The 108,798-nt window shown below is 46.2% G+C and overlaps 5 protein-coding genes and 1 pseudogene across 9 annotated transcripts; 1 reads left to right on the plus strand and 5 right to left on the minus strand.

Annotated features, from left to right (window-relative positions):
• Nucleotides 1-8,212: 8,212 nt before the first annotated feature.
• On the minus strand, nucleotides 8,213-15,268 carry Gpn2 (GPN-loop GTPase 2). The gene is made up of 5 exons (XM_003471294.5): nucleotides 14,622-15,268; nucleotides 13,529-13,685; nucleotides 11,720-11,880; nucleotides 10,917-11,047; nucleotides 8,213-8,867 (listed from the first exon to the last, which is right to left on the minus strand). The coding sequence occupies exons 1-5, from the start codon at nucleotides 15,030-15,032 to the stop codon at nucleotides 8,795-8,797; spliced, it is 933 nt and encodes a 310-aa protein (XP_003471342.1). The 5' UTR covers nucleotides 15,033-15,268; the 3' UTR covers nucleotides 8,213-8,794.
• A 157-nt stretch (nucleotides 15,269-15,425) lies between these two features.
• On the minus strand, nucleotides 15,426-25,640 carry Gpatch3 (G-patch domain containing 3). Its single transcript, XM_003471292.5, has 7 exons — nucleotides 25,174-25,640; nucleotides 21,533-21,951; nucleotides 19,356-19,530; nucleotides 18,545-18,604; nucleotides 17,012-17,133; nucleotides 16,760-16,887; nucleotides 15,426-16,133 (listed from the first exon to the last, which is right to left on the minus strand). Exons 1-7 carry the CDS (start codon nucleotides 25,622-25,624, stop codon nucleotides 15,917-15,919), a joined length of 1,572 nt encoding a protein of 523 aa, XP_003471340.1. The 5' UTR covers nucleotides 25,625-25,640; the 3' UTR covers nucleotides 15,426-15,916.
• Nucleotides 25,641-35,230: 9,590 nt separating this feature from the next.
• Nr0b2 (nuclear receptor subfamily 0 group B member 2) lies at nucleotides 35,231-37,583 on the minus strand. The gene is made up of 2 exons (XM_003471291.4): nucleotides 36,997-37,583; nucleotides 35,231-35,703 (listed from the first exon to the last, which is right to left on the minus strand). The coding sequence occupies exons 1-2, from the start codon at nucleotides 37,529-37,531 to the stop codon at nucleotides 35,462-35,464; spliced, it is 777 nt and encodes a 258-aa protein (XP_003471339.1). The 5' UTR covers nucleotides 37,532-37,583; the 3' UTR covers nucleotides 35,231-35,461.
• An 8,741-nt stretch (nucleotides 37,584-46,324) lies between these two features.
• Nudc (nuclear distribution C, dynein complex regulator) lies at nucleotides 46,325-66,280 on the plus strand. Its single transcript, XM_003471290.5, has 9 exons — nucleotides 46,325-46,536; nucleotides 49,155-49,232; nucleotides 63,121-63,324; nucleotides 63,416-63,481; nucleotides 63,969-64,088; nucleotides 64,181-64,375; nucleotides 65,360-65,443; nucleotides 65,542-65,660; nucleotides 66,028-66,280. Exons 1-9 carry the CDS (start codon nucleotides 46,456-46,458, stop codon nucleotides 66,077-66,079), a joined length of 999 nt encoding a protein of 332 aa, XP_003471338.2. The 5' UTR covers nucleotides 46,325-46,455; the 3' UTR covers nucleotides 66,080-66,280.
• A 2,256-nt stretch (nucleotides 66,281-68,536) lies between these two features.
• On the minus strand, nucleotides 68,537-77,530 carry Kdf1 (keratinocyte differentiation factor 1). Of its 5 annotated transcripts, XM_063235847.1 has the most exons (5): nucleotides 77,368-77,425; nucleotides 73,656-73,812; nucleotides 70,329-71,393; nucleotides 69,605-69,679; nucleotides 68,537-69,088 (listed from the first exon to the last, which is right to left on the minus strand). In XM_063235847.1, the coding sequence occupies exons 3-5, from the start codon at nucleotides 71,359-71,361 to the stop codon at nucleotides 69,006-69,008; spliced, it is 1,191 nt and encodes a 396-aa protein (XP_063091917.1). In that variant the 5' UTR covers nucleotides 71,362-71,393; nucleotides 73,656-73,812; nucleotides 77,368-77,425; the 3' UTR covers nucleotides 68,537-69,005. The 5 variants fall into 5 exon arrangements, with proteins under 5 accessions (XP_063091917.1, XP_063091919.1, XP_003471337.1 ...); XM_063235849.1 differs by lacking the exons at nucleotides 73,656-73,812; nucleotides 77,368-77,425 and adding an exon at nucleotides 77,428-77,530; XM_003471289.3 differs by lacking the exon at nucleotides 73,656-73,812 and having other exon boundaries at nucleotides 77,368-77,427.
• An 18,142-nt stretch (nucleotides 77,531-95,672) lies between these two features.
• Nucleotides 95,673-96,807, minus strand: LOC100713198 (cyclic AMP-dependent transcription factor ATF-4-like; annotated as a pseudogene).
• Between the last annotated feature and the right edge of the window lie 11,991 nt (nucleotides 96,808-108,798).

Here is a 108,798-nt window from a genome sequence, read left to right on the forward strand (position 1 = left end):
GCCCGGCCGACCTAGCCTACATCCTCGACTTGCAGCAGGTTGCAACACGCCGGGACCCACGGCTTCAGCCCCAGCAGCAACATTCAGTCTCACCTTCACAGCGCGGAGCTAAAGGCGGGGCCTGGGATCGCTATTGCCCAACCACAGCAGGGACTTGCTCGGAGTACCGCCCCCAAGGCCTACTTAGCCAATGGGACAGTGAATAGCCACGCGCACGCAACGAGGATTCCCGCGGCCACCTTTGCCCGGCAGAAGCAGCGCCGGGCTGGCGGGCTGAGCGGTGTTTCAGCTGTTCGCTGACTCCAGGGGGCGGCGCTCTTCTGGTTTCACTCTAGCAAGTTGTCGCCCGTCCGCTCCAAGAGCTCGGCCCCCTCAGTCCTCGCCCTTTGAGTCATCCCTAGTTCAGCAGTGCCTGGGTCTTGCGAGCGGGTGGGGGGTGGAGGTAGGGTCGGCTAGGAAAACGCCACCAGGACGCCGCTCTTAGAGGCAGCCCTGGCCGCATGAACGGCAGGCTTGGATTGTGTCCCGCGCTGTCTGTGCAATCTTGGAAAAGCCATGTATACCTGGGCCTATTTCCTAGAGCGAAGACTTCAGGTTTGGCGAGAAAGCACCTGGGTGCATGCCGCCCTGCGGGAGGCTCAGCCCTGCTCGCCTTTGGGGCGTACTCGGGAGGCTGGGTGAGGTGGAGGGTTGAAACGCTACCTCCCTTTTGGAGTTTTTGTGAAGTTGGAGAAAAGACACGCCTATGGCACAACCATGGTACATGCCCAATGCATGTTAGCTATTAGTCCTTTCAGCATCAGGAGGTCCAGAGTTTATCTAGCATTTCTGTGTCCAAAGCAGAATAATCTGCCAGGCCCAGCACCGAGGAGCAGACTCATTGCCAGACATGGAACTCGGTCCAGCTTCATCGGGGCTGACTTTGGCCACATCCATGGAATCCACAACTGAAAGGCTCAAGTCACAGCTCCTAATTCTTGGTTTTTTGGGGTTTTTTTTTTTGTTGTTGTTTTTTTGTACCAGGGATTGAACTCAGGACTTCGTGTTGGCCAAACAGGCACTTAACTGCTGAGCTAAACCAAGCGCCCCACCACCCTCGGCCACAGCTCCTAATTCTATGGGGGAGGCTACAGGGACCCTTTAATGCCTTTCAGGTTCCCTTTTCTCCCCTCATTTCCTGACTCTCTGGGCCAGGGCAGGTGACTCCTGACAGCTCTGGATGAGACCTGGTTTCTCTCACCAGACAGGTCTGGTGACTTTCTCTTAATATGAGGTAGGTCTTGGGAAAAGAACTTCCTTCTTTTCTCTCAGCCACTGGCTCCAATCTGTTGCCTCCAGACCATTCAAGATAGTACTAATATGGAAAGAAATGAGCTACGCTAGGTGGTGTGTTGATCTTGAAGGATTTCAAAAACAGCCACTGTGAGCTGAAGATCATCAAATCAGATGTCTGTTAGGGCTACATCTGAGCTGATTTAGGCACCGGTTTCTGATTACAATGGTCTCAGACTTTTTTTGTCTGTGACATTAAAAAGCAAAACACTCAGGTGTAGTACATACCACCTATAATCCCAGCATTTGGGACAGCATGAGGCAGGAGGATCACTCTGAATTCAAGACCAGCCTGGACTACATAATGGGAATCCTGTCTCAGAAAGAGAGAGAGAGAAACAAAACTCGCAGTAAACATCTTTTTCTGGTCTAGAGATGACCTTTCAAAATTTCAGTTCTACGGCTAATGGGTACAGGGTTTCTTTGGGATGGTGAAACAAAATAGTGTGGACAGCTGCATAATTTGGTTAATATAAGCCGAACTGCACACCATAAGCATATGTAAATTGTACCTCTATTTTAAAAACTCTGTCTCAGGGGCTGGGGATTTAGCTCAGTGGCATAAGCGCCTGCCTTGCAAGCAGGCAGTCATGAGTTCAATCCCTGGTACCGATAAAAAGGAAAAAGACAAAAAACAAACAAACAAAAAAAAAAAACAAAACTCTGTCTCCAGGCTGGGAGTGTAGCTTAGCGGTAGAGCTCTTACCTAGCACACACACCTGACCCAGAAGGCAAAGCAAGAAAGAAGGAAATTTTATCGTGGCCATTCATCCCTTCCACTTGATCATATTCTTTTAATCTCTTCCAAATTTCAAAGCTAGTTAGGTCAAAACTTGTCAAGGCACCCTTTCTTTAACACATACATAGAACCTAGGACGTGCTGGCTTAGTCCTCCATTTATGTAAGGTGTGTTTATTTAGTTACAATTTTCTAGCTACGTAATTTTACCTCTGGATTTGGAGCCATGTTCTGGGTTTATTTCTCTCAGAGTTCTCTATAATGGTGACTTTGTCCCATTATGCCTCCTTTCTTCCTACAATGATTTTGGCAAGGTTTGTACTACAGGATGCCCAGATCTTGGATTTAAAACCATCCTTCCAAAAGTATGGCCACCAGGTTAGAGCCAAAACCTTTTTTATAGAAATGGAGAAATGGCTGATCCTGGAGATGAGGAAGAGCTGCCTGGAGACCACACTGACAGAGACACATGTGACCCCAGCCCTGTCCTCTCTACACTGTCAGATTATCTCCAGGGAACAGTCCCAGGACCTGTGAAGATGTTTTCCTCCCAATAATCCTAGAGGTGCCAGGCAAGGTGGTGCACACCTATGATGACAGCACTCTGGGAGGCTGAGGCAGAAAGATGGCAAATTCAACCCCAGCCTGGAAAATTTAGTGACTCTCAAAATGAGAAACAGAAAAGGGCTGCCCCAAAGGTACAGCTAAGTGCACAGCTGGGGCCAATCAGTGTATGTGTGTGTGTGTGGGGGGTGTGAGGAACACCCGAACAGGGAAGACTGCAACCTAAAATTCTTCCTTTCTCTTATATATAGTTATGGCTGAGGGCAAGTCCTAACTGGCTATGCAGTGCCACAGCTGCAGGTGTTAGTGTCAAGACAACCTTATGCACCAACCAGGCTCCTTAGGGAGCCAAAGCATTGGGGTCAAGGAGGCCACTGTGACTCCTTCCAGAAAGCAAGGTGCTCCTCTGCGTCGCCGCCACACACACATGTCCAGTGTCCTGATGACCTCCCAAGCCTTTCCAGGAAAACCTGACCTCAGACTTGCACCAAGAATGCTCTTCTCATCAACAGCACCACCCCCAGATCAAAGTGGAACAATAACAGCAGCTGACATGACCAATACCTGCCAGACAGTTTCATCTTAATTCCCACAGCAATACAGAGTACTGTTTTGCGTATCAGAAAACTGAGGCTCAGGCTGCAAAATAACCTCAAAACCAAGACACAACCGTCTGTGTGCCAGCTGGTGTGGCAGCACAGGCTGCATTCCCAGCACTCGGGAGGCTGAGGCAGGAGAAATGTCACAAGTTTGAGGCCAGCCTGAACTGTGTAGTGAGACACTGTCTCAAGGAAGGAAGGAGTAAGGGACCAAGAGAGAGAGAGAAAAGAAAAAGAGGAAAGGAAAGGAAAGATAAAAGTAAAGAAAGTTTGAGAAGAACCGCGGAGTGCCGTCTTCAGCACTCCCGTTTTGGACTTCCCGAGACTCAAAAAAGCCTTTCAGCACTACTCTGTCTAACTCCAGAGGCTTCATGCCTTAACTGTGAAGTGGGCAGACTTCTGGCTTACTCACCAAACTTAACTTTCTCTCACCCAGTTCTGTCCTTTGTTCCTTTAAATTCCTCAGCCTGTCCAGAGCCTACTGTCCCCATTCCTGCTTTATGTGGGGCAAGGAAGGTGGGTTCTGCAGGGTGGCCCACGCCCCCACACCAGATGCCCCCCTCCAAAGTCCAAGCCAGCAATGCCTGTGAGGGAGCAGACAGGCATGTCAGCCTGGGGCATCGGAGGCTGACTCACTCTTATCTCTGCCCAGTCTTCTCTTTATAGCTCTGGGAAATTGAACTCTGTCTAGAGATAAGAGGGATCTCCAAAGCAGGACTGCAAATCTGTGAGCAGGTACAGCATTTAAATCTGTGAGCAGGTATTTGTTGAAGAGAAAGATATAAGAAAGAGGAGGAGAGAAGAGGAAGAAAATCAGATCCATTTTCTCTTGCAGACTAAAACTAATCTGAAGTCTTATCTGAATATAGAGGGGACAGACTTTATCTCAAAAGGCATAATTTACAAATCGGGAGGAATCCTCACTCATAGCCAGTCTCCCTTCTTGGCTGTTTCTGTGACTCCAGAGTAATATGGAGGCTCCAGAATTAGAGCACTGGAAGAGCTTTAGAGATGATAATCCAAGGCGAAGGAAAGTGCTAGAGGGTATTTCTTTTTCTCTTTTTGAGGTCTCACTATGTCCAGGCTGGCTTGAATTTGAGGTCCTCCGGCCTTAGTATCTGAGTGCTGGGATTACAGGCATGTGTTACCATGCCCTGTACCTGCTGTTCCGGACGAGATCTCACTGTGGTGTCCAGGCTACCCCTGAACCCTTGGGTTCGACTGATCCCCCTGCCTCAGCTTCCTGAGTAGCTATGCGACTGGGACTAGAGGTGATAGTCTTTCAAGAGGTCTCTCATCTCCTTCCACATCGGCTTTGGAACAAGAAAGACAAAATTTAAAATCTTGCTGATTTTTACCAGCACTCATCTTTTCCCACCTCAGTTGGGCCCCAAATCTGTAGCCCATCCGTCAACCCCCTCAATTTAGTGCACCTGGACACCTGGGCTCCAGAGCTGCCGGGCGTTAGCTCCCTGGCTGTGGGTTGGAGGTGGCAGGCCTGATGTACAGTAGTGTGTGCCAGTCTGGGCTTCTCTCTACGGAACAGGATGCAAAGAGGGGCTGGGTGGCCAGATAAGCAGGAAGGGGCTCAGTAGCCAGGGGCAAGACCAAAAGGAAGGGGAAGAGGCTGTCAGCACAGATGTTAGTGTTAGCATGCGTTGGGAGCTGCTCCCTTCTGTTGGGGTTCTTGGGAAAGGACAGAAAAACCCCTCAAATCTACCTTCCTGTTCTTCCCACAGACCCTAACGAGATCAGACTTCCTGTGCTTAGTCAGCTGTGCACAAGCATTTGCTAACTCAGGCAGACTGATCTGCCTGGGCTCTGGGCTTTACCCTCCCTCCTAAGCTTCTCCGTCAGGCTGGGAATCTGCGATGACACGTAGGTTCTTCAGTTCTGTCCTATCTTCCTGTGGCTGGCATCTCACCAGGAAAGGAAGAGGAGTCTAAGGTGAGTTAGCAGGGATGACCAGGAAGGATGACACCACCAGTGAGAAGTAAAGGGACACTCTTCTGGACAGCGCTTTGGTAATACCGCTAGAGAACCTGGACAGCGGTAGTCATTTCATTTCTAGGACTTTGTAAGTTAAAAGACTCAGACAAGACTTAGGTACAGGGGCTGGGGATTTAGCTCAGTGGCATAAGCGCCTGCCTTGCAAGCAGGCAGTTGTGAGTTCGATTCCTGGTACCAATAAAAAAAAGAAAAAGACAAAAAAAAAAAAAAAAAAAAAGACTTAGGTACAGAGATGTTAGTCATTATTTGTGGTGGTCGACACTTGCTAATGACCTTTAGGCTAACTATGGGAACCTGGACAGGTAAGTTTCTAGCTATACCACTAAATATTTTTATTAAAAAGTTTTTATAGTCAGGCCTGATGGCACATGCTTATAATCCTAGCAACCTGGAGGGCTGAAGCAGGAGAATGATGAGTTTGAGGCCAGCCTGGGTTACAATACTCAGCAAGATTTTGTCTCAAAAAAAGGGGGGGGGGGCCTGGGGATTTAGCTCAGCGGCATAAGTGCCTGCCTTGCAAGCAGACAGTCATGAGTTCGATCCCCAGTACCAATTAAAAAAAAAGGAAAAATACAAAAAAAAAAAAAAAAAAAAAAAGAGGTGGGGGCCTGGGGATTTAGCTCAGTGGTATAAGTGCCTGCTGGCAAGCCCGAGGTCATGAGTTTGATCCCCAGTACCAAGAAAAAAAAAAAAGAGGTGGGGGATTAAAATGTAGTTTGTGGGGCTGGGGGTTTAGCTCAGCGGCATAAGCGCCTGCCTTGAAAGCAGGCAGTCGTGAGTTCGATCCCTGGTACCGGTAAAAAGGAAAAAGACCAAAAAAAAAAAAAAAAAAAATGTAGTTTGTGTGAAGCCTTAGGTTCGACCCCCAGCACTGAAAAAATGATTTTATAAAGGTTTTTAATATTAATGATTATTTGTTACAGGATTGTGGATGACTTAACTTTCTCTTCATTGTCCATGTCTTTTACTTTTCCATTTTAACCAAGAAAAAACCCAATCTAAGGTGGGCAGCCCTCCTGGGAGATGGGCTTTCCTTGTCCCTCACGCTGCACATTGCCCTGAACCTGCCTCACCTGGGGAAGGCAGGGTGGCCAGGCATCTGCCCTCCCGCCACTATTTCCTCCTTCTCATCACCTCAGTTCATGCAGAGGGCGTGGAAAATCTTTTTGCTATCATAAACTACTGATGCAGTAGTGCATGCCTGTGGCCCCAGCACTCAGGAGGCTAAATCAGGAGGATCACGGTGAATTCAAGGCCAGACTGAGCCACATGGTGAGACCCTGTCTCAAAATGAACAAACAAACAAGCCCACTTTGAATTTTGAGGAAAAAAACAGCCTTGCTGTTACATAAAGGCCTTAAGCCTTTCTGCTTTATTCCCACTCATTTCTAATAAATGTTGAGGGTGCTTTCAAATGAGACTGTAAAGCTAGAAATTGCGTCGTGTAGCCCGCCACAGGCTCACTGCGAGTGCAGCCCTCTGTGGCAGGTGAGCACCACACCCGTGACCACAGTTATGGGATCAGCTTGGAAAGTGCAGCTCCCACCCGCAGGGCCCAATGAAGGATTTGTCCAGCAGCCCTGGCGTCAGGCTTCCTGGGCTCCAGGTCTCACAGGTGACTCACAGCCAGCCCTAGGCGGTGCCTCCTGCCTCAGTTTCCCTGGCTTGCTCTGTGAGTACTCCCCACCTACTGGGCAGAGTATTAATAGGGGTGAGGTTCTTTGAACTCCTCAGATGAAAGAGGCTGGGGAGGCAGCACCCGGTTATTAGCTCTCTGCAGGCAGCGTGGGAGCTGAGGCCGCCTGCTTTCAGACCGCTCCAGCCACAGCCCCTCACTCTTCTGCCTTCAGCTATGGCCGAAACGGGGACACGAGGATCAGTCAGCCCTATTTTCATGCCATTTCAGAATGGATTTGCCAATGAATTCTCCAACTGCCCAAGCCACCAGTGACCTATCTTCCCCTTGGTTTATGATTCAGGAGTCATAAATCACCTCTCGGTATCTAAACTCTTTGTCCTACAAAAGGTGTGCAGGAAACCCCGTGTGGTGGCGCACACCTGTAAGCCCAGTGCTCGGGAGGCTGAGGCTTAAGTTTAAGGCTTGACTTTAAGGCCAGCCTGGGCTCTATGGTGAGTTTAAGGACAGCCTACACTACATAGCAAGACCTTGTCTCAAAAAAATCTGTGGAATGAAGGAGTGTAATTACTCTTTCTTTCTATTCACCCCACCTTTGCTCCTCCTGCCTTCTTGGCTAAGCCCTCTATCACTGAACTACATCTCCAGCCCGAAGACTGTAACTTTTCACCTGTAAAGCCACCAAATGAGGGGCACACACAATTCAGTCAGCAAAGGGGGCCTGGGAGCCGGACGCCAAAGTCCAGCACCCTCATCTTTCTGTTTCTTCCCCAGAAGATGGTAATGGTTTAGCGACAGCCCTCTCTAGCTCTGTAGGGCACTGTGGGAATCCCAAGAGGATACAATGTGGAAGCACTCAGTAAAATACCAAGCCTACTGGGCACAGCAGAACACACCCGTAATTCCACCTGCTGCCGGAGCTGCGGGCAGGAAGGGTGCAAGTTTGAGGGCAGGCTGGGCAACTTGGCAAGACCTCGCCTCAATAAAATGAAAAGGGCTGGGGTACAGGTCAGTGCTAGAGAGCTTGCCGAGCTTGTGCAAGGCCTTATGTTCAATGACCAGTGCAGGAAAAAGAAAAAAAAAGACTTAACAGCCTAAAACAAGACTCCTGGGGGGAAAAACCTCGCCAAGGCCAGCAGATTCTTCAGGTAACAGCTGCAAAAGTAAGTTTGGGGTGACACCTACTGGTTGAAAGTATAAACTGCACTCCCCACAAACTAAACAGCCAAAACAGAGCAGCGTTTCCCAGTTTTTACCTACTTTTTTCACATCCTTGCAACAATTATAGTATTCGATATTTTCCTCTAGTTCTAGACAACTCATTTTGCATAAATTCATTTTTGAAGTAAGCTTTTAATCAACTTTGACTAGTTAACCCTTGCTAGAAACAGGATACATGAAATAAATACAATAAAAACAAAACATTATTCAATACGGTCCAGACAGGACACGCTACCTGTGAAGACTCAGCTGGATGCTTCCTGTTAGAACGGAATATTAACAAAACACCACAGGTCAGTGCAGGACAGGGCCTGTGCCTGAAGAAACGCTGGCCAGGATGGAGAAAGACGACTTTCCAGATAGACAGCGACGTTCTCTTCTGTCCCAAGCCCTGGGCCTGGAGGACTGAAGAAAAGTTTGGAAGGCACAAAAAGTTGGCAGTGATCTCTTGTACTTCAACCCAGTGGAGATGGCTCTCAGCCTCCTGGTGGTAGGCCAGAGCCACAGAGGGTGTGGTGGGTGCTCTGCCCTCTGTCTGGTTTTCTACCCGAGACCTTGCAGAGCTGAGTGTCCCCTCTCCAGCCTCCTCGAGCTGCTGGGAGGACTCGGCCTGGGGTATGCTGCCTGTCGGCTGTTTACCCGGTGCCTCCACGTTTCCTGGCGCCGGTTACAGGTCCTGCTCTCCAGGGCACTGCTACAGCTGCATGGCTTCCTGTTCCAGCGACTGCTCAGAGGGTGCTAGGTACTTCTCCTGGATGCCCAGTGTGCTGAGGGCAGGCACGTCAAGGTCAACAGCACGGTCAGAGAATTGGCCTGGGCACAGTCTGGTATCTACTCACATGCACCCTCTAACCACATCTGGTGACCTCTTCCTGGCCCTCACCCTTGTGACCAACTGTAGCATAAGGCCACAGGTAAGAGGGGCTCATTGGGTTTGAGAAGCCACCAAAGCATCGAGCCCCAAATGTATTTTCTTCTCCCCCATACTAACTTGCCAGCTCTGTACTATGGCACATATTCTGGGGCCAGACAGAGGGGGTTTGAACCTTATTTTACCACTCCTTTTCTCCTCTGTAAAATATAAATCATTACAAGGATCAAATGAGACAATGAGCTGGGCATGGTGGCATATGCCTGTAATCCCAGAATTTGGGAGGCTAAGGCAGAAGAATCATTGCAAGTTCAAGACCAGCCAGGGCTACAAAGTGAGCTCCAGGCCAGCCTGAACTGCATAGTGAGACTTTTTGAGAAAGAGGGAAAAAAAAAAAACAAATGAGACAATGACCATGAAGAGCCTAATCACTTCTCTTTTTCTACCATGGTAAAGACTTAGGAAGAGCCACAGAAAATGACAAATTTCTGCTTGGGTCTTAAGGTGCCGCCTGTCTCTCTTGGAACAATAGGAAATTGGACATAGAAGACCCAGATCATCCTAGCAAAGGAACAGTGACAGCTCACTGACTGTGGTCACTCCTCGTCCTTCCATCAGGGACCACATGCTCTCCTGCCATAATTTCTAACTTGTTTGTTCTTGTGGGCTTTGTTTCCCACATGTAGAAGGGCCTGAAACAGCACAGGAAATGTTGGCTGAAATCATTTTTGTCTATACTCATACTCTTATGCCCAGCATTTTGAGTTCAATCCCTGAGATAAAGAAAAAAAAAAAAAAAAAAAAGAAATCTAAATCGCATCGCATCGCATCTTTGCTTGCAGTTAGTGGGGCTTTCTTTTATTTTTTTTGGATACCGGTGATCAAACTCACAACCATGTGCTTACCAGGCAGGCCCTTATGCCACTGAGCTAAATCCCTGGCCCTAGAGTGAGGCTTTCTTAAATGTATACCTAAATCAAGCAAGGTGCTGAGTGCCTGTAACCCCAGCTACTGGGGAGTGTAAGATACTAGGATTGTAAGCTTGAACCCAGCCTGGGCAAATTAGCCAGACTTTGTCTCAAAATAAAAAATGGGCAGGGAAGGGGATAAAGCTCAGTGCAAAGGACATGGGTTAAATATCCAGTACCACACATCAAGGAAGGAAGGAAGGAAGGAAGGAAGGAAGGAAGGAAGGAAGGCAGGCAGGCAGGCAGGCAGGCAGGCAGGCAGGCAGGCAGGCAGGCAGGCACGCAGGCACTGTGGGCCAGTATAGTTCTGCACGCCTGCTATTCTAGTACTCAGGAAGCTGAGGCAACAGGATCATCTTGAGTTGAAGGTCAGCCTGGCCTACAAAAGGGCTGGGGGCTGAGGATGTAGCCGAATGGTAGATTACTTGCTCAGTATGTGCAAAGCCCTGGATTCAAGCCTCAGCACCAGCAATATAAAAGGCCAAACCCCCTCACACACACGTATACACACCCACACCCACACACGCATACACCCCACATCAACAGCACTGGCTGAACACTGGCTTCTCTGACCGCCTGTGAGCTGAAGCCACACTCCTCCATGAACACTTAAGCCCCTCCCTGCCCACTCCTGCCTGCCCGCACCTCAGCCTCTCCCTTTCCTCTCTCCACAGACAACACACCACCAAACAGAAGCCCTTGTCCTTCTCCCAGAGCACACAATGTCTTTTCTCTGCTAGGCCTCTGTGTTTGCTGCTCTTCTGTCAGTATCTTCCCTCGCCCTGAGTTCAGCCAACCCTGCAGCCTTATACAGGATGTCTTGGCACATAAAAAGACAGTCACCAGCATGCCCAACTGGTCCGCAGGACACCAGTCACCCACAGGGTGGTGACTGCCCCTCCTGTGGCCATTATGTCCCTATGTCTCACCCTCCTGGCTGTGGCTAGGCAGCGAGGGAAGTTAGGGAGTGAGGATACGAGGAGAAATGGAAGTCAGCTCCTACTGCGGCTGACATCATAGCCTCCAGGCTTCGCTGCTCCTGGACCCCGAAACAGTAGCCGTTGGCTTTATCCACAGCCTGCAGGACTCGCTGGATGCTGTCTTTGTCCTGAGCAGGGAGGAGAAACAATTCGGTGAGGGAAACAGAACCTGCCCACAATCTCCAAATACACCTCTTGATCCCATCTCATGATGCCTCTGAGTTTTCTTAGTCTCGTGTAGCTCTAAATGTCCCCAGAGGCCTGGCTAAGTCCCATCTTTCCTGACTGTCAACCACTCACATTGAGCACTGAGCTTTTCTGTACATGCCTGGTCCCCTGGGTTTACTCCTATTGTAGATGCCATCCTACCAACTTAGGAGAGAAGAGTGGCATCAGAAAGGGAAGATACAAGTTAGCTCAAGTCCACCCCTGCAGAAAGGAGCCTAACATGCACCCATGTCTCCTAGGGTATCTTTGTGGGGTACAAGGCGAGAGGCACAGGAGATGGCTTTACAAAGTCAACACCATTGCCAGCTGAATGGGCCTAATGTATTTGTCCCTGGTTCTGGTCAAGGTACTCGTGATGACTCTCTTGACTCCTCCATTTTCATATGCAAAAGTTTGGTCCACCCTCATTACTGTAATCCTGCCCACAACTGTCCCAGGGCCAGAAAACAAGGGGGCCTGCTGACAGTCATGCCCAGGACTAAGACCAGTTAGGCTCTCAAAGCTTTCTGTGCTATTGGCTGGTGAATACCACAGTCTAGAGCCAAGGGAAGGGGTCTCGCAGTACTCAGTACCTGTATGTTCAGAGGGATAAATGAGACCAGGCTGTAGTCTTCAATGAGCTGCACCAGCTTCTCATTGAGCTGACGGTAGTGGCGAAAGAAAGGGTCAGAAGCCAGGTGGTCAAGCAGGTAAGAAAGGTCCAGGACCTCTGTGTAGTAGTCCAGGTTGAAGGCTAAGGAGAGAAAGCAGGCTTTAGGAGTAGCTGGTGTCATGTTAGGACTACACTCAGGGTGCAGCTCATCGGTAGAGCAAGTGCTTAGCGTACCCAAGGCCCTGGGTTCAATCCCAGCACTGCGGACACACAGACGGAAACAACAAAAACCCACAATAACATCTGAAAAAGAGAGCCATGTTTTCTTTTTTTCTTTACCTTTCTTCATTCAAATATTTGCTAAAGGGACATGAAATTACTAAGAATATTTAGTTTTCCCTGCTGGCTGTGCCATTTATGAGCTATACAGACAGGTCTCCCCCCTTATGCGTCTGCTCTGAGGATTAAATGACATAAACTCCACTGTCTGATGCAGAGAAGTGCTTGAGCAATAATAATAAATAACAACAAACAGGCTTGAGAACTGTGCGTAGTCCTTGGCTCCGGAAGCTCACAGTCAGCTGGTACGACGCCCAGCACCCCGCACACTAAGACTCTGTAGATGCTGGTCAAGTTGAATTGCATCCTAGTAGTGGGACCTCTCGGGTGAATGACGTTCTCTTTCTGGGTCGGTTCCTTCTTACTGTAAAGTGAGGAGGCCTGAATAGGTGTTTTGAGGTATGTGATTCAATTCTGTGAATAACACTAAAAGAAGGAAAGTAATCTCCCTATTGTGTCCTAAGGTGAGTGGAGGGACCCTGCACTAAGTTCATTCCTCTGAGGTATTGACGTCCCTCCAGGTTCCGATTGCCGGCCAGCCTCCATGGACAAGTGTCACTTAATCAACAATCCCCTCCCTGCGCACGTGCTGGCCATCTAGCTGTTATTCTCTAGGTTCCTTCACAGCTGGAGACTGTATTTAAGCAACAGATGCCTCCACACAGCAGAACACCAAGTCTGCAGGGAAAAATTGCTGATCACTGGGAGTTCAGACAATTCTCCTGCTTCATACCAGCCTGCTTTTCCATTTCCCTACTTTATGCCTGTTCTGACTCCAGTGTCTCTACCGTGGGAGAATATGGCCTTCAAAGTAACTGGGTACAAGCCAGGAACAGGTTGTTACCACACCTCAGATCAGCTAGTGCCCTGATCTTGGAACTCCCAACCCAGTTGATAATATTGTTTTATGGCAACCTAAACAAAGACAGAGCCTTGCTGGGCATGGTGGTGTATACCTGTAATCCTAGCACTTAGGAGGCTGAGTTAGAAGGACTCTGAGTTTGAGACCAGCCTGGACTACATAATGAGTTCAAGGGCCACCTGAACTGCACAATGAGACTCTGTCTCGAAGAACTGAAGACAAAACCTTTATCTCGCCTGGACCCTCTGCCTAGGACAGTCTGCCTTCAGCTGGCTCCTTGCTACCATTCAGATGCCAGTTCAGATGCCACTGCCTCAGATCACTGAGGCATTGTTTACCCCCAGCCACTCACTGTCCTATCTTGTTTTATTTCCTTTATAACACATATCACCATCTGTCGCTTGTCTCCAAAACCTGTAATAGTATTTAGTACAGAATCACACAAAATAAAAGAACAGGATTTGGGACTTTTGTACTAGTATCACAAGGCTATGCACAGTCTCAAAGGCAGCTTCCTTCAGCTGAGATCTGTGCTTCACTCTAGCCCAGATGCTGCCCTGCTTGCCTGCTGGAAAGAGGAGCTCTTACCCAGCTTCCCATAGTGCTCAATGAGGTCCATCTTGGAAAGGAGGTTGACATGGGGCAGCTCCACATGCAGCATGGTGGCCAGGGAGGTGCACAGTACTGAAATGAATTTGCCTGGGTCGGTACAGTAGTGAGAATCCACAAGATGAACAGCGGTCAGCTAGGAGGGGAGGAGAGGGTGAGAGTGACCAGAGGAAGCAGGGACCATCAAGCTATGTTTTTCACATCAGACTCGGGGCTTGAGGACACACAGTAAGTATAAACCTTTGAAATGCTGTCTTTCTGCTTTTGTTTTGTTCTAACAGTCATCATCATGTCCACCTAGGAGATGTGGGCATTTTATATACAGATATATATAGATAGATAAGATAGATTTTTCATTTGTATGTCTGCAATACACAGGAATACATTTATCATTGGAAGGTGGTATATATTGGCTGTTTTTTTCTTTTTTCTTTTTTTTTTTTTTTTTTTGGTCTTTTTCCTTTTTATCAGTACTGAGGATCGAACTCAGGACTGCCTGCTTGCAAGGCAGGCGCTTATGCTGCTGAGCTAAATCCCCACACCCCGGCTTTTTTTTTTTTTTTTTTTCTTAAAAATGCCTTGCACTGAGCCTCCCAATGGGCAATAGCTACAAGTCCCACTGCATCTGTCTCTGAACTTTCACTTATTTTTGCCTGCCAATTTAATAATCGCCCTGCCACTAGCCATATATCCTCTTCTGTGTTTCAAAAAATCCCATATTGGGGGCTGGGGATTTAGCTCAGTGGCATAAGCACCTGCCTTGCAAGCAGGCAGTCGTGAGTTCGATCCCTGGTACCGATAAAAACGAAAAAGACAAAAAAAAAAAAAAAAAAATCCCATATTATGTACTAACACATCCATTTTACAGACTAGAAAACCGAAATTCAAAAGAGATTACTTGCCTAGACCACACAGCGAGTCAACGGCAGAGCCAAAATTCAAACTCATAACTGTCTTACTTTAAAGCAACTCAGCCCCTACCTCGCTGTGTGGCATGGGGGCGTGGCATCTGTCCTCCTTTCTGTCTCATTTGCTTCATCAGCAAAATGGGCCTACCCGACACGAGACGCACCCTTAGGTCCCACCGAGCCATTTGAGAGAAGATGTTCCGCAGGGCACCGTGATGTGTGCAGAGTTCCACCTGGCCGGGGCAATCAAAGAGGAAGTAGTGTCCGCGGAGGGGGTCGAGCTTGGCACGCAGCCAGTCCAGGTTGGCTTCCAGGTATTCCATGCAGTAGAGCAGGCCACCGTTGGGCCCCAGCCGCAGCGCGTCCATCACGTCGCCCAGCCCCACCAGCTCACTCACGTCCACTGCGCATTCATATGGCAGCCCCTCGTTGGCCGGGTCCAGATTCACCACCGCCACGCGCCGACCCAGCGCGCGCAGGAACTCACTCATGCCCAGGCAGTACGTGGTCTTTCCTGAGCCAGGAGGACCGATCACCGCCTGTCCGAAGGCTGTGGCCGGAGCGGCCGCAGCCATGGGCAGAACGCGGGCGGGCGCAGAGCTGACAGCCAAGTGGGAAAACAGGCGGGCAGGCTAGCCAGGAGACAAGACCCAGGGCGAGGAACGCCTCAGCTGCAATTCAATAGGGCTGATACGGTGCCGGAGACCGCCTAAAGCGGAACAGCAGGAACACGAGCCAGGTTACAGACCGAAAAGCCCGGTACCCACAGGATCGGTTCCCCACTTCCGGACGGCGTCGGAAACGACGGGTCGTGCAAAGGAAGTCCCGCCCCCACGCCAGGGACGTAACGCGGCGGAGCGCAGAAATGCAGCCGCTCTTCCGCAGGACAAGCCCTGGGTGGACCCCCCATCCGCAGTTGAGGTTCCTCCGGTCTTCCTCCAGGCCCGAATTACAAGAGACAACAGAGCGCTGCTATAAAAGTTTTTATTCTGTACTACGCTGCAGACCTTGGGTCACCTCCAGCAACGGCAGGGACCCAGCCTGTGAGGGTGGAAGCAGTAGAGGGCCCACCCACATCTCATACCAGTGCCTCGATTCTCTCCTCTTCCGATCCTTTTCCCCGCAATCTGGCTTTTACAACGACTTCTTTCAGATGCCCAAGGAAAACTGCTACTTAACCTCAGGCCCAGCTTTTCGAGTCCAGGGCAAGCCCAAACCAGGACTCAGGAGAGGTCATTAAGTCTTTATACCCAAGGGAAAGGAAGGGAGGAGAAGGCGGCTTTTTAGAAAAATGTCCTTGAGGTAGAGAACTGATATGCAGGCTCTGAACTAAGTGCTATGAATAACCCGCACCGATTGCTGCTCCCAGATTCATTTTTGCTTCAGCAATGATCAGGGCCTGGCCAGAAGCCTGCCATCCTGCAGCTGTGTGTGATCCTGGCTAGGGAAATCCCAGCCCTCACTCAAGTTCCGAGGGGTGACTGGAGGACCAACTGGAACCCCTCACAAAGGCCGTGTCTGTCCGAAACTTCATGCTGGTGGGTGGCTGGCGTCGGAGGAGTGACTCCCCCTGATCCTGGGGTAGGGGTTCATCGTAGATGGTGGAGATGAGCCCCAAGCCAGTTCCACGGGGCCTTTTCAGTTGCCCAAATGGTTGTAGCCTCTCTCCATGGTACCTGGATAAAAAGGGGTCTATGAAGAGGGCACTCTCCGAAACTCTAGTGAAGGGGTTGGGAAAGGACAGGGAAGTAGCTACTCATATCTGATTTGTCTCAAAGATTGTTGGGTTTTTGTTTTTTGGCAGTGCTGGAGATTGAACCCAGGTCCTTATGGATGCTAGGCAAGCCCTGTATCACTGAACCATACTTCCGACCCAAGATAGAACGCTTTAAGGCTGAGACAGGAGGGTCACCATGAGTTCAAAGTTAGTTTGGGCTAGTGAGACCCTACATCAAAAACCAAACAAAAAAACCCAAGGTGGAAAGCTTTAAATCTCTGATCTATCCATTGTCAGCAATGAGGGACTTCAGATACAACTTTCATTCTATCAGCATAAGACTCCCTAACAACAATCAAGTCCAAAATCACACTGGGGGGAATGACTGGGCGGTCAATGACCCTGTTATCCCTTAGGGTTTAGTCTAGGACAAAAGTATCAGATCCACTTTTCCCTTCTAATTCTGTTTTAAAGTTTGTTCTCTGGGAGTACCCAGCATTGACCCCAAAGCCAATGAAACAAGAAAACCAGGACACAGATAAAAGGCTGGCTTAGGCTTCTGGAAACTCCCACAGCCACACTCACCCCAATCCACGCTTGCATCTGGGGTGCTGGCCATCACCATCCAGGGCCTCAGGTACCCCTGAGCATCTGCTGCCCAGGCCCTGGCCCTCAGCCCAGCCCTGCCTCTCCATCACCTTCCGGCCAATGCCCTGTAGAGAGAAAGGACAACTCAAGAAGTGGGATGGGACGAGATGGGAGGGGATGGGAGAACGAGAAGAAAAGAAGGCAAAGAAGGAAGAAAGGATCAGTGGGCTGGGCACAGGGCTCACTCACCTTAGTGTAGCGTTCAAAGGTGCCCACCTGGTGTTCAATCACAGAGCCATCTTCCTGGCCATCACGGAGCCTCTGTTCCAGACGCATTTGGACCGAGTCTCGGGCATCTTTGTCTCCGCCATCTGGGGAAGGAAGGCCCAGGTGGTGGAAGTCTCTCTCAGCATAAGGGAGGGGATCAGGTTTCTAGGGTCTACTCACAAGGTCTATTGTTTCATTTTCAGTGTCCTGTTATATTATCTCTATCACTGGATGAGGAGTTTACTGAGAGTAGGAGTCAAGGCTCTCTCCATCTTACAGATGAGGAAATTATAGTGCAGAAAAGTTACAGACCCAACAGATGACAGACATGAAATTAGAGCGCAGGTCTCTCCCAGCCCCAGATTATTTTGTGGCTCCTGAACTAACTTTTCACCAAGCTCCCGAGCATCCCACTCTTGCAGAGCCTGCCCATCAGATCCAAACCCCCTGCAGACCTTGCCCAGTGTCCTTCCTCCTCACAAAAAAGAGAAAGAGCTTCTGTCCAAACCAGCAATCAGCATACTCAACTACAGATGACAAGTACTTGGCTCTGTCTACAGATTGTGCATCTGTGGATTCAACCAGCCATGGACTGCAAGTACCCAGAAAAACTGCATCTCTACTGAACGTACACAGACTTCATTTCCTCATCATTATTCCCCAAACAATGCAATGGTTGGGACTGGTGGTGCATGCCTACAATCCAAGCATTGGGGAGGCTAAGGCCAAAAGATCACAAGTTCTAGGCTAACCTGAGACCCTGTCTCAAACAAAACAAAACACACAGTATAACAATTATTTATCTGTTACACTGTAAGAATTGTAAGTAACCTAGAAACGATGTTTTAAGAGATGATTTAAAGAACATATGAGGAGCTGGGCTTGGTGGCACATGCCTGTAATCCCAGCACTTGGGAGGCTGAGGCAGGAGGACTGCTGCAAGTTTGAGGTCAGCCTAGGCTACAAAGGCCAGCCTGAACAGCATATCGAAACCCTATCTCAAAAAGACAAAAAAGGGGGCTGGGGATTTAGCTCAGCAGCATAAGCGCCTGCCTTGCAAGCAGGCAGTACTGAGTTTGATCCCCAGTACCGAAAAAAAAAAAAAAGACAAAAAGAAAGGCCGGGGATTTAGCTCAGCTGTGTAAGTGCCTGCTTGGCAAATGCGAGGTTGTGAGTTCAATCCCTGGTACCAAAAAAAAGACAACCAAAAATAAAATAAAATGAAAATTTATAAAATTTTAAAAGACAAAAAATAAAGTCTACAGGAGAACTGTGTAGGTTATATTCAAGTACTATGCCATTTTATAGAAGAGATATGGGACCTACAGATTTTGATGTTAGGTCCTAGAATCAACACCACAAGGACAGCAAGGGCTGGCTGTACACTGGCCTGCCTCAAGGGAACCAGACCAAGCCCAGCTCCTGTCTCAGCCTTAGCTAAGCATGCCTGGCAGTCACTTCAGGGCCCGGGCACCAGTTTCACACCTCCAAGTACTACCACCCCTTGCCCAGTACCTTTATCGTAGTACACACTCATGTCCACGTCCCAGTCATCAGCTGTCTGCTCATCAAAGTCTGTGGGATACAAAAACATCCAGGAGAGTGAGTTAAGGACTCTCAGTTCTGCTGAGAGCTAAAGCTAGAGTTAGACATAGTCCAGAAGAAGCTAGGGGTTTTGTTTGTATTTTCAAATCTCTCTTCTGGGAAGGATATTCACAACTGGAGTTGGAGGAGGCATTTTCTATCCATTCTGTTTATCCCTCAGAAAAGTGTGCTCTCTTTTTTCTCTCTCTTTCTCTCTCTTTGTACTGGGGATGGAAGACAGGTCTCTCATAAGCAATAAAGGTAAATTATTCCCCATCTCTTTGGGTTCATTGTCAGGGAATCCACCAGCTGGAATAGAGAACCCCAAGAAAATGCAACAGACATCATCTCTGCCCTTGCACGGGTGCCCTCACCACCTGCTGTAATTTGGATTTTAAACATTCCCCCAGAGCCCATGTGTTAAGGGCACAGACCCCAGCTGGGGGCTACTGGGTGGTGACAGAATTTTAAAGGTGGGAACCAGTTGGAGGTTTTAGGTTATCAGGGGTGTCGCCTTGAAGGGGACTGTGGAACCGTGGTCTTTTTCTCCTTTTCTCCTTGTGTCCTGGCGAGGAAGTGAATGGGCTTCATGCACCACATACTCTCCCCACAATGTGCTGCCTCACTACAAGCCCAGAAGAAATAGACCCAACTGACTGTGAGTCGAAGTAAACCACTCTCCCTAGGAGTTGATTTACCTTACACATTGGTTACAGTGGCAGCAAGCTGACCACAGCCTCACCTCCTTCTTCCTCCTGCCAGAACTGGGCATCAGTGTAGAACACTAGGCCAGAGCCACCCTTCTCCCACTTCAGCTCGATCTCCTCCTCAAAGAGCCGCTCAGTGGTCCGCTCCTGGCCTGTCACATCTTCATGCAATGCCTCATGCCGCTCCCACTCCTCACAACGGTCGTCATCCTGGAACAGGAAGGAGAAGTGACCCACCCGTCCACTTCCTGACCTCACGCCTAGAAGGATTTAGGGCAAGGGGACTGTAAGACTGGGCCTCTGTTCCACCCTTCAGGTCTCCCCAGAAGCAGCAAAGATTTGGTCCTTGAAGGCCTGAGCAACCCACTTCTCCATCGCCCTGACATTTCTCTACACAGTTCATTCCTCCCACAAGTCCAACTTACTCTTAGCCTCTGTGCTTCTGGCCATGAGGTTTCCCTTGCCTGAAACATGTGCTCTCCTCTCCCATATCCTTCTCTTCTCCCTCTGGTTAGATCTCCCTGTCCTGCATGTTCTACAGTCTCCATGAAGTCCTCACACCTGACTCCACAGACCTCTTGTCAGTCTGAATTCTCAGCGCTGATGAGAACACACTGCTACACATGGGCCCTTCCTAAACTCTGCTTCTTTAATCAGTCCAACGACCCTGTAAAATAAATATCACTCTTCCGATTCTCCAGACGAGGGAATTTAGATTCAAAGGAGTAAACGATTTTCCCAAGAAAGTAGCAGAGCAGCATGCAGACCCGCTCATTACACCACACATCCTCTCCCAATACTGGTTCCTTCCCTTTGGAGAGATTTTAGGCCTTCTGAGGACATGAATCAGGTCTCGGAATGCCTCTGGAATCCTGTATTAGCCCTTGGCTTACAAGTGTTTGACTGGACTTGTGCAATGCTAGGACTACTGGCTTGAACCCCAGGAACCCCATCCCGGCTAAACCCCAGGAGGCCACAGGAATCACTACTGTGGAATATATGCTACAGAAAAGCCAGGACGGAGCCAAACTAAAGATGTGATAGCATGCTGGACATGGAGGTATGCACTTGCGATCCTAGCACTCGAGAGGCTGAGGCAGGAAGACTGCTGTGAGGTCACATAGTGAGTTTAAAAAAAAAAAGCCTAAACTACATAGTAAGGCCCTGTCTCAAAAACCCAAAAACAAAAACAAAAATATGCTAGCAACACTGGGCTGGGAGCTTTGAAACATGGGAGCATTACTTTTTACCTAGTGTATATATAAAACCAAATGAAAGTGGTTTCCTAACAGTTCCCATCTCAGGTGGCTTTGAAGATGAGTAAACCAAGTCCAGAGAAAGGAGTCCAAGAAGTATCTACTTTGCTGTTAAAGTTAGAGTAGAAGCTGATGTCTGATCCACTGACTCAAGGTCAGAGCGCAGAGGTGACCCCTCGGCCCTGAGAGGGAAGCAGAGGGGAGGGAAATAGCAAGGGAACTGAGTTCCGTCCCAGCTCCACCTCCACCTCCTGGGAGGGTCTAGGGAGGGTCTAAGGCAAGTTACTGCACATCTCTTGGTCATTATGTTTCACTTAAGAAAAAAGAACTCTCCTTTCACTTTTTGTTTGTTTGTTTGCTTAGACAAGGTCCTGCTCTGTAATCCAGGCTGGCCTTGAACTCACTATGTAGCCCAGATGACCTCAAACCTGTGGCAATCCTTCTGCCTCAGCCTCTCAAACACTGGGACTACAGGCATGTACCACCACACCCAGCTTAATCCTTACCCTCCTGAGGCTTACAAGTAAAGTCCTCACACCTGAGCCCACAGCTATCTTACCAGTCTAAATTCTCAGTGCTAAAGAGAACACACTGCTACACATGGGCCCAAACTTGAGAATCTCCTAATAAAAACTCTGGACCCTCTCCTTTAAAAGAATACTATATATCCACGTACAAATATAGTTTTACATTCAAAGTCAGCGAGTCTTCACATGCCTTGGAACCCTTCTGAGAATTCCAGGTTAAGAACGCTTATACAACACAATGAAAGGAGTCAGGGATGGTGGTTCAGGCTCATAATCCAAACACCTGGAAGAGGAGGCAGGAGGATCGCCAGGAGTTCGAGGCCAGTCTGGACTGCATAGTGAAACTCTGTCTCAAATAAAACCATAATGCAAGAGAAGTGTCATTAATGATGAGGCCTCTAAGTTCCCAGGGCAGCACACTGTACTCACATCACTTGAGTGAGACTCTTCCTCCTCCTCCTTTTCCTCTCCTTCCCTGAGCTCTTCGTCCTCAAGTGGCTCTACCAGGCAGGTTCCCTGGGGTATTTCCTCGCCTTCTGCTGTGTACACATGCTCTTCCTGCTCCACGGTCTCTGAGTCCTCATACTGGAAGGGCACATTGCCGTAGCGCCGAGAGGAACCTGTCTTAGGGAACTGGAGCTGCAGCTGGGTGATGATTCGAGGGGGAAGGCGGCAGGCCCGGATCAAGTCCAAAAAAACCCGCAGGGGAGTCCCCACATTCCCATTGGGCATCTGTACTGGCGGGTTCAGCTCTGGCAGCTGCCTTAGATCGGCCAGGGTGAAGGCTTCATTCTCAGACTTCCGACTCTGAAGCTCCTTCCGTGTCTTAAAAGGAAAAGAATCCAAACCTTGGGAAGGAGGGAGAAGAATGGATTTTGTTTGGTTACTGGGGCTTGAACCCAGGGCCTTCACACTGAGCTACATCTCCAGCCACTGCCCACCTTTAAGTTTTTCCAACAGGGTGTCACAACGTTGCCCAAGCTGGCCTTAAACTTGTGATCTTTTTGCCTCAGCCTTTGGGAATGGAGGGACAGGTGTCTACTTGCTCAAAGAAGAGTGCATTTTGAAACCCAAAGCCTCTAGCAACACTGAGCCAGAAATAAGTCAAGGTATAAATCCATTACTCTAATACAGTTCCCTTTCAAACTTCTCCAAGTCCCTTCCTCCTTACCTGATAAAACCATTGAGCAATTTCATGCCATTTCTCATCACTTTGGCTGAGCCTCAATTTTCTTCCAAGTTTGGCTCCTGCTAACTTTTCTCTTTTTGGCAGAGGGCAGCGCTGGGCATTGAGCCCAGTGTGTCCCACATGTTCAGTGCATGCTATGCTACTCAGCCACATCTTTGCTCCATGCTCTCAACTGTCACCAATCCCACCTACTGCAAGCTCTGATACCATGTATTCCACTCCCACCAAATATTTAACATACCCTGAAAGTTTCAAAGATTTCTGTTTTTGTTTTTATTTTGTAACAAGGTCTCACTATGTAGTCCAGGCTGACCTGGAACTCAATGCGTTCCTCTGGCCTCAGTCTCCTGAGTGCTGTGATTACAGATGTGTCACCACGCCCAGAATTTCATAGATTTCTTATCTCTGTCTTTGTAAAAGGCACTTGAATAATATTCTTTCCTATAAATTCTTACTCTTCAATATCCAGATAAAAATCACATTTCCCAAGATCTCTAGAAAGTCAGTTTCTTCCTCCTCCATCACCTGTCATTACAGGCTCTAATAGTGCACAGTGGCATGTGCTTGTAGCCTCAGCTGATTGAGAGGCTAAGGCAAGATGGTAAACTTGGCTTCAGGAGTCTGAGTCACACTTGGAAAACACCTGGGATTCCATCTCAAAAAAAACCCAAAAAACTTCCAATAAAACAGGGGAGGTGGTATATGATAGAACTGTGGGGGACCCGCGGTGGCTGAAAAGATAAGAAGTATGAAATATAAATGACCTTTATTTTGAGAATGCAGGGAGAGACACCCCCTATCTCCTGGGGCATGGCATCCCCCACCATCTCTCTGTGGAACATGTGGAGTGGGGGCATATATGTAGCTTAGGTTTGGGGTGGGGCCTGAGGGGGCATTAGGGATGTACAGGTGGCCCATTGGTGTTCTTTTGGCACCATAGGAAAATTCCTAAGGGTGGGGGAGATGGAGCTCCTTGGTTCCCCCTGAGGCTTTACTAGCTACAGTGTCCTGTCTGGGCCAAAACTCTTTTAGTATACACCTATAATCTTAGCACTTGGGAGTCGGAGGCAGGAAGACTGCTACAAGGTCAGCCTGGACACAATGGTGAGTTCAAAGCCAGCCTGACCTATAGAGCAAGACTTTGTCTCAAAACAAAAACCAAAACGGCTCTAGAGCAGAATGGCTAAATTTGTACTGTGGCTCTGATGCTTACTGGCTCTGTAAATCTGAGCATGTCGCATACAGAAGCATTTCTTAACTTACTATAAAATGGGAATAACAATAAGCTTTATTTCATAGGACTGTGGTGAGAGATAACAAAATGACAGGTCAGAGGTGTGACTCAGTGGTAGGGTAAGTGCTTAGCATGTGTGAGGTCCTGGCTTTTCTTCTCAGCACCTTAAAGAAAAATGCAATAATTTAGGCCAGTGCAGTAACTGAGACAGAAGGACTGGCTCAGCCTAAGCAGCACAGTGAGACCTTGTCCTACCAGAAGTGGCTGCCATGGCAGTACATGCCTGTAATCTCAGCCACTCAGAAGACTAAGGCAGAGGGATCAAGTCCCACGGCCAACTTGGGTAACTCAGTGAATTTTTGCTCCAAAATTTAAAAATAAAAAGGGTTGGAGATGTCATTCAGTGCCTGTCATTCAAACCCTAACTCACAACCCAAAAGTAAGAAAACGAAAGGCTAGAACAGCACCTCATCAATACACAGACCATACTCAGTAGTTATTAACCATTAGAATGACATCTCTGTGACAATTATCTTTTTCCTAATCTGTCTTTCTTTGTGGATTCTGAGCACACACTGTGTCCAACCGTGCTCTGCATACCAGCTAGCATCACACTAGGTATAGCAACATAAGTATTTGTTGAATGAAAAACTGGAGGGCTCTGTATTTCCTGTTTCAATAAACTGTACTTCCTGGTTCTCCATCAAAATGATTTCCCAAGAAAATAGGTGTTGTCCAAAGAAAAAAGATTACCTGGGAGGGGAACACAAAGAAAGTGCAAGAGAGAAAGACACTCAGAGATTTGTGAGTTGTCAGAATCAAAATGGAGTCATTTATGCCAAGTCTTAACAAAATAGAGGCAGGGAGGATCCTTATGCATATCTGACTGACAAAAAACACTATCAAAAAAGATTCTGCAAAAACTACAACCTTGCACAGAAATATTTCTATGAGGACATCTATCTAGCAACTGCCTATTCAACCTTGAACTGGCGCCATCCTTGTAATTACTGATTCTTGTAGCCAAGGATAATCATTTCAAAACAGTTTATTTAAGTTGGGTGTAGTAGTGCACATCTGTATTTGCAGCACTTGGAAGGCTGAGGCAGGAGGATTGCTGTGAGTTTGAGGCCAGCCTAGGATACATAAGTGAGTTCAAGGCCAGACTGAATTATACAGTGATACTGTTTCCAAAAAAATTTTTTTTATATTTAATTTTCTTCATTTTGCTTTTTAAAAATCTACACCTTCTCTAACTTCCCTGGATACACTTATTGCCTGCTATGGTTCACGCATATCCCAGACAACACTATTAATCGTGAATACATTCTGTGGAAAAGCTGGTCTCTCTACTGCTCACTTTGGTTTGAGTTAGAAAATCTGATTTCCTTTTTTTCCTTCTGTCAGTTAAAAAACAAAAACAAAAACAAACAAACAAAAAAAACGCCTCTCAGAGAAAAAGTTCCCAGAAGAGAAATGAAAGATTAGCCAAATATGCCTTTCTCTTTTTTTTAATCCCTGAGTTAAACTAGCGTACTACGTTAGCCTGAATCTCTGCCCACAAGTGATCTAAACTCCAAAAGAGCCGTAGCCAGAAGCCTGACTTATCTTCCCCGTGCCTCACGTCCATTTTCATTTAACTCCTACCTGATGTCTCAGTGGGTAGCCTAAGTCTACGGATGAGACAGCGACCTGGTAGCCAAGTACCCTGAGAATCCAGCCATCGGCGGCCTGAGTACATATGAAAAAACTTCTGGGCTTGAGCCAACCCCCGAACCGAGATGACACAGCAGCGGGTGTGGGTCTGGACCGGAACAGAGTCTCCAGTGGAAACGGCGCGGGCATCGGTAGCCGCAATCTGGGTAAAAACTTGACTCTCATCGCCAGCGTCGGTCGAAGTCAGAGCAGAGTCGGTACCGGCCTGGGGAGGGACCCGCTCCGGCCGATGCCGGTAGTGGAAACAAAGGAAACCTCCGTTACGCTGTTCCCGGAACTGGCTAAAGTAGCTTCTTAGCTGAGCGGATCGCAACACAGAGGGGATGCCGCTCACCACCAGGTAAACTACCCGCTCCTCCTCGGCCTCACTGGGCACCGCCATCTTGCGTAGTCACATGATCGGCTGGAACCAAACTCTCGCGAGAGCACCCTAATCCTATCACGGGAATCTGCTTGGAGAAGTTAAAAGGCAGTATTTAATAACCAGTCAGACTCATCCAGATGTGGAACCTGTCGTCAGCAAAGACCTGGAAAAATTGTCCATATTTTTCTCATAGCGCACACTCGGCAATGTTAGAAAAATTCACCTGAAGAATAGGAATCTAGGGTTCTTTCAGACGGTTCTAATGAGGCTCAAATACCGTTAGAGGCCTACAGAAGTCATTTTTAAAATACTTAGTTGTGGCTCTCCCAGTCTTTAGTCTTGCCGGGTGTGGTGGTGCACGCCTGTAATCCGAGCACTTAGGAGGCCGAGGCAGAAGGATCACTGTGAGTTTGAGGCCAGCCTGGGCTACAGAGTGAGTTTAAGGCCAACTGTATGGCAAAACCCTGTATCAATAAGACCAAAACAACAACAACAGCAAAAAAGAAAAGTGGGTCTGCTGGCCCTGGTTCTGAACCAGTACTCTGGAAGGCTGAGACAGAAGGATTTAAAACAAAACAAAACAGGGAACGAAAGGAGGAAGAGATTCACTGGATTCAATCGCTATACTGGAGCAGAGGAAACACCACGTTGCATAGTGAGATGAGATAATCTCAGCAACTAAACTCACTTTACATCCAACACATTGGCAAAACTAAAACTCACTAGTATCAGTGACCACGTGGAACTGAAACTAATCCACTGGAGGAGTAAATTGATAATAACCACTTTGGAAAACATACTGTTTTCTGGTAAAAGTAACTGGTAAAAGTGAAGCCATGGCCTGGGATTTAGTTCATTAGCAAAAGTGCCTGCCTGGCAAGTGTGAGGCTGTGAGTTCAATCCCTAACACAAAAAAATAAGGCAAAACAAAAAGTGAAGCCATGTATCTTTTGACCCAGCAATTCTATTTGTAGCAGATATCGTAAAGGAATTCTCGTACATGTTTACCAGAAGATGTAATGACAATATGGAACTTGACCTGAGCCCTGTGATTCTGGAACACAGCAAAGGTTAAAAATTTCACTCCACCCCCATGCCTTTGTGTTCTGGAACACCATTTACTGCAGAGAAACATGCTTCCCCATACAACTTTAGATAAGGCTCTTGCAGGCCCCCAAGGCCAGACATAGATTCCAAATTCCAATTCTTTGCTTCATAAAATGAACTTCTCCCCCCTCCCCATCAATCAAAACAAATGCTTGTTCACTAAACTTTGGTTTAGCCTCTGCCCTCCCGCTGGGGTCCCTGAACTTTGGCCCATCCTCAGTTTGAACCAGCACACAACTGCTCCTCAGTATCCCTTCCAAGAATAGGCAGGCTTCAGGGTAAAACATTGTCTAACCAACTGACCCATCACGCCTCGGCCATTCTGTTTTCCTCACAGCCAGTTCTTTCTAGCCATGGTCACTCTGAAAGAACTTCACCCTCCACCCTCCTCTTTAAAAGAAGAAATACAACTCTAGGGATGAGACCCAGAGCTACAGCCCTACCCCTTGTTATTTATTTTTCATCTTGAGACAGGGTCTTGCCAAATTACCCAGGCTGATAGTCTCCTGAACATCTACCACACCCAACTCTTCAATGCTTTTCCAACCCCTGGGAGACAGGGGCTCACTGCGTAGTACAAAATGGCCTTGAACTCATTATGTAGCCCAGGCTGGCCTTGAAATTTTAGCGATCCTCCTGCCTCAGCCTCCCAGTGCTGAAATCATAGGTGTGCCCACCATTGTCAGCTGTCATGGGGCTGGATAACCCAACCCACTCTTTGATAGAATAAGTTTGCAAGTTGACTGTCTCCCATTGTGGAAAAAAAATTTTCAGGACTCATCAGGCAAGGGAAGGATTTATCAGGGAGACATTTGGGTGCACTCAGGAGTAAAGTAACAGGTGCTTAGAGAAACGAGACATTATTTCCTAGAACAGGGAACATTTATACTTCTCTTGAAGGGGTGGAAACCCTGGGAGAAAGTGGCCACCCGTAGAAGGGATCTAGGCCATTCTATAGATGAGGGCTGTTTTGTTTTGTTTTGTTTTGTTTTGTTGAGACAGGGTCTCAGTGTGTAGTTCAGGCTGGCCTTGAACTCAAGGTCATCCTCCTGATATGTGCACCACACTGATCAAGTTTTGTTTTTTAATAAGTAACTTAAACTTTTGAATTTTCTCAACCAGCTCTTTTATCTTAGAATCAGGTTTCTGCTCTTTACATTCTCAATTAAGCCAATTTATGGACTTTAGTGTTCCTGAGGAGTTTTAGGTGTGAGGAGTCTGTAGAAGGAGCCTATATCTAGCTGAAGGAATGTTGATCACCTTGGGCAACTTTGGCTGGCTCCTTGAAGTTGCAGATTTCTTAAAATTGTAATATTTGATTCTGATTCTTTCTCTCTTTTCCACCTATCTTTTATTTCTCCTATCCTTATGTCAGGTACTGCCCAAAATATCAGGCCCCAAAGGATCAGGGAGGGAGGTTTTTATGGGATTGGTTGTGAAGAAGTATAGAGGCAGAGTATTTGGCAGTCTTTGATTGGTTCTTACAATATGCATCATACGGACCAGCTATGCGTCCAGTGACTAGCCAGTTTCTAGGAGATAAAAGTAAAAGGTTCTTGGGGCCAGGGATTTAGCTCAGCAGCATAAGCACCTGCCTGGCCAGGGTGAGGTCATGAGTTCAATCCCAGGTACCAAAAAAAAAAAAAAAAAGTAACAGGATCTTGTAACAGGAACTGTTAGCTAGGTTACTAATACACTAGGCTGGTGGTGGCTTCTACTATACTACCTCAGAACTCCAATGCTCTGTTTCTTGAACTGGGTAATGGTTAGGGAGATGTATTCATTTTGTGATGTTGCAACTTGTTACTTTTCTGTGTCTTATATAAAAAGGGTTTAGTTGAAACTAATCTTTTTTTTTTTTAAGTTTTTATCTGTACCAGGGATCAAATTCACGACTGCCTGCTAACAAGGCAGGTGCTTATGTCACTGAACTAAATCCCCAGCCCCGACACCAATCTTTTAAAAATCAGGAAATTGAGAGGCGGGGATTTAGCTCCGCAGCTCAAGTGCTTGCCTGGTAAGCACGAAGTCATGAGTTTGATCTATGGTACCAAAAAAAAAAAAATCTGGAAATTGAAATATAAGTACTCTGCAGCAAGTGAAGAAAGCCAAAATAGCCAAGTGTGGTAGCACATAACTGTAATCCCATTACTGGGGAGTCTGAGGCAGGAAGATCACCAGCCTGGGATACATAGTGAGTTCAAAGCTAGCCTGAATTATAGAGTGAGACCTTGTCTCAAAACGACAACTTTAGCTGGGTGTGGTGGTGCATACCATTAATAATTCCAGCGCTTGGTAGGCTGAAGCAGGAGCATTGCTGTGAGTTCAAAGTCACCCAGGACTACATAGTGAGCTCAAGGCCAGCCCAAAATACATAGAGAGAGGTTATGTCTCAAAACAAAAATGAAAACAAAACCCCAAAACAAACAACAACAAAAGCCAAAATAAAGATTTTGTGCTCTAGAAAAACTGTTAGGTAACCAAGTCATATGCTTACACTTATTCACATGTTCCATTTGTGGAACTAAATTTCTAGGCCCTATCATGGTGCCCAATACATAGCAGCCTTGGTGAATCATTGATAGAATGAATATTCCCTGCATGGATGTAGAAACGGGTCCCTGATTGTGGCTGGGTCTACCTCCAAGGTCAGAGGGGCCACTTCCCTGGATGGATACACAAATCCTGTTTCTTATCAATAATTTAAACCTAAAGGTAACCAAGACTTCATATTTAGCTGCATGGTGGTTCACGCTTGAGGGAGGCTAAAGCAGGTAAATTGCAAATTTGGTCTTTGCAGGACAATTTAGTGAGATTCTGTCTCAAAATCAAAAACATTTTATGGTAACCAACTTTTGGTCCCCTCCTGCCTCTCAGGAACTATCTCTCTCAATAGCTCTTACTCTTTAAAAAAATAAAAATTTTTTAAGAAGAGCTGGGCATGAGCCCACCAGATCGCATTCCTCTTTTTTGTCACTGTTTTTGTTTTTATTTGTATGCTTTTTGGTACCAGGGATGGAATTTATGACCTTGCACTTGTCAGGAAGGCATTTATGCTATTGAGCTAAATCCCCAGCCCTAAACCTACATACTTTGCTACACATTAGGCAACGGCTGTGGAGTGAAGCTCTCTACCATGGCAAGCTGAGCAGGAAGGCGGTGGTGGAGAGCCTTCTGCTGAAGGATGGGGACTTTTTGGTTCGAGAGAATGCAACATCCCCTGGCCAGTGGGTACTGAGTGGATTATAGGGTGGGTACATCTTCTCCTGGTAGATCCCAAAGGCAAGGTGAGGACCAAGGATCAGGTATTTGATATGTTGGGCACTTTATCAGATGCCATATGCATAACAGTTTACCAAGTATCTCTTCTGGAAGCAAAGTAACCCTTAAATAACCAGTGAGAAAAGATAATAACCCTGGACTTTTGCATTCCAAGAAAAGATAGCATTAGAGCACGGTCCCAGTGCTATTTTTCAAGGTCTGTTTTATGTGATGACATAAAGATAACTCAGACTTTGTTTCTAGATTCAGTAACGCACGAACTGTGAAATGCATGTTTCTGAGACTCTAATAAACTAGATCTTTTATAAAACAAAGCCTAGGGCTGGGATTTAGCTCAGTAGCATAAGCACCATAGCATAAGCACCTGCCTGGCAAGTGTGAGGTAGTGAGTTCAATCCCCAGTACGGAAAAAAAGCACTATTAAAATATCTTCAGGAAATTAAAACCAGAGGAAAAAAAGCAAGAGGATTAACCGATTTGAAAAGAAATTATACATATGCATGGATGATACTTTCTAAAGTCACATTGTATTGATAACAAGCTCACAAGCACAATTAAAACTTCACATGCTAAAGACAACTTGAACTGCTGGGGCAGTGGTATGTGCCTTTCACCTTGATAATTTGGGGTTATTTTCTTGGGGAGGAGGGAGGTTAATTTCAAGGATCCTCATGGTCTACAACTACAGAACCATTTACCAGAAATAGATTGTTTCTTTGCTACAAAAAAGCAACTTACTTGATAGTTATTGACTTTATTACATTTTCTGTTTAGTAGCATTTTTTACTACAGTGTTAAAATAAATATGACATTGAGTTCAGAAAGAAAAGGAGGAGAAGAAAGAGGAGGAGGAGGAGGAGGAGGAGGAGGAGGATGAAGAGCTGGGTATGTAGCTCAGTGGTAGAATGCCCCTGGGTTTGACCACCAGTAACACACACAGACACAGACACACACTACTTCATTTTTGCTCTTATTTATCTTATCATGGTGTGAAGAAGGATCTCATTGTTATCTGTTCTTCAGTTGATCATCCCTAACACTGCTCTTTGTTCTTGCTTTGCTCACTGGGGCTCAGCTAGGCAAGTGTTCTACTGTTGAGCTACACTCCCATCCAGATCCCAATCTTCCCCCACTGAACTTCCAGACAAGCTCTACTATGCCCTCTAGATTGTCCTCCAGCTTTTCATCCTGCTGCCTCAGCTTTCTGAGTAGCTGGGATTACAGGCGTGCACCACTGCACCTGGCTGTATCCCTGACTCAAACATGCTATAGCCTGGGCTTTCCTCTGGGCAGCAATATTTCTTTTGTTAAGCTTGATTTGCCTGGCACCTTAACTTTAATCTCACCCTTTTCACCAGTGTCACTGGAGTTTTCTTTCTGTGCTGTCTCGTTCTGTCGTGCAGTTCCTGTCCGCCTCTTCAGGCCCATGGCTTGCTGCCCTGAGCCCCAGATGGGCTAGACCATGTGCATTGTGCACCCCGTGCTCTCTGACATGCCCTTACTTTTGCATTTGTCAGTCCCTCTGTCTGGAACGCTGTCTTTGCAAACCCCTATTCATTCTTAAAGCAGCCAATACTTGGGCAAAGCCTTTTTGCATCTGTGATAGATTTAGTCACATTTCTACTTCTCATTGCGCAGTCAGCTATGTCTTCCGTCCTGGATAGGGTGTTGCACGAGGGCAGTAGCTGTTCCTTTTTTTCTTTTTTTCTCTTCAATCCTGGGCATCTAGCAAAGGGTTTGGTAAAAGTGAATGTCAAGAGTTGCTGAGTAGGGGCTGGGGATTTAGCTCAGCGGCATAAGCACCTGCCTTGCAAGCAGGCGGTCGTGAGTTCGATCCCTGGTACTGATAAAAATGAAAAAGACAAAAAAAAACAAACAAACAAACAAAAAGAGTTGCTGAGTGATGGAATAAGAAAATGGATAAACAAAAAAAAAGAAAGAATATGGATAAATAATAAGTGTTCATTTTTGTCATTGTCATAGGTTTAGGATATGCAAATGCCCTAAAGGCATAGCAGGAAAGTGCAGGGGTCGGCTCACCACAGCTGCCTGACCTCATCAGCAGCCAGTGATGTGGCTACTGAAGATAGAGGTAATGATGGCAATAAAAGGGCACCTTGGCCTGAGCCACAGCCACATCTACTCTCTTGCTCTCCACTGAGCTGGGCTGGAGGACGGAGATCCTGGTTGAGAAGTAAATGGTCAGGAAACAGTGGCTGAGCCGGCTCCAAACAGGCTGACCCTGAGCATGACTCACTCAGCCCGTGCTGGTGGAAAGCACCTGGCCTCCGAAAATCACACAGGTCACAGGATCTGAACTCAATGCCAGCATGGACAGTGACCAGCCCAGACCTCAAGCAAGTCACAGACCTCATCTGGGCCTATTTCCTCCTTTTCCCTTCCTGGAAGTGAAACATAGGTGCTACCCCAGGATGCCAGTGACCGAGACACAGTCCCTTCCCTTAGCAAAGCCTGAAGTTCCCTGAAAAAGGGTTATTATCCTTATTGCATTGTATCATAATTGTCTTTTTAGTTTTGTCATGGTTATTTATGTTCCTAGCACCAGGCCTAGAGGTAGAGCACAAGAAATAACTAAATACCAGAGGCTGTGCTCACTGGTGCACACGTGTAACCTGGCATGCAGGAGGCTGAGACAGGAAGACCTCAATTTTGAGCACACTATGAGCTACACAGTGAGTTCAAGGCAAGCTTGGTCTTTAAAAAAAAGCTAGATGTGGTGATGTATACCTATAATCACAAATTCCATCACACTGGAAGACTGCGGAAAGAGGATTGCAAGGTAAAGCCCAATCTTAGCAAGCTAGTGAGACCCTGTGTCAAAAAAATAAAAAGAAAAATTAAAAAGGGGTAGGAACATAGCTTAATGCAAAGACTTTAAGTTCATACCCCCCAAAAAAGGGAAGAAATTTGAAAAGAACAAGATAGAAATAATAAAGCAAGCTATCTGGATGATGGAAAAGTTAAAAAGTTGAAGGGAAAAGCAGGGATGAGGGGCATGAAAGACATGCTCTTCTTTGTTTGGTTTTTGTTTTCTGTTTGTTTTGGTTTTTGTCTTTCTGAGACAGGGTTTCACTGTGCAGTTCAGGCTGGCCTGAACTCACAGTGAGGTTTCTGCCTTAGTCTCCTGAGTGCTGCGATTGTATGTATGCACCACTGTGTCCGACTGAGTATGTACTCTTACTGCTTTGCTGACGTTGGAGAAGGTAAGAAGCAGGAAGACAGCCTGAAGATTCAGCTAACTGAGGCCATCACTGAAGAAGAAGCAAAGACATAAAAGATCCCAAATCACACACAAAAAACTGACCTCTGAGACCTCTTCTCGGCAGGGTTAGGGTGGCTGGTGCACACTAGAAAGAGGCCTGTCTGAGGTCAGGATTGGGGCATCTAGTTGGAGGGGGGGAGTGCAGGGTTTGTTATGGGCTCTAAAGAATGCTTCTATTGGCTGGGGATTTAGCTCAGTGGCATAAGCACCTATCTTGCAAGTGTGTGGTTGTGAGTTCCATCCCCGGTATGGATAAAAAAGAAAAAGACAAAAAAAAAAAAAAAAAAAAAGAATGCTTCTCTTTAGGGTTTTGATTGAGCCCTGGCTGGAGGGATCCAATGAGAGGCAGTTGGATGTCAGGGTCACCCTGGAGAGAGGGGCGATTGGCTAATCGAGGTAGATGCGAGGCAAAACAGTTTGTCCTGCATTTCCAAGCCCTGGATAGACCCTGAAGATGTGTAGACACTGCCTGCCTACTTAGAGGACCACTTTTCTCTTTACCTGTAACACAGGGAGGAGGAGGTGCATGCCCTGGTGTGAGGGTGTCTCTGTGTTGTATGCCCCACCGTTAGGGGCAGAGCTGTAATGTGTGGCTTGGGTCTGTTCTATAAGTCTGAGTGTGTTTGGATCTGCTGCATAGTGCTGAGTGAGTGTATCCAGGTTATACTTTTCTGTGCCACATGGAGGTGGAGGGTCTGTTACATGAGTGTATGTGCGCGCACACACCCACAAGAGACACAGAGAGAGACAGGAAATGGGAGGGGGAAGAGGGAAAGGGAAAGGAAGAGGAAGAGGGAAAGAGAGGGAGAGGGAGGGAGAGGAAGAGAGAAGTTGCACATCTGTTTCTGCTCTCTTGGGCTTCTGAGTGGGAAACTGGGTGACAGGCGTGTCTTTTCTCCTGGCACTGCATGCTATCTTGGGTACATGGCCAGTTTAGCATGTACTGGAGGCCTTAGAGAAGGGCCTGCATGATGGCTCCTAGACTGTTGCCCTTTGAAAAAAATGACCTCTCACTGAACAATAATTAACCTGGCCCCCTGTTAGAAGAAGAATCCAAACTGGTGGCAAGGGGTGGGGCCCAGTCAGTGCAGCCCTGACTGCTGGAGAAAGGAAGAGCCCATGAGCCCTATAGGCATGTGTGTTGTATCATGTCCTCCTGCCCATCCTGGGGTCAGTAATCCTGCAACTGGGTCAGAATATTTAGCAAGCACGGATGTGCACACACGGACCAATCAGAGCAGACCAAGCCATTCTCTGAATGGAGCGCAGCTGTTGCCAGAGGCCAAGGGCAGCCTCCTGGTGGCTGGGTGATGGGAATGTCCAGGAGGAGGTTCCAGGACAGGGCCTGGGCAGAAAGACAGTGGTGGGAGGGGACTTGGGGGCTCAGGGCAGTGGCTATGAACAAACTGTCGTGGAAGTGTTTCAGACTTCGGCCACAGGAGTCACCAGGTGCTGTGAACCATCTCAACCTCCGTCTGCCTCAGTTTCCTAGATGCTTCCAGACCAGCCCCGGGCCCTGGCTATCCTTGCATCTGGAGAACAATGGACCATTCTTTCTGTCAGCTGCACAAATGAAGGGAAGCTAATCTTCCCAAACTGCAGAAATCACAGTGACTCTGTCTGTTTCAACTTGGAAATAGGCAGGTTCCTGAGTGGTGAGAGAGACCCTGTGGACAGCGGGAACCCAGTTTGGAAGATTTGGGGACAAGGAGAGAAAGCTCTTCCCTTCAAGGATAAAGGCAAGGAGGTAATGACATTTTGAACTGATACCATATCTTGGAGTCAGACCAGGTGTAAGGTCAATTTTACCCCCAGAAATGAACTCAACATCTCACTGTGATGAATCAATCCTGCAGCTGCCCGAGCTGGCTCCTGTACTCCTCGTGGCTCCTTCCCCTTGGGTCCTGGAGCTGGGCTGGCCCCTTCCATGTGCACAAACTACAGCATCAGGCTCTGAGAGTGTCACATCTTTTATTACAAAAACAATAACTTAATTCAGTTCTGTACAAAGTTAGCAAGAATTCTGGCACCATGGGCAGCCTAAACTTCCATCCCCATTCCAGGAGGCTCTGGGAACCATCAAAGCCCTGCTAGCTGGCTGGAGCACTATGCCACACCCAGGAGGGCCAAACTGGGGAGGAGATCAAGTGACGGGCTGCTCCTGGGGCGCCTCTCCTCTCAGGTCACCTCAGCAAAAGCATGTCCTCTAGGAGTCCAGCGATGTCAACATCTCCAATGATGGGGCGGAAGAAGAGGTCCCCAAGAAGGCTGGGGGGGATGCTCTTGAGGGTGGAGGCTGTTAGGAGGACACGGGCCAACCGGCCTTGGCCTGCTGGGTACCAGGGCTCCAGGACTTCACACAGTGCCCAGTGAGCCTCCTGCTGCAGGCGCCCAATGTGGGCGGAGGCGTGGAGGCCAGGCACATCTGCATGCAGACAGGAGAAGAAGCCTGGTGAGCACCCCTACCCAGCCGCCAAAGAATGAAGTTGCCCCGACACTGAGGCCACCAGTAGATGCCTTTCGGGATGGAACTCAGAACTTTTCACATGCCAGGCAAGTGCCCTGCTCTTAGACTGCACCCTCCAAGCTCCCTGCTACCTTTGCTTGGCCTTTGAGGCCTGCATTATTTATCATTTTAGTCACCCCTCCTCTTTATACAGCAATATATAGGAAAGGTTGGGAATCAGGCTGCCTGGGTTCAAATCCCAGTGTTGACACTTACTGACTGAATAACTGTGGACAAGTTACTTAACCTTTGTGCCTCAGTTTCTTTATCTGTAAACTGAGGATAATAATAATATCTGTCTTATTATGAGACTTTTTGTTTGTTTTGAGACAGGGTCTCACTGTAGTTCAGGTTAGTTTTGAACTCACCATGTAGCTCAGGCTGGCCTGGAACTCAAGGCAATCCTCTCTAGTGCTGGGATTACAAGAATATGCCACCACGCCCAGTGAGGCTTAATGAGCCACTATATGTAAAACCCTTAGAAGGCAAATGCAGTGGTGCATTCCTGTATTCCTAGTACCTGGGAGGCTGAGGCAGGAGGATCATTGTGAGTTTGAGGGCAACCTGGGCTACATAGTGAGCTTAAGACCAACTTGAATTACATAGTGAGACTGTGTCTTGAAACACCAACAAAACAAAACAAAATAATCACCCCCCTTAGAATGGGCTCTAACATATGGTGAGTGTAACATCGCTCTTTGCTGCTGTTACAGCAGATTACTATGCTTTCCACTGCTGCCAGGATCCCCTTGTGATGACTGCATTCTCCACCCATTGCTCTCCTGGCTGGGTTTCACAGGTGGTCCCTCCCTGTCCCCAGAATCCTTTTCATTCCTCTCCTGCATGTGGTCTTTCAGAACCCACAGAGGAGTTTAACCTTCAGAATATCACCCCACAGTCTGCCCTTGAAGACAAGATGGACACAGCTGCTCCTGCCCTCTTCCCCCTCCCATATTCCCTAAGGCTCAGAGCAAATTTCTCAGGCCCAGTGGCAAAGGGCAGTCTCCGGAGTAAACACAGCTAAGTTCCCATCCTTTCTCTGTCTCTACTTGGCTGTGAGACCTTCAGCTAGTTATTTAGCCTCTCAGGGCATTCTCCGTGAGACAGCTATTTGATGGTAATGAGGACCAGATGCGAGGACAGATGCGCAGCCCATAGACAGTCTGGTGGTCCCCCTGTGCCTTCCCGTCATGCCCATGTCTGGGAGCTCACCTGGGTTAAAGAGGATGGTTCCTTTCAGGTAGGCATACTCTTTAGGGCCCAGCTCAAGACTCCAGAAGGACTCCAGGCAGCACTGAAGCCACTGCACAGCAGCCAGTGAGGGCTGGGGCCTGTCGGGCAGCTGGGCACTGCCAGCACTGCTGCTGGGCTCCTCCAGCAGGATCTTCTTGAGTATGCTGGGCACTGGGGCCTCGGCTACTTCAAAGGTCACAGTATCTTGGGCCAACCCAAGCAGAAAGAGAGGACCCCAGCATCTCTGAAGCAGGCACCGCTGGTCTTGTGGGGGCAGCTGGCAGAAAGATGGCAGGTTCCTGAGGAAGGCCACCATCTTGGCCAGGACATCCAAGGCCTCCCGGCAGGTGCGATGAGGAGCACACAGGTGGACGGGCCGGTGCTGCCTACACAGGCAGCGGGATGGGGGTACAGGAGGCCTTGCCCTGAGGCTGGGGCTCAGGAGAGCTTGCAGAATTGCTGGGCGGCCCACAGGACCCTGGCATGGGCAGGCCCCTGGTTGGCTGGAGCTCATGGCTGGAGATCTTCTCTTCGCTCTTCCCAGCCCTCTGGCTCTCTGAGCTGCAGTGAGGTGCTATTTATATCCTCGATGGGCGGGAAGGGGAATGGCCCAACAACCTTGACTCTACAAGTCATGTTCATTGAAAAAAAAAAAAAATGCACACACGCTGACCTTGGCAGGACCGGTGAGGAAGTGGCGGGGGAGGGGACATTGGAAGCTCCACGTGGCACTGATATGGCCTCAGTCAATGAAGTGGCCCCAGGGCTGCCTTCCTGCTGCAGGGCTGCCCCTTATCAGATGACTCAAACGGATAAACAGGGTCATTAACCCAGGCTGTACCAGGGCACCAAGGCCTCAGGTGCACAATCAGCAGGTGGCTGTCACGGGTGGGTGTTCTATTGGTGCCCACTCTGAATGTGTGCAATGGCCTGGGATTCTTGCTAAGCCAGGAGGCCAGCCGCAGAGCTGGACAAGCCTTGAACACAAGGCCCAGCCTGGAAGTGCCTTATCGCTAATTGTTTGCCTAACCTTGGGGCCCTGCTCCTGTTGTCGGTAAGGAACAGGCTGCGGGGAAGGGAGCCAGCACATGGGGGGCTGGGAGGACTTTGGCCAAGGGGCAGTTGAGAGGCCCCTTCCTCTGTCTCTGCTCTTGGGGGCCCTCTAGAAATAAGGTCTTTCAGAGCCCCGACCCCAGCCTGGGTTCCTGCAGCTCCTGAGGCTGTGTTACGATGATCATGAAACATAGCTGCCGCTTATTGAATACCTAGTACGTGTCAGTCAGGTTCCACTCTAGTACTGAGAGCTTCCCTGCAATATAGATTTTTCCCCTGTGAAAAAAAGGTTAAAAGTGCTTTGCCCCAGGTCATCCTGACAGGAAGGGACAGAGCTCCATCTATCTGCCCTCAAAGTCCTTGTTTGTTTCTCTATGTCAGCTGGGTTAATTGTGCAGACAAACACTGAGTTTCCCAGAGTGAGTGACTGCTGCCATGGCTGGCCCTTACCGCTTCCTGGTCTGCAGATGTCACAAACCTGCACACCTATGGTCTAGGTGCACAGTGCCCAGCCTAGGTTTCACGGGTGTCAGGGGAGGGGTGGGTGGGCGGTTCTCAGTCGGGCCATGTCCCTGGACCTTGGCCAGTCCAGGCTGGCAGGTCTTCAGGTGCCCTGGTGCCCTGGACAGGGATTGAGATAGGCTCTGATGCTGCCAGCCCTGGCATCTGCTCCTAATTCCATCACGTCCCAGTTGAGTGATTTTGGGATAATCCTCAGTTGTCTCTGAGTCTCAGAGCCTCAGGGACAATAAGGCTCCCTACAGGGCTACCATGAGGACAGAGTGAGGTCCTGTATGTCTGGTGACAGCGGCCTGGCATACAGAATGGGAGTTTAGCTTCCTGCTATCCAGTAAGCATGCATCTTTTGTAGATTTTCCCTCCCAGTATTAGAGATTGAACGCTGGACCCTACACCAAACTCATCTCCACCCCTTTTTATTTTTTATTTTGAGGGATGGTCTCAGTGAATTGCTAAATTGCCCAGGATAGGCTCAAACTTGTGATCTTCCTGTCTCTATCTCCCAGAGAGGCAGCTGCCACCACACCTGGCTCTCAATTCTTCTTGATACATCAGGTAGCAAACACTGCCATTTGTTCCATGTTCACTCTGGTCATTTGATTAAAGTGATACCTGCCAGGTTTCCTCACTGAGTTACTCTTTTTTCCTTTTGTAATTTATCAGAGTTTTGCAAAAAAATATTTTAAAACTATGTAGATACTCTTTCTCACATTGGGAATGTTTCTATGTTTTTTTTTTTTTTTTGTCTTTTTGAGACAGGGTCTCACTATGCAGTTCAGGCTGGCCTTGAGCTCACTTTGCAGCCCAGGCTGGTCTTGAACTCACAAGGATCCTCCCACCTCAGTCTCCCCAGTGCTGGGATTACAGGCGTGAGCCACCACGCCCGGCTTATGTATTAGTTTTTATTTATATGAGTATGAATTTGTGGTCTCCTATGGTGTTCAGTAACTTATAAAGTGTTAGTATTTGCATTGATGGTCAGATCATATCAAAGTTGGCCAATGGGAGTTCCTTTAACCTCTCTCTGTCTCTCTGTCTGACTCTTTTTCTCTGCCTTCTGTGCTGCAGATCAAATTCAGGGGTTTTCTATTACTGAGCCCTTTTTAATTTATTTTGAAACAAGGTCTCCCTAAATTACTCAGGCTGGCCTTGAACTCATGATCCTCTTGCCTCAGCTGCCTGGCTTGGAGTCTATATCTTTTTGACAAACCTCCACCATTCTGTAAACATTCCTTTGTCTTTCCTCTAACAAGAGACCAACTTTTCCACCTCCTACTAAACCAGTACTCCAAACAACTGATTCTGGGCCAGGGGGATAGTCAGCTGTAAAGCACTTTCCTAGGATGTGTGAGATCTTGGGGTCAATCCTCAGCATCACATATGAAAACAGAAATTATTCTTGATAGTTGGGATACCTAAAACATGTCACATGTAGAAATATTTGCTATTTGTAGAACTGTTTATAAATTGTGGTAGGCAGTTTATGTTTTCTGGTTTTGTTTCACTTTAGTTTTGCTTCTTTGAGGCAGGGTCTTACTGTGTATTCCAGGCTGGCCTTAAATTCACTATGTAGCCCAGTCTGTCCTCAAACTTATAGCAATCCTCCTGCCTCAGCCTCTGAATGCTGTGATTATAGGTATGTGCCTCCATGCCTGGTTTTTGTGACAGAAATTTTAATAAAATTATTTGGTGTAACTCCTTTCAAAAGAAAGAAAACTACCCTCAGCTGAGGGTGTAGCTCAGGGTTGAGCACTTGCTCGGTCTATGGGAGGCCCTGGGTTTTATCCCCAGATCCCCCAAAATAAAAAGATGTGGCACAGGCCTAAAGTCCCAGTACTCTGGAAGGCTAAAGAGAAATCACACATTCAAACAAAGCAGGGCAACTTAGCAAGTTCCATCTCTAAATAAAAAGTAAAAAATGGAATGGGAAGGTAGCTTAGCACAAAGGCCCTGGGTTTACACCTGGTACTAAAGAAAAAGATAACTATGTAAAGAACATCTAAGACTAATATTATATAGATTCTTTATCTTTCCTACGAGAGCGAACTTCCTGCTTTAGTGTCACTACAAAGGGACAACTTACACATGTGACAACTGAAAGAATTTCTGGTGTGCTGGGAATCAGTTATGTTGGGATGAGATCTCCAACTCATGCTGTCATGGCACATCATGAATGATAGGATTATTTCTAGCTTATTTCTGTCTCTCCCGGGAGAGCTCTTAAGGACACCAGCCATCTAACCATATCCTGCCAACTCCAAACTAAATGTGTCTCCAGCTCAACTTCCCTTTAGTTGGAGCCTCAAATCCTTGTGGTCTCTTTGACATCACCTGAGCCTAGGAAAGTGGAATAGAGTGTGAAGAAACAGTCATCTTAACTAATGTTAGTGCAAAAATTTTACATTTTCAAGTTAAAAAGAAAAACAAATAGTATGTTTGACCTACAAAGACATTCATTACTGGGCCTTTTCTTAGTGCCTAAGATTGGCCCGTGTGGAAGTACAGGGTCCTAAATTTGCAGTGTTGGGCATGAAAGCCAGGGCCTCCACCTCCATCCCAGACAAGGGCCCTACCACTGAGCTACACTCCAACCACAGCCTCTTCGCTTTGTGGGAAATCAGCTCTGACAGGGCCTTTCCTTAGTGTCTGTGAGGATTCACAGCAAGTGCTCTGTAAAGGATAACATTTGTCATAATGGTTGCTGTGACTTCCATTTTTGGAAGAGGAAGTTGAAGAGGGAGAGGCCCTCTGCTGGGCTGTCAGTTAGGTCCCTGGGTTCGTGTCTTGGGTTTTTCATTTTTTAGAGCTTTTTTGAGACAAGGTCTTACTATGTAGTTCAGATTGGCCTTGAATTCACTACATAGCCCAGGCTGGCCTCAAACTCATAGTGATCTTCCTGGGTCAGCCTACTGAATGTGAGGATTACAGACATGCACCTACAGGCCTGGCCATGTTTTGGTTTTTCTTTTCTTTTCTTTTCTTTTCTTTTCTTTCTTTCTTTCTTTCTTTCTTTCTTTCTTTCTTTCTTTCTACCTTTCTTTCTTTTTAACCCTATGAGGAACTGTTGTTCTCTGAGCTTTGTGTGGGGTCTGAAGACTGGGGTGTCTGTCTTGTAGGCACTGAGCATAAGGAAAGGCTTTTCTGGGTCTCTAAAGCCATGATCCTCACAGAGGTCATTTGCTTTTAGAAGTGGAAGCGTGGGTCAGAGATTGATGGGCCATCAACTGCCCTTGACCCAGGTCCTGACTTCAATCTGAAGTGAGGAAATACAGTTCTGACTTTGGGAACCTGAAATCTGACTGGAGCGTCACAGGGCAGAATTCAGAGATCTTTATTTTATTTGTGTGTGTGTGTGTGTGTGTGTGTGTGTGTGTGTGTGTGTGTGTGTTTTGGGACAGGGAGTCGATATACAGTTTGGGCTGGTTTTGAGTCACCTTGTAGCCCAGGTTGGTCTCAAACTTGCAGTGATCCTCCTGCCTCAACCTCCCTAGTGCTGAGTGGGATTACAAGCATGAGCCATCATACCCAGCAAGAGCTTATTCTGATAGAACAGATGAGTCCTGTTCTTGGGAGCCCGCAGTCTGCAGGGGAAACATGGGCCAATCCTTGGTTGTCCCTAGTCCAAAGAGGGACAGTCAGTCTTGTTCTCTGTAACTCTGATCCTGGTATCAGAGATGAGAAAGAAGCTAACATGGTGTGATGGAGCTTGGATTTGGAAGCCATTCTGGAGGAAAAGTTCAGGACAACTGTTTAGCACTTTATGGTTTACAAAGTAATGTCACAAGACAATTATCTGTAAATCTTCATGTAATGATGGAAAGAGGTGTTAGTTATCATCAAGAAGATCAATCACTATAATTGTAAGAATTCTACATGTATTGAGCACATTCTCTGTGTCGGTCAGGTAATGGGCTGGGAATTATCTGTAATAATAAAGCGCACCCCCTAAGACAATGTATGTGCAAGTGTTTACATAATTTTTGTGTTATGTTGAGTGATACGCTCTTACGTGCAGAGGCCTTAGACTTTTTGTGGGGAAAACTGGGAGGTCATGGGCACAAGAAGGGCTGGGCTAAGGGCTGGAATTGGGAGTTGGAAAGGCTCTACTCAGTGCCTTTTTGGTCTCTGACACATTGCATACCCTCTCTGTACTTCCAAGCATTTGCCTATGGCAGTGGTGACTGTATCATTGGAAACTCTAAAAGGTTCACCATCACTGGCCTGTGCTGTCGCCCTGCCAGTGATGGCTTTCCCTTGTCCTTTGTGCTTGCCAAATTCCCGTGCTGTTTACACTAAAGGTCCAGATCAAAATGTTGCAGCTTTGGCACAGGCTTCACATCTTTTCCTTTCCACTCCTTGGAAGAAAAAGTGCTCCTTTCTGTGTTCATAGGGTGCCTGGTCTACACCCCTAATAGAATGCTTGGTACAAGGTGTCCCTGCTGTTTCTCTGTCCCTGCTATTGGTAGGGTTCAATGCTGATGGAGCCAGAGGTCACCAGGTGAGATTGTTCACCAAGAGGACTTCTTGGGCAACATATCTTTCTACATGTTTTTCTTTTTGGGGGGAGGGGTATAGGGAATCGAACTCATGACCTTGCATTTGCCAGGCAGGCACTTGTGCCACTGAGCTGTATCCCTGGCTGGGCAACATATCTTATTTCTGTGAATTTGCTGGGGTTCAAGATTGGGTCTTTCTCTCTTAGGGAAGAGTCACAGCATACAAGGGCCCTGGGTTGATTTATAAAATGAATGGCGTTCTGTGAGGGCTGATTTTAAGCAAAGGCGTAACAAGATCTGGTTTATACTCTAGGATAGTGATGATGAGCCTATGGCATATGGGCCACAGCTGCCTGTTTGTTATTGAAAGCTCTAAAAACTTTGCCATTGTTGCTTTACAAGACTGGCTGCTTGGTGAAAGGTAAAAGAAAGGAGGTAGGGAGTTTGTCCCTCCTGTGAGTCGGCAGAAGCCATGTTGGGTCTGGGAGGAGCAAGTCAAGAAGCCAGTTTGCCTTTCTGGTAAGCTGGGCAAACCATGTAGGGCCCAGGAAGAGAGAGGCCAGATCACCCTCCCTGCAAGCTGACTGGTGTGTGGGCTGTCAGTCAAGAACTCTTCCCATCCCCCAAGCAACTGGCTGGTTCAGAGGACAGGCTGAGTTGATGGCAACTGAGATAGAGAATAACTGAATGCTTGTAGATGGTGACTGTCTTCTCACTATGTCTTCTCACTATGTTTCCTCTGTGTGCATCCATGGTATCTGTTCCTCTTCCTATAAGGACATCAATCCTCTTGCATTAGGGACCCACCTCTACAAAATCATTTAACTGTAATGATCTCTCTTTTTTTTTTTTTTTTTTGTCTTTTTTTGAGACGGGGTCTTGCTATGCAGTTCAGGCTGGCCTCGAGCTCACTTTGTAGCCCAGGCTGGTCTCGAACTCGCAACGATCCTCCCACCTCAGCCTTTTGAGTGCTGAGGTTACAGGCATGAGCCACCATGCCCAGCTGTAATGTTCTCTTTAGTTGTCACTTTTTTTTTTTTGGTAATGATCTCTTTAAAGACCCTTTCTCCAAATTCAATCACACTGGGGTCAGAGCTTTAACAGAAGAATTTTGCAGGAATACAGTTCATTATATAACAGAAAGGAAGAAAAGTGTTTCTTAAAAGAAGAGTCAAATACAGCTAAGACATTAGGTAAGATAATAGTGGTTCATTGGGTTTGGCAATATATAATGTTGTGACATTATCCAAGCCCTTTAAGACTAATTTGAGTAAACTGAGGAGAGGTGGAAAGTGAGGACATGAAGAAACAAGTACAGTGCTCTTTAAATTTTTTTAAAAAATATTTTGAGACAGGAGCTCATTAAATTGCCCAGGCCAGGCTCAAACTTGCAATCCTCTCCTCAGCCTCTTGAGAAGCTGGGATTATAACCATGTGCCCCTGAACATGGAAAATACAGCAATCTTTTCAGGTCTTGCTGTAAATGAACTGAAAATGTGATAGCAGCAGCAGAAGAAAGTGAAGTTGTGCAATAGTTTTTTAAAAAGTGATGTTAAAGAGAATAATCCAAAAGAAACAAATATGTGATGCAGAGCCTAGAAGAAATGTAATGAATTACAGGGGACAGTCTTCAAAAGAACTAAGATGCTGAGATTTATTGGATAAGTATAGAGATTGGCCTGAAATTTCTGGAAACCAGCCTCCATATTTAATGAGGTAGGAAATTGGGACGTGAGTGTGACCTGTCAATCACGGAATACAGAATACATGCTCAGAAAAACAAGCTCTGGCTCTAGGACCAATCAAAAAGGGATATCTTCAATTGTTCTGGTGTGAGATCAAGCAAGTTTTTCATAGGATGACCTTGATCTGATGTCAGGCTAAATACAGAAGGCCATCCCTAACTGTATGGCCACTGTGCTCTCTGCAAAGCATCCTTCTTTTCCTCTTTTATTTTATTTATTTGTTTTTGTCTTTTTAAGGCAGGATTTACTTATGCAGTTCAGGCTGGCTTCCAACTCACATCGATTCTCCAGCCTCAGCCTCCCAAGTGCTGGGATTATACAGGTGTGCCATCATGTCCAGATAAGAATGTTAAACTAAGTAGAGACCTGAATTAGTCAACTTTTCATTGCAATGAAAAAAATACCTGAGGAGAACAACTGCGTAGAAAGAGGAATGCTTTTTACTCTGGCTCACATTTCAGTCCATGGTCCATGGTCACTTGTCCCCGTCCTGTCTGGGCATATGGTGATGCACAACATCACGGCAGGGGCCACATGGTGGAGCAAACTGCTCACCTCATGGAAGCCACTATTTGCATGGTAGTGCAAGCAAACAGAAAGCTTGCACTGAGTTACATCCCCAGATTTTTTTTTTTTTTTTTTTGACAATGTTTAAGTCACTAAATTGCCCAGCCTGGGATAGTACTTGTGATTCCCCTGCCTCAGCCACCCAGAGTCAAAATTGTAAGTAGGAGCCACCAAACCCAGTTTATTTGGTTTTCTGAGATAAGGTCTTAGGCTGGGCTCAGACTCACTAGGTGGTACAGGCTGCTCTCAAGTTTGGGGCAGTCTTATCAGCTTCCCTAGTGCTAGGAATCTAGGAGCAATTGGTATGCAGTGCCCAATTTCCGTGTTCAGCAGAGAGCTGTCTTTTATAACTAAGGCCCCTCCCTTCACACTGATTAGGTCAGAGGCCTCTTGATCAAATCACTCTGCATTGGGTGCAAATCCTTTCAATACTTGAGCTTTTGGGGGGACGTTTCAGATCCAAGCCATAACACCTCCTAAAGTGCAAATGAAGTTTGTATGCCCACAGAACTGGCCTTTCTGGATGTGTAGTAGTAAGGAGGAAGGTAGGCTGTTTGGCCAAGTGCCAAGTCTCAATTGCCTCATGTACGGTTGTAGGAGGTGACTAAAGGCACTTGCGATTCCACTGTTCTACAAGATGGGTGCCGGTTAACAAGACGGAGAAGCAAAACTAGTACTTTTTCAACTTCTGCCCCCTCCCCACTATTTGAGTCTTGGTTTTCTAGAAGGCTCCAAAGTATCTGGTGACCATAGCAACTCAAACCAAACTCGCGGTCCCTTGGCTCCGCCCACCGCCTCGTGGACGTGCTCGTTGATTGGCTCAAACATAGACCAATGGGCTGCGAAGCGCGCTGTTTGCCGCGCGGTAAGTGGTCATGAGCCTGGAGGGAGGCGGGAGAAGAGAGAGGAGGCGGGTCTGGGCGGTGAGGCGTGTGCGTGTTTCCGGCTCCGCTGCGGAAGAGGGGCGACTTGAGCGGTTGGGCCTTACGGCAATTCGAGGAAGGGATACTGTTCTAGACTCGAGTGCAGACCACCAGGCCAGGGTCGGGACCGGCGCGATGGGCGGAGAGCAAGAAGAGGAGCGTTTCGACGGCATGTTGCTGGCCATGGCGCAGCAGCACGAGGGCGGCGTGCAGGAGGTAACGGCCCTCGCGGCGTCGGCCTACCCGGCTTAGCAGCTCTCGCCCACGCGTGGTCCTAGCGTTCTCTTCCTCCTCTTTTCTTTGAGGGCTGAGGTCGACCTAGGTTGGCCTCACGGGTTCCAGACATTTCCTACATTCTGACTATACACGAGCTTCCGGTCCGGCCATCCTCCTGGAGGGCTCACCGCTCAGCTTTTGGTCCCAGACTTTAGGTGCGCCTTAGTAGTTCCTGTCCTAGCAATTCTGCAGTTGCTTTTTCTTCTAGAATTCCTCCAGACACTTACGATTCCTCCTTTCCCACGTTGGTACCATACATGCTTTTCCCCTAGATCGCTGTGTCTGAAGAGCATCCTTTAGACTGTTGCAGACATTGTGATTTGCACCTACTCAGATTTAGAGCCCGCGGGTCAGTGTGTGTGTGTGTGTGGGGGGGGGGGCTGGAGAGCTGAGTGATGTTGACACGTGATCTTTTAGCCCTTCCCCTTTTGGAGACAGAGTCTTGTGCAAGTTGGCCTCAAACTCCCTATACAGCCCATGCTGTCCTCGAACTCCCAGTTATCCTCCTGCCTCAGACTCTCCAGTGCTGGACCTGCACGCGTGCACCATCACGCCCCGCCTTTTAGGTTTTGACTGAGGGAATAGGAAATCTGAACTTAATGGTTTCCACTGCATACCAGTTTGGGACACTACCACCTCTCGAAGCCTCACTTTCTTTGTCTAGAAGGTGAAACTGCAAATCCCTGTTTTGAGTTACAAGAGAGTAGTATCTTTGAAGGACTGAGTTCTCAGCGAGACCTGTTCATTCAACACGTGTTTGTCACCAGTGATTGATATATGCCAAACACCCATCCAGCTGTATCCTTGGACTCCTGCCCTTGATATTCTGGAGCTGACAAAAAGCTTTTACAAACACTTTTTAATGCCCAGGGACCAATACTCATTGTGTATAACAGAGTAACATATTTTGTTTGAAAAGCAAGGCCCAGCTAGTACAGGTTCTGTGCTTAGTTTTTTCAAACAGAAAGAAGTAAAAAAGACGGTTGAGGCCGGAGATACAGCTCAGCAGCACAGCACCTGCCTGGCAAGTGTGAGGTTGTGAGTTTGATTCCCAATACCAGAAAATAAATAAGAGCCTGTTGAGATTAGATCAGAACCTACATTCTATAAAGCTCCCAAAGGATAGAGTGACAGGAATTTGATCATTACAGAGCTCTTGACCTGGACAGACCCTGCTCTTAGGCTAGTGTATTTTGCACAATCTACTGCTGATTTTGTGGCACACTGGAGACAGGCTCTTAGTGAGTTTCTGTTGTCACTCTTTGTCCCTGGTTGCCTATGGTGACCAAGGATTTGTAAACCCTTTGAGGTGGTAAGGTATTTTTGCTCTACAAATGTGAAAAGGCTCTTTGTTGCAAGCCTCCTAAATTATTGACACAGAATGGATTTGGGAGTGAGTTCATTTTTGGGTTAGTTGAAAAAGTCTAGAAACAAGAATTATAACTGCTGAGATAATTCTAGCATCAGATTTAGAGCGACTCAGGCAAATAAAAGAGCTTGTTTGTGCTGACCCTTTATTACCATTAAATTGTTTCAATCAGCATGAATTGCATTGAGCCTGTACAGATAGGTGTTTTTTGACATTTAATGGGGTTGCATCTTGAGAAACTTACTGTAAGTTGGAAATATGATTGAGCAGAAGATGCCTTTCAGGTTGGGGATATAACTCAGTAGCACAGCACCTGCCTGGCAAGTGTGATGTCCTGAGTTCCATTCCTGTTTAAAAAAAAACAAAACAAAAGAACTCATAACTGAACATCATAGCATAGCAACACAGTGCATGTAGACTCTAAGCTCATTGCACTCATGATGGAGTAGTGTTGCTAGCCCAAAATATGATCAAAATTGATTTCTATACATATGTTGATTTCATAGTATTGTAAAGTCAAAAGATCCCAAGACAAGGTATGATTTAGCAACTGTCTATATTCTGATGGCCTCCCTCACTGTAGCTGAAGAAAAAGTAAACCATGGATGATAGTTCCTATGTTAAGATTTTACCTTCTACCAGTGAGACTTTTGCTCTGTGGCAGACACTGAAAGGCTCATTGCCAGGTCCTAGAACTAGGTCCTGCAGTGTTAATTCAGAAGCTTTCCTTTGTTACCTGGCTGATACATTGGTCCAGTGCTCATACTCATGCACTTGGTTATGCAGGCCCCCCAACCAGAGTTAGTCCATTTTAACCTTTATGGAAGCAGCTTCATGTGCTCCCTTCCTTGCTTATCTTAGGATCTTGATGTTTTACTTTCTGGAGATGAAAATTAGGTTTAGACATTTTAGGAACTGGATGAAGAAGAGCAATATTCTGTGTGTTCAGGCTTCTAGCACCGCAATGAAAGTGGAAGTGGCTCATGTACACGGATACATACAAAATGTCAGCAGTCTTCCTCAGATGGCCCAAAGGTTAGGGCAAGCTTGCTGGTGGGAGTGACCAAGGGGGCTTGACTGGGAAGCTCAGTGAAATAGTTGTTCCTGGACTAAGGAAATCAACTTTATGCATTGGAGGATACCCAGCATTGCCACCCCTCAGCTTTAGTCTTTTCCCTCTGTCTTTCAGCTTGTGAACACCTTCTTTAGCTTCCTTCGGCGCAAAACAGACTTTTTCGTTGGAGGAGAAGAGGGCATGGCAGAGAAGGTGAGTGTTGGTGACTCCTGTCTCTCGGGCAGGTCTCTATTGAGAAAGAAAGTTCATGTGGCCTTCCTTTAGCATAATGAGAACCTTTACTAGAGGATGAGTGCCTAGGGTAAGGCTAGGCAAGGGAAGCAAGCTTTCATGGAAGCCTCACTCCTTGGGGTATGTTGTCCAGCTGTTTCCCGTGATTTTTTAGCAGTTTTATGAAAAGAACAGTTGTTAACTATCTCCCATTTTAGAGATGAGAAAACTGGCTCAGAGATGTTTTGCACCTTGTACAAAGTTTTGAGCTTAATTGTAAGGGAGCCATGGTTGAAAAACCTACCTCTTGTCCCTGACATTATGAAACTGCTGGTTTTTTTTGTTTGTTTGTTTTTGACTTTTTGAATCAGGGTCTCTTTATGCAGTTCAGGCTGGCCTTGAGCTCACTTTGTAGCCCAGGCTGGTCTGGAACTCGCAATGAACCTTCTGCCTCAGCCTCCCGAGTGCTGGGATTACAGGATGTCAGCCACTATGCCCAGCTTTGATTTTGTTTTTAAAGACAGGTTTAAACTGTGGGTTTAGCTCAGTGGTGTAAGTGCCTGCCTGGCAAGCGCGAAGTCTTGATCCCCAGTACCAACCCAGTACCAAAAAATAAGACAGGTTCATGTTCTGTATTGCAGGCTGGCCTTGAAATCACAATCCTCCTGCCTCAGCCTTCTAAATGCTGGGATTACAGGCATGTGTCATTGTGTCCGCTGTCAAAAGAACTTGATTCCCTTTTCACTTAATTACTGATCTGAGAAATGAGAGTGGGCAAATGGTAAAAATCAAAACTCAGAAGAGAGACATTTAAGGAAAAGTCTGCTAATTCATTGGCTTCCCAGGTATAGTGACCCAGAGTTCACTAGTTTGGGGATTGGGTTTGCAGGACTAGTTCTTAGACCTTGAACTTTCTTCTGATTCCTTAATTTATTATTACATTTTTGAAGATCGTAAGTCATGCCAGACATAATGGCAATACCCTTATAATCCCAGTACTTAGAGGCTGAGACAGTGGGCTCAAGACTTTGAGGGCAGCTTGTCATTAGAATCTGTCTTAAAAGAAGAAAAAAAATGGTAAATCATGGTCATGGAAACTCACTGAACTGTGATTTTATTTTATTTTATTTTTTTTTGTCTTTGTCATTTTTATTGGTACTGGGGATCAAACTCACGACCACACACTTGCAAGGCAGGCACTTATGCCGCTGAGCTAAATCCCCAGCCCCCCCGCTTTTTTCTTTTTAATACCCTTCATATTTGTTTTCACTTAAATTTGAGACAGTAATAGAAAGGGCACATTTTGTAGAACTGAGCTGAGATGCTCTAGAAAATGTCTTTTGAGGGGCTGGGGATTTAGCTCAGCGGCATAAGCGCCTGCCTTACAAGTGTGTGGTCATGAGTTCGATCCCTGGTACCGATAAAAATGAAAAAGACAAAAAAAAAAAAAAAAAAAAAGAAAAGAAAATGTCTTTTTCCAAATCCATTTTATTTCAAGTAGAAAAAGAAGGAAAAAAAAAACCCTCCAATAAGTAAATATGTGAAAAAAAAGAGAGAGAAAAAAATAAACCTACTCAGTCAAAAGAAAACTAGAAGAGACAGGGTTTTGCAATGCAGTTCAGGCTGGCCTTGAACTCATTTTGTAGCTCAGGTTGGTCTGGAATCTGTAGGGTTCTTTTGCCTCAGTCTCCTGAGTGTTGGGATTATAGGCATGTGCCATCACACTCAGCTAGGAAATATCTTGATGCTCTGAAGCAACTCTGTAACAAGAAGAGCTTGGAAGAAAGAGTTCCAGGTTCTTGTTTTAGCATATAGTTAACATTGCTTGTATGAGGTCCTGTGGCAGACACTCAGGATTACAGAAGTAAATATAGTCATAGTCTTTTTTTTTTTTAAAATGGGTCTCACAGTATAGCTTTAAAAAAATAGGGCCAGGGATTTGGCTCAGTGGTATAAACGCCTGTGGGCAAGCATGAGATCATGAGTTCGATCTCTGGTACCAAAAAAAAAAAAAAACAAAAGGCCAGGTGTGGTAGCATACATTTGTAATCAGTACTCTGGGAGGCTGAGTCAGGTATATTTTAGCCCAGTCAATTTAGCAAGACCATGTTTTCAAAACAAAAAGTAAAAAGGGGGTAGGGATGTAGTTTTGTGCCAAGAGTATTGTGGGGGGGCAAAATAAAGGGTCTCAGAACTGTCCTGGGATGATGAGGGCTATCATGTTACATAGCCAATGTCTACTTGTCACTTCCTCAGGGTCTGCCATAACGCTGCATTCTGATCCCTTGAGATTATCTCTTTCCCAGCAAGTCGGTTTCCCAAGATAGGCAGAAACCTAGCTAGTGTTCTACTGTTTGCAGTTACAGCACAGTAGCTCTTGGGTTGAGCACCTACTATGTGCAGAGCTACAAGATGATGTCTTTTTTTTTTTTTAAGTACTGAGAATCACAGATACATTTTTAAGTATAGCTGTTACAAGCTTGAGCTCTTGGGACTGGGGATATATAGTAGTAGAGTGCTTGCCTAGCATGTGTGAAGCACTGAGTTCTATATCTGGCATCACAAAAAGAAAGAGAGAAAGACAAGCAAGCATGTGCCCTGGAGTTAGACATGGGTTTGGATCCTCATCTTTTTCCTATTTCCATCCCTTCTATTTTGCAACTGTCACTTTGGTCACTAAATTTATGAATAGCATCATCCCTACCTGTAAAAGAGATGATCTTTCTTTCTTTCTGTCTGTCTGTCTTTTTCGTTTTTTATCGGTACCAGGGATCGAACTCAAGACTACCTGCTTGCAAGGCAGGTGTTTATGCTGCTGAGCTAAATCCCCAGCCCCGATGATCTTTATTTCAGAGGGCTTTTTGAATGATTAAAATATGTAATGTAGATGATATGGTTGGCATATGAGGGTACAGCTCACTGTTCCTTCTCAGAACCCCTTGGAGCCAAATGTATTTTGGGGATTTGAAAATTTTGGATTTTAGGGTGGAAATACGTTAGGTATATAGTGAGTTACCTACAGTGTGACACACACCCAGCAGCATATCAAGGGGAGAAGAGTTTTTAGTGGGGTGAAGTGGGAGCAGGGTTTTGCTATGTAGTTCAGGCTGGCTTTGAATTCATGGTGATCTTCCTGCCTCAGCCTCCCCAGTGCTGAAATTACAAGTGTACACCACCATTCCTGGCTCACAAGTGGAAAAAAATAGACTGTAAATATCTTCATGTCACAAACTTGGAAAAAAAAATTCAAGATACTTTTTCAGTTTTTAGTAACTTGGAGCTAGGAATTTTTTATTTTACTTTTGTAAATTTTTCTTTTTTTTTATTTTTTGGAATTACTGTTAAGGAATTGTGAACTTTATGATCAAATCAGTATACAATACTGTTTACATAAGAAAAAAATGGACCAGTAAGGCAAAATACAGAATCCAGAAATAAAACCTAGACTATATGAGAATTTAATATAGTCAACGGTAATAATTCAGATGAGTTGGTAAAGGATGATTTAACAAGTTGTATTACTACAACTGGACGTTTATTTATAAGAAGACAAAATTGGTCTGTTTTGCTTATACAGAAATGAAGAGCATATCAAGAAAAACTGGGAGGCTTTAAGGTTAGTACACTGGAAGCTGTGAAAGAGAAGGTAGCTGCTTGGCTCGTCAGACAGTGATAGTGATGATAAAAGAGCCATCTTGACCTATAAAGTCAGTAGAAAAACAAATAGATTAGACAAAAGGGTCCAATTCAGAGGACAGATAAAATTTAGTATGTCAGAACTCATAAATTGACAAGAAAAGGATAAGCAGAAAAAGAAAGTGGTTCCAAAAGAGCAAATCCAGAGCACAAATGAAAAGATGTTCACCTTTGCTTTTTGGAAAGTGTAAGTTAAAGAAACAGCAAGATGCCCTTTTCTTACTGTCAAATTGATCAAAATAAAAAAGAACATTACTTACAAGGCTGTGGAAGGGGCTGGGATGTGCCTCAGTGGTATTTACCTAGGCTCTGGCTTCCATCCCTAGCATTGCAAATTAAAAAAAAAGAGAGAGAGAAAATGTACTCTTACGACATTTCTGGTAAAAGTGAACTGTAGCTCTTAAACTTACTTGGAGGATGCTCAGTGCCAGTAACCATTAGGAAAATGCAAATCAAAACCACAAGATTCTGCCTCATGCCTATTAGGATGTTTTCTACAAAAAAAAAAAAAAAAACAACAACAACAACAAAAAAAAAACAGGAAAAGCTGTGCACAATGGGAAGCTAAACTACGAAAGTTACTTGAATCTAGTTCGAGACCAGCCTGGGTAGCATTAAAACAAATAACAGAAACTTCAGCAAATATTAACAAAGATGTGGCAAAATCTCTACATTTTTGGTGGGAATCTTAAATGATGTCTCTCTTATAGAAAACAGTATAGTGATTCCTCAGAAAATTGAAGATAGAATTACCATATGATCCAGCAGTCTCATTCTTGATATATAACTAAAATAACTGACAGTAGCATGTCAAAGATTTATTTGCATTCTTGTATTTCATGGCACCATTATTCCTAAAAGCCAAACAGTAGAAATAGTCTATATTTAGTCCTTCCATCCTCTTCCCCCTTGCTCTTTCTTTCTTAGGTCTTGTTATGTAGCCTAGGCTGGCCTTGAACCCTCTGTCGTAGCCCAGGTTTCCTTCACACTCACAGTGATCCTCCTGCCTCAGACTCCCTGGAATTATAGGTGTGAGCCATTATTCCTGGCTTTATATATAATATTTGAGGAGCTACCATACTGTTTTTCATAGTGGGTGTACCATTTAACATTCTCACCAACAGAATGCATGCTTTGCAGTTTCTCTACATGTTCATCAATACTTGGTTTTGCTTGTTGGTTTGTTGTCTTTTTGAGAAGGGATCTCACTTTGCAGTTTAGGCTGGCCTTGAGTCCACTTTGTAGCTGCCAAGGCTGGTCTCTGTCGATGTCCGCTCCCGGCCGGCAGGAAGGACACACGACAAAGTCTGGTAGTGGACAACCTTTTCTTTTTATTTTCCTTCTCCGTACAGCCTGCCCTGGGTTCTCCCAGCTGAAGCCTCCTCTGGTCCGCTCCCCGCGGCTCCTTTTGTGCTTCAGTCTGCCCCAAAGCCTCTACCGGTCCGCTCTCCGCGGCTCCTTTTGGGCTTTTACTTCTGGGCTTCTACCTGGCTTCTACTTCCGCCCAGGGATGGCACCGGTATATATACGGGTACAGTGTCCAATCATGTTAAAGTAAGCAAGGCAAGCTGATTGGCTAACATCATCAGTTGCCAGGCAGACTATATTGTTGAGCGGGTTGTTTACGCGGTAAGCAGGAAACTAACATATTCGATGGGAGGGGTAATCTACCTCAGGCTTTGCTCTTTACCACAGGCCGCACGTCCGCCAAGTGAGGCGACCGGGCTCGGGGCTGTGGCTCCCAACATCTCCCCCTTTTTTATTTTTTATGAATGTGCGCATCGTAGCCCTTTCTGGACTGGGTGCAGAGGCTTATGCCCTATGCGTAGGCCCACCGTAGGTCCTTGGCTTAGACCCTGGTTGGCCATGCCATGGTCTGCCAAGGCCCTGAGGCCCTCGTCCTTTTTCTAGGGCCAGGCACAAACTGGACGGAACCTGGATGCACACAAGCTTGCACTCATTTCCTCTCCGTAAAGAAATCCCCTCGGAGAGAAATTTAGACCTGGGCAGCATCTAACAGTCCAGCGGCTTACGTGCAGGATGGGGTAGGGCCTGGCTTAGGTCGAGTCGTGCTGGGGAGGCACGCTCTTACCCGTCATTGACTCACCTACCCTGCTGTGTATTGTCACCTTATGGAGGAGAATGAGGGATGCCCGCCATATCTAGACTCGGTCGTGGGCCAATTGAGCAAGCCATGCATATGCCTGAGGATCTTCTTGTCCATTTCGGGCTACCGCTATTTCTATTCATCTTATTGGTTGGTCTGTGATGGATCTCCAGTAGGGCAGGTCTGATCTTCAGTCGAGGGCTTTGTTGCCCGTGTCAGTCTCTCCGGTATCCACAGTGGTTCTCGTCCCGATTCCTGTGGGAAAACACAAACCGCGCCTCGGTTCCAGCTGACCACTGGATCCGGGCCCATCCATTGTCATGCCATAGATAACCGCGCCTTTGGAGGCAGGCCTTGGCTTACTCCCCCTTTTTGTTTTTTATTTTTTATTTTTTATTTTTATCTTTTTCGTTTTTTTTTTTTTTTTGTCTTTTTTCCTTTTTATCGGTACCAGGGATCGAACTCACGACCGCCTGCTTGCAAGGCAGGTGCTTATGCTGCTGAGCTAAATCCCCAGCCCCCGTTTCCTCGACCGGCGTTTTTCTCAGCCTGCTCGGCAGAGTAGCCGCCCATGAAAATCATAGGACGGCGGTCGCGACAGAGTGGAACGGGGCGTCACTTCCTGTGCCGGCTGAGAGAAGGGAGGGTTCCCTGTAGCGGCCTCTCGGTGGGGAGCCGCTTCTGGAGAAGAGCTCCAGGGCGGAGCGGATGGCTCTCTATCTCCTCCCCGCCAGAGAGCGCCGGGGAACTGGGTCTGGTCATCAGCGTGCCGACCTTCTCCCATAAGCATTTCCTTGTTCCACCCCCGGTTTCCCCGATTGGCGTTTCTCTCAGCCTGCTCTGCAGAGAACTCTGCGTACCAGGCTCGCCAATCCAGGTAACTGCCCGAGGGCAGACACGCCTTTGCCAGCTGAATCCAGTCCGCGGGGGTGAGGGGCCCAGAAGACAGATTCTCCAGCATGGCAATGGTGTAAGGCGCAGTCGGCCCAAAGGTTGTAACTGCATTTTTAAGTTCTCTAATCTGCTTTATCTCAAAAGGCTCCCATACATTGCGTCCCTGGCCCATAGCTACTTGTACAGGAAATATCCCGTAGGGGCCACTATCTATCCCAGGTGGATGTACCTCATGAGACAAGTGTCCCCCCTGCCAAAGCCGCCTGTAAAAATACCGACCCGCCGGTGGCGGAGCATAAGACAGCGGCCGTGATTGGGCGGAAAATGGGGGCCCGTGCATCACTTCCTGTTCTGGCGAAAGGGGAGGGAGCTCCCAGGCGGCCGCCTCGTGGCGAGGGACCGCCTCCCTCTCGCGCCGGGGCGCACTCAGGAGCTCTCTACTCCTCCGCAGACCAGGTTGAGCAGAGCGCAATTCGCGGGGCAACGCTGGAAAAGAACCCTGCGACTCCTTATTGAGCGACTTAGGCTCCTGACAGCTGGTCTCTTTGGCCTCCTTGCCATTCAACTTTCCCTCGTCCTCGGAGTCAGACGACTCCGAGGCTAGAGCCCCGTCCTCCTCCTTAGCATCCTTGTTCCCCTTGACGGACCCCTCTCGGGAGCTCCCTGACTGGGCCTGCTCAGATACCCTGCGTACTTTTGTAAGCTCTTGAGAGCTTTCTCCACAACCACCCTCGCTCTTAGTGTTGCTACCTAACATGTTTCCCATCTTTTAATATGTTACTCACCGCGTGAGGCCCAAGGAACCCGCCACTTACGCGTGAGCCTGAGGGGAGTCTAAAAGCCCTGTAGGTGCGCGCCACCCAGAGCCCAGGCTTATCCCCAACTCACCTGTCTCGCAGCTCTGTACTGGAGCGTTGTCCACTTCCACGTCTCGGGGGTGATCAGTCCCCGGGCGGGCCTCCAAATGTCGATGTCCGCTCCCGGCCGGCAGGAAGGACACACGACAAAGTCTGGTAGTGGACAACCTTTTCTTTTTATTTTTCTTCTCCGTACAGCCTGCCCTGGGTTCTCCCAGCTGAAGCCTCCTCTGGTCCGCTCCCCGCGGCTCCTTTTGTGCTTCAGTCTGCCCCAAAGCCTCTACCGGTCCGCTCTCCGCGGCTCCTTTTGGGCTTTTACTTCTGGGCTTCTACCTGGCTTCTACTTCCGCCCAGGGATGGCACCGGTATATATACGGGTACAGTGTCCAATCATGTTAAAGTAAGCAAGGCAAGCTGATTGGCTAACATCATCAGTTGCCAGGCAGACTATATTGTTGAGCGGGTTGTTTACGCGGTAAGCAGGAAACTAACATATTCGATGGGAGGGGTAATCTACCTCAGGCTTTGCTCTTTACCACAGGCCGCACGTCCGCCAAGTGAGGCGACCGGGCTCGGGGCTGTGGCTCCCAACAGGTCTCGAACTCACAATGATTCCCCTACTTCAGCTTCCCAAGTACTGGAATTACAGGCGTACACCACCACACCCATCACCCGTCAGTTTTGCTTGTTTTTTTTTTTTTTTTTTTTTTTTTGTCTTTTTGATCGGTACCGGGGATCAAACTCATAACCACACACTTTGCAAGGCAGGCGCTTATGCTGCCGAGCTAAATCCCCAGCCCCAATTTTGCTTGTTTTTTAAAGAAGCCATCCTACAAGTGGACATGAGGTAGGATGTGAGGTGGATGTGAGGTAGCATCTCATTTTGATTTTGATTTGCAGTTTTCTAATGATCAGAGATATTGTACATCTTTCACATGCTTGTTGGCCATTTGTATACTCTTTTTTTTTTTGTACCAGGAATTGAATTCAGGACCTTGTGCTTGCCAGGCAGGCATTGTGCCACTGAGTTATATCCCCCACCCCTGTGTATCTTTTTGTTTGTTGTTTGTTTTGAGACAAGGCTTGCTAAATTGTCCAGACTGACCTTAAATGCGTGCTCTGCCTGCCTCAGCTTCCTGGGTACCAGGATTTCAGGTAATACGCTACCATACCCAGCCCAAAACCTTTCCTTCTAATATCAGATATGGGCTACTGACCAACCAGCTGACTGACCTTCTCCTCTCCCTTCTTTTTGGGGATTGAACCCAGAGCCTTTACACTGAGCTATGTCCCACGCTCCTGTTTTTTATTTCTTGAGAAAAGGTCTAAGTTACCTGGGCTGGGCTTGTGTTTAGTGATCCTCCTGCTGTGGTCTTTCAGAATACTAGGATTACAGCATCTGCCACTGTGCCTGGCTCTTTCTTTTTTGGTGTTGGGGATCAAATCCATGACCTCAGACATGCCATGCACACCTTCTACCACTGGAGCTACTCCTAGCTGGTATGGTTCTTTTCTTGCCCAACAACCAATTTTCCAGACACATTTGTATGACCTGCAGTTCATTTCAATACCTAAGTTAGGGCAGAATCCATAGGTGAGGCTGTGTCCTACAGGATTGCTCTATTGACATACCAGTCAAATCCCATTGCTTCTGACTATAACCCAGCAGTTCCTACATCAGCCTCCTTAGGTTTAGTAATTTGTTAGAATGATTCAGAATTTGAGAAAGAGTTTTATTTGCTGTTATTGTTCTCCTTACAATTACTGGTTTACTATAGAAGATAAGAATTCAGGAAGAGCCAAGTGAATGAGGCAGACCTGCCTCTCTGGTCTTCCTTTCCTGCTAGTACTTTAATATGTCCCCCTACCCAGGAATTTGCTAAGCCCTGTCATTCAGGAACTATTCTGGAAGTTTCCTTCCTTAGGCATGATTGATTAAATCAGTGACCACTAATGATCAGCTCAGTCTCCAGGTCCTCTCATTCCTGGGAAGTTGGAGACTGGATCTGAAAGGTCCAACCCTCTGATCTTACTGGGTCTTTTGGACCTGCCCCCATTCTGAAGTTATATATTTTAGAGTTCTAATGAGTGATGTTAGAATAAAAGATAACCCCTGTTATTCAGGAAATTCAAAGGACTTAGAAGGTGTTTCAGGAACCTGGGACAAAAGCCAAATATTGGTGTTTCTGATGGTATCTAACCTTTACATGGTTTTACAACATTTTGGTTTGGTTTGTTTTTGGTGGTGCTGAAGATTGAACCCAGGGCCTTTGCATGAAACTACAACCCTAGCCCTCTTATTTTTTATTTTGAGATAAGAGTCTCACAGTCACTAAGTTGCCCAGACTGGGCTCAAACTGGTAGTCCTCCTACCATAGAATCCTAGACTGCTGGATAACAGGCCTGCACCACCATGTCCAGCTCCTACATTTCTTTGTCTTTTGGATTTGCTGTATCAGGCTTGATTTGCTTAACTAAGGTTTTTTTTGTTCCCCAGAACTACTTTGTGGATGGTCTGGTATACTCCTTCAATAAGCACATAGTGTTTCATTTTTCTCAATTTGTAAAATTAGCAATTGTTTTTTTTTTTTTTTTTTTGTCTTTTTCATTTTTATCGGTACCGGGGATTGAACTCATGACCGCCTGCTTGCAAGGCAGGTGCTTATGCCACTGAGCTAAATCCCCAGCGCCATAAATTAGCAATTGTTGATCGTGCCTAAACTGTATTGTATTTGTAGAGGCTTGCAGAGTGCTGAGCCTCTGTTATTCTCTTTATTAGTAGAAACTTTTCCGTCTCAAGCCTCTGGATACCTAGAAAGGATACGTGGGAAAAGCTCCTTATGCATGGTTTTCAGAACAGTTGTTTGGTTTCTTGCTATGTACCAAAGGTGACCTGTAAGGTGGGCTTTTCCTCATTATTGCTGTAAACTCCTAGACTTGAGATGTATGCTAGGCTGTTGTGGTTCTTACTGAGTCAAGAGGGCAATCTGTGTCAGAGGACACGGGCCATTATCAGGGGTAGTGCCAGGTCTTGTCTCCACTGCCCTGTGCACACTCTGAGTGAATCACAGTACTGTCACAGCCCTCTGCATTTGGAGGTTTCTTTGTTATGCCAGATTTCCTCTCCTTAGTTTTTTCTTTCCTCACTCCCCTCCTATCCATCATCTGTCTGTCTTTCTTAGGAGTGGAGATTGAACCCAAGGCCTCACATGTTAGACAAGCATTCTGCCACTGAACTAGATCTTTGTGTCATTGATTCTTCTAAATTTCCTGTGTTTGTTTTTTGCCTCCTGCTTCAGCTTCCTGTGTGCATGCTTGGCTAAATATAGTTCCCAATAGATAGAATTTAATGAGTCTTTGTAATATTCTTCTATCTTCAGACAACATGTTTGAGGTACTTTGAGTGCTAGAGAGATAAGTCAGATACAGATCCTGCTTCTAAGGGCTGTGAGTCTGTGGATCTTCGGGATGCAGAGAGGGCATTCATTTGATGAGATTCTGAAAAGGTTTTGGGGAACGTGCAGCACTTGAGTACCCTGAAAGTCACAGTGAGGTTGGGACAGTGGAGGACGGCAGAAGGGCATAAGGTAACACGAACAAGGTTGGAGAGTATGGCACTGTGATAGGAAAAGACTCTGGGGCTAGAACCTGAGTCTACCAGGGGAGACATACTGGGTCTGATCAGGGCTGAGGACCCTGCAGGAGGTCTAGGTCACCAGGGCCAAGCAGAAGGACTTGGACACAGAAGGTCTGGAAGGCTGAGCTCTGCATTGTGTGTCACGGGGAGCTGTGGACTGGCCAGAATGGCAGGACACTATGTCTTGTAACATTGATACCAGGCTGAGGATCACAAATGACTTCTTTGCTCTGTCCTTTGGCACATGAGTGGATGTTGCTGCCACTCCTTAAGATTAGGACTCTGGGTTGTGGGTGAGGGTAAGGAGACCCTGAGTTGGTTCTGGGGATCATTACTGTGGCTCGGAGTGATGTTTTGCTAGTTGCATTGTCCTTTGGATCTGTTCCTTAGGTAAAGGCCTACCTGCTGTTTACCAGTCCTCCAGATAACTCCTAGCAGAGTTATCTTGCTAAAACCTTGCAGTCTTTTCCCAGGGGCCCTGTGTCAGGCACTGGGAGTAGTGCAGGAGAAGGGGCCAGAACCACTGCTCCAAACCAGTGGTCTCTGGTTTGGGTCAGGGGGAAAGAGGGCTGTGGTGGGGCTGAGACTGGAGAATTGTTCAGCTGAGGAGGAATTCAGCAGCCTTCACATTGAGAATCCCCAGCTCAGTCAGCCACTGTGACCTGCTGTTTGAATGTGCCATCTCCCTCGTGTATGTTAGAATGCTGTGATGCCATGTGCTGGAATGGGTGGTCAGGGCCAAGGCCTCATGCCTCTGGGTTTGGCTTAAGTGTTTTTGAGTTCTGCCCTGGTCAGACAGTTGGGAAGTGCTCTATGCCTGTCACCCAGTCTAGTCAGGGAAAGCCTTTGCTCACATGTACCCAGCCCACCTTACTGGGCTATGGTTCTTAACGATGTGTCCTGTAACTGAAGCTTGACTCCCTGACAGCCTCTGGGTTGGCACCTGTGAGACAGTCAGGGTGTCCTGAGGGGAGGAGACTAGGAGGGGGGATCGGAGGCTGTTATGATTGGCCTTGAGTCTGCCTGCTGGTTCAGCTCTGCCCTCAGGTAACCTCCAAGAGCTAGGAAGGAATAGGACAAATAGGATGTGACATGATTTAGTGGGGCTGGGACAGGGGAGGGCCCTGGTCTCGCCTTCCCTTGGCCACTGGTTGGCAAATGGCTTGAGTTCAAGGTCCCCCCTGATTAGAGACATGGGACAAGGTCCTTGGTGAAACAGCTGTGCTGTGTAACTGTCTCATGACCTGTTGTTTCTCTTTGACAGCACAGTGGCCTTCAGGTGGATCATGTCTCACCTCCCTCTTTTGTTTTTTTGATTTTTCTGTTTGCTTTTTGAGAAAGATCTTGTTATGTAGTTAAGGTTGACCTCAAACTTGCTGTAATTCTCCTGCCTCAGTCGCTCAAGTATTGGGATTACAGGTGTGCACCACATGCCTGGCTGCCTCCCTGTTCTGTTAATGCATGTTGTTGTGGGGGAGGTGTCCTTTTAGTGGTCCTTGCAGAATGAGGTTTGGGGGGTAGAGGAGGAATGGATAAAGATGAATAGGAAGCCACAGGCATTTGGTGAAATCCTAGATGTGAGTCCCTATGAGTGACTTCTGTGAGTATGAGCCCTTCTTACATTCAGCTCTGATTCAGATGCTTGGAATGTGGTTTATAGACCAGTGATCACATGGTAGATGCTCCGTGTGGTCTCCCAGTGTGTGTACCATGTGTAGTCTAGCAGAGGTAAAAAAAAAGACCAGTGCTCTTTTTTTTACCTCTGCTAGACTACTTTTTTGAGCTGGTCCAAGAGGGTTACCTGGGAGTGAGGAAGACTTTCTAGGCAAAGAAAAATGCATGCCAAAGTTTAGACAGAGGTGACCACAGGGGTCCCACTCCAGAGTCTTTGGTCAGTCAGTCTGGAATGGGGCCTGCGGTTGAGCTTTTCAGGTAGGTTAAGGCGATGCTGATGCTGCAGGTTGGGAGAAGCATGCTCGGTTGCTACTCTTCCTTACCCCTGCTGCTGATGGGCACAGCCCCAGCCAGCCAAGCCGTGTTTGGAAGCCAGCATTGTATACTTTGCTTTGATGGTTGCTGTCATATTCAGTCCTGACATATGAGGAAATGGATTTAGAAAGAGTCACAAGTTGTTCACTTATCTGAGGACATACACCCAGATACACAGGAGCCAGTGGGTTAACTCCTGGGTGGGAGGCCAGCTAGTGGGTTACTGGGTAAAAACATCCTGGGAAGGCTTTTAAGAGAAAAGAATCAAAATTTTTGGTTTGCTACCTGGGGAGAGGAAGACCAAGCTTTTCACTCAGGAAAACTGGCATCCTGCTTCTGTGGCCATTCTAGGATGGCATTTTGTACTAACCATCTGGAAGTACCCTAGGGACAGGATATGGATAGGTAGGAGAGTTCTTGAAGAACAGGCAAGTATGGCCCCAAGATCAGGCTGAGGCTTGAGTTCTGCTTGGCTCAGCAGGCACCATTTATTGAGCCAGGTGTTGTTGAAATATATGAATTATAGCTCTTTGAGATGGGTATATTTTCCTCATTTTGGGGGTAAGGGAACTGCAGTTCTGCATACAGTGCTTTGCCTGCCACTCAGCAGATAGCAATGAGACTGGACTCCATCCCTTGGGACACGGTGCCTTGGCTCTTCAGGCTCATCAACTTCTCTGCCTCCCTCAGCTCATCACACAGACCTTTAACCACCACAACCAGCTGGCTCAGAAGGCACGGCGGGAGAAGCGAGCTCGGCAGGAGACTGAGCGGAGGGAGAAAGCCGAGCGGGCTGCCAGGCTGGCCAAAGAAGCCAAGGCAGAGAACAACGGGCCACAGATCCAGGAGCTGACTGATGAGGAGGCAGAGAGGCTCCAGTTGGAGATTGACAAGGTGATGCTAGGCTTCCTTTCCGTACCCTTCAGAGTCCTGTTGGCCCTAGGAAGTGGAGTCCTGTTGCCAACTGCTGTGTCCTTTATCATAGAAAAAGGATGCTGAGAATCATGAAGCTCAGCTTAAGAATGGCAGCCTTGGTCCCCCAGGGAAGCAGGTGAGATGAACTGGAGTCTCTCCGGGCTAGCCAGGGGGTTGGGCAGGAGCCTTCCTCTTTCTGTAGCCATTCTTTCTTCCCTTTCCCTGCCCCCAGCTTTGGGGATCCTGCCCATATTTCAGCATTTTGTTCCGAGACATGGGACAAAGGAATTTGAGTTTAAAAAACAAACAGAAAATCCACTGGCCTTTATCTTGGACACGAAAGCCAAGAGCCAGAGAGGGCAGTGCTTGTAGAGGCACTTTTGAAGGTGGGTGGAGGTCTTGGGCCCAGCCATGTCCTTTGTCACATGGTATAATAGTTTGCACTCCTGGGCAGAGATCAGAACCCAATTTCACCTCTGTCTGGGTCCCTGTTGACCAGTTTGGGAGTCTGGACCATATCTGTTTTGTGTTGTGGCTATGTGCTCCATGCCAGCGCTGGGCCTGGCCCAGTGGGGCTTCAGTGTATGTCTGTCAAGTAGCTGAGTGCCACTGACTGTGAGCAGGAGGCTGACGAGGATGAAGAGGAGGAGGACGAGAAGGACAAAGGGAAACTGAAGCCCAACTTAGGAAATGGGGCTGACCTGCCCAACTACCGTTGGACCCAGACCTTGTCAGAGCTGGATGTGAGTGCTGGGGCTAAGGGCAAGGGCTTAGGAATCCCTTGGGATCCTAGCAGTACCTCCTGACCCCTCATGACTGCCTGTGTTCTGTGCAGCTGGCAGTGACCTTCCATGTTAACTTCCGGCTGAAGGGGAAGGATGTGGTGGTGGACATCCAGCGACGGCACCTTCGGGTGGGGCTCAAGGGGCAGCCACCAATCATTGATGGGGAGCTGTACAACGAGGTGAAGGTAGAGGAGAGCTCCTGGCTCATTGAGGACAACAGAGTGGTGACTGTGCATTTGGAGAAGGTACGTGTGGCCTGCCCTCCTAGCCTGCGTGCTGACAGTAAGAGTTGGGGTGGGAGGGCCTGCTGTCCACTTGGGCTGTGCTCAGGGCCTGTGAAATTACCTTATGGAATCCCCACAGCAAGACCCTTTAAAGTAGAATTCTCAAGTTTTAAATTGTAAAGTAAGGCAAGAGCCAAGATTGCCCCTGCTTCTCTAAAATGGGTGGCAGTAGCGCGTGGGGTGGGGTGGGATTAGGGCCGAGTTTTCAGGTCTAGCCTCTTCTTTTGTCGGACTTGGCATGTGTTTAGTTCCACATGTACTGAACACCTACTGTGCGCCTGGTACTCTTCTAAGGCCTGAGAGAGAACCGTGAGCAAAATATGGAAAAGCCGTGTGGCTTCAAAGACAGCTTCTCCAGTTCACTGCCTTCCCCAGAAAGATGGGACAGATGCCAGTAAATCATGACCTTCTATAAAGGAGCAGGGGTCTAGACACAGCCTCGCCTGGGAGAGAAGGTCGGCCTAGCCACCCTGGCTGACCTTGTGCTTGCTTTCCTCCCAGGTGGAATTTCTTTCTCATTCTTTTCTTCTTGTCCTCTGGTACTATGTACTACTTGTATTTTTTTATGTTTGGTGCCAGGGATTAAACCTACAACCTCACGCTTGCCAGGCAGGCACTTGTACCACTGAGGTGTACCTCCGGCTCCCGTGCTTCTTAGACTTGAGGGCTTAGCCTCAGTGTCACTCTTGCTTCTCTCCACACCCTGGTTCACCATCTCCGCTTTACTTTTTCCTTTCCCTCATCACTGACTTCTGACCACTGGCCTCATGTCTGTCCCAGATGCTGGGAGGGCAGAGGTCTGACTCATTCATACCACTGGTTTTAGCGCACACTTGTGTGGGTCTCAGGTATAGGACATGGATGGGGAGCTTGGTTCTGGAAAGGTTGAGAAATGACTTCTGGGAACAGAGTGAGTGTCAGTCCCTCCTGTCTCCCTCTTCACAGATCAACAAGATGGAGTGGTGGAGTCGCTTGGTGTCTACTGACCCTGAGATCAATACCAAGAAGATAAATCCTGAGAACTCCAAGGTTAGCCCCAGCTGGTTAGGGGAGCTTCAGCAGGAAAGGGAGGGCCCTAAGTGGTTCCTTAGTGTCACCCACCCATCCTCGTTCCTGCCTGCCCCCAGCTATCAGACCTGGATAGTGAGACACGGAGCATGGTGGAAAAAATGATGTATGACCAGAGACAGAAGTCCATGGGGCTGCCCACCTCAGATGAGCAGAAGAAACAGGAGATCCTGAAAAAGTAAGCAACTCAGAGGTGGGGGTGTCAGGAGGATGGTTCTCTGTGGGTTAGACCTGGGTCACAGCGGCGAGTGGAGCATTCAGCAGGACTAAGCTTCCCTGCACAGTTTCCAGCACGAGGGAGCCAGAGGTCACCTCGAGGACAAGGCCAGCCCGAGAGAAAGCAAAGGGTAACGGGCGGTCACTGCCACCTGTGAAAGCAGTGCCAGTGTTGACACTTGTTTCCAGACCCAGGGGCTCAGATGGGCCTCAGACACCTAGGCCCTGCCTTGCCCAGTGCCACATTTTTCAGGGTTCTAAAGTTAGACTTGATTTTGTGGTCTGGGGAGAAGGGCAGACTGTTTAACTTCCTACTTCCACTTCCCCAGGTTCATGGATCAGCATCCAGAGATGGACTTCTCCAAGGCCAAATTCAACTAGCTCTGTGTTTGCCTCCCTGAACTCTTGGGAGCTATCCAACCTCCTTTCCCATCATTCCCTAAGACTCTGGGAGCCTTGGGGCTGGGCAGACAGAGGGCTGGCCCAGGTACATGGGTTCCAGGACATGGGAGAAGGGCCGGGGCCTTGGAGGTCTTGCTCTCGTGGTAGGCCTACTGTTACACATTAAAGCTATTCACCCAACTTGACCTGTGTCCTCTCCTCCCTTTGGCCTTTTCCCCTGGGACCAGCTTTTGCCTGACACTGGAAGCGAGGGTTTTGACTTCTAACCCAGATTCTGCCGTGTGACCCAAGACAAATGCTTGTCTTGCCCTCTCAGCACCTCAGTTTCTTCCCATTACTTACAGAGAGGATTAGGGCAAGGCTTTTAGTCTCTTTGGTATTGAGAGGTGAATTTTTTTGGCTAAAGAAACTAAAACATATGTTAGAGTTTCAAGGGAGCCTGTGACTTAGCAAAGATTAAGGCCAGCTGCATGTAATGTTTGTTTTTTGTCTTTTTGAGACAGGTCTCCCTGTGCAGTTCAGGCTGGCCGAGAACTCACTTTATAGACCAGGCTGGTCTCAAACTTGCAACAGTTCTCCTATCTCAGCCTCCTGAAGGACATAATGACTTGGCTTTCTTCTCGAAGACAACTACTTACCCCTAGCCCTGAATCCAACACTTTTCAAACTATGGACTGTATCCCAAGGGCACAAAAGCAAGGCCTGGGGGACACTGACTCAGGAGAGGGAGGCAAGACTGCCTCAGTTTCTCACATCTGTTCAGTATGGGACAGGAACTTGCCTGTTGGGAAGAATGATATCTAGTGAGGCACACTGTGGCTCTGACTTTGACTGCTACACATTTTAGTACTCCTAGGAGGGCTAGGGCACAGAGGATTCACCTCTGTCCAGACATAGCCCCTAGAGCTGGCCTGGACCTGCTCCAGTCAGATGGTGGAGGTCATTGAGTGCAGGGGCCAAGAGGTTAAGCAGCACCTGGCTTTGTTTCCGATGCTTGATCAGTCCTTTTTTTTCCTGGGAATGTAAATAGTGGTTCACAAGCATGCTGGAGTGGAGGGATTTGAATCCCTCTCCTTTTCAGCTCTGGTGCACTGTGGTTATTTCATTTCTTCACTCATTTAGTGGTGCTGAGGATCAAACCTTCAGAGGTGCAAAGCAAGTCTTCTACCACTGAGCCACAACCTAACCTGGGCAATCCATTCTTTTTTGTCTTTTTCATTTTTATGGGTACCAGGGATCAAACTCACGACCGCCTGCTTGCAAGGCAGGTGCTTATGCCGCTGAGCTAAACCCCCAGCCTGGCAATTCATTCTTGTGAAGGCCTTGACCTGGATGAGTGACCAGTTAGATTGCTGGAACTTAAACTGGTTCCTGTGGTCATGGCCCCAGGGCACCATCCTATGCCACTAGTAAGAAACAGTTAAGGCAATAGCCAGGGGTGGTGGCGCACACCTGTAATCCCAGCACTCTGGAGGCTAAGGTTGCCAGTCTGAGACCAGCCTGGGCTTCAAAGTGAGCTCAAGACCAGCCTGAACTACATAACAAGACACCCCGTCTCAAGACAAGAAAGAAACTGAATGACAGTTTGTCTAGTGGTTGCCTTCTGAAGCATGCCCATAGTGGTGGTGGTGTGAAAAAGGCTTTGGTCCCTGAGTTAAAACAGTTAAATCTCTAAAAACCAAAAACCTACTATAGGGTACCCATCTGTAATCTTAGCACTCAGGAAATGAAAACTGAGGCAGGAGGAATTTTTGAGTTCTAAGCCAATCTGAGCTATATAGTTAAGATCTTACCTCAGCACCCCCCACCAAAACAAGAAAAGACAGGGCTGCAAGTAGAGGATGAGGGAGGGGAATTTCTAATAATCTTACAGCTTATTTTCAGTTGAGGGTGGGCTGACGTGCCCACCCCAGACTAAGAAAGGAGTAACAGACATGCCTGTGTGAGGTATGTAGCTGGGGGCTGCCCCAAGGAGGTCAGCTTCAAGATCTTGAGCCAGTTACCAGCTAAATGACTCCACTAACCGTGTGACTAATCTGAGCCTCCGACTCCCCGTCTAGTTATTGGAGAGACCCAGATAACTAAAAATGATGGTGCTCTGGAGAGCAATAGCTGGAAGGAGGCAGTGGCTGACAAACAGCCAGGATTTTGGGGAGACTTGACAAAAGGCTACAAATAGGCTAGTGTTCAGCAGAAGCAGTCTAGACAAGCCTCCCTGGAAGAACCTCTGCAGTGACAAAAACCACTTGCCAAACCTTCCTCAGTCTAGGCCTTTCTTGGCCCTTTGTCTTCTAGAACGTGCAGTGAACCTGTGATAGGTAGTGTTGCTCCTGCTTTATCTACAACACTGAGCCCCTCTGGCTATCTAGGTCCTGTCTCCAGCTCTGAGCAGCAGTTAAGGCAAATGGGACATAAAGGACTATGTTGTAGCCTAGATGATCAGGCAGGCATCTGTTATCTTTGAACTTTTAAGCACTGTCATGTTAACATGTACATTAGGAACCACAACAGACCACTCAATAGAACTTGTTGAGTGGGTACTATCCACAGAACACTATGCAGAGACCCTGCCCACCCCAACCCAGTCCGTTTAAACTTCCTTTAAACGTTTCATGTTTGGGATGGAGTCAGGATTCAATGCAGTGAGTACTTCCCAAGTCCTTATATCCTTGATCAGGCCACAGGAAGGAATAGGCTTGGGCAGGGGGTCAAGCCGCTGGGAAGGCAGGGGATATGGGCACTGTGACCCTGTGAAATGCATTGGTCCAAAAACCAGTCAGCCAGGACAGGAGCAGCAGGGTGGGTACTGCTTATGGTCCAGCCTTTCCCAAAGGGATCCTGGTCCCTCTATTCTGTAGGCCATGCTTCTCCCAGGAGGGGTTGGGGCTGCTGAGCCCAGCAGGGATTAGCAGTACACCTGGAGCAGGGGTGCCCCTGATGAGTCCGTGTCGGTGCCCTGGAAAGATGAGTCGTGGCTGGCTGGGTACCCTGGTATGGGGAGGAAGCAAAGACTCAGAGAAGGGAAGGAGCTCATCCAGGGCCCACTGCTAGGAAGAAACCTGCTGAGAAGGAATAGAGCGGGGCTTGAATGTGGTCAGTATCCTGCCTGGGAGACCCATTCAGTGTTTTGACCTTTGACCCCCGCCTCCCTCCTATGTAAAAGGGTAATGATCCTGTTCCCAGGGTGGTGGTGAGAAGGCACAGAAGAGAGTAGTAGAAACCAAGCCCTTTTGCAGCAACAGATTGGATGACCTCTACTTCACTTTGCTTCTCAGAGACCCACCTTAGAGATTGTGGTTGGGTCACTTCTAGTTCATGTATCTGGACGCCTGCCCCTTGCTTCAAGCCAGTTACAGCAGTGGAATGGATCTGTGGCTGTTCAAGCCTTTCACACCTTTCTGATCCCTTTCTCACCCACCCCAAGCAGCAGCTGGCAGGAGCATGTACAGGGGGCCCTAGGGTAGTCTCCCACCCCTTGCACTCCTCATCAGGTCAGGACCACACCTGGGGCTCCATACGGCCTCAGCTTCCTGGCGATGGCATCTGCTGTCGTCTCCTGGGAGATCTGCACTGTCAGTTCTGGGGGAGAGGGGACATGAGAGGGGAGCAGTCATTATCACATCCTTTCAATTCCACCCCTAGTTCTGCTTGAGATCCAATGAGGGAAGGGCCACTCACTCTGGGCAGGGCTAAAGAAATAATGCTTACACAAGAATAAACTCTGGGGGGCTGGGGATTTAGCTCAGCGGCATAAGCGCCTGCCTTGCAAGCAGGCAATCATGAGTTCGATCCCTGGTACCGATAAAAAAAAAAAAAAAAAAGAATAAACTCTGCGGGCATGTGCTCACTCTAGTGACCGTGTACACATGTGTGTAGTAGGTAGGGATTTGGTTATGTCAGCCAAGTCAAAAGTCCAAATTCATAAGGGTCCTGGGTCTTATTACTCAGGCTAGGTCTGGAAGCAACTCTGGCAGGTGGTAACAGGAAAGAAAAGGAACCTGTTAGGTGAGCTTGATGACCTGGAGAGAACTTTATCCTTTCTGGGAATAGCAGTGGCCAGAGAGCCTCCAGGGTCTGCATGCTCCTTTGTCCTGTTCAGCCTCACTGGGGAGGGTCAGAGGGAGGTGGAGTGAGTGCTGCACAGGAGTGGAGGGGAAGAGCACAGGCTGGCTAGGAGAGTACCACCCAGGCCAGAGCCTCCCCGACTGTACCCTCTGGCCCCACCTACCATCTTGGCTGAGACCTGAGCCCACCATGGTCTCATGGCCACTGTCTGGAGCAGCAGCAGTAGGGGCAGTAGCCCGGGCTGAACGCCCCTCTGAGGTCTGTGGACGATTGCGACTCTTCCGGGTACTGATGCGAATGATGCCTCGAACCAGGCGGCCCTCAGCATCCTGCTCATCCAGGTGGTAGTCCTGTGTGATGCTATTGATCAGGTCTGAGATCTTACTGGTCTTCTCCAGGAACACAGTGTCTGATGTGCACTTGGCCAGCTCATCAATCTGGTGGACACTGAACAGCTCAGTCAGTTTCTTGAAAATGAGCACATCAATCTCCCGGCTTGACATGGAGCCACTGCCTATCTCAGGCAGGTCCAGGTCCGACTCATGGAAAGAGTAGTACTCCTCGGAGCCACGGGGACTGCTGGGAAGAGTGCTAGGCAGGCTGTGGCGCATAGGAGGGGGCTCAGCCAGTGGCTCCTTATAGCAGGAGTCCGCATCAAGAGTTGGGGAGGTGGTGCTGCGGTAAGGGTACACAGGGATGCCTTTGAGCTTGACGTCAGGGTAGCTAAAGCTACTTCCCATGGCAGACTTGAGCCGCTGGCCATCCCTGGGGGGTACACGATCAGGGCTGGGGGGTACCCCATTGTGCTCCTTGGCCCAGTTAGCTTCACCAGCCCCTTCAACGGAGTCCTCAGCAGACAAACAGGAGCTGCCGCCCCGCACACAGGCCCCACAGCGCTGGAGGCAATCCCAGCAGCGGCGGAAGCAGAAGGCAGCCCGGCACCAGTCCCACCCCCAGGGCCGCCACAGCAGGCAGCAGGCAGGGCGTTCGGTGGCTGGCTCGGCAGAGCCAGAGATAAAGGTAATGCTCTCTGGCCCATGGTGTCCAGGGTCCTTAGGGTCTGGTCTACGGGTCCGTCGGCCTGGTGGAGGCTGGGGTGGGTCATCATAGGTCTCCAGGCATAGTTCTGTTGGCTGCTCCCAGGGTCCTAAGCGAGCCGGCCCAGATGATGGGCGAGGCTGTCCTGGTCGGGGCATGGCTCACTGCATGATTTGCTGCAGCCAGGCACCTGCAGGGGAGAAGCCAGGACCACAGATCAGGGACAAGCTGCTGAGTTGACCCAAAGTGCTTCAGACTTCTGGCTTCTCAGAGGCCTGTGATATGGATGGGTCAAGGATGCCCATATACCCTCCTCTGCTGTGCTCTTCTCTCCAAAGTGAAACTTCTCTCTGTGGTCTATGATATTAAAATTTCCTGGAACTTCACACCCACTGAATGACTGTTACTGAAGAAGAAGGCGAAGGGGAAGGAAAAGGAGAAGAGGAAGAAACCCAGAAAATAACAAGTGTTAATGAGAAAATTAGAACCCTTGTACATTGTTGGTGAGAATATAAAATGGTACAGCTACTGTGGAAAACTGTGGCAACTCCTCAAAAATTTAGCCAGGTGTAGTGGCACAAGCCTGTAACACCAGCACTCTGGGAAGCTGAAGCAGGAGGATCGAAAGTTTAAGTTCAACCTTTATAGCTTTGAGAGTCCTACCTTAAAATAAAAAATAAAAGGCTGAAGATGTAGCTCAGTGGTAGACTGTTTACTTAGCCTTTGTGAGACCCTGGGTTTAATCCCCAACATTGTTAGAAAAAAAATTAAATTGTAGAATTATATGATTTAGCAATTCTGCTTCTGGATGTATACTCAAAGATCTGAAGAGACTTGAAGAAGTATTTGTACAATCCTTCACATTATTTATAGTAAACGCAAAGTGATAACAAAAGTATCCAACAACAGATGAATGACTCAATGTGTGGTATATCCATACAGTGGAATATTATTCAGCCATAAAAAGGAATGGAGTTCTGATATATGCTACAACATGTATGAACTTTGAAGATATTATGATAAGACAAGAACAAACATATTCTTTTATATGAGATATCTAACTGGGAATTTAGTTCAATGGCTTAAGTGCTTCCCTGGCAAGCACAAGGTCATGAATTCTATCCCTGGTACCAAAAAATAAAAATTAAAAAAAAAAAATCTAGAACAGTCAGATTCATAGGGATAGAAAGTAGAACTGTGGTTCCTAGAGCCTGAGGGAAGAGGGCAATGGTGAATTAGTGTTCAATGAATGGAGAATTTCTGCCGGGAAAGATGAAAAAATTCTGGGAATGGGTGATGGTGTGTGAATGTTTTTTATTACCATAGAACTATACACTTATAGATGGTTTTACAAAAAGATTAAAATGAGAATTTTCCACCTTTTTTTTTTTGGTCTTTTTTGAGACGAGGTCTCACTATGCAGTTCAGGCTGGCCTTGAGCTCACTGTGTAGCCCAGGCTGGTCTCGAACTTGCAACGATCCTCCCACCTTAGCCTCCCGAATGCTGGGATTACAGGCATGAGCCACCATGCCCGGCTAAGAATTTTCCACTTTTTTTAAAAAAATGGTGCTGAAGATTCAATTTTGTGTGTGTGCCAGGTATGTGCTGTAAGCTACACTAAGCTACACTATCTAACCCCTAACATAGTCTCTTTTTTTTCCTCAGTAGTACTGGGGATTGAAACCAGGGGGGCTCTACTACTGAACTACATCTTGGCACTCTCTCTTTTTATTTTGCAACAGGATCCTGCTTAACTGCCCAAACAGTTGGGCTTAAACTTGCAATTCTTTCGCCTCAGCCTCCCAAGTAGCTGGAATCACCGGCATGTACCACTATGCAAAGCAAAAATGGTACTTTTAATGTACATTTTACCAAAAAAAAAGATTTAGGATCTCACTTGTTAAAAATGATCTCTCTGGCTTCTTTCTGCTGTTGGTAAGCTCAGTGCAGAACCTCTGACACTACACAGTAAATGCCTTTCTCTCTGACCTGCTATGGAATTGACCATTGCCACTTTCCTTCCTTTATCCCTCAGGTCAGATATGGAATGGTCCTCTTCAGTCTGACCAGATTCGTCCTCCCAAAACACTTAATGCCAAGCAGTTTTGCTTCCTTTTGATTAGACAACAAAACTGAGGCTGTATGTCAGTTGCTTTAGAACCAAAGATGAAGTACAGAGCCGGTTCTCAATTTACATAGTTTTATAGGAAAAACAGATGTTTAAAATTAAAAGCTAATAGATACCAGTGTGGTGATACAAGCCTATAATCTCAGCATTTGGGAGGGTGAGGCAAAGGTGTTGATGCAAGTTTGAGGGCAGCTTGGACTACATGACTACACAGTGAGTTCAAGGCCAGCCTAAACTATATAGTAAGACTGTCTTTAAAAGAAAAAGAATTAACAAAACAAACAAAGAGTCTTATAGGATGAGCTGGCTGTGTTGGTACATGCCTGTAATCCTTGCACTCGGGGAGATGAAAGAGGAGGATAGCAAGTTCAAGTCCAGCCTGAGCAACTTAGAGCATGAATGAGATCCTGCCTCAAAAACAAAACAAAAAAGGACTGTAGTTGTAGATCAGTGTGAAGGCCTTGGGTGCAACCCTGAATCCTGCAAAGAAGAAAGAAAAAGAAAAGTTTGTGAGATGGATCATGTTGGATTGGATATAGCACTTGCCTTTCATATGTGAGGCCTAGGATTCTATTCACAGCAACACTTCAACAACAATGGAACAGGTAGGATATACAAGATATTAAACGCATTATGGGAGTAAATAAGTGCCTGAGAGTCAGGGAAGGTTTTGCAGTGGTGTATTTGGGAGGGTCCTTAATCAGTAACTGTCCCTAGTTTGTCTTTTCTGAGATACTGACTCTGTGTCCTTTTATCTCTGACTTAATGACACCAGTGTCCTAAGAACTACTGATGCATGAGGAACAGGGCTGGGCACCAAGTTATCTGTACTCTAGTTCCAGTTCTAACTCTTATAAACTACGTGCCTTGGGCAAAACAATGCCATCTCCCCAAGTGGCATCACAATCCTCTCTCATTCAAATAGCCCAATTCTCCCATTCTGGCCAGCTCCAATATTTTCTACTTGTGGCAGCCAGTGAAAACTGAAAACAAAAACAAAAACAAAAAACCCCACAAATCTTCCAGTAGGCACCACTTTAATCAAAGTTAATATTAGTAGTAATGGGGTGAAAGGACAAGTACCTCCTGATGCCATGCGCTAAGATTACAACAGCACTTTGATGTATTCTTGCCAAAAATGCATAAGCTGAATGTAATCATAAGGAAACATCAGATAAGTCCAGTTTGAAACATGACAACTAACTATAGTATTACCTGGGACAGGATCAGGGATTACAGGAAAATTAGAAACTGGATAATCAGCAAAATTAGAAAATAGACTGTGTATTGTATAATAATAATAATAATAATTATATTAAATCTGAATTTGCTTACTATAATCATTTAAGAGTGTTCTTATTCTTAGAAAATACAAATCAAGGCACTGAGAAGTAAAGGATTATTGTGTCTGCAACCAAATTTCAAATTTTCAAACTAACCAATAAATATCTAGAAGCAGTTGAATGTAGTTGCATGTACCTATTGCACCAGCCACTCAGAAGGCTGAGTGAGGCAGGAAGATTGCAACTTCCAGGCCAGCCTGGGCAACTTAGCAAGACATTGTCTCAAAATAAAAAGGACTGAGGATGTAGCTCAGTGCTCCCTGAGTTTAGTCCCCAGTATCACAAAACCAACCAAACCAACAAAAAACTAAACTATGTGCAAGTAGAGAACCTGAAATTCTTCAAACCACTCCTCTGACCTCACGCACAACTCCTTCAAGGACCTCGAGAACCCCTAATCAGATGGCAGCCCCTGTCTACACAGCCTTCTGCTGGACTCTGTGGGCTGGCTCAGCCTTGTACCCAGTGTGCCAGGATAAGCCTATCTACCTAAGGACCATGGCTGAGGGGCAGGGCCTGTATTGGCTTCCCTACTGCTTCGGTCTGGAAGAGGAGATATTTCAGATGAAAGCTTTCTATGTAACCTCAGGATAAAACCAGGGCCATTAGGGCTGGGGATTTAGCTCAGCGGCATAAGCACCTGCCTTGCAATCAGGCAGGTCATGAGTTCGATCTCTGGTACCAATAAAAAACAAACAACAACAAAAAAAAAAACCAGGGCCATTGGGTAGAAAGAAAAAGGATGGGCTGGGGAGTTAGCTCGGCGGCATAAGTACCTGCCTGGCAAGCACAAGGTTGTGAATTCAATTCCTGGTACAAAAAAGAAAAAGAAAAAAAAAAGGACTTAGGCCCAAACTGACCAACAGTCTTGGAGGAGAGGGTATGTGAAACCCGAAGTGTGCACACTGAAATTGGAATATGCAGGACCTGGAAGGATATGATTACAACTCTTTTCATTTGCTTCAGCAGTGTAGGACTACATATAGATTCATTCATTCACTTAAATACTTACTGAGGGGCTGAGCATCAGCACTCTGGAAGGCTGAAGCAGGAGAGTCCCTAGTTTGAGCACAGCTTCAACAACTCAGATCATATCTCAACAACAAAAAATTTACTACGGGCCTACTTTGTGCCAAACACAGTTCTAAACTCTGTGGATACAGTCATAAACAAAATTTCTTAACTACAGGATTTTGCACACTAAAGTGATCACTGATAGCTCCATTCTTCTAAGTGCTCGGTCTGTAATAAGCCAATTAATTCTCACCACCCTTTTGTAGTACTGTAATCACCATGCTGAAGCAATAAGAGGTTAAATAAATTATCTGAAGCCACACTTCTATTTGTACTCAATTATCTGGCCCTGGACTCTTCACTATCTAAGCACTCAAAAGAAGAGTCTTCTCCCTACTCCATCCCATGTGTTTCTTGAAAGCAAAAGAGCAGTCAAAGCTGCCGGCAGTATGGACAAGCTTATACCCAGGGAGGGCCTGCAGTGAGACCAGTCTTTCACACCTTTGGGTGGGAGCGTCTATACAGTTCAACCACACTGAACTCTGAAGTGCATCAATAGTCAGTGACTATGGGCTAGGTCACTGTCTTCTTTCTCACCTCCAAGACTTTAGGACTCATTACTATTAAATTCATCCAATGTATTTATTGATGGGCTCCACACTACTAAACGTTGAGGACACAACCATGAATGGGCAAGAAACAAGCTTGAATCCACGAAGACTTTCACATTATTTAACCCTCACAATTGCCCTATGAATAAATGTTACATATCCACTTTACATATTAAGGATCTGGAGCTCTGGCTGGACGTAGTGACACACGCCTGTAATCCCAACACTCGGGAGGCTGAGGCAGAAGGACTGATGCAAGTTTGGGGCCATTCTGGGATACACAGTAAGTTCAAGGCAAGCCTGATTTACACAGTGAACATATAGCTCCAAAAAATGTTTTTAAAAGTACCACAGGGTCTGGTGGTCTCAGTCCGTGTCCCCCGCCCCCCCCCCCCGCCTTTTCACTGTTGCTCGCCTTTTCTCCTTAGCCCTGTAAACACATATGCTCAGAAGTCTGTCTCTGTACAGATCCTTCCTCCCAGGGTCCCCAGAGCAGGCCGGCAACAGCAGTATATCTGCCCCACCCCTGTTCCCAGCCAAGTCTCTAACACCCGTCCAGGAGGTGCAGCCTGGCTCATGGGCTGACGGTCGGCTGCAGCGCACTCATCCTTCCTCAGGAGCGCCGCCCGACCCTGTCATCCACAGGCACCTAATCCCGGATACATGGGAAAACCAGACGTCAGTACGGCCCTCAGGACTAGCGCAGCCTCCACACCAGCACTACCCTCAGGGGGAGCACCACCCTAACCAGCGGCAGGGCCTCCGCCCGCTCCTGGGTCCTGACATCGTTCCCCGGAGTGGGCACTGCTCCCCGCCCGGGCGAGCACGGCTCCTGGCCCCGGCCCTGCAGCTCTAGGGGCGGGCATGGCCCGCTCGCCCCACACTGCCCGCCCAGCTCGGGCGCCCGCCCAGGCCGCTCCCGGGCCGGGCCCGCGCACCCCGGAAGTGGGTGGGTGGCCTTTGAGGAACCGGGCCTGGGACCCTCCCCTGTCCAGACAAAGCTTCGAGGGGCTCCCCACACTGGCGCCACCCTAGTTCGCGTCCTCTCCGGCCCGCGCGAAGCTTACCTGTCCCGCCAGGTGAGCCGCCTCCGGCTCAACCCTTCCCCCGCCCCTTTCCCCGCTCACCTGGAGCGCAGGTGCGCGTCTCGCGGGAGCGCTCCACGGGCCGCCGCTGGGGACACATTTCCTGTCTCCGCGAAGCTCCACCGCTCGCACCTGGGCTGTGGCCCCGCCCCCGCGCCCTGGGCGTGGGTCTTGGCCGGGCGCTCTGGGCCTGGCCTAGGTGAGCGAGGTCTGGCGGCGAGGGACAGATAGGCCGCGGTCTCAGGCTGGCCTTCTGTTTAGTGGGCTAATGTCCTAGCAGTATCTGAGCGCCTGCCAGGCCTTCCGGCTCCAGCTCAAAGGGCAGGTCTCCCATATTCCCAGCGCCTGGCACAGTACCTGGCACATAAAGGAACTCCCCAAATAGCTGCCATTGAAGGCATAACTAGGTTCTCATTTCTTCCATTTCTGGGAAGCAGACCTGGTGGTCTTAGTTCTCAGCCTGGTGATCAGTTCACCTTCTGATTTGTTCTGGAAAATCTACAAAGACAAGTACCTATGGAGATATAACTCAGCAGCATGAGAACCTGCCTCACAAGTGCAAAGTCCTAAGTTTGATTCCAGGTACCAAAAATTAAGTAAAATAAAGACAAGTACCTCAGCTCTGGTGATGCACAGTTGCGCAGGGAAGGCGGGCCAGGCAGTGCAGCCCTGAACACACATCCTGGAGGAAGCCAATATGGGCCATGATCTCTACATCTCCAGGAAATCATGGCAAAAGCCAACACTATTAGGTGAAAAGAAGTGAGAGCTTAGATTACCTTGGGTTCTTGCTTCCCAGAATAACGGTAACAACAGCAGGACCAACAAATGAGTGATTTAGGGAGCACCTTACTTGCACAGTGTTATCTAAACCTTCCACTAATCTGTGAGATGAGTCCGGTATTACCATTCCCATTTTGCTGATGTGGAAACGAAAGATTCCAGAGGGGACATTGCTCAGGCTCAAGCACAAGTGGTTTGACTTTTGAGAGGGGCACTCTCCTTAAATGGTGCTAAGTTCAATCCCTGATATGAAAAACAAAAACAAGGGATGTGGGAAGAGATCAGAGATCAGTGGGGTGAATTTGGGATAGATGTACTTTCCACCAAAGACCCTGTGGCATCCCTTTCCACTGTAACTCATCCTGTTGCGGCTGGTAGCACAGCGCATTCTCCTCTGGAGGGCGGCAAATGAGTCCCACTGTGTGCATGTGTGCATCCGGGTACTCTCAGACCCAGGAGGTCTGTTCCAAAGGCACAGCCAAAAGAATTTCTGCAGTCGTATGCCAGGCAAGATGTACACAATATTAGGAGACTCATGTTTACCGTAGCCCTGAACCGGAAACATTTGATTGCCTCTGATGGGAGATAATGTGGAAATACAGGCAAAGGAATAATTGTACAATAGAAGAAAATGAACGCAGAACACGCTGCTTGTGGTAGACTATTCCTGTAATTCCAGCATTCTGGAAGGCTGAGGCAGTAGGATCACAAGTTTGAGCCTGACCTGGGGAACTAAGACACTGAATGAGAGTCTGTCTCAAAATGAAAAAAAAATTACAGCCCAATTTACATGTGGGGAAAAAAAAAAGAAACGAGCAAGGGAATGAGGGACACAAAGTTTAGGATAATGACTACTTGGTGACAGGATAAGAGAAGAGGCAGGGACAGCAGAAGAACACGTGGGTAGACCTGATTTCTAGCATCCTTGGGTTGGATGGTAGATTGTAAGGCTTTCATTTTTTTTTTTTTTGTCTTTTTCATTTTTATCCGTACCAAGGATTGAGCTCACGACCGCCTGCTTGCAAGGCAGGTGCTTATGCTGCTGAGCTAAATCCCCAGCCCCAAGGCTTTCATTTTATAACAAATAATGAATTAAAAATAGAAATTTTTGCTCTAGTGCTAAATAATTCACTTTGTCACTTTCAAAGAATTCAAGGTAGATAAAATTGTGAAGTTATAGTCTTATTTAAAATTTTCCCTACTGATTTATTCACTGCTTTTCTTTAAAAACTCAAGATACTGCAGTACGTGGTGACACACGCCTATAATCCCAGCACATAGGAGGCTGAGGCAGAAGGATCACTATGAGTTTGAGGCCAACCTGAACTATATAGTGAATACAAAGCCAGCCTGAACAACATATCAAGATCCTGTCTCAAAAACAAACAGGGCTAGGGATTTAGCTCAGCAGCACAAGGGCCTGCCTGGCAAGCGTGAGGTCGTGAGTTCAATCCCTGGTACTGCAAAACAAACAAATGAAAAAGCAAACAAACAAAACCAAACAAGAATATGATGACGGAAGCAGCTCAGAGGGTCTTATTTAGAAAGAAGAAAAGATACCACAGTGAATGTAATAATTATATACTGTAAACAGGTACTAAAAAGAAATTAAAGAAAGAAAAAGGTGGGTAGGCAGAAAGGAAGGAAGGAGAAAACGAAGGACAAGGGGGAATGAAAAGAGAAGAAAATTTGACCTCTGACCCTGTGGTTATATCTTCTGGTATTGAAAAACCTTTCTCAAGACAGAGTCCTGCCTTGTACCAGTGATGTGGTCTCTGAGATGCTGTTTCTCTTATTAAAGTGGGGATGAGCCAGGTGTGGTAATGGATACCCTTAATCCCAGCACTCTGGAGGCTGAGGCAGGAGGATCATTAGTGAATTTGATGCCAGCCTGGGATACATAGGGGGACCTTGTCTCAAAGAAACCAAAAAAAAAAAAAAAGATAAATATTTTCTTCAGAGTGTTGCAAGGAGTGTTTTGCTATAGCCACAAAGTAGCTACTGTTGTTCTGATCACAGACACAATAAACTCCCCTATAATCCCTCCATCTTTCCCCACTCTCCCACACTCAGACACTGAGCCTCATTCCAAGGGCCATTCCCCCATCACAGTACAAACTCAAAAACTGTCAAAACCCAGCGACACACCCTTAATCTTTGTAAGTATCTATGTACTTTCGGATTGCTTCCTAAGAAAAGGGATGATACTTTTTAATTTTGTTTGTATTGTTTACATGTTAATTTGTCAATTCATAGCTAAATGAATTGATTATGAGTTTACAATAAATACTGCAATTTTTTTTTGTTGTCTTTTTCATTTTTATCGGTACTGGGGATCGAACTCACAACCGCCTGCTTGCAAGGCAGGTGCTTATGCCGCTGAGCTAAATCCCCAGCCCCGAATACTGCAGTTTCTTAAGTTAAAAAAAACTGGCAGCCAGGTATAGTGTCAGTGCCTACAATCCCAGGGCTCAGGAGGCTGAGGCAGGAGGATTGTAAGACCAGTCTGGGCTCTCTAGAGACCCTATCTCAAAACAAACAAGCAACACTTGAGGTACATTCCCAAAAGAATTGAAAGCAGGAACTCAAACAGAAATTTGTATGTCAATCCCAGCACTCTAGGGGAATGAAGCAGGAGGATCACAAGCCTAGGCCATTTGGTGAGACAACACCTCACAAAACAAAAGAATTGGTGCTGTAGCTAAGTGGTAGTGATTCAGGGACAAAAAAAAAGGAGGTAGAGAGGAGACAAAAAGTAACTAAAAATTGCACTTTAAAGAAGACAGCAACTTCCCTGGGCCCAGTGCAAGTCACCCGAAGTGACCCATGTTGGCATTCCCTGGATTAAATTTACTCTCCTTTCTCTCCCAACATACTCAAAATCTCTCAGGAGTACTGAAAGTTCCTAAATTAGCTTAATGGAGAAAGTAAAGAGTAAGAACTTGACATCTGATCTTAAGATTAAGGAACAGATTGGGAAAATTCTAAAAATGCATAAATTACCCATTTCGAGAAAACTCTGGAGCCAGGCTTGGTGGCACATGCATGCAATCTTAGCACTCAGAGGCTGAGGCAGGAGGACTGCTGTGAGTTCAAAGACAACCTGGGCCACATAGTGAGTTCAAGGTCAACCTAAACTGTATAGTGAGACCCTGTTTCAAAAAGCCAATAAATATCACGCATGCCTGTAATCTCAGCACTTGGGAGGCTGAGGTAGGAGGACTGCTGCAAATTCAAGACCAGCCTGGGCTACAGAGTGATTTTAGGACTAGTCTGAACTGCATAGCAAAACACTGTCTCAAAAAAAACCAAAACAACAACAACAACAAAAAACAATAAATAAACACCCCTCCCCAAACAAACAAACACCAAAAAAAGAAAAAAACTGGGCTCACAGCTGTAATATGGGGGGTGGTGAGGTGAGGCACCTTTTCCTGGGGTTGCCACACCCTGAAGAGAAACAAATGTTACCAGTTCCAGGAAATAATCCACCCCCCTCAAATGTGTACCTTTAAATTTTTCCCAGTAAAACCTTTCCCTTGTCTCTAGTCCTGAAAAATTCTTTTTCAACACTGAAAACCTATTTTGCTAGTAAAGTGGCTAAGATTCCTTGTCTCAAGTTCAGGGACCTCCTAGAATACTGTCTGGTGACAGAGCATTTCCTTAATATGCTCAAGATTCTGGGTTCCATCTCTCCTACCCCACAAGGAAAAAGAAAGAAAAAGAAAGAAAGTAAGTAAGAAAGAAAAGAAAGAAAGGAAGGAAGTTCTGATATTATACCATATATAATGCTATGCTAAGTGAAATAAGCCTGGCTTGAAACTGTGTGATGGTGCAGGCCTGTAATCCTGGCACTCAGGAAGCTGAGGCAGGAAGATCAATGCTTTGAGGCCAACCTGAGCTATATATCAAGATCCTGCCCCCCCCCCAAAAAAGACAAATAAAACCAAGGGTTATGACGCATACTTGTAATCCCAGGACTCAGGAGGCTGAAGCAGGAGGATCACTGAGAGTTCAAAGCCAGCCTTGGCTACATAATGAGTACAAGATCAGCCTCAGAAACGATTAAAAAAAGACAAATATTTAAATGATTCTACTTATATGAAAAATTTGACAACAGTCAAACTCATAGAGACATAGAGATTGGAGAGATTTTTTTGAAGTTATTACCAGAGGCTGAAATGAAGGGGAATGAGAAGTTATTGCTTAATGGGTACAAAGCTCTTGTTTGGGGTGATGACAAGGTTTTTGAAATAGAGGTGATAATGGTTGCACAACATTGTAAATGTAATATCATTGAATTTATACTTTGAAATGTTTTTGTCACTGGACAGTATCCAAAGAGGTCCCCAAAGCAGAATGTGGATTCACCTAACCCATGGGGAGGGGGAGGTTGTAGGTTTGCTGGATTTTATCATAGAAAGAGAGATTTCAAGATTTGTCAGTAAGAGGCATAAAGGGATTTATTTGGCAGAGTTTAAAGGTACACAGCAAAATAGAGTGCTGGCCCTTAAATGGCAGAGAAGAACTTTGTAGTTTGGAGCTGGAACCATTTATGAGTTTTTGGTGGTGGGAATCTGAGGAATTTGTGAATTTATAGAGTATGGAAAGCTGAGGCAGGAGAATCGCTGTGTTAGAGGTAAGCCTTAAAGAAGATGCTGCCTAAATAAACAACAAGAAGAACTTTGCTACTCAACAAAAGTGCCCAAACAGATAGAATAATAGTGCCCTACTTTATCAGGAAAAATGTACGGGCCTGGTACATTGTATTTTGTTAAGATGAGTGATTCGTTTTTGCCCAAAACATTATTTAAACCTTTTATATCTGAATCCTCCTGCCTCAGCTTCCCAAATGCTGGGGTTACAGGTATACGCCACCATGCCTGGCCACCTTGAGAAACTCTGATTGTGTCCTGAAGGTGCTGTCTTCCTAAAATTACAATTTTTTTGGTTTTGTTTGCGTTTTGAGACAGGGCTTTGCTACGTAGTTCAGGCTGGCCCTGAACTCTCAGAAACCTTTGTGACCCAGCTTCCCAAGCGCTGGGGTTACAGGCTTGTGCCACCATACTAGGCTAAAAGTACAATTTTTATAATTTTCTTTGTCTCCCTGCTACCTACTTTATTTCTTCTATTCTACCTCAGTTTAAATTACATTTTTTTTTGAGACAGTGTCTTGTTATGCAGTTCAAGCTGGCCTTGAACTCACTAGCTCAGGCTGACCTCAAATTTGCAGTAATTCTCCTGTCTCTCCCTCTTGAGTGCTGGGATTACACATATGCGCCTCCATACCCAGCTCATAAATTACATATTTAGTTATATGTGTTTTGCCATAATTATAAAAATTTCCAAAAAATTGACAATTTTTGTCAAAACAAACTAAGCAAAACAAAAAGATGATTTACTTTTTTGTGTGTGTGGTACTAGAAATTGAACTCAGGAAGTGACAAGCTACATACTTAAATAACCAAACCCTTTTACTTTTTTTATTTTGAGAAACTCAAACTTGTGGCAATCCTCCTGCCTCAGCCTCCTGAATAGTAGCATTAGGCTGTATCACCAAGCATGGCTCACATTTTTGTTTGATCACAATACCCCTGTGGGGGAAGCTAGTATATTCATTTTGCAGATAGAGAATCTGAGACCCTTCGAGATTAGGTCATTTGCTCAAGGCCATAATGTGAAAGGGCAGCAAAACTGGGTAGTGGTGTCCCCCCCCCCCCGCCCATTACACAATGCTCCTTTCTCCAAGCTCGTCAAACTGTGTTTGGGCCTCTTTCGAAACAGATTAGGAGGCTGTCTTTCTGTCTTTCTCTTGTGCTGCACTGTACGGCTGCATGCCTGGCCTGAGCCTGCCTTGGTAATTCAGGCCTCCTGGGCTCAGTTTGCCTGTTGCCTTGACCTGGGGCCGCTGTCCCACTCTCAGCTTTCATCATTGCTGCTCTGCTCTGATTCCGATTTTACTTTCCTGGTCACCTTCCTCAGTCCCCATCCAGCCTCCTGGACTGGTGATAGGCTGCGGGAGGCGGGCGGTATCAAAGATGACTCTGGGTTTTCTGTGATGTGTTATTGAGCGGACGGAAATAGCTGGGAAGGGCGTTAGAGGGGTACGAATGCAAGCTGTTTGGAGGCTTTGTGAGGTAGCCAAGACACTCGAAACTACCCAGCGATGACATTCCAGGCTGTGTTTAGAAGCTGAGGCTCAGGGCCCGGGAGGAGCCTTGGTTAGTGGCTGCTTTGTGCGGGACCTGCCCCCGCCTACCTTCCTCTAGGGTCTGTTGCGTCTGGTGTGCTTCTCCCGTGGGACACCAGGGGGCAGCACGCAGCAGTGGAAACGCCAGAACCTCGGATCACAGGACGCGAGCCTGAGTTCTGAACGCACCCCTGTGCAGGTGCAGTGTGAGCTTAACTCCTGAACCTCAGAATTTATTATCAAAGATAGGTTTAATAGTTTTTTGTCTTTTTGAGATAATTCAGGCTGGCCTTGAACTCATTATGTAACCCAGGCTGGACTCGAACTTGTCACATTTCTGTCTCAGCCTCTCGAGTGCTGAGGTCACAGATGTGCACCACCACTCCTGGTGTGTCTTCAGAGTGTGTCTCTGAAACTGAGGGCCTGAAACTCTTCTACCATTCACTGGCTGGTGAGTTCGGCTAAATCGCTGAGCTTCTCTGTGCCTCAGGTATCTGTAAAGTAGGGGGAGTGCGGTTCGTTCTCCTTGCTTGCTTGCAGTTTTGCTTACCTGTTAGTAAAATATTAAATAGAAAATTTCAGAAATAAACATTTCATAAGTTTTTTTTTTTTTTTTTTTTGTCTTTTTCATTTTTATCGGTACCGGGGATCGAACTCACGACCCCCTCCTTGCAAGGCAGGTGCTTATTCTGCTTAGCTAAATCCCCAGGCCCAACATTTCATAAGTTTTAAATTGGGTGCTGTTCTGAGTAGCATAATGCAACAGCAAGGCTGGAGATTTAACTCAGCAGCATAAGCACTTTCCTGGCAAGTGTGACGTCATGAGTTCGATCCCTGGTACACGCACAGGAAACAGCAGGATGTCAGGGTGAGACTCCCTTTGTCCTGCGTATCCAGGCTGGATACACTGCCTGCCTACTAGCCATTTGGTAGACACCGTGATTCTTAGGTCCATTGTCCTACTATCAAGGAACTTGTGGTCAAATAACCTTTATTTTACTTAATAATAGCCCCAAAGGGAATAGGTAGTCATGTTGACAATTTGAATACACCAAAGATGAGCCATAAGTTATTATTATTATTATTATTATTATTATTTTGAGACAGGGTTTCACTATGGAGTTCAAGCTGGCCTTGAACTTGCAGTGATTCTCCTGCTTCAGCTTCCTGAGTGCTGGGCTTACAGTTTTGTGCCATTATACCTGGATCATAAGTGCTTCTGTTAAGCGAAAATGTGAAAATTCTTGTCTTAAAGAGAAGAAAAAAGTCACACACTGAAGTTGCTAGGATTTACAATATAATAAGATTTTTTAAAAAGTACTAGGCCTTGAACTCAAAGCCTCATGCATTGTTCATAGGCAAGTGTTCTGCCCCTGGTTTACAGCCTCATTTCTCACACAGTGAGATATTTTGAGAGAAATCACATTTATGTAACTTTTACTGTTGAAGTGAGGTTTCAGTACTATTTGAGGGCTCGGCATCCCTGAGGGTCTTTTTATGGGTGGAGGGCATGGGCTCAGTATGTACTTTAGGCTGGTCTTGAACTCATGGTGATAGAGCTGCCTAAGCCTCCTGAATGCTGGGATTATAGGCATGCACCAGCACGACCAGCATCCCTGAGGGAGGAAGACTAGCATAGCTCTGTGTGGTGATTACAGCAGAGACGGCACACCACCCAGCCAGTGCTTTAGAACACTAGCTATTTTATATTAACCCCTTCTTTCTCTTCACTCCAGCCATTCCCAGGCCAGGACACTCAAAGGCAAAATCACTCAGAATAAACAGGAGAATAAACAGAAGAACAAATTTACAATAAACAGGAGAACAAATTACTGCTATTGATCATCATTTCCCATGATGGATTAGGCATATGATGTGTCTTATTATACTTAATCCTCGAAGTAACTCAGTGAGTAGGTCCAAACCCCCATTTTATAGCTCAAAAAACAGAAGTTCAGACATTTAAACCACTTGTCCAAGTCACATAGCTAAGTGACAGAATCCAGAGCTGAGCCAAAGTTTATTCTGGTCCAGAGCCTGAGTTTCCGCAGTGGTTCCCTTGGATACCCCAGAAACTAGATCCTGGGCCTTGGCCTCAGAACTCAGAAGAATGTAGGGCTCTCCCTCAAAAGTTCTCTTCTGGAAAGGAGTGATGACACATGTCTATGATCCTAGCTACTCGGGAGGCTGAGCCTGGGTAGTTTAGTGAGACCTAGTTTGAAGAAGAAAAAAGAAGAAGATGAAGGAGGACAAGGAGGAGGAAGCAGAGGAAAAGTACAGAGGGCTGGAGACGAGCTCAGTGTTCCCTGAGTTTGTCAGTAATACAGAAAAGCAAGCAAACCAGCAAGCAAGCTTTCATAATCAGTTCCAGTTTTGCCTTCCAAATCCCTCTTTCCTCAGATAAAATTTCCTGGAGATAGCTAAATACCTAGATATTTTGTTTTGTTTTGCTGTTTGTGTTTTTGAGACAGGTCTTGCTATGTAGTCCAGGCTGGCCTTGAATTCACTCTGTAGCCCAGGGTGGCCGCAAACTTGCAGCGATCCTCCTGCCTCGGTCTCCCAAGTGCTGGGATTACAGGTATGTGCCACCACGCCTGGCTTTCTTTTTTCCTCTTCCTTCTTTCCTTCCTTCCTTCTTTTTCTCTCTCTCTCTCTTTCTTTCATTTTTTTTTTTTTTTTTTGAGGCAAGTTCTTACTATGTAGCCCAGGCTGGCCTCAAACTTAGAGTGATCCTCATGCTTCAGCATTCCCAGTGCTCAGATTACAAGCATGCACTACTTTGCCTGGCTGAATGTTCTAGAATTTTAAATGGAATAAACAGAGAGGGAGGTCCGGTGCTAGGGTGGGGTGGGCGTAGGGGTGGTGATCAAGGTAGAAAAGCTGAGAAGTCTCACTGTGCTCCTCCTCCAGACCTTGCCCTGCAGAGTTAGAGTTGTGACCATGGGGAGCCCGAGGGACATTGTAAGGCAGTCCACACCCAGAGGCCTAACACGGTGAGACGCTTAGTGCCACGCTGGAGGGTCCGATCCTCCTGGCTCAGCCTCCAGAGTCGCTGGTGTTAGAGGTGTGTACCACCATGCCTGGTGGTATTTTAGAACTTTTACTGTGATACCAACTCCCCACAATGAATGTAATGATTGTGTACTGCAAGCATATGCTGATAAAAATTTAGAAATGTTTACTATCAAATGTCTCATATTTATGTAGAAGACTATCTATACATGTATATATACATGCATCTATGCACATATATGTTATATATACACATATGTATATAAAATATGGGTATCACTTAAATAGCAAAACTGTAATGAACATACAAGCATGCATCACTACCTTAGTGGAACATGTATCTATCTATTATTATTTTTTTTTATCAGTACCAGGGATCGAACTCATGACCATGTGCTTGCAAGGCAGGTGCTTATGCCGCTGAGTTAAATCCCCAGCCCCTATCTATCTATTTAAAGAAAAAGAACAAAACAGAAATAATACATAGTTTCAAAAAATAAACAGTAAGAAATCACTAGTTGATAAATTACATACTGTTCTCTTAGAAATAGCTGTTCAAGTTACAAAAGTAAAGCATACAAAGTGGACATTTAAACAGCGAGACTGCAAACAATTCTGTTCAAAGATCCACAAAAAACTAGTAATATGGTTAGCAATTCTACACACTTAAACATACATGCAGTTATACCCTTTAGAGCACTTGTTTTTTTTTTTTTTTGTACCAGGGATCGAACTCACGAACTTGTGCTTGCAAGGCAGGCGCTTATGCCACTGAGCTAAATCCCTGGCCCTAGAGCACTTTCTTTTCCTCTTTTTTACAATCGCAATTATACATTTTGGGTATTATTACTCCTACATTTCTTATTACTTTTTACACTAGAGACACAATGTGATATTTATAAATATGATTTTTATTTATTTCACTAATGAGGATAGCCTCAAGTTGTCTCCATTTGCCTATGAAGGCCTCAAGATCATCCTTTTTATAGCTGAGTAGTATTCCATCATATAAAACTACCACATCTTTTTCATCCACTCTGCAATTGATGGGCATCTTGGTTGTTTCCAAGATTTAACTATTACAAATTATGCTGCTTTTTTTTTTTTTAGACAAGGTTTCACTACGGAGCCCAGGCTGGCCTCAGACTCACAGTGATCCTCCTGCCTCAGCCTCTGGAGTGCTGGAATTACAGGCTTATGCCACATGCCAGGTTCCCAGGACTTTTTAATTGTTTTTTGCAGAACTGGTCATGGACCTCACAATTTCACACATATTAGACGAGTGCTTTTATCACTGAGTAATGCCCCAGTCCATATTTCCTTTACTTTCTAATCAGCTCATCTATGCCTTATAAAAGATAATGTTATAATTCATTTATTATTTTTTTCTAATTAGATTTTATTGGTACATTTTAGACATACGTAATGATCACATTCATCATAGAGAATTTGTGCCTGTACATGATAGATTTTTCCCCATTCACTTACTCTCCCTTCAACCCCACCTCCCCTCCCCATTTTCAAAGCTTTCCGTGTTTTCTTTCTTTTTTCCTTTTTTTAACTTTTCCCTTCTTTCCTCCCCCCTTACTTCTTTCTTTCCATATTTGAACATTTTCTTTCTATTTCACAAAAACTATGTACATTTTGGTCCTTATTTACACTTTCAGTTTCTTGCACCAGAAAAACAATGTGGTAATTACACGTGTGTCAAATTTATTTCACGTAAGTATATGGATTCAAGGTGCATCCATTTTCCTAGAAATGTTTCGAGAATATCCTTCTTTATGGCAAAGTAGTACTTCATTGTATAAAAAACACACATCTTCTTTATCCATACCAGTTGATGGACGTTGGATTGTTTCTGGGACTTAGCTATTACAAACTGTGCCACTATAAACATGAGTGTGCGTATGTTGCTGTAATACGATGCTTTTAATTCTTTTGGGAAGATACCAAAAAGAGAAATAACTGGGTTAAACGGAACTGCTAGTTTTAGTTTTTTGAGGAATCTATACATTGATTTCCATAGTGGTTGCACCAGTCTACACTCTCACCAACAGTGGAGAAGGTTCCTTTCGCCCTTGCCAGTATTTTTTGTTGATTGATTTCTTGATAATAGCCATTCTTTCCAGGGGTGCAATGGAATCTCAGTGTTGTTTTAATTTGCATCTCTCAAATGATGTTGAACATTTTTTCACATATTTATTTGCTGTTTGTATTTCTTCACCTGAGAAGTGTGTATCATCTCAGAGGCCCATTTTTTAAATGAGTCTTTAAATCTAGGGGGGGTCTGATGTTTTTGATTCTTTATATGTTCTCGATAGTAATCCTTTGTCTGAGGAACAGCTGGCAAACATTTTCTCCCACATTGTGGGTTTTCTCTTTACTCTGTTGGTGGTTTCTCTTGCTGTGCAAAACCTTTTTAATAAAATAAGGTCCTAGTTGTTGATTCTCTGTGATAGTTTCTGTATGACTGGGGTTTTATTCATAAAATCTTTGCCTACACCAATGTCTTCAAGAGTTTTACCTATTCTATCTTCCAGCAGATTTAATGTTTCTGTTTTAATATTTAGATCTTTGATCCATTTCAAATTTAGTTTAGTGCGTGGTGAAGGATATGGGTCCAATTTTAATCTTTGGCATATGCAGAGCCAGTTTTCCCAGCACCATTTATTAAAGAGGCTATCTTTCTTCCAGTGAATGTGTTTTGTACCTTTGTCAAAGATAAGGTGACTGAATGTGACCGGAGTTGTTTTTGCATTTTCTAATCTGTTCCACGGGGTCTGTTTTTTTCCCATTGCCATGCTATTTTTATCACAGTAACTTTATAGTGTAACTTCAAGTTGGGGATGCCTCCTGCCTTGTGGTTTTGGTTTTTTGAGACAAGGTCTTGCTCTGTAGTTTTGGCTGGCTTTAAGTTCAGTATGTCACCCAAGATGGCCTCAGATTTGAGGTGATCCTCCCACCTCAGCAACCTGAGTTCTGGGGGTGCGGGTGTGTGCCACCACACCCAGCTTATCCATTAATTTAAAAATTATTAGATATAGTGAGTGATTTTTCCACCTCCTTTTTGCTGTTTTGCTGGAAGGGGGTCTGTTTGCTCTGGTTCTGCTCCACTTCATCCCCTTGCCACAGCTGTATGTGTTTCTACCTCACTTGCTACCTTCATGTTCCCAGATGTATCAGACTCATTTCTACAGATTCTGTACTTACTTGTTTCTTCCACCTAGAGTGCTCTGCCTATCACTTCCTAGCGGGACTCTTTTGCAATTGTTAGGCCTTCTTCATCAACAAAATCTGTTCAATTGTAAATGACAGGAGCTGGGCATGGTGTTACGCACTGGTGATCCCAGCACTTGGGAGGCCGAGGCAGGAGGATCATCATGAGTTTCAGGCCAGCCTGCACTACACAGTGAGTTTAAGACCAGCCTGAACTTTGAGGTGAGACCCTGTCTCAAAAAACCAAAGCCAAACAGACAAACAAAAGACACTGAGTTAGGCATGGTGTCCATGAAATAGGACCTCCAAATGATACAAGGGAAGTATTATTTCTCTCAACCTGCTAGATGTCTTATGTGCCAAGTTTGTGCTCCCCAAAGTCGAATAATGAATTCTCAGGAACAACAGAGGTTAATAGGAGGAAATTTATGGGGGGAGAGACAGCTCCTGGCTGAGAGGAATAGGAGGGGACCAGGAAATTGGGTTGCCCATGAACCCACTTCTTAAAGGGAGTTGAGTGCAACATGGTACAACACTATGATCAACCAATAAGATTACAGGTATAGTTGCATAGGTAATGGTGAGCCAGTGGGGAAGCAAGTCACATAGCAATGTACATGGGAAGAACAAGGACCTTTACTGGAAGGGTTGGGTCAGGAGGTCCTGTTCACCCACCCAGTTGACTGGTGCCTATTTAGAATATCTGTCATCATTGTTTATCCTTAGGGGAGCCAAGTAGGTGTGGTCATTCTAACGTTACCTTGAGGCCTGGCCTTCAACAGATGTGCCTCCAGCCACGGTTAGTGCGCTTACCATCTGCGCTGAATCCTTTAGGGCCTAACCTTTTCTGACTGCCATAATATTTCCACCTGAATTAGCTGTCCATAGTACCCACCCCTGGAGGGTCACAGGTTTGAGCCCAGCATGGGCAAGTTAGTGACTTGCCAGATCTTGTCTGAAAACGAAAAGTAAAAAACAAAAAATAAAAATTAAAGTGTTGGAGATCTATCTCAGTGCAAAGATCCTGCCTGGGTCCAATACTCAGTACTGAAAATAACAAAAAAAGACAATGCTACAATTGTTTATTTTGTTTTGTTCTGGTACTGGGAATTGAACTCACGACCTTGTGTTTGCCAGGTAGGTGCAGTGTCACTGAAGTATATCCCTGGCCCCTTGTTTGTTTATTTTTTAGACAAAATTTCCCTATGTACTTTTAGTCTCGAACTCACTATGGCATACAGGCTGGCCTTGACTCTGATATGGGAGAAATACTAGGTGTCAGATAGAGTTCATGTTCCTCAAAATCAAAGACTAAATTCCAAGGTACAACGAAGCTTAAGAGTAGGACCATTTATTAGGGGAAAGAAATGGGGACAGGAAGAGCTCCTGAGAGACTGGAGGGGTTCTGAACAGGTTACCAATGAGCTCAATTCTCAAAGGAAGTTTTATAGTGCAAACCATAAACGATTAAGACTGCAAGTATAGTCAGGTAGTATTAATCTAGTGGTAGCAATGGCATCTGGTTGATATCATTAACCTTGGCCAGTAATTTGTAGTCTTAGTCTTGTCGTTAGTCTTAATTTTAGTAGTCTTAGTTTTAGCAGATAGGAGAGCATCATCACCCATCCCTAAAAAGACGATGAGAAATCTCAAAAGGGTGATACTAATAATCTCAGCCTTCCCTTTATCCCTTAGGGAAACATGCAAATCTCTCCATATTGACTTTAATCTTCAAATACACCTCCAGCCACAGTTCTAATGCATTCTTATCTTTTGCATTGACTCCCTTCAGGGCTCATCTGCCTGCCTACTATATTCCTACCTAAATTATCTGTGATATCCCTCCCTCTGAAGAGATTAAGAGGGGCATAGTTTCCTTCTAGCTGCTTTGACTGAGAAGGGCTGTTGTGGGGGAAACCACAGTCAGGGGCCTCCTCCAGAGAGCTAACCTAATGGGTTTTGGCTAGAAGTCATGTTGCAGGTTAGCGGTTATGAATTCCCTTTACAGGGTTGGTTTAGTGGACCCTGATAAAAGGATTCTGGTGCCTTTGTCATTGGTTTCATCTGTGTATTACAGACTGTAGCAAACAGAAACACTGAAATGACACCCAGAATGTGGAGGCAGATTTATTTTACATTGATGGACACTGAGATCATTCTCAAAATATCAGGCTCCAATCTCTGGTGATCTAGGGCATTTATATGATGCACAAGCAGAGATACAAAGGCAAGACAGAACAGCCTGGAAGTTTTTCTGATTAGTTGGCAGAGTGAGATCACAGGTTTCAAGGCTAGATTAATGATCATCATTTCTAATCAGACATCTTGCATGTTTGGTTACCTTCCTGCAGTTACAGGGGTTAAAAAAGCAATTACAAAGCCATGAAACAATGACAGAGCTAGGCAGCTTCAAAAGAACAAAGTTTTGAGAAGAACAATTTCTCTCATACAGTTTTCCCCTCTTGTTGTTTTGCAGAAAAATCATTTTTAGTGCTGTTGCTGTTCCTGTTATGTAAAGTTGCATAAGAAAGGCAGCTCTTAGGGCCATTTGAAAACACGTTGTTGATTTGTTCTGAAACCAAGTGAGTACTTGCTTATTTAAATTAAACAGGGCAAGCATTCAGACCCCAACATTAAATGCATAGTACAACAAAAATTTTCTAGTTATAACTGATATCCCTAGGCTTTTTAGATGAGGAAGATAGTTTAAAATAACAAGTCCAACTAACAAAACCATATAAAGAGTAAGAAAAAGAGCTTTACTGGTTGTTTCTCATCTCTCCAGGGCAACTGCCCACAAGGCCAAGGCAAAAGTTACTGCCAGGAAGAGGATAGGGAGCAAGATCCAAGCTGGCAAGTCCATATGGGAGAGAACAGGGGTAAACAATCGCACTTGGAATCCCATGAACACTGTCCTCAAGCTTCAGTTGTGTGTCAACCTGTCAGCATCCAGAGTGACAGGAGTAGGGCTTTCTGTGCTGCCTCATCAGAGGGAACCCAGGAGGAGCTGTCCAGGTAAATTTTTCGGTGGATCTAAGGCTGGATTTCTGAAACTTGTAGAGGCAGTTAATAGGCACCTGGGTAATATGTGTGTGCGTGAGGTCAGGGCCAATAACACAGACACTGAAGCCTGAGCTGGTTGTAGGGGTATAGGTGCCAGCTCTGTGAGCTTGCAGAACAAATAGTGGAGCAGGTCTGGCTCTGCATCATTGGTGGCAGGTTTCCAATCAGCAGCAGGAAGCAGTAGCTGGAGACCTTTGGTCAAAATATCTGTCCCAGGTAACCACAGCATATCCAGCCTATCCTAACAGAGCTACCTCCACTTGTAAATAGTGCACTCACAGCATCTGTCAGGGAGTCCAGTTTTAGATGCAATAAAGGACAGCTAGATCTCAGCCCAAGGTGAGCTTGTTAGCTTTCTTGATCAGAAGGACAGTGACTATTAGAGTGTAAAGGTAAAAGGTGAGGTAGCAATTGGATCCTTAGGAATTGGATCCAAGTATTTGCACAGGTAGACCACTGGGCACTCCCAGGAGCTGACAGCATTGTTCCTTTGAGAACTCAAGGATCCAGGCTGCAGAGTTGTGTGTGTGTGTCTTTGTCTTTTTGAGACAGGGTCTCACTATGCAGGTCAGGCTAGCCTCAGCTCACCTTGTGGCCCAGGCTGGTCTTGAACTTGCTGTGATCCTCCTGCTTCTGCCTGCAGAGTCTGGGATTACAGGCATGTGCCACCATGCCCAGCTCAAAGTTTTTTTTTTTTTCTTGTAACCAGTTTTTGTCAAATACTGTAAAAGAGCTTCTGTGTCTTTCCCAAAGGCTGCTTGAGTGTCATTAATTAGAAGTGTTTTTTTCAAAAAAGAAACAAGTTTCTGAACCTTTGGGAGGTCAAGTCCAGATAAGATGGCTTTTGAATCCAAAACTAGGGTCTTTCCATTTAAACGCAAATAGGGGTTGACTGACAGGAACTAACAGAAGGCAGAAGCTTCAGGCAGATGTACCAGCAGGGTATGCTTGGCAGGAGACTGAGGCAATGTATAGAGAAGGCAATCGTGGCAGCGTTGGCAGCTTGGAGATCTTGCTCAAGATGAGTAACAGTCTAGCAGACTGATGTGTGACTGAATGCCTGTTTGTGCTTCCTGTGACAACTGACAGCAATTTCAGGGTGGAGGGGTTGCAGTGAAATGGCATGGTTGACGGTCAGGCCTGAAGGTGAGTGTTTAGTTCATACCCCTGGGAGGAGAGTTTTCAGAACTTCAGGATTGTGGTTATCTGTCTCAGGCTGATGCCGGCATCGTCTTTCTCTTGAGAGAAAGTTGAAAAGCACAAGGTCAAATGAGAGCACGGCTGGCTGGATCGGTGTGATTTCCTCCCAAGCTGCAACACTGTGCCTGGCAGAAGGGAACGTAAGCAGGAGTTCCAGTTGCCCTAGTGATGTAACTTTTTGACAGAGGGAATTTTGAAGGCAGAGTTTCTGTTCCATTGTCTAGCAGAAAAGTCACAGGTTTGTCCCTGACTTTTGCAATCACCATGGGCTCTCAGCGGCCTGATTTGATAGAGCTCGATCTGTCCTGTCTATTGAGGCCTGATAGGATGCAACTCATCTGTCAAGGCTGACAATCTAATTTTTCCTCAGTCAAAATGTGGAATTCAGAATTATTGACAGTCACCTCGGGGGCTGGGGGTTTAGCTCAGCTGCATAAGCGCCTGCCTTGCAAGCAGGCAGTCGTGAGTTCGATCCCTGGTACCGATAAAAAATGAAAAAGACAGTCACCTTGGGTGGGTGTTAGATGATGCCATCTGGCCAGGACAGGCGTGTCTCAAGGGGAAGATGTGTGGCTGAATGCAGGCAATGGCTAGCTGGAAGCCAGTTCAATTGGCTGGTAGCAGACAAGTTGGGAGCAGGAACTAAAACTATAGGCATTGGTGGCAGCTGACACGGGTGCCAAGGTGGAATCCTCCCTCCCCCCATTTTTTTTTTTTTTTTTTTTGAGATTCAGGGAATGGTTTGGTTTTATTTTTAACTCTGCAAAATCCCCTTTTCCTGAAGTTAGGAACTGGGTTTTAACTAATTAGTTCCCATTCATCAAATCATCAAATCTTTCAGATATTGAATTTACCTGGCCAGAGAGTCTGCCTTCCTTTTCAGAACCCCATTTTTTTTTTTTTTTTTTTTGTCTTTTTTGTTTTTATCGGTACCAGGGATCGAACTCACGACTGCCTGCTTGCAAGGCAGGCGCTTATGCCGCTGAGCTAAATCCCCAGCCCCAAGAACCTCATTTTTCTTTTCTAGCTCTTTACTCTCACCAGTGAGGGCCTCTTGCTCTGCCCACTTCTGGTGATACTTGGTGGCTGCTGTCCTGTTTTGCTCCATGTTTCCACTTTCTTATCCAGCTTTTCACCTTTAACTTTGGCTGCCACCGTCTTCTCTTCAGGGGAACCATAGGGTTCAGGATGGGTAGAGCCACAGGGGCCCCCAGGATGGTGGGCTCCTATTTGGAGAGCCCTTGGAGGTAGCAGAGATGTGCTAGGGAGAATCAGAGTAGAGCTCAGGGTTCATACAGACGACACTAGCACTATCTGAGAAGGTATCCTCCTCCTTTACACACTGATGAATCAAGGTAATAATAGAAGTAGGGCTGGATTTCTTATCTCTTTCAGAGCTATTCACTGCACTGCGTAGCTCTAAGCTAAAGGGATCGTCTGGGGTGGAAGATGGACGCCCCAGAAAAGGGGAAGAGGTTGCAAGAAGGTGAAAAGGCTAACCTGCTCAGTTTTTGTTAAACTTTCTGCAAGATGGACAATTGTGCTCACTGCTTGAGAGGGGAGGGTTCCTTATTAATCTCCTGGATTAGGGGGGCAAAGAAATCACATGTGTCATTCAGCATGGCCAAGAGCTCATCTGGCATGTTTCCAGGTCATCTATGTTCAGCAGGGCACCAAAATCAATCCTCTTCAGGTCCATATTCTTCAGCTTCCAATCTGTCTCAGAGAAGGCTTCCCTGCCAGTGTCTGAGGCAATTCATCTACATGACCAGCCAGTTAGAGGGACCTGCCTTAGCCTTGTGGCTGGAGAAGCCATGAGGTTTTAAGTGCCTGATCACCTCTAGGTAGTCAGCTAAAAGACCTAGACTTTCCTCAACCCCCAAACCCAACTGGTCAAAGGGAGACATCAAGTCCCTCACCAGTACCTCACTGCTGAGGAAGCTCATCTCAGCCATATTGTGGGGCTTTGCTGAAATCAAGGAATGTTAATTCGAAGATGTCTTTGTTGGTTACAACAACACTGTTGCTGGATGCTGTGAAAAGTGCCAAGCTTTAAGTCACTGGGTTACTCTGCAGGCACTGCTGCCTCTAACATGCCACAGTAGCTGAGCAACCTGCATGAGCAGAGAGGAGAGGAGAGATAGGATCACAGAGAGCACTACATCCATGGCTGGGTGGAACAGAAAACCCACTTACTGATTCTTGTTCTCTAGGGTCCAGCAGTCTCTCTGCTCACGAGGTGGGGTGACTCAACAAAGTTGCACAATCCTATAAAAAATGTTCCCTCATGTCCTGGTTCCTTGTTGACCAAAATATTGGCTGTCTTAGCCCAGTTACCTTTCTAGTTCTGGTCTCTAAACTTTCGTTGTTGAATACCCAGAAGAGAAGATCAGTGATTTTAGTACTGCAGTGGCAGCAGTGAGCTCAACTATTATAATTTACCTGGATATCAAGTACTTTGAAATGTAGAGGACAGCCAGAGGGCTGTTATTGCTTCCCAACTATGATTTTAGTAGTTAAATCCTTATAGAATGTGAACAGATAACAGTTACATAGTTTTTATAGAGGAAAACTTGAGATCAAAAGCCACATATAATATTTTATTGCTTTAATTTTATCCATTTATTTATTTTTAGATAAATATGGGGTCTTACTGCATAGTCAAGTCTGGCAGAAAAATAGTAAACTATTCTTTTTCAATATGTGAGAGTCGAACTTCCACCAGTATTTCAGAATACTTTTCAAAGGAGTAAAAGATTTTGACACTGAGCTGCCCAGCAAAATGCAAAAAGAAATGATCAGCACCCCATTAATTTCTTATACCCTCCAGGAATCCCTTAAGTAGATTCCACTCCAGGGCAAATGGATACCATCTGGAGAGAGACCAAAGATAGAAGTTTGACCAGCCTATCCACCCTGGTACTGGTGCATAATTTTATCTTTTCAAGGAACTCATGTACTTACTCCTATAGGTATTTTTTATAAGCATTCTATAATTGATCTCAATTGTAACATCTATGTTAAAGAAGGAAGCATTCCTTAGCACCAAACCACAGTTGTCTAGTTTTTTTTGAAAGAGAAAGCAAATATCATAAAGTGAGTTGGAGGTAGCCATAGCACTTCTCAGCCTGCAGTGCAGATCACCTCTAGAGATAAACAGATAAAAATGACTCAGAGAAAAATTCTGCCTCAGGACCTAGGGTGAAGAAGTCTCTAAGACATTCCTGTTATCTATGTAATCACTTAGGCAACTTTTTTCTAGCAGCAAGACAAGGCTACACTATTTTTAAAAGTCCATTTTGCAATTTTTACATCTATGAAGCTCCTAGGTTAGATTTATATCCATTACCCAGCAATCACAATTCACATATTAGTAAAGGCACATATGTTAGTCTTCTATGCATACAGGAAAGAAGAGAGAAAGAAAGACAGGAGAAAGGCTGACTCAAATCTCTTTTTTACTCCTAATTAGCATACGCAAGGCACAAATGTAAATCATTCCCCATGATGGCTGGTTTCCTCCCATGAAAGGCAAACAGTTGCTGCAAGCTGGTAACAACAAGGTGGTTCCAAAGTTAACTCCCAGGGAGTTGGAGAAAACATTGGGGAAATTTCTAACTTACCAGCAGTGAGAGAAAAGTACAATAGATAAGTGCAGATTTTTCTGCTGGCTCCTCAGTCAGGCTGTCGGGACTCAGCCTCCACTGAGGAACCTCTGGGTACCCACCAGAGAGTGGCCTTGGCCAAGACTCCTCGGTTGTCCTCTCAGTTGTTCCACACAACCAGAGGTCTGTCTCTGGAAGGGAATCCAGCTTTCTGTCTGGTCAACATTCCATTGGTTTCAATGGGGATTTACCAGAAGGTGCTGGGTAAACCTATCCTCTGTTTTAAGAGCGGCTGCTGCGCTAAAAGCATTTAAGTAGCAGGCGGAGTGACCCCTGTTCGTTAAAGTTCTATCCAGGACAGATAAAAATTACATCTGTTTAAAATCAAAATCAAAAGCCAGGCGTGGTGGCTCATGCCTGTAATCCCAGCACTCGGGAGGCTGAGGCAGGAGGATCCTTGCGAGTTCGAGACTAGCCTGGACTACAAAGTGAGCTCAAGGCCAGCCTGAACTGCATAGAGAGACCCTGTCTCAAAAAAAAAAAAATCATTACACATCTTTGTATAAGTTTACAGTAAAGATGTTCAAAGTCTGCAAGTTATTACAAAAGTATTTTCTTGACCTATGCACATAAATGACAAGAACCAGATCTAGGACGGGAGAGAGAAGGTTGAAGATTCTTCCTTAGGCTAAATGTGTTTTGCTCCCTTGAGTATTGTGCTTGGGGAAATAACTGCTCTGGTTTCACTCAGAAGTCAGTTCTTTCCACACACAGGCTCTCAGGTTCAGACACCCAAGGAAGACTGTTGCCCAGAACACTAAGCCAAGACATGACTTTTATGTGTGTTCCTGGATGGGCAAAATCCTGGTGTCTCATCTGATCCACGGAGTGGGTATGCCGCGTCTAAAATGACTTCCCTGCCTTTGGCATTAACAAACATTCATCTTCTGTGGACTTAAAGTTATTAGTTGTTGGGTAGGAAGGAATGTTACAGTTTAGTGTTCTTCTTCCTCTCTAACCCTACAGAAATAAAACTATAAAGGGCAGGGAAAGATCAGAAAAGTTTGTCTCCTCACTAGCAGAAGGTCAGACTGAAAAGGAAACTGAGGCAAAACAGGCTTGATATTTTCTCTTGTGTGTAGAGAAGACCAGGCCAGTTTCTCTCACTGAAGCCTGTCTCCCAAGTCTTAAGAACAGCCACTGACCTATCATCTTATCTGGTGGAAGGGGTTCCGTGATTTATTTTAAAATTTTTGTCTTTTTGACACAGGGTATTGCTATACAGTTCAGGTTGGCCTTGAGTTCATTTTGTAGCCCAGTCTTGAACCTGCAACGATCCTACAGTCTCAGTCTCCCCAGTTCTTGGATTACAGGTGTGCGCCATTCATACTGGCTTCCATGATTTATTAATAGACATGCGTGTTTTCTAAATATGAACTAGATTTCATAAACAGGCCATTTTACAGCATTTCACATGAAAGTCCCCTAGGGGGCGCTCTAACACTACTTTTCTTAGCGCTATTTGCCATAACAAACCACAAGTTGGGTCAAATAAGGAACACAATGCAACAAACAAAATGGGAATAAAATGTCCCATTAAGGAAGCATCATAACCTTCTCATGTTTTCAATTTAAATTATCATCATTTTAACAGAGAATGATGCACAAAACAGACAAGGCTAAAGCAAGGCATAAAATTCAAGGATGACAATTTTGATTACCTAAGGGAGTCACAATCCAGAATCCAGTCAAAATATTTTAAGGATGCCATGAAACAAAAGCAAGCTCTTACCTCCTTCTAAGTATCTTAGTGGAACCTCCATGATGATCTAGAAGAAATGCTTAGACGTCAGATAAGTCGAGTTTGTGCTCTCCAAAGTCAAAGGATGAATTCTAAGGGACAACAGAGCTTAAGAGTAGGAAAATTTACTTGGGAAAAGGAATGGGAATAGGAATAGCTCCCGAGAAATAGGAGAGGCCTTGATTGGTTGCCAACTAACTCACTTCTCAAAGGAAGTTTTATAGAGCAAAATCATGTAGTGGGTACAATTTAGGTCAAAATTATGATTAACCAATAAGATTGCAAGTATAGTTGCTTAGATAATGATTGATCCAATGATAGCAAGGGCTTATCGGTGACTTCATTAACCTTGGTTGATAAACTGTAGTCTTAGTCTTAAGACTAGTTTTAGTAGTTTTAATCTTACTGGTTTTAGTCTTAGTCTTAGTGGGTAGGAGAGGATGACCTATCCCTAACGAGATAATGGAAAATCTCAAAAGGGTGATACCAATAATCTCTGTTTTTTGGGGCTGGGGATTTAGCTCAGCGGCATAAGCACCTGCCTTGCAAACAGGCGGTCGTACTGTACTGATAAAAAAAAAAAAATCTGTTTTTCCCTTAGGGAAGCATGTAAATGTAGCCACTGTGACTTTAATCTTCAGATGCACCTCCAGCCACATTCAAATGCATTTTCATTTTCTGCACTGACTCCCTCAAGACCCCAGTCCTGACTGCCCGCCTATTGTATTTCTCCCTAACTTTGCTGTCTACAGTAGTCACAGCGATCCTCCTCTATCAGCCCGCCAAGTGCTGGGATTACAAGTGTGCACTGCCACCTCTTGTCTGATACTGTTATCAAAAGTAAGATAAATAGTCGGCGGGGATACTGTTATCAAAAGTAAGATAAATAGTCGGCGGGAAGGTAGGAACCCAGCCACTCACTCCATGCCCCTGGACTTCTATCTGGCATAGGTCCCCTTTGCTGTTCCCTGCACTACCCTGTTCCCTTTGTCCAGAGTGTGTGGCACAACCAGGTTACTCATGTTTGTGCTGGTTCTCCACGGTGTCCTCGCCTCCTTGGGCTGATCACTCACAGCAGGACAGCAGGTAGCTGGCACACAGTGAGTGCTTACTAAAGGCTCCCATAAGGAATTGACTTGCTAGAGAGTCAGCTACTCTTGATTTTAAAAAAAAATTGTTTTTATTACCCCCTGTTTGCAGTACATCATAACCACATGCCTCCCGAGGGGTCGGTACCTGTGCATAATACATCTTAACCCCTTTTACTTCCCCCCTTGCACCCTTCTCTCCGGGCTACATTTTTTTCCATACCCTCCCTCCCATTTTCTTCCGTCTCTCTTTTTTCCTATTACCTATTTTTTAGTTTGTTCTTTATATTTTGGGTTTCTTGTATAAAACAGACCACGTAATATTTAAGCTTGGGTGTCAGATCCATTTCATTTAATATTATGTCTCAAGGGCATCTATTGTCCTACAGTGACTCAAGTTTATGGCAGCGTAGTACTCTGTCGCGCACAAATACATAGTTTCTTTTTTCTTTTCTGACACTGGGAACCGAACTCAGAACCCTGTGCTTGCCAGGGAGGAGCTTATGACGCTGAGGTGTATCCCCAACATCCCCCCGACACATTTTCTTTCTTCATTCACCTGTTTATGAACACTAGGCTGCTTCTAAGACTCAGCTCTCGTGAATTGTGCTGCTATAAATATGGGTATGCATAGATCACCGTGATATGAGGACTTTAATTCTTTCAGGAAGATACCTAGACAGGGACCAGCTGGGACAAATGGAATTTCTTGTTTTAGTCTTTTGAGGACTCTCCATAGTGTTTTTCATACCAGTTGTACTAGTTTACATTCCGGTGACAAGGAAGAATGTCTCCCTTCCCCCTGCAGCCTCACCAGCAATTCCTTGATAATCTCTCTCTCTCTCTCTCTCTCTCTCTCTCTCTCTCTCTCTCATCTTTTTGAGACAGCATCTCTATGTCATTCAGGTTGGCCTTGAACTCATTAGGTAGCTCAGGTTGACTTTAAGTTTGCAAGAATCCTCCTGCCTCAGTTTCCCATGTATCAGATTACAGACATGCACCACCGTGCCCAGTTCTTGGTTTCTTATGGATTTCTGAACTAACTAGAGTTATTTAGTGTCAGGAACTGGGAAATCTCTGAATAAGGAAACTGAAGTTATTTAGAATCAGGTAGCAATAGTAAATCCCACTGACGTACAAAGGTGCTTCTGGGCGTGTTCCTGCTCCTCCTTTATGGCCAGCCCCTCCTGTTCTGAGTGTTTACTGTGTCCCATTCATTGTCCTGACCTCTGCATATGGTAACACACATGTCCTGTTCTGTTCCTGCTCCTCAGCCAATTCATCCTGTCTTACAAGTACTGTCTATACACTGGCAGCTCACTGAATTTACCTGTAACCCAGGCTAGTTTTAAACTCATGATCCTCCTGCCTCAGCCTCCTGAGTATCAGGATTATGGGCACTTCCTGGATTTAAATCTCCAGCCTAACTCTCTCTGTCAGTGATTTCCAGAAGTACCAATACTTTGCCTGATTGGGTATCCAACACAAAATTCTTTCCAAAGGTTTATCTACTCCTGTGGGTAGACCTTTGCCAGAAATACATTTTTTACTCTTTGTATTATTTCTTTGGTTGAGTTTGCCTTTCCACACTAGACCGATCCACAATAAACATGATTTTTATAAGCTGGACCTTCAATTTTCAGCATATAACAATATAAACAATATTATCTGAATGCTCTGTTAATGCCACCACTCCCAATAATAAGATTTCCACCTTTGTGGGGCGTGGTGGTTTCTGCCTGTAATCCTAGCACTTGGGAGGCTGAGGCAGAAGGAATGTTTCGAGTTCGAGACCAACCTGGGCTACAAAGTGAGTTCAAGGCCAGCCTGAACTGCAGAGCGAGACCCTGTCTCAAAGAGATAAAAAAAAAAAAAAAAAAAAAAAAAAAAGATTTCCATCTTTGAAACTGAAGCTTCAGTTCCTTTACTAGCTATAATATTTCTTACTTGCGCTAAAAAAAAAAAAAAAAAAAAAAAAAAAGAGGAAGATGGGGCTCGGGGTGTAGTTCAGTGACAGAGCATATGTTTAAGAATGTGCAAGGGTAGATCACAGCACTACAAAACAAAATAAAGCAAAACAAAGCCTGTAATAGACTACCTCTGTAGACCTTATTATTGAATAAAGTAATTATCACTTAGGGAGAAAAACTCTTGATCTAGACTTCCCCTTCGAAGCTGTTCCTTGGGCTTCTCCCTCTCAGTCCAGGGCACCCTAGTCCACCCTGCTGCATCACCGGCAGCTCCAGAGGGCTCCTTGTACCCACACTAATCCATGCACAGGCCCTCTCACTGACTGACTGCCACATAAACCCCACATCTGTCCCGCTCCAACCGCCTGCACTCAGACAGATTACTGAGGTAATCTCATAACTACTGCCTCTTACAGTCCATTTTTTCCCCATTTTCTACACAGCAAACAGAATGATCATTTAAAAATAATTCAGATCATGCTGATTTCCAATTGAAGCCTTTCACAGACTCCCTGCACAAAGAGAATATTCTAAGATCCTCACTTAACACAGTCTTCAGGCTCAGGCTAAATCTCTGAGCTTAATCCTCCCACTTCCCTGCAAGGTCACCAGACACTGAACATACTGATTTTGCTGTCTCAGGGCCTTTGCACCTGCTATTTTTCTGTTGAGAAATCTCTCCCATTCTACATGTCTGAGACCTACTCACCATTCATGGCTCTGTTTAAAACAGAAGCCCTCATTTTTCTCTCGTGTCACTAGTTTATTCCTGTTGGTGACTTTCCTTCTCTCTCTCTTTTTTTTTTTTTTTTCATTTTTTAGCTTTTTGAGATAAAGTCTCACTGTGTAGCCCGGGCTGGCCTTACACTTGTGATTCTTCTGCCTCAGCCTCCCAAACACTGGGATTACAGGCCTGCCTCACCAAGCCTAGCTTCCTTACTGTAAACTTTTACAGAAGCAATCTGGGAGTAGATTCCTGGGGGGTGAATTCTGGGTTTAATAGTTCTTCTTCCTTTTTTTTTTTTTTTTTTTTTGTCTTTTTCCTTTTTATCCATACCAGGGATCGAACTCAGGACTGCCTGCTTGCAAGGCAGGTGCTTATGCTGCTGAGCTAAATCCCCAGCCCCAATAGTTCTTCTTAACCACAAGATCTTAACCACTCACCACCCTGCCCGTCAGTTTGCCCTCATGTGAAACCAGATGTGTCACATTCAAGTGCTGCAGTTTCCCTGGTGTGAGCAGTGAAAAGTGTAAGTTAGGACCAAAATGTATAACAGGTATCAGGAAATGGGAAGCAAATGTTCAGGAGGAAGGGGGAAAGGAAGGAAGAGACAAGACGGAAAAGAGGATAGAAGGGAAAAAATGGAAACAAAGCTTTTGTAAATAAAGAGGGGAAGAGAGGCGAGAGGAAACGGAAAGAAAGAAGCAATTATATTATGTGTAGACACAAATTTCCTACGATGAATGTGATCATTATGTATATCTAAAACATACCAGCAAAAAAAGAAATTAAACTCTCAAAAAAAAAACCCTTGGAAAAATCCCAACAAACTATGTAATAATAGCACCTCGTAGGATCAGTACCTGCCAGAGTGAGCATTCACGTTACCAGATTCCCCTCCACCCTCAGACAGTTTATTATTCATTCAGTTGACATTTCTTGGGATTTAATTATTTTGACTTCTGAGAAGGCCTCCTCCCAGCCCCACCCCAACCCTCGGGACTGGCATGGAACTCATAAGCTCACACTTGCTGGGCAGGAACTGTGCCACTGAGCTGTATCCCCAGCTCCCTCTCTTTTGTTACTGGCCCCTGCAATCTTTCCCACTGACTAGTGCAAGATCTGGGCTGTTGAATGAATACACAGACACAGCCATAATCTCAGCCCTTTTATCTCAGTGCTTGCCCCTCGACACCTGGCCACCAGCCAGGGAGAGTGGTGCCCATCTGTAATCCCAGAACTGTGGGAGGCTGAGGCAGTAGGAATGCAAATTGAAGGCTAGCCTTGGTACTTTAGTGACTTAGTGACTTTTCTAAATAAAAAATGAGGGCTGGATGTTTGGCTCAGCGGCCCAAGTGCCTGCCTGGCAAGTGTGAGGTTGTGAGTTCAATCCCAGGTACCAAAAGAAACAAAAAAGGGCTGGGGGAAGGGAAAGAGCTCACTGTGAAGACCTTGGATTCAATTCCCAGTACAAAACAACAATGAGAAACACACACACACACACACACACACACACACACAAAACCCTAACACCTGGCATTCTAGAGATGTGAAAACCGAGGCCCTGGCTGGGGGTGTAGCTCAGTGGCAGAGCACCTGCCTAGCACTCATGAGCCTTGGGTTCAATCTCCTGCACTGCAAAAACAAAACACAACAAATAAAACCAGCCAGAAACACTGAGACCCTAAAGGTGGGATCTTTGGAGCAGTGCTTCACGGGGAAGGGAGCGTAATTCCCACTTGCCAGAAGCACGATGTAGCACCTTAAAGCATGTGGCACCTGCTCTCTTCAATGTGAATGCAACCCACAGCCTTTTATTCCGGGAAAGATAAGTAGGGCAAATTTTTCATCACAGGAAAGATTAAAAACGAAGCCCTGAGCTTTCCTGGTGGAGCAGCAGGACGGGCTGCGGGGTTGTTGCTTGAGATGATGCTGGCACTGCAGTGGCTTCCTCTGTCTCTTGTCCACATAATACCCCCACTCCATCTCCCTTGTCATTTAGGAGGCCAGAAGCCTCATGTTACAAATGCAGGAACAGAGGCTCAGAGAGAAGAAAGAACTTAAGGCACACAGGGAATTAAACCCCAATCTAGACTGACTTCTAGGGCAAGATTTCTTTAAGGCCCAATTGTTTTCAAAACTCTTAATATGAGTCAGGCGTAGTGGCACACACACCTATAATCCCAGCACTCAGGAGGCTGAGGCAGGAGGATTGTTGCAAATTCGAGACCAGCCTGGGCTACAAAGTGAGCTCAAGGCCAGCCTGAACTGCATAGCGAGACCTTGTTTAAAAAAAAAAAAAAAAAAGCTCTTAATATTAAGAGAATGGAGAGAAAGAGCAGTGGAGGAGGCAGGAGAACAGAAGGAGAAAGGCTGGAAAGCAGACAGGCTGGGGAGCAACCAGAGACTTTGTGTGGGGCGGGGGCTGGGGGAGACTGGGGTATCTGAAGGGGAAAAGGGAGAATGGAGGCTGGGGCCTGGCTGGGTTATTTTCAGAGCTGCTATCTTTGACTGCATCTGCTGAATTATTAAACTGAGACAGCATCCCAGAGGGCGCCAGGCCAGGTTGCCAGGAGGAGACTGAAAGGGAGGGGTTGGATTTCTTAGCTGAGACTTAGCACTCAGGAATCTTCTAGGCTGGGATGAGAGTGGTGTCCAAGTCTTGATCTCCTGCTTCACCCCACTGTCATCTCACTGATTGGGGGGGTCTGCCGGGGGCCAAGCCACACTCCGAAAGGCTCTGTTGTTTCCACTGGCTGCTCTTCCAGGGGGTATAGACCCGACGGCCTGCAGGGCCTGACCCAGGCTGTCTGGTTTCTTCCAAGTTCCCAGTCTCAGACCACAGTTTTGATCAGGTGGTCATAACCACCTTGTGAAGTCTTGAGCAAATCTTTGCATCTGTTGATGTCCTTGTCTATGCTGAAGGCATTGGCAGGTCCATGTCTCACAGGAGGATCCTAAAGTTCAGAGAAGACAAAGGCCTTTCTCAGCACTTACAGAGCCAGGAAAGGGTCGAACTTCTATCCATACACAAGTCTCCTGGATCCCAGCCCTCTTTTCCCTCCTCCTCCTCTTCCTCCTGTTCCTCTTGCTTCTTCTTTTACTTATTTTGTTTTTCTTTTGAGACATGCAATTTAAGTTGACCTTGAGCTCACTGTGTATCCCAGAGTGGCCTCAAACTCCTGGTGATCCTCCAGCCTCAATCTCCCAAGTACTGGGATTATAGGCACACACTACCATGCCCAACCATCTCTTTATTGTTTTTTTCTCTCTCTCTTTATTCTTTTTAAAGTATTTTTCTCTATTTTCTTTTCAATAAAAGAAATGTATAACTTTTAGAAAGATCAAAAGACCGTACAACCCATGATAGTTTAAAAGTGCAAAGTTGAGGCCAGGGATTTAGCTCAGTGGCATAAACATCTGCTTGGCAAGTGCAAGGTTGTGAGTTTGATTCCTGGAACCAAAAAACAAAACAAAACAAAAAAACCCAAAAATACCCATGCATTAAAAATGTACTATTTTTTTAAAAAGTGCACAGTTGCCGGGTATAATGGTACATACCTCTAATCCCAGCACTCAGGAGGCTGAGGCAGGAGGACTGCCACAAGTTGGAGGACAGCCTGAGCTTCATAGTGAGTTCAAGATCAGCCTGGAATACATAGTGAGATCCTACGCCCCCCCCCCCAAAAAAAGGCTAAGGATGTAGCTCAGTATCGGAGTGCTTGCCTACCATGTGCAAAGCCTTGGGCTTGATCCTCGTTATATGTGTAGGGGGCAGGGTCCTTTCATTCTAAATGCTGTGTTTGCCAGGCTGGATAGTCGGTTGGTTGGCTGTGGCTCCTGTCCACTCCTGGGAGTGTGGAGTTCAAACCAGTTAAGGAAAATGGCAAGAAAGCTGGCAGATGCCAAACCTCTCACCTCTAGTCCTCTGGATAAGGTGCTCCCGCCTAGAATTCTCCTCCTCTCCTTTCCCATCTCTGCATCATTTGCTTTAGTTCATCTTTTGTCTCAGTTTAAATTCTACTTCCTGGGACCGAGTTATTTAGTTTAGTGGTGAGCGCTTGCTCAGCATGACTCAGACTCTGGGTTCCATCCCCACACCAGAAAGAAGGGGGCACAATGATTAAATACCATCTTCAGTTGGCTTCCGTGTTCCTCTGTGCTTCCCCAGTCCCAACAGAAACCTCACTGCACTGTGATCACCTGTCCAAGTGCCCTTTGGACTCACCGAAAATGGGGCCACCTGGGCTTTCTCTACTTCCCACAGTCAGCCCAGCAGAGGTGGTGATGATCAAGTTGTTAAATGAGTGAAACAAAGCATGGATGAGTAAATGAATGGAGAAGGGGGATTTCCATTCTTAGCAAGCTCTGTCTTTGCATTATTTTTCAACTAAAACACAAGTTGGTTGGGCTTGGGGCTGTAGCTCTGCATGTGCAAGGCCCTGCGTTTTATCCCCAGAGTTTTTTTTTTTTTTTTTTTTAAGTTTATTATGTGATTTATGGAGCCAGTTTTAGAGGACTCTAGTGATGAGCAAAACTAAAACAAACACATATGTCTGTACCTTGTGGGGAATGCCATACAGGACCAGAACAGGGAATATTGTCAGAGAATAATGGGGAAGTGAGATAACTTTGGTTTTTCATCGTGAAGTAAAGGCTGCTAATCCTACTCTAAAGGGATATAAAGAGATAGAGAACATTCATTCAGTAATTATAATGTACGGGGGATTGAACTCAGGGTCTTTAGCATGATAAGTGCAC

The sequence above is a fragment of the Cavia porcellus genome, unplaced genomic scaffold (assembly GCF_034190915.1).
Source record: "Cavia porcellus strain 051 isolate PalLab524CR breed Dunkin Hartley unplaced genomic scaffold, mCavPor4.1 scaffold_25, whole genome shotgun sequence".
Taxonomy (NCBI): domain Eukaryota; kingdom Metazoa; phylum Chordata; class Mammalia; order Rodentia; family Caviidae; genus Cavia; species Cavia porcellus.

Excerpts from the sequence above, each read along its gene's own strand:
- Gpn2 (XM_003471294.5), bottom strand. The coding sequence starts at position 15,032 with ATGGCTGCGGCCGCTCCGGCCACAGCCTTCGGACAGGCGGTGATCGGT. Across the intron at positions 11,881-13,528 it reads TGAGCACTATGGGAAGCTGG|CCTTCAACCTGGACTACTAC; the intron begins GTAAGAGCTCCT and ends TTCTCTCCTTAG. Across the intron at positions 8,868-10,916 it reads GCTGACTTCCATTTCTCCTC|CACACTGGGCATCCAGGAGA; the intron begins GTATCCTCACTC and ends GCCTGCCCTCAG.
- Gpatch3 (XM_003471292.5), bottom strand. The coding sequence starts at position 25,624 with ATGGCGGTGCCCAGTGAGGCCGAGGAGGAGCGGGTAGTTTACCTGGTG. Across the intron at positions 21,952-25,173 it reads GCTACCCACTGAGACATCAG|GTTTGGATTCTTTTCCTTTT; the intron begins GTAGGAGTTAAA and ends CTCCTTCCCAAG. Across the intron at positions 18,605-19,355 it reads CTGGCAGGAGGAAGAAGGAG|ACTTTGATGAGCAGACAGCT; the intron begins GTGAGGCTGTGG and ends TGTATCCCACAG.
- Nr0b2 (XM_003471291.4), bottom strand. The coding sequence starts at position 37,531 with ATGAGCTCCAGCCAACCAGGGGCCTGCCCATGCCAGGGTCCTGTGGGC. Across the intron at positions 35,704-36,996 it reads AACCATCCTCTTTAACCCAG|ATGTGCCTGGCCTCCACGCC; the intron begins GTGAGCTCCCAG and ends GTCTGCATGCAG.
- Nudc (XM_003471290.5), top strand. The coding sequence starts at position 46,456 with ATGGGCGGAGAGCAAGAAGAGGAGCGTTTCGACGGCATGTTGCTGGCC. Across the intron at positions 63,482-63,968 it reads TTGGTCCCCCAGGGAAGCAG|GAGGCTGACGAGGATGAAGA; the intron begins GTGAGATGAACT and ends GACTGTGAGCAG. Across the intron at positions 64,376-65,359 it reads TGACTGTGCATTTGGAGAAG|ATCAACAAGATGGAGTGGTG; the intron begins GTACGTGTGGCC and ends CCCTCTTCACAG.
- Kdf1 (XM_063235849.1), bottom strand. The coding sequence starts at position 71,361 with ATGCCCCGACCAGGACAGCCTCGCCCATCATCTGGGCCGGCTCGCTTA. Across the intron at positions 69,680-70,328 it reads CTCAGGTCTCAGCCAAGATG|AACTGACAGTGCAGATCTCC; the intron begins GTAGGTGGGGCC and ends CCTCTCCCCCAG. Across the intron at positions 69,089-69,604 it reads GAGGCCGTATGGAGCCCCAG|GGTACCCAGCCAGCCACGAC; the intron begins GTGTGGTCCTGA and ends TCCCCATACCAG.